This window comes from Pholcus phalangioides, unplaced genomic scaffold, assembly GCF_987345545.1.
Source record: "Pholcus phalangioides strain wild (caught in Gottingen) unplaced genomic scaffold, Ppha-v1.0 ptg000009l_1, whole genome shotgun sequence".
Classification (NCBI taxonomy): Eukaryota; Metazoa; Arthropoda; class Arachnida; order Araneae; family Pholcidae; genus Pholcus; species Pholcus phalangioides.
Genome location: NW_028301602.1, coordinates 58,983,519 through 59,127,697, shown reverse-complemented (window position 1 = coordinate 59,127,697; position 144,179 = coordinate 58,983,519). Strand labels below are relative to the sequence as shown.

Genomic DNA, 144,179 nt, shown 5'->3' with positions numbered 1-144,179 from the left:
ATATGGAAAAAACCTGAAAAGATGATTTAGGGCAACAATTTGGTTACATGTAAACGATAAAAAAAAGTACTGTTTAGACATGATGCATGAGTTTTAATACGCCGTGTGGTCTCCTCGAACAGCTAAGACTGCTGCACACCTGTTTGCCATGGATGCGATGAGGTTATCGATCAGACTTTGGGGAATGCTGTTCCACTCCTCAAGAAGTGCAATCTGCAAGTCTCGGACAGTAACAGGCGGCCTTGGTCGCGCAGCAATGCGTCGGATTCAGATCAGGAGAGCACGCTGGCCATTCCATACGCTGTATTATTACAGCTTCAAGCATGTTCTCCACCAGACGAGCTCTATGCGGTCGGGCATTATCATCCTGGAAAACAAAGGAATCTCCAATGGCTCCAGCGTAAGGGATAACATGAGATCGTAGTATCTCGTCTGCATACCTTCGGGCCGTCAAAGTGTCATTCCAAATGATATGCAGGTCCGTACGTCCGCCTATGCTGATTCCACCCCATACCATCCAACCAGTTCGTCAGTATTTTGACCTTTCACGAACGAATGCGGGGTTATTTCGAGTGCCCCTGTCCCTCCATACCAGAACACGTCGGGTGTCACACTCCAGACTGAATCGGGACTCGTCTGTAAACAGCACTTGGCTCCAATCATGTTGCTCCCAATCTCGATGTTCAGCAGCCCATCTTCTTCGGGCCGCACGGTGGCGTGGGGTCAACGGAATGCAGACCATTGGCCTACGTGCCTCCCTCATGAAGCCGATTACGTACTAGTTATTATATATAGTACTATTGTTATGAATGTATAAACATGCTTGATCGATTCATGATGAAAAGCATCAATATGCTTTACGGAGTAGCTGTAAAATCAACAATCTAATCTGAATATTTTAAATGCAGACATTTTATATCAAACAACGTCGTCGTTCTTGAAGTCATAAAATTTCGGGAAAAGTCTTCAGCAAATGAGCTTATAAAAGACTGAAAGAAATATAAAAGGAAAAAAAATGTGCCCGTAAACGCTTTAAGCCTTTCTCGCCATACACGATAAACATAAAAGGAGGTAAAAGATGTCGATCGGTAATAAATATTCAAGAGGGTTTTACTTTATCTTACATGTATTTTTACGAGCTTACGCGTATTAAAAAATGTTCGATGTTTTGTATCAAATTATTGCTTTTAATTATCCAGTGACAGGCAACTTCCCTTTGTAAAACTTTGTGCTTAAGCTTTTCTTTAAAATAATGATAATAATAATTAAAAGCATTCTTTTTCGAAAGAAAACCTTGCGAATATCTTCAGTTTATTACAACTTTCGAGAAAATAGTTTCCAACATTCATTTTTTTCCTCTGCCACATTTCATGATTTCGTGTTATTTTACTCCCCGATTTGTTTTAATCTCAGAGGAAATATATTTTGTTATTATTTTCTTTTGATAATTTTTGATACTGGTTGTTGACCGATGGATTCTTTAATCTTTCTCTCAAACCGAGCACAATTCGGTCCTATCATCATGTAAAATGTACTACCGAGAGAGTTGTACTGGAAGTGTGATTGTGTACCTAACAGTCTGAGTGCATGTCTAGTGTTGTGCCTGATTTATCAGTGCTGCCATCTACATTTCAAATTGTGAGTAAATTGTAATGCTTAAGCATGTGTATTGTTGTAGGTCTGTGGATTCTTTGATGTCATGAATTTAACAGTCTTTTTTATGCGATCAATTTCTGCCACTTGGAGTTTAGTATATGCATTCATGCAATATGCAATATGTAGTTCATGTTATTTGGATACCTTTTATAATTCAAAGTATGCCTCTAGCACCAACGATTCGCCAATAAAATGTCATACGCCCTGTAACCTATGCATTTACATGCAACACTTTTTTTTATTCCCTTCCTCATGTTAATGTTATTTGAAGGGGGGAATTGCGAATATACGATATTCAATGCATTTTATTTGAAATTAAATTTTTTTGGTCACTTTTCACAAATTTCTCAGTGGCCCCCCTTATCAGCAGCCGTAGCTCCCTTTTTGCAAGATTTTCATCCGCGGCCCCCCCTAGAATATCCTAGGGCCTCCCTCCCGGAGCCATATGCCCCCGTTTGAGCAAAAAAAAATTAATTTGGTTTAACTGTAGCTTCAAAAACTTTCGACGTAAAAAACACCGGCAACATAAACCGGTCTTGATAAGTGCAACGCCTTTTTTTTCGACGTTATAATATCTTGGCAAAAGTAATAAAAATACTCGAATAATAACATTAGTGATTCTAATAAGTGGCGTCTACTGTATATTTATTATCACACGTATACGAAAACCGTACATGGGTAAATATCTCGTATATCTGAGAGCCTGTGTTTGAATTTTGTGAGTAGGTTGATATGCAATAAACGCCGATTATTAGAATTAGGACATTGTTACTATTCGTTGTTATCACTTTCGCTAAGTACGGATCGGCCCAATGTCATAACATGGGAAAGAGTTTGTTTAGAGTTTTATCAGGACTTCGGTTTTACGTTATCTTTTTTTCCGTTTGAAGTTTCTTCTTTTTGTAAATTTTGAAGATAAGGTTTAACCAGACTCATTTCTTCCCTTGTGTCATCGTTTTTAATACATTCTTAAACGATATTCAAGACTCGATAGAATGCTAATAAATCTTTTGAACATATAAGTACGTGTTCTTAAACGAAAATTTCCGGTGAACTTGCAGATGAATTATTATAAACGGTATAAAGCTTTTCAAAAATTTATTTTCTCCACCTTGAACTGTCTCACTAAACCAGTTGTGAAGAAACTCCGGGGAATTCATTCGCAAAAGAAAAGACAATGTTGACTTTGCAGTGAGAGAGAGAGAGAGCTTTAACCACTCGGTCTTCTATAAGCCGCTTCCAGTTCTAGCGAAAATCCCTCCTTTCACATTTTTGCGCATCTGGTATATAGTAGGTTTTGTGTTTTCTCTTGGTTGGAAGTTGAAAGCTCTTCTCCTTTTATATATCCTCTTCTCGAATGTATCATTCCAAAATATACACGGAATACAATGCTTTCTTTTCCTCTCTCTCTCCTACTATCCTTAGATCCTGAAACATGAATTTCTAACGTCTCTGACGAACGGAAAAACAATCACTACTTCCAAAACAGAAGGTAAGACTGAAGAGAAATATAAAAATGTTTTTTCTCCTTTCTTTCCTGTAGCTTCTTCTTTTTTTTTTGTATTTCAAGTAAGAAAGAAAAGTCTGTGATTCAGAGACTTTTTCCTCAGAAAAGGGGGAAAAAAAATCCCCACGCCTCGGATACATCAGCAACAAACGCTCTAGCACACAACTCAACGCTTCAGTATCTTTTCTTTTTCAATTGCTTCAATTTGCATTTCAATGTCCAGAGAGCATTCCAAGAAGCTATTTCCAACTATTCCTTCTCTTTCCTATTTTTTTTCTTGCCTCCATCCATTTTCTATAGGAGGAGATAAAAGTAAAAAAAAAAAAACAGATATTTTCCAGGACACTTCTCTAGGGTATTTTTTACCGTTTTTTTTTTTCCTTGCACCTTGTTTTCTCATGTTCTTTGCTTTTCTTTATTTTTTTTAACGTTCTCTCATCCTTATCTTCAATCTGAATCACAGCATCGACTTTTAAATTAGGAGCATACACAGGCAAGTTGTTATATGTATAGTCGCCTTCAGAAGTTTCCCACTCAGCACACTACGGTTTTTTCCGAACGAAATCGCGCGCACTTAGTGCAAAGTGCTTTAATTTTTAAGATATATTCCTCCCGTAAATAAACTTTACATGCAGACATACGAAAATTTGAATTTCAACTTTTTCTTGTTTGAAGTAATACACATTCCATCAAGAAATTTAACGTTTTGGAACAGAAAATATTTTTTTTTTTCATTTTAGTCACCGACAGTTGAATTTGATTTTATGCCAAGTTTCCTGGAAATTCTGGTGACTTTTTATTATGTGGTTGCAAGTGTTATCAAGAATGGAAATATGAAATTACCAAGGGGGTTGGCTATGCAAAAAATGATGGCTAATTAATTAATTGGTGACTGATCTACGCAGGAATGATAACCTTTTAGTTAGTTTATTAGTCATGTTAAATGTGAAATATTTTAAGTGCACCGTAAACTGAGGTGACTTCGTAACTGAGAGAATGACTTGGGTACTTTAATTCAAGGGTGTTCAATTTCGGGCCTATCCATCGCGGGTCATTTAATTATCTAGAAGTTCTAGACCATAACTGTGGCACGGGGTCACTCAAGTGATCTTGGAGCTATGCCGCGGTTATCAGTGAATAAGCCGTGGGTCAGTAAGTGATCTGTAAATGTGTCACGCAGCATTTAAGCGATCTGGAAATGTGTCACGTATCACTTAAGCGATCTGGAAGTGTGCGTCTGTGATCTGTGAATAAGCCGCGGGTCACGAGTGATCTGGGAATGTGTTGTAGGTCAATTAAGTGATCCGTATATGTTCCATAGGCCATTTAAGTGATTTGTAAATGGGCTGCAGGCCCCTTAAATGATGTACATGTCATGGTACATGTCATGAGCCACTCAGGTCGCGTGGACCTCCACCACTGATCACTTTAGTAATATGGAAACTTGTCCATTAGTTCATTTTTACAAAATTATTTTTGAGGTCCTGGGCCATATTGGATGACTTTGAAGGCTACATTTGGTTCGTGACCCATGGGTTGATCGCGTATGATCTAATTTCCTTGTTTTAGATGACACCATAGCCACTGTAAATGAAATAGAGAGCCGTCAAAGTGAGCCTCTATGATTAAAAATGATGCTCAAATCTCTCATATTTATATCCAGCTTTTTTCTTCCCGCTTACTTTTATCATAACCTATGTTTTATGGTTTCAAAAAAAAATTGCAAAACTTTGTTTATATTGCTCAGAGGGTACATTTAACATATTGATAGAAATTTGCTTTGGTAAGTACACTTACTGTTTTAACTGAGGAGGATAATTGATCTAGTCAAGTCAGTTTGTTAAATACTGGTTTTTATAAGTGAAATGTTTAACATTTGCGGTATGACTTAAGGACAATGTTTTATATTCGTTACGACCACACACAATTATACAGATACCATGAACATGGAATAAAATGTCAGGCAACAGACTCTATAGAAATTACACAGAAGATCAGTTTAACTATCTAATTAATTGAAGAGATTAGCACCACATTTAACGGCTAACACCAAAAAAGGCATCTTCCACTAGTCCAATTTACATTGTAGACATAAAAGAATCATTCCCTGTAGTTTATATTTTGAATAAAAACAAATTTTATGTTTTATAGGGACATATAAAAATAACAGAAACAAAAAAATTATGCGGGGGGTGGTTACAATTAAACTGCCACTACTCAGATGAAAGTAGCGACCATTTTCATGGAGGTATTTTGGTGAATCTTGGTATGCAGGATATATGGACCATGGAGAAAATAAAGATTTAATAAATAAAAAAATTGTTCAATTTTTTGCCACCAGGTGAAAAAGTGGTGCATTTTATGGCAGTTATCTTTTTCCCTTGGTCCAAATAACGCATACAGCTAGTTTCAGTGAAATACGCCCACCACAACGGGCACTACATAAGTCGGAGCAGTGTCAGTACAATTAAGCTAAGTAGTGTCAATTTATTTATAACACCCTGTATTATGTCAGGGACGAATAAAAAAGTCCCTTATCATTTCCAGTGGGGGGAGATGGAAACATACGCTTCGGAAGGCAAAATATCAAGGTAACAGTGTAGTGTGCCCAAGTCACCGCTTCAGGTTGAGTGACTTGGGTACGACTTTTCATTCATTCTTCTCCATTATAATAAGTTACAAAACAATTATCCTTTTGCATAAACAAATAATAAAAAGTTTCTTCTTTCTAGTGGTGTGACTTTCAGTAAAAATGTTAATTTGCAAGGGAGATAGTACAAAATATGTGAAAATCTGTATTCAAGTCACCCCAATTTATGGTACTCTTAAGTGTATCACAATTTACTCCTACTGTACGCGTATATAGGAACGACGAGCATGAAATTATCATTCACGGGAATAATCGGTAATCAGATCTTTCAATATATAAACGGAAAAATTATAGAAATCAGTCCAATTTCGAACAATGATCGTTGAAACCATGTTTAGGGTCCAAAGTAAATGCGATTTTCGTTAACTTCGTCGAAAACAAAATTGCCTTCAAATCACAAGACCACTGCAAAACTTTTATAAAATTGGGGCGTGCTATTTATATACGCCGCTGAACTCGATAATATTTTATTCCAAGGCTGAGAAAGTTTGATAAAAGATTTTTTACTTATAGGTTATATATTTGCTCGAATGTAACCGATATGCTTATTGGTTGCATTTTTTCAAGTTTTATGAAAAACTGTTGCAAAACTTTTATAGTGTATTCCCTCCGGCGTAAGTATGCGATACAGGCCAAATAAATTTCCGAGTTTTTTTTCTTCCGAAGTCGGAAGTCAGATGGCAGCACCTCTTGAACACGTGAAAGGCATTTCTCAGAAATAAACTTGACGATAGTACACGACACATACACGGCGCATTCAGACATGCATCAATTCGTTAGAAGTTTATCAATTAGAACTGTTACGAGGTACATGTGCGGTTCACATGAGGAGACCACAACGTAGGGTTCAGTGTGTGTGTACTCAGGATAGATGGATTCAACTCAGTGACGCGTATCAAATTGAGTAAAATGTGAAGCCTTTCACATGATTTCAAACAGCGTCTGCAGCAACTGATTTAATAACATCTCAAAATGCTAATAAACAATTGGCAAGGGATTTAGTAATATTTAGACATCTGTGGAGTCATTAATGTTACATTTTAAACTTTGTTAACTTGCAAATAATGGTGAGGAGTTGCCCTCATCAGTGCAACTCCAACGTTTATAACAATTACACACACACGTGTGGTTCTATAACTATAAGGAGTTGCGGTTTTTTTATACTTTTAGTCCGAACACCCTGTACTTGAAATTGCGGAGGAGAAAAGTACCTACAATATTTGGATTAAAAAAGTTGCGTCCGCGGAATGACAAATTTTCCTTTTAGTCTGCATGAATAAAGAGATGTTACGATTAATGTAAAATATTTTATTACTAATGTGCAAGTCAATGAATGCTGAATGGAATCGAGTGAAATGAAACTTGAACTGAATTCAATTTTTCCCCATGATTCCATCTTCACCGTTGATTCGTCTCAGGTATCGTTTCAAATTATTTCTGGTGGTATGGGTTCAACGTCCTCCGAAACTGAAAAAAAAGTCATATAACACATCCACTCTGTATCAAAATACTCTCTGTACATGCATACTATAAGAACAATAGGAGGGAGACACGGATGATCTACGGTGCCTATTTTTCATGCTGAGAGACGTCAATTTTCTCACATTCTTCTCCTATAAATTCACAACCAAAATTTGTGGGGAAAACTCTGGAATTTTTTATTATGCTTTTTAGTGTCTTGAAGTCTTTTTATATGTCTAAAAAAAACTGGCTTTTGATGATAAAAGGAAATATATGTACGCGGATAGTGCTTTTTACGAGAAAGAGCTCAACGGAAGTGTGAGTTCAGCGGGATTTTTTTCTTCTTCTTCACATGGAATATATGTGTTACGTTAAATGTGATAAATTCAGTTATTATGAATAATAAAAGGTTATTGTAGATAATATCCGGTTATCATCCATAATCACCGACCATTTCAGTAAGTTAAATGGATTTCCTTAAATTTATCACTTTTACCGGTGATTATGCAAAATACCCTAGCGTCGTTGATAAACGTCATATATCGTACTAAATTTGTCATATCTGCCAATTATTATGCATAATCGCCTTTATTATTGGTAAATATGGTAAATCGGTCCCATTGCCATGTTAGATTCATTATTTAGATGACCGTGCTTGAGAATCGGATATAATGAACTCTGATTTAACGAATTTTTCCGAACATTTCCGAAATATTTATTGTACGACGAGTTTTGAAATCGGATCTGGATATAACGAACTCCTATTTAACAAAGTTTACGATTGTACTCCGATATAACGAACTCTAATTCAACACATTTTACTATCTCACCCCGATATAACGAAATATCATTTAAAAAATTCTTTAATTTAACGAACTTTTAAAAGTTATGTGTGTATACAATCACACCACACCCCCCCCCCCAATATAAGGAAAAAAACTCTTATTTAATGGATTATACAATCAGACCCTATGTAACTCACTCATATTTGACGAATTCTACAATTGGACCTCGATACAATGAATTTGTTTAAATTTTACGATTGTACCCCGATATGATGAACAGTATATTTTTCCATATTTATCGAATTCACCAATTACTCTAGGTTGTATGTTACACTAGGGTCTCTTTTAGAGACCATACGTACAGAGAGGGACATTTGAAGAGAGACTTGATTTCTTGAAAATGTTTGCATTGGAAGAGCACAGATGCCAGAGGGATAAGATTGAAATGCTTCAAATTTTCAACGGGAGGGATAAAATGAACCATGAGTTACTAATACATCATCACTCAACTGCTTCGACAAGGAGACACCAGAATCGATTGGTAAGAGACAATTCTCGGTTGTGGTGCCGCAGGGAGTTTTCTCTCATAGGGTTGTGAATAAATGGAATAGCTCATCTCCAGGAGTCGTGAATTCTAATACAATTGGAACGTTCGAAAAGAAATTCCAAATAAACACATTGGGATAAATCGAGAAGCTACCCATACTTAGAAGAGACAACCATAATTTTTTTATGGGCAGTATATGTTTTATATTTTATCATAATTATTAGTTTTTTTATTGCCTTGCCCATATTGGGCTGTATTTTTGATATAGTTTAACAGGGTGTTCTGTTAATGGACCGACAAACTCAGAGGCTTGTTAGTAGACATCAAGAGGAACAAAAATTGCAATGGAACATGGTGTCGCAAACCACGTTGAGAGGGGGAAAATCGCGAAAAATGCGTGCAGGCTTTGAGCCGAGAGGAGGTGGATTGGACGCGCGAGACGATTGGCGATTTATGAATAATAACCGATTTATCATATTTGCTGTAACGTATACAAAGAGTAAAATGGCATTGTATGTGATTCAGATAAAATAATTCGGAAAAATATATGCTCGATTAACCCCTTCACGTACAATTTTTTGCAACATATTTGGATGATCTCTATTTGACGAATCGGTAATAAATCCGGTAACCTTGTTCTAACTTAAATGAACGTTATAAAAAATTAAGAAGAAAGGGAAAAAAAAAATAGAAGAATTGGAAGAAAAAAAATGAATAGAAAAATGGAAAAAAAAAACCAGTATAATGGATGTAAGTAGATGAGTATACGCGGTAAATTTCTCTTTCCACTCTCACACTATACGAGTTCTCTTTCGCTCTTACGTGTAATACAAATACAAAGGCCTGAAAAAAAATTATGCTCATAAAAATAAGAATGTCAAATATAACCGAAAATGATAGATGTGTGCGCAACAGAAAGATACATTGTAAACGGGGGGAAACCACTAACAGAAGTATAAAAAAAACCGGGAGGAAGGAAACAACTCCGATTCATATGGTTACAATAAAGCTTCGCGATGGTGAGGAAAAAGGAAGGAAAATACACAGAGGAATGGATTGAACTTATTCCACTGGCGTTTCGACGAAATATTTAGTCCGTAATCGTTAAAGGGGTTAAAATCTCATCTAAAAAATTTTCATATCATTGGCAAAGTAAAATGATTACTTCTTAATAATCTAGTATAAATCCTAGTGAAGTATAGTTTCACAGCTGATGCGACTAAATTTACATAATGAATGAGAAATATGGAATCAATACTTACAACGATACCAGAATCCGTCTTTTTTACGACGCGCAAAATCAATGGATGAGCTCACGTTCTGGAAGTGCTTGCTGGAAATGTAAGGCTCCGCGATCTCTGGATAAAGGTAGGGCTCTTCCAACAAGCTCCGTCCTTCCAGAACCATCTTGCAACACGGGTTGATGGGCACCTTAATCTTTTTAGACGTCTTGGACACGTAACCTGTAACACGAACGATAATGTTGGATGGTTTATATTGGATATTAATACAGTAAAACGTCGTCTCTTTTATGGTCACCAAGGGGACAAAAAAATTCGATCGTAAAAGAGGAGTGACCGTTAATTTGGAGTTTGAAATGCATATTTTTAATATACAGGGGGAATGAATGACATATTATTTGATCGTAAAAGAGGGGTGACCACATCTGAGGGTATCCGTTAAGAGGGGTTTTACTGTAATTAATATCCAATGTAAACATTGGATAATAATTATTTAGCACTGGAAACATATGTGACTGAAATTATAAAATTGTTTGGCTTATTATGGGGAATGGTTTATACCAGGATGCACAACCTTCAACCCACGGCCTAGATGTGGCCCGCCAACGTGTTCCATCCGGCCCGCGAAATTTCTTCCGCAAGAAATTGTCAATATACGCAACACGATAAATACCTAGGCTGAACACCTTTCCTTCGTAAAAAAATAGGGGATATTGCCAAAAAAAATCCTCAAAGGCCATCCATTGAAGTTGCCAGTTACAAGGGAAAAACTACCAAAAGCAAGAAAATTTGTCATTTACATCCTAAAACTTTTCAAAGGCAATTAAATTTGATATTTACAGCCAAAGAAATTGCCAAACGCTAGTAAAGTTGCCGATTACAGCCAGTTCTGTTCCAGACTCTGCCACGAAGCTTAGCTGGAAGAGATCGACAACGGGATAAGTCCGGTGGCAGATTTGCGGCCATTCAGCCGGAAAAATTGCCAAAGGCAAGTAAAGTTTCCAGCTATCGCTAAAATTGTTAAAAAATCGTCAATCTTCGGAAAATGATGAGTACTGCAAGTCAAACTGTAAATTTATCAAGGAAAAACGTATATGTGGTCAAATATGTGAGACGTAGACATATTTATATGACTATAATTAATTATGATAACTAGGCACATAATTATCATTATATAGTTTATAAATCATTGAAATAATTTTAATTCTTGATTTTTAAAACTCGACTAAGCCTTGTTGAAAAAACAAGGGAAATGAAATATTCTATACAAAGAGTTGAGTCGACCAAACTTTCGGGAACATCCTGTAGAATACGGGTCATGTGGTCACATTCTATGTATAAGTTTCTGGCCCAAGAGTTGCAAAAATACTGCGGATTTGGCCATCACCACATAGAGATAGAAGGCCTTCACACTCTGCTTGTAACGTCGAATAAGTAGTCATTTTCCCTCAGAATATTCAGAAAAAAAAAAATTCCCTGCTCGTGCCAGTATCATCGTTGTGAGGAAAAGAAATGATCGGGCTCAGAATTGGCGATTTCTATGCCCCACATCCAATCATTATGCGGTATTTGTGAGTCAATCAGGTATATTCTACGCCAAAATAAGAAGAAACGAAATAGGATGCTGTGTTTCAAAATGTGGCAAACTTGCTAGATAGTCTGAATGACGTTTATGGCAAACACTGCAGAGGCCTTCTATCTCTAGATGGTGATGATTTGGCCCGCGGACTGAAAAGGTTGTGCACCCCTGGTCTACATATACACACACACGTTCCAAGTAATACACTGCAGTGCTAAAGTTTAGCAAAGCAATAAATTCTTTAATAAAATTTAAAAAGAAACCAATAGATTTCGTTATTCGACTTTTACTCGAGATGAATGAACCTGAATTTTAAGCATAAATGTGGTGAAGGCTGTATAAAAACTGAAAATCAATTCCTAAACATAAATTTTAAAAAAAAATCAGATTTTTTCGTGCCTCCAAAGGCACAAAATAAGGTTTATGTAAATTTCAATATGTGCTATGTAGATTTACGTAATAGCGGCGTGTTTTTCGTTGTTGCTATATGAATCGAGAATGTGTTCGTGACTCACAAACACACGTTTAAAATCCAAGCAGCTCTCGAATGAAGAAGCATTGATGATGTGAATGTTGAAATCGCGAGGTTGAGCATTCTGTATCCTCAAATTTCTCTGGAATTGAATCAAACTAAACGAGGAATGTATAGAACTCTAGCAGGTGATCAGCATCAAAAAACAAAATCAAGATCTGGAAGACCCCAACTAGCCTCGAGTAAGCTACTAGAATTATTTGCTTAATTTCTATGTAACACATTCATTTAATATTTTTATTTTTTCCACTATAATCTAGTAAACTTTTATATTTTTTGTACTAATTTTGTTACACAGGGTGCTTAGGAAGTTCCTTTACCCTGGGATGACTCGCGAACCGTTGATCTTAGAAGTATACATACTTCCACTGGAAAAAGTACCCAAATAACGTGTAGACCTCAGATACGTCATTTATATTGCAAGGGGTTGTGTATAGTTATTATAGTAAAAAATTCAACTTTTTATTTGATCCCTCTCCTTGTCCTAAAAAACCCAATCCTGTCTCTCCTGAGCCCAACACAAAAAATCATTTGTTTTCAAACATTCACCGAGATATTTGAATTTGAAAATCGCTGAAAATGAGGGTGGGGGAACAGCATATGAAAAGTGTGGAATGAGCTTTTTTGTTATTTAAAAAAAGTGGGGTTTTTTTTTCCTTCTTATTTTCAAAGATTTTCGAATTCAAATATCTCATTTTTGAAAATACAGTCAACCCCTTCGTCTTGTCGAAAACGGACGTTATATTGGGAGGTTCGTAACCGGAAATAAAGCTTATATATATATATATATATATTATATATATATATATATATATATATATATATATATATATATATGATAGTCGTTCTATGAAAACATTTTTGACTTATCATACCGGTCGTTGTAATTGAATGGTCGTTATAACGTGGGATCGTTATAACGAGCGTCAACTGTATATTGCACCTACAAACGTGGAATTTCTTTAGTTGGCTGAAGAAAGATAGGGCAACAACTTTCTGAAATTGGGGATTCTTTTAAGACGGGGTCCCAATATAAAAAGTTAATTTTTAACTATAACAACTATACAACTCCCTTGCAATATGAATAACGTATATGAGGTCTACACGTTATTCGGATACCTTTTTCCTATTGGGAGTATGTAAGCTTCTAAGATCAACGGTTAGCGAGTTATTCGAGGAGAAAGTTCCTATGCACCGAGTAGTTATTTTTGTCACGTGTGAGCGCATCTCACCCCCCCCCCCTTAAATTATTCATTCTAAAAATCCCACTATTATCAGAAGATGACACTTTCTTAGATTTTTTCCCACACATCAAAAGAATTGACGCCAATATATGAAAACATTCTCCCGACACATTTCGCTTTTTCCTTAACCCCCGGAACCCATCATGAAGCACGGCCCGGTCGCCAGGCGTTTCGTTCAACCAATCAAAGAGGTTTTCGCCTAAACAAAGGAACCCAAACCAAAAGTGAAGTCTCTCGTCCCTTTTGCGTGAGCGAGAACACGCACACTCGCTGGCATGGTGTGGCCCGCATCGGGTTTGAGTGCTACGGAACTTTTTAATTGTTTTTCTGCGTTCGGGATATAAATTCGAAATCTGCGTTGCACCCAAACATTTTTTGCTGCATAACAGATACAGTAAAACTCCTCTTAACAGTCACCCCTCTTTTACGGCCAAATAATAATTGCCCTTTTTTATATTGTTCAATAGCATCCCTCACTTTTAGTTCTTTGCTTTATACGGACGACATTTTTTTGTCCCACCAATGTCCGCAAAAGTACAGTTTTACTGCATTCATAAAATTCAAAAGTGTCTTGGAAGTACTAAAAATATAAGCTAAATATTTTGTTTTACAGAAGCTTCTTAAGAGGCATAACTAAACCAATGAAGATATAGAATTAATTGTCTATTACATTGATTTATACTCGTTATATCACGTATATGTTCTGTTAAAAGGCTGCTTGCATTATTTTCGAATGTTTCATTACCTTGATAACCCGGCACTATGTGTTCGGGAATAAACAGTCTTTCACCGTCCTTTGGTCGACCACAGCATATCTCCTTCCCAACTGCAACTGTGGGATAAGATAATTGGAATGTTTCATTAAGAATTGGGAGAACATCGACAGAGACTGGTGCTTGGAGAAATTATCGTTGCGTACACAAATGTCTAAACCCCCCCCCCCTCCCAATGTACCGAAATTTCTCTGTGTCTATAGTATCATAGATACCACCCTCGTATGGGGAATGTCTGAATAATTCAGATCCGATTTCAAGCATTTACAGGGTGGTGATAAATCAACTTTGCCGCTATACAATCCCCTAGCTGCCACAAAATCGACAAATGCGAATGAAATTCAAGATTTACCCAACCGAACGGTTAGCGCATCAAGCACTTGATAAGTTTTTTTTTGCGTTTTGCGCCAGCGTTTCTGGTGTTACATGATCGTTCCAACGTCATTCATGGTTTCTTTACTGCGTTAATCACTTAGCAATGCCTAAAATAGAGTGTTGCCATTTTAATTTTTCGAAATTGTTTTGGTGTGACCGTAACTGTGGGAGCAAGGGTCTTGTTTTCTTCTTCATTCTCGAGTGCATACTTTAAAACACCTATATGTCGAATTTCATACGCATTCGATTTTAGCGGCCGCTAGGGGCTCGTATATTGGCAAAGTCATTTTATGGCCACCCTCGTAAACATTCCTCTGGGAAATTTCAAACGAATCGGTTACATGCACGAACGTGTTTTGTGTATGTGTACGAATATACGTAGCCCTAAAGTATTTATGTTGACAGAATTATGCTTGTTCCGTATTATACCGATGCCGCCATCTAGTTTCCATATTTTGAAGTACTAGTGTCTGAATTTTCATGCTATGTAAGTATCTAAGCTGAAGGTGTGTTTGCTCTTGTGCGGAGAGACTTTTTCCAAATCACTCCCCACAACTACTACAACTAATACAGTAGTCATCTATGAACTGTGAGACCCAGTTAAGAAAAGTTCCTCTGGATGATTTAAATAACGACAACGATTGCACACAAAAAACGAACAAGTGAACAAATGCAGTCAAAGAAGTAAAAGAATTTCAAAATGAATTTACCGTTGGGATCCCATGCTTCAGGTACTTCCGATGTTTCGGGTGAACCGAGTGGTAGCAGTCTCTTGGCAACGATCGGCTCGTGTCGCATAAGATACCTCGTCGCTTGCCCATATGACTCGCCGCAGTTGTACATAAGATGAGGTACGTACCCTGTATATCTGTAATATTCAAATGCATCATGATGATTTCTTTAAATAAATTCGAATAAAAAATAATTCTGTCCAATATGGCACTGGTGAATCTTGATTTATCGCCACCTCTGGTTACAGTTGACACTCGTTTTTCCGACCATTCCATTATAACGACCGTTCTCAAAGACTTTTCTTATTTCTGCCATATTATTTTTCATGCAATATAATTCCGATAAATGTCATTCAACTAATTACAACGACCGCACTCTCAGCTTGATTTTCCGGGGTTTTTTTTCTTTTGCAGAGAAATAGACAAAATCCGTTGTAGATTGTGTTTCGCCTTGACCATCGATGCATTTCGAAAAAGAAAAATTATGAAACATAGATGGTTCAACGATAAAGCGTTGTCACATCTCCGGAAACTTCGGTGGTTAACTAGAGCTATCACTGGAAATAAGGCGCACAGTAACAAGGCACATTGCGCTCACGCAAGCCGACTTGGTGGTGTCTGTGCTGACCATTCTGGTTTACTTTCTCACATTGTGGCTCGCTCCCACTTCTCACGTGGTTGGTTTTTTTCATTGCGCAATTTTACCTAATTTCTCAATGGATGAATAAACAGGCAAGTGAACTTATTATTTTGCTGCATGTATCAAAAAGTAAATGCAGTTTTGACCATATATACTATGTTCGTAAGTACAATGTGCACACATATTGTATTATATATATAAATTTTTTGTTTTTTTCCAGCCAGACCCATTTTTATTACAACATTATAATAAAATGAAAGATTTTTTTTTATTTCATCAAATGCTATACGGAAAATTGTAGTCGACTCTTGTTATAACAACCGTTTCAATATAACGAACATCGACTGTGCAATTTTCGCGAGAAGCTAAACGTTTTGAAAACGTTCGATATAACGACTTCCCAATATGACGTACGTTTCCGTGGAACAAAGGGGGTTGTTATAATGTGAGCGTATACTGTATAATGTCAGGGTACCTATGTTCAGTATTTTGCATTGATTCTGTGTATCGATCCATATTTTTGAGCATTTGATTTTGTCACGTCAACCCTTAAAATTGTGGCAATCAATTTCATAGAAAAATATCAAAATCTTGAGAACGAATCGTGAAAAGGAAGTAATAAATTTATCTTCAGAGTATTTGTAATTCGATTCTTAAAAATAAAGTATTATAGATTGACTTCATTCAACATCGGAAATTAATAAATCAATAATTCTTGTGGGGGTAAACTTTTTAGGTCGTTTTAAGCTTCCACTTGAATACATTGGCATCTAGCAATTGGTAATTGGAAAAAAAATCGCAAACACTATTACAGAAATCCATTTGAATGATGTATTAGAACGTAAAAGCGATTTCAATTTCGCACTCACCCTGGCGGAAAATAAGGCCCTGGATTATAACTAGCGTTGTACCGGTATCCATATTCTTTCCTGTTCTTCCAGTTTTCCATGATATACGGTTCAGTGCACTTATTAAGACTATTTTTTCTCAAACGTATGTAGAAACAAGCTCTACAAAGACTTTTTTTGCATGAAACTTTCGATTAGAGATGTTCAGTATGGACCATAAAAAATAGCTCGTAATAAATTGCAACAATTGGTTTCAACAAATAGCTTTTAATAAGATCCATCTGAATGAAATGAATAGATTTACTGGTACATCGGTGTATGCGACAGTTTCACATACAGGGTGAATATAATTAAACTGAAACTATTCAAATCTTTGAAGCGCCTGTTCTGGTGGAAAACTTCGTATATGCGTTGTATAGACCTTGGTAAAAAGAAAGCTGCAATATCAAAAGTAGTTCAATTTTCGACCATCAAATACATCTATCTTCGTAATTGTAGTTTCTTTTTTCCCCCATGTTCCATATAACTTGTATATCAAGTTTCAACGAAATACGTCTGCCAGAACAGGCACTGCGTAGGTCTGAGTAGCGTCAGTTTAATTATAACCACCCTGTACAATTGGAAACTAAAACATGCGTAAAATTTCACTTTTTTTTTTTTTAAAAAACGTACTTTTTAGAAATTTTGTAGAACTGCAGCATATTTCATTCTATTCTTTTGTTTCAAAAAATCCAAATGTGACTTCCCTGACTCGCTTATAACGAACACCGGTATTACGAATTTTTGCATATAATGAAGTTTTTCCATGTCCCGTGAATTTCGTACTGCTTATCTTTGCTACAAACACCGATTCCTGCAAAGTACGCCTGTAACGAATTTCCGACTTATTTTCAAACATTGCATTGTCACGAACTTTGTAGCTGGATCTTCTCATCTGAAAATTTACCTTTTGTGCAACTGATAGTGTCTCCTTGAAATACATTCTAGTAGGACTGTTTTGGGTACTGTAAAATACTATTTCGCCTCTTTTTTTTTTTACTTTTCTCTGTTATAAATCTCTTTGTCTCTCTCTTTCTCTCTTTTTTTTTTTCTTTTTTTTTGCAGAAAACCTCATTAGGAAGAAAGGATTGAAGGTATTTATTTTCAAAAGTCTATCCTCTGAACCACCTTTAAGCCCCGTTCATCACATGTGCAAATATTGCGGTAGCATTGGGAGTGCACCCGCTTGACGATTTTTTTTCCATTTTTGAAGCGGGTTTAAAACCCGCTTTTTTATTTCCCATGTGAACGGGGCTTTAGCGAACATTTTCCATTCCCAAACTAAATTCGTTCGGACTTTGGTTGTGATGGTTTCATTCTGTAAAAATTAATTCTTAGAATGTCTAAGTGCAAAACACTACTCACACACACATTGCTTCAAAAATTCAGCTATACAGTTGATTGAAATACAAAAACGGAAAAATAGAGAGAGAGGTATCAAAAAAATATTTTGGGATTATTCAAAATTTTTGTTATTCTTTCTTCTAATGGTTCGAAAAAATGAAACGAAACTTTTTCTGATGTCCACGAACTTGCTAAAAAAAAGCATTACACATGTATTTTTGATGATGTACTTTTAATGATGATGATGATTTTTTACATAAAATATGTTATTTCAATCTGTTCATTTTAAGAGTGCTCAGATTACTGAAAAATGCGTATCATGCATGCAAAATATTTTATTTTGTTTAATTGCATCATTCTTCAAGCCGGTACTGATATAACGAATATTTTCGCTGTTTTTTCCAACTTCATCATCAGCGGATCCGATTATATATTCAATATCTTGAAATAACAATTGTACAAATTTTCTTTTCGAAGATCGAAGTCACAAACCAATGTTGAAATATGTCTTCAAAAGAATCTAATGCAGTAAAATTCCTCACTCATATGGAGGTACGCGATAATTGACTAATTAAATTTCTAATGTCAAACATAAAACAATAACGTAGATAATTAAATAATGAACGCAAAATATTGATGTAAATAATTAAATAGCAAACGTAAAATATTGATGTAAATAATTAAATAGCAAACGTAAAATAATAACGTAAATAATAATATATAAATAATAAGCATAGAGAATCGTAGAGAAGACATTTAAAAACCTTAAATGTACTCTTAATCTGCCCTTCTAAAATTTAAGTATTAGAATTGATTTTTTGGTTGTCAAGCGTCGGACACTTTAATTTTACGTCATTTTTTGAAAGATATTGATAAAAATTAATATGTTTTTCACACACGAGAAAAAATGATTGAATTTCACTTTGGCACTTTGAGAGTTTTAAGTAGACGTGAAGAATTGTTTTTATAATTTTCTAAAAAAAATTGCTAAAATTTTGACAACGGAATGGAGCGCGTGTATGACAGTTGAGAAATAACTCTTGAATATCTTGAGAATTTTGAAGGGAGGAAAAACATTCATCAAGGACATGAAACAGATACTCACAAAATATTATTTCCTTAAAAAAATTAAAATTTTCAAAAGTTTTGTTTTGAATTATTATTATTATTTTTTTTTTTTTGTGTACACAGTATTTCTAAAGACATATCATTACTTCTAATCAACGATTCGTAATGATTTCAAGAAAAATTTATATAATACGATAATGAACAAAAATCTTCTCTCAAGAACAAATTTATATACATTCATTCCACTCTCGAATAATTTTGGAAAATATGGATAGGAAAAGTATGAACTAATGTTACAATATAGAAATTGAGAGTTGTCGTATCAGTAACAGTAATTTTTTTATCAAGCTCTGAGAAGGTCCGTGACTGCATTCTATTTCTTTTTTTTCTTTTTTTTTTTTTTTTGATGTACAGGATATCCCATAAATTCGTAAATACACTGCTGGCCACCGTAAATGCAACACCCTGAAGGAAGCATCCAAATAATATGAAATTTACTACATGCATTAGCGGAGGTGAGATACGCAAATGATTAGAATTTCAGCGCAGACGCACATCACGCGCGCCTGTGGTGCCACTTCAAAGCGCTATTTAAGGCTTGGAGATTTCGACGATTTGAAGTACGGCAATTGAGTTTTTCTTGTGGTTTTTTCAAAAAAACGATCAATTATGCCTCTTAGAAAACAGCGATCATCTTTTGATCAAGTGTCCGAGTTCGACAGAGGAAGGATAGTGGCCTACCGAGATTGTGGATTACCTTTCAGGGAAATCGGTAGTCGTGTTGGACGAAACCAAACAACTGTAATGCGGATATGTGATCGTTGGATGCAGGAGGGTACGACGGACCGACGTGTTCCATCGCATCCACCTCAGTGCACCACTTCACGTGATGACAGGCGTATTGTGCGTATGGCAGTGACGGATCGCTCAGCCACATCACGAACCATAGCACAGCACATTCAATCTGTACCGCATCATCCAGTGTCTGCGCGTACCATTCGACGCCGTTTACAGCAGAGTGGTCTGTCCGCAAGACGTCCATTGCTTCGTCTACCCTTGACGCAGAACCACAGACGTCTCCGCCGCCAATGGTGCGATGAAAGAAGGATGTGGACGGCACAATGGAATGAAATTATCTTTACTGACGAGTCACGCTTCTGTCTGCAACACCACGATGGTCGGATTCGAGTCTGGAGACACCGTGGAGAGAGGATGCTGAACAGCTGCGTTATGCACCGCCACACTGGTCCTGCACCGGGTATTATGGTATGGGGCGGTATTGGATATCACTCTCGCACTCCTCTAGTACGCATTGCCGGTACTTTAAAAAGCCAGCGCTACATCTCCGAGGTGTTGGAGCCAGTTGTCCTTCCTTACCTTCAGGGCTTGCCCACAGCCATATTTCAACAGGATAATGCGCGACCACACGTGGCACGCATTGTCCAAAGGTTCTTCGTCAATCGCCAGATTGAATTGCTTCCCTGGCCAGCTCGCTCTCCGGATCTTTCGCCGATAGAAAACATGTGGTCCATGGTTGCTCAACGATTGACCCAGATTACATCCCCAGCTGCCACACCAGATCAACTTTGGCAACGCGTGGAAGCTGCTTGGTCTGCTGTACCCCAAGAACACATCCAAAGTCTCTTTGAATCAATGCCGAGGCGTGTGGCAGCGGTGATCTCCAACAATGGCGGCTACTCTGGCTACTGATTTTGGCAGGAACCACACTTCACAGAAGTCTATAAGTTTAATCATTTGATGCTTGGTCAACATGTTATCTACAAAATAAATATTGTTGCGATATCTCTTGTCTTTCTTGGTGTTGCAATTTGGGTGGCCAGCAGTGTAGTTAAAATTAATTAAAATTAAAAAAATAAAATTTAAATTAAAAAAATAAAATTTAAATTAAAAAAATAAAATTTAAATTAAAAAAATAAAATTTAAATTTAAAAAAAATTAAAAAAATTCATATAAATTCAAGGAATTTGAATGCCGTTTGCGACAAAAAAAATTCCTCAGATTTTCGTCGATAGAGAGCTCTGCACGAAAGCTAATCACTGGAAATAAGCAAATCAGAGTTATATAAACTGCAGGGTGTACAACTAACGGATCTGGGTCATAATTCCGACAGATTGACAGACAGAAAGACATGACCGCCCAAAGAGACCATCTTGGGATGGTTTGCTCTCTTTCCCAAAGTGATGGACGGTCTCGGAGAGCCTTATATCAGACTCGATTATGGAGGGGGAAAAAATAAACCACTTACTTTTTACCCCAGGAAGCACAATTAACATTTCGCGAGCAGACATTTAGTGCCCCTGAGGTTTACATTCTTGCATCAAAAATAATAATAATACAGTATTTTACAGCTTTTCAATATTACATTCACACTGGCTGAAAAATACTGGCGCAAATCAGTCCAGCCCGTCATACCTCAACACAAACTCTCAAATATTGACAAGTGGATATTATGCATTCTACAAATCTTATAATAATCCCGACAGACGAAATACCGACAGGTCTAAACCCCGACAAGGTCGAATTTAAAAATTTAGTTTCACCGTATAAGCCGTGCTTCGCGCTTTCTATCGGTGTTTATGGAGGCCCCTCGAGCGCTGATGAGAGTAATAAATTGCGATCAAATAAATTTTTTGAAATTTTAATTTTTTGACACGATTGACAGCTCATTTTTAAATTTTTTTGCTACAGGCGCTTATATATATATATATATATATATATATATATGGTTTTCATTGTGATGTTGAGATTGGCGGATAAAGCACTATTGGTGAAGTTGTGTTATCTCAGCTATGAATCGCCGGTTGAACTTTAATGGACGTTTCGGACACCGAATAGATTGAACAAATTTTCATATCGTCACTGCTGTCAGACTTTTGTGTAGCATCCTCTATCGACAGAAATCTGAACCAATTTTTTGCATCAAAAAAATCCCTTCGTTTGGATAACTTTTTCGCAAACCGCATTCAAATGTGCCAATTCCTTCAATTTTTAAAGTATTTACGAATTTATGGGACACCCTGTATATATAAATATATTGTATCATGCACAAGATCATATTGTTTACAGTAAACATCTAGCTAAAATTACCAGCCCTGTTTGAATCAAAATTCGTATTTGCCCTATCCTAAAAGAATTTATATAATTTCGTCGAAATCTCATAAATGATTCCATTCTCCATGATGTTTCTGGAATGATCGGGGGGAGGGAGGGAGAGAGAGAAACGGGATTCATAAAATGAAAATCCTGCTAGGAAGCACGCAAAATTACCGATACATATCAGGGTAGCGTTTTTCGATGCTTGCTTGTGCTTCACTCGATTCTAATGAAAGATCCATTTCGTAACTAATGTGGAAAATGGAAATCATTATTCCAATTTCCAAAATTTGAAAGAATATGGTGACGTTGATACATGATGTCTATATCCCCCCCCCCCCGTTACTAACGGAACGCATCTTATTCAAGTGTCGCCATCAATTTTATATGTGTATATCAGCCACCTACGAAGTGTTTCTCGAACATTATCGACGTTACTTGAAGAACTTTGAACTTCCCTTAACAATTTGAGCCGAATACACTTACCATACACAATAGCAATAAAATATTTACGTACTAAACGTATTTTTAAAAGTAACTTTTTAAAATATGCATGTTTCCCCCCCCCCCTTTCTTTTAGGTTGTTGTTCTGCGAGAACTGTTTGGATGCGGACGCGTGATGCATCAGGGACGCGTGCGTCAGTCCATTTCAAATTCAACATTGCTTTGACAGTTTCCAAAAGAGTAGGAGCAGTAACATCTCATGGAAAAGCGTCTCTTGTTTTTCTCATCAATAATGTGCACTACAATCTTGGTGATTCGAGAAAAAATACTTTTAATTCATTTCATTGGTTATCCTGTACAACAATGATATTGCGTCCGACATGAAAATATACAATTCCGAATGGTTTTGACCTGCTGAACACGAATATTACCATGAAAAATAAAAATTTTTGTTGTGTTTCTATGCATTTGTATTGTTTTTCTGTATATCAATGTTGTGCTTTTATACAGGGTGATGGGTGATTTTAAATTCATTAGGAAAACTATAAATGGTGGTATAAGACTCTTAAACAAGCATTTTTGGTCATAGAATGTGTAGTCGAATCGCAATAGCAAAGGCGGTAGAGAGTAGTTTTTAGAGAGTTCACAACAGCATTTCACCAAAAGCAAATATCACGTTTTTCTGACGGTATCCAATAATTGGCTCCAATAAGTGCAATCAACCGTTCTAGGATGCAGGATATTGTAATGTGGTAGACCTTTTCATGGTGCAACTTGGGTAACGCAAATTCTACCACAATTTATTGTGCTGATTGATCATTGTTTGGCACAGCATAACCTTGATGGTACTTTCCCCAATGGAAAACAAACTACAATGCAATCCGAAGGTACGTATGCAGCCTCGAATGGCTGATAGCACACATCGCAGCAAATCCGTCAGAAAAATATGATATTTTGTGAGTGCTCAACAGCACTTCACCAAAAACATCCCACGCACATTGTATGATCACAAATGCTTGTTTAGGTGTCTTTTATCACCTCTTAAAGTTTTTCCTATGAATTTAGAATCATATTGGTGTTTTTAGTGTATTGGTGAAGTTTCCATATATTTGTGTTGGCTTTTCTATATATTAATTTTGTTTTCTATGTACTTATATTGTGTTACAATACATTGAAACACAACATATCACGTTATTATAAGTATATTAAAGGTGTGATTTCACAGAAAATTGTAGCCAACCCACCTTGTTTATCGTTTAAATTCATTTTCAGCCACCGAATCACATAAGAAATGGCTATTTTTGTTTTGGACGCGGAAAAGTTTTCCCAATTTGTTTTCCAGTATTTTTGCATAAATTTCAATCTACACAATGACCTTTTGATCTATAAAGCAGTTCAACTAATCAAATTTGATTCACACAACGGTCACTCTCCCTCGTGGCATAAATAACTCCATAAAGTAATGAGTTTACCCGAATCCAGTTGATTATTTAGGCATGGAATGAATGCGTGAAAAAGTTTTAATATCCCAATGCATTTTATCCAGAGGGAGAAGATCATGAAAGTTATCTACAAACATATATTGAACAACATGTCGTACAACATAGGTATATAGGAGAGATAACAATACAACATATATACGTAATGCAGAGAGGCATAGAGATACAGTCCCTTGACATAGCTTAACATAATCACGGATAATGTGATCATTCGGGTATTTTTATGGCTTTCGTTATCAATCGAAACCGACCAATATCATGACATAGGAAAAAATTCGCTAATAATTATTAGAGCTTCGGTTTATGTTACCAATTTTTTTTTTTGCATCGAAAGTTTTTTCTTTTTTCATATTTTGAACCTAAGGTTGAACCAGACTCATTTTTTATTCGTAAGTTTATCGTTATCAAACTCCATGACTATGTAGGAGGTCAGAAGGCTCCCTTGTTGACAAAAAGTTCCGCACTTAATTCATAAAGTTGCAATCGAGCCTTAATAGCCCCTGTAATCCTTGTAGATGTAGCGCTTTTCTCCCAATAGGCTTCCCATAGTGAAAGCATGTGTAAGAAATAAAAAAAAAGTTCCTTTCTTCGGTTTTTAGCAGTTTCTTTCAACTGACCACACTCACACTTCCTCGGCTAGGAGACTTTCACAAAGGATCTATGGAACATACCGTACATTATGAAAGGTATGGTAATTCGTGTGATATATATAGACATATTAAACTCCATTTCTGAATTTAAAAAAAAAAAAAGACGCATTTCAGCTTGAAGGGAGGGAGGAAAAAATCCCACTTTAGAATAATATGGAGAAAGAAAACAAAAAAAATGGCACGATTGAACATTCTGCCACCAGTTGTGGGAAAAAGGAAAATGGAGTTGTCCCTTTTTCATACGTCCTGTTAGACCGAACAGGGTGTATGGTCATCTTATTTTAAACCATGACTTTTTTTGGATATAGTTATCGATTGGTTATTGTTTTCAGAAACCCCAAGTCCCGATGTGATCACATTAAACAGCGTGCACTAAAATAACACAGTCATACCCAGTAATAGATTGCCTGATTAAGATCAACAGAAATTTAAGATTGGATTTGAGTGAGTAGATTATTTTGCGATCAGCATCGACATGGACCTCGGGCAAAAAATCTTGTCTTAAAACCACTAATTTGATTAAAGCAGAATTTGTACAGAACCATACACATACATTCATTAACAAAGAGAAAAAATTTACTTCAAAGATGTATTCGAGAAATGCAAGTAAAACTGCACCGCATGAGCAAAAAAAAAGAATAACCTTAACAATTTAATCAATATTCTTGTCAATTGCATTGGACACTGAAAAAAAGTGAAGCATCACTACGTGAATTGGTACAATAAACTCGTGGAATGAAGATTATTTTGAAAATTTCCGTTTTGTCTTGAAGGTTGGGATTTCATTTAAATTAATTCAGTTTAATTCTCGAAATGCCGTACATTTCTCGTTATGCGTTATTTTTCTTCTCTTGTTTTCTGAAACTTCCTAGTTAATGTAATTTCTCAGCACTCAATTCACTCGGTTTCTTATTATTCATTAAATAAAACGTCATTATTATTTGTTGTATTGAAACTTTAATCATACCGAATGCAGGTAAATTTTATGTAAAAATATACGAAATCAATCTGCTTTTGATTAAATAAAGGAAGTGAAATTTTTTAGCACATGTGAAGGAATGTATGCGCCTCGAAGTAATTCAGCTGATTGCCTCTCCACTTTATGAAATTCTATTCATGAGACAGAAAACATTATTTCTATCGATTATTTTTTATCCTGAATTTACTGACGATCCGCCATTATGCCAAGTTATACATAAATTAAGTGAATTGCAGAATCGACTCGATGTAGTACCAATACGATACAAGATTAGACTGTCAACAACACGAAAGGCACGGCAAAGTGGCCGCTACGATACTTAACTCTTAAATGCATAGCTTTGCGTATGTACAAAGCGTCTTTTAAGCGTTCATTACTGCAGCCAGTTTGAAGATAAAAATTCAGAATCGCGTTTGCACATGGGGTGAGGTCATATTCTTTATATTTTGAATCTGCTGGTAGATGTTATAATTAACGACAGCAACTCTTTGTTTGTCACACAGCATGTGTGGTTATGATTTTTCACTAATTTGTTAAAATGTTTGTTTGTATTTCTTTTTATTCGTCTTGAAGTTAGCAACCCGAATTTTGTTTTCTTACTACAGTTTGAATCCTCAGAAAAATTCACCAATGAAAAAGTTGAACCAACAAACAGTTTGAATCACAAAAAAGGTAGTTATATGTTTGGAAAGTAGTGTTGCTTCAATACATTTTAGTTTATGCGTGATTTTTTGACAATTTGCACATCTTCAATAAGGCTCTGTATAAGCAGTACTATTCGAAGTACATTTTTTTCCCCAATTATTTTTTAGACTTTCAATACGTGTCATTGCCTATGGGATAAAAATGAGCATATTTAAGGGTGAAAAACTCAATTGTGACTGTAGACTTCGATTTAAAAAATCAATTTTCAATATGAAATTTTCCATTTGAAAGATTGATTGTAACTATTGTAACACACAGTAATTTTCAGTACAATGCCTAAAATGCATCGCTACTACACAGTATTTGCTTTTTAAAATATCGTTACATATTTTTTTTTTACAAACATTACATATTATTCTTATACGTATACCTACATATATATTTAGACATTTTACTTATGCATTTTTTTGCTTTTAAAATTTTCATTACTGCTGTACAATTTTTTATTTCATGAATCCCAGTTTCCAGTTTCAAAAATCCACTGCTATTATGCAATTTTTTATTTCAAAAATTCCTTATGATATTAAATTTGGCAGTTTGAAGACATAAATTCGGGTTTGTATTTGCGCACATAAGGTGTTTTTATATTTTGTATTTGCGCACATAAGGTGTTTTTATATTTTGTATTTGCGCACATAAGGTGTTTTTATATTTTGTATTTGGGCACATAAGGTGTTTTTATATTTTGTATTTGCTGGTAGATGTGTCAATTAACGATAACTCCTTGCTGCAAAGCATATATGGCTGTGATTTCGTTAATTTGTCAAAATGCTTGTTTTATTTCTCTTTTTTTTTTTGTCGTCTTGAAGTTCACAACCCGAATTTTTTTTCCTTCTATAAGTTTGAGTAACAAAAAAGGTAGTGTTATATATATTTGGAAAATAATATTACTTCAATACATTTATTTTATATGCGATCGATCTTTGAGGCTCTGTTCGTCCTCTTTAAGGTCTTGTATAAGCAGTACAATCCGAAATAGATCATTTTAAACGATTTTTCCGGCTTTCTCTACGTATCAGCAACTGTGAAAAAGTTATCAACTGGAAAAAAAATCATGCATTTAAGGGTAAATGTTCAAATTCTATATTTAATGTAATTTTTAAACCTTGCTATTTCACCGATTTAACTACAACCTTCCATAATTCAAAGACACATATATATAGTTGAGGGGGAAAAAACTAAACTCAAATCGTAATTTTGAATTCGTCGCAGGTGAAAAATAATAATTCTTTTCCCGCGAAGAACTTCTTAATGAAATTCCCAAAAAAAAAAGAAAGAAACCTTAACGAAAAGGGAGGAGAAAGGAAATGCGGCCTGCAACATATCTAATATTTCTCCCGTTCGCTTTTGTGTTGTCAATAAGTTGCGTGATAAGGCTTTGTGGAAGCAAAGGAGAAATTCTTTTTAAACACACAAAGATTTCACGGGAAATTGGGACATACCTTTTTTTTTTTAGTTTTGCAGGCGTTAGTAGCCCTTACTGCTGCCTCGATTGCCTACCCATCACCCAAAAGACATAAATTTCACTTGGCCTCGTAATTCCCTTTGAAGGGAATAGCGAAGTAACATAAAAGCTGTGAAATAAATCGACACGGTAAAGCTCCTGCTTTCTAAATTAGTGCAGCAATATATGTATGTATGTATGTGCCTATTGGGTTATATCCCAGAAGAAAATTCCATTTGCTTTTTTTTTCCTTATTGTCTTTCTTTTCTTTCTTCGTATTCCCTCAACTATTTCGAGGCGTATAAATCTTTTATCCAGTTTTCTTCTTTCTCTGAGACCGTTCTGTGAACATCGCTGTCGTTAACAAGTACTTCTGTTCGTCAATATCGTTATTCTAGTGTTTTTATTTTCATTATACTTCTTTTCGTCTAAATCACGTTGAATTTTCTCACCGAATATTTTTCTTATTTGTTGCTAAAGTATTTTGAACTTTTCAATGATTAGTAGAAATTCGGATATTTACTATGATTGTTTTTTTTAATTTTAGTTGTATTTTTACACGTTGCATGGTCGCAAATTTTCTCATGATTTTCCCCAAAAGTTTGGTGTTCTTACAAATATTTCAAATAAAGAAAATATGTTTTTACAGGCATGTATATATGTATACATATACAGTCAAGTGACCATAATTAGGACAATTTTTAACTTTGCATCGAAAAATCAGCTCCTCGATGAAACGTCAAAATTGAAAAAACATACCCATATTCTGAAGTTAATTTGAAAACTTTAGGTGTACATTTAGTACCTAAAAAAACAAAATTGCGTTTGCCTCAAGTTAAGAAGCGATACTCTATTCTGGGTCAGTGTAATTTATTTTCGTGGATTTTTCACGTTTAAGTGCTTTAGTTTTAACTTGGGACCGGTGAAATCTTTCTAGAAAGAATTTTTAAGACAATGCCAGACCTGAAACAGTTCAGAAATCATTTTATTTATTAAAAATAACGTCGCAACCTTTATGAGAAAATCACAGAGTAAGTTGCCTATTACGAAAATATCACACATTACAGCACACATTTAAAAAAAAATAAATGAGCACAGGAAGTAGAAAAATTTAAAATACTAGAAAAACTTGAAGTACAGAAACTCGAACAAAGTTTGAAAGCGTTAATATGTGCAGCGAGTTTGGCTGACACAAACGAACAAAATATTGAAATGTTTAAAAAGCTAGAGGTAATTGTTACAATCCTCAGTGGACGCTGAAAGGTTTCACAATTCCCTTTGTTGAAACTTCATCAATATAATCAACATAAGGAAATGAGAACACATCTGTTTTACACATGTAAGTTCTGACAACCTTCTATCGTTGGCTTTTCTTCACAATGCATGTTTGTGCAGTGAAAAATGTTTTACAGGCGCGCGTATCACTTTACAAACAAATCAATCGTTATTTTTAGCACTATGTATGAATATTTAATTTGATTCAAAGAAATTACAATAACGGTGAATATCATATCACTCATTTCAGACACGTGTACAAAAAGAATATTTCCTTTTCTTTTTGAAAAAAAAAAGATGATTTTAAAATCTAAGGTTTTGTGTTTTGTTTGGTAGCAAATGTTAGTAGTAGTGCCTCTGTGCGGTCGTGTCAGGTGTCAGTATAGCGCTAACTCTCATCGTCAGGATCCAGGTTCGAACTCCGTTGGCAGCACAGTGGTGGTCAGTTGAAGCTGGTTTTCCTGTGGTTTTCCATCTTAGAGGCGTGAATATGAGTCGTCCTCCTACTTGAAAAGTTTCTCGGCAGAGAGCAATCAGACCTTCAACACGATATTTACACAATTTGAATATTCAAGCATTTACAATCTTCACTTCGAAACATGGAAGACCATGGCACCACCAGCAGAACACGAAATAAGAACAACTGTGACAACATAAAAACACGACGTCAAGGTCATGCATGTATATTCACCCACAACACGTTCCGGCATGTAACCAAATCGTTAGAATTTCCGCAGAGGAATGCGTGCACAGTGAATTAGTGTTAGCAGTAGCATGTGTGGCAATTATCAAAGGCATTGGACGTTCAAATGAAATCTCTAGTTCTTGAAGAGAACTCACTTTATTTTATTTTTCTAATTTGAATATATGGTATTTGTTGAAGTATTTCTCTTTCTTCTTTTCTTTTCACATCATTGTATAAAACTAGTAGTGTATTAATCAAAATAAAAATGTGTGTAAACATTCCTTATCGTTAAGATTGAGCCCATGCTTGAATATAGATATCGCTGTATTTCAGTATTTTAGATAATGTGATATACACGGGTTTTTTTCTTTCCACAGTTTGGAATAGGGGAAGGGGGTTATACGTTTATTAATAAGAACATAGAGATTTAACATGAAAATGATACATTTTATTGTTTTGCGTATTAAAAAGGACATGTTTGTTTCTAGATAGAAATAAGTAATATTGGTACATTTTAAAATTACATTTTTCTCGTTTTGTGAATATATATTTCTTAAAATATTAGCATTGCTGATGCTTGAGTTAAGATCAAAAGAAAGGAAATTATTATAAAATTATTCTTAACAGAAGCTCGTGAAATTATTCATGTACAATTTTGCATCCATTAGAAATAGGTAATTTGAACGCTAAAGTGAATTTGCGGCTTGGATTATTGATACACAGTATGAATTTTATCTTTTGCGTCAGAAGTATTTCAGGAGCCTTTTCTCTTCAAATTTCATGGGCGAGTCAGGAGTAATAATTACTTTCGTAGTAAGAAGGAAGACACAAAGTCAGTACATCATTCACCCGATAAAAGGATTCTGATCAAAGTGAAGAGAACCAGAAAGAGACTTTGTATCTATTCTGAGCTCAAAGCTAAACCCTATAATCACGGCAGACTCCAAAAGCTTAAGTAAAGGGAAAGGACGGCCAAGGGCGGGAATACCGGCCCATAGTTCGATACGAGCAAACGCTCGTTAAAGGCAGATAATGAGCTGTGTAGTCGATCTCGCACACAACACTCCGTTCACCTCCTCTTCCAGCAAGGCCAAGGGTAAAGGTAAGCAATCCTCCAAACCAAGAACAAGGGACGACGTCCGTGGAATTCGTATGAAAATCCGCTGATGATCTGCGGCCACGAACACTGCACTTTGAACGTGTATATATACGAGTATATAAATAGCCTCTGCCCGAAAATTTCGACTGATGTCCACCCTCTTCGGACACGTCGATTAATGCGAGATGCCAGCTAATTGGACGCAAGATTATTCTCTCTCGTTCTCTCCTATGGCCCATTCTCATGTACCGACCGCCGTTCCCTTCCCAACTGTCGATTACATGCAATTATTTTCCCAACCCACCCACCCCCCCCCCCTACTTCACCCCCATTTTCACTTTGTTCCATTTAAACCACGGCCGGTTGAACTCTAAAACTAATGAACTAAGATATTTCAATGCCATGTCTCGGGTTGGAAACCTATTAGGAAAATCACTGCGTTTCGAGTCGATGTAAGGTTTAACACTGCCTAAATAAGACAGCGTACAAGGCCCACCATTCTTTATTCCCCACCATTCCGAGTACACGGGCTGTTATGCAATTGGCTTTAAACTGGGATGGAAATTTATTAGCACAAGAAGCCAGTAAGCAATTGACTTTAAAGCCTTCCATCGAACCTTGATTAAGTAATCTCAGTCATCGATATATATAAGTGTTAAATGAAAACTTTTATCTAGTGCTTTGATGAATGGATATTAATAATCGTTCATAATTTAATCCACTTAATACGTTCGTAATCCCCGTCAGACTCCCATTCTGACACCTGTAAACTAGAATGTCGAAAAAATTAGAAATTCCTTTTTTTTGTAACATAAGGGTGCCCAATCTTTACGAGAGTGCGGGCCACTTCGTTGTTTTGAGAACGTTTCGCGGGCCACATAAGTTACCCTCAGTGCTGATCCAGATCACTTAAGTGATGTGGAACTGCACTACAAGCCACTTGAGTGCTCTGTAAATATGACGCCTATAATTTAAATCATTGGAAGCCTGCGGCTCGGTTTCATTCATTTTTGTTCGTGGAAGACTCGGTCATACACATGGTTGACGGGAAACACATGACGAAAAAAAGACGACAACTATGAACTATTCGCGGCCCGGTATGAATGATGCCAGGGCCCGGCGGTTGAAAAACACTGATTTAAGTGATCTGTAAATGTTCCTTTAGTTCGTGTTTACAAAAATTCGGTTTGAGGTAGTGGGCCACATCAGAGGTAGCCGCTGTGCGGTCGTCATAATGAAGGACTCGCACTGCTAGGATCCGGGTTCAAACCCCGCGAGTGACACAGTGGTGGTCTACTGAAGTTTTTAGTGGTTCTTAACTGTAAACTGTGAATGCGAGCCGATCTTCCTGTCAAAAAGTTAAAGGATAAATCAGAATAAATTTCAGAGAAATTCCTCACTAATTTGGGGACTGTTTGCCACCGTTTACGCCATTACATTAAATTCATATGAATCTGTATACCAACTTACAATTAAATAACACAGTTTGGCATAATGGTCCGCGGGCTTCATGGAAGTTTGCGATTGGACCCTCAATGTGACTGAAAAATTGAAGACCCTTGCTCTATGGGAATCAGCTGATACCGTGAGTTATTGACGTTATAGCTGAGGTGTCGTTACAGCTGAGTTTGACTGTAAATCGTACGACAGTCAAGGTTTCATCAACACGTGAATTCCAACAGAACACCCTCGATACTACAGCGAAGTCCCCTCACCCAGCTAATAGCACAGATCCATTGATCCAGTGATCAACTCAACTCGACAATCACCCCCTCGAAACAGCTGGAAAGTTGATTCGCCCAATTAGACAACACGGAACCAATTATCAGCAGTTGGATTCCGGCCTTTTTACTTGAAGGAGTGCGTTACCCGGGGCTTCGATATTTACAATTGACGATGGCTCCCAAATCCTATTGAATGAAACGCAGTTTTCGTTAAACAATATGTTGGGTGGAGAATGAATAACATGTTTGTGTGCTCGATTCGCCTCAAAGTTTCTCTTCAATAAGTGAATCCGATGAAATCCTGTGGTCTTGTTCTTTCATCGGATTCAAACGTCCACACTCTGCACTTCACTTTGGATATCGATTAGGAATTGAAATATTCTCAATGAACTCTTCTAACTGTTGCTTCGTAAAATCCACTTTCATTTTAGAATAACATTCAGAGGTTATCTGCGTTTCTATTTTAAACAATTGATCTATCCGTTATGCAAATCTCTTTATTTACGAAAGCATAATTTTGATGCATACATTCACCGAGTGAGGGAATAAAAGCGGATAAACACTGAATTCCAATTCAAATTAAGTTGAAATTATTCAGATGATTAACCTTAGTGATATTCGCATAAGTTTAAAAAAAGATCAGACTACTGCTACTTAGCCGAACATGCACGCCTTAAACATTCCTCTAAGGGATTTCTAACGAATTGGTGCATGCGAAACGAGTTGTGTTTTTACATGAGTAGCCCTAATGTATATCTAGTTTGTCAGAGTTACGCTTTTTTTTGTGTATACTAGTTATACTTTTTCTGTTTTGCATATTCTAAAGTGAAAATTGCAAATGCCTAAATTTTTATGTTTTGTAAGTATTGAAGATCGATACCTGTTTTCTGAATAGAGGCTTTTTTAAATGGGGAACCGGCTCGCACTCGCGCTTCGAAATTGAAAAACTATAGAAAACCAACCTCAGCCAATCACCACTGTGCCACCAATACAGGCATTGGTCCAGGACGATGTGACAACAAGTTCGTTTGTCGTCCCATATTTTACGGGACAGTCAAATTTTCCCATATTATTCGGTTCTTGGGAGAACGGTCATTCCCATCGTCGTCGTCGTCCCCGCTGGATCCGTGCCTGAGCGAAGTCATACATCTACAGCTATGAATGAAACCGTGGCAGATATCTTCAGCAGCAAATAGAGCAGAGCCAGACAACTTAGCCAGATTAGAATGGAGCGAAGGCAGGCATCTTCAGCTGCGAATGGAGCCTATGGTGGACATATTCAGCTGCGAATGGAGCCTAGGTGGACATTTTCAGCTGCGAATGGAGCCTAGGTGGACATTTTCAGCTGCGAATGAAACCGGCAAATATCTTTAGCTGTGAATGGAGACATGCTGATCCAGGGCGATGTGTCGGAGAAGCGACTTATTGTGTAGGTGCATCGGATCATCCCGTATTCTACGAAACAGACATATTTTACCAAAGTTATTAGGCTCTTGGGAGGGGCAATCACACCCATCGAACCCCCCCCCCCTCTCCGGATCCACACGTACGCCAATGAGGTTCGAACCAGGATCCTCACGATGCTAATCCAGCACGATGCTCACACGACCGCACAGTGACAAAAGACCAGACTGTGAGTTAGTGATCCGTCGAACTGTTTCAATATATTTTATTCATCCTTTGGTTCGCAAAAGTTGATATATACTGCTCTATCATAATTTTAAGCGTCGAAGGGCATTTGCTGCCAAACATGGAAAGCAGCACCAGCAAGGAAACGAAACAACCACTCCGACAACATAAATGCATTAGGGGATCACGCATTTACAAAACTCGTTCCGGCCCATGTATGCTTTTATTAGTTGTTTTTTTCGTGATATATGCTTTTATATTGGGTTGTTGTATATTTGACATCAATATTTTTTATAGACATCTTTTTTTTTAGCCACCTCGTTGGGCAATTTACCTGTTGGGGCCTTTGTGTTTGTATTTACCGATTCGTTAGAAAATTCCGCAGAGGAATGCGTACGAGGTGCATGTACGTTTACAAAGTGGTAGTGAAAAAGTGCAAAAAAAAAAGAAGAAAATACAACACAAAGCTTCCTTCGAAGGACGTGCGAGTCTCGTACGCTCACGTCTAGTGGGTCAACGAGACCCACTACGCGTTTCTACCAGCGTTACACATATTTCTAGTTGTACGCAAGCCTCTTGTGCATTTCTAGGGATATATAAGGTATATGTGTGTGTGTGAATACTAAATAACAAGACTTTTTTTGATATGTATATAAATTTATACAACAGAATAGCAAGTCCGACTCGCGATCTAAGAATCGAAGTCTAAATTGATATTGTAGCGTCTTTAGCACACGTCTGGACTCGATAATCCAAGTTCCATTGGTGGCGGTCCGTCCGCGTGCGTTGGATGTCACAAGTTGTAGTTTTGTAGGTCATACAAAAGCGAATTTACGTCACGTCAGTGTCACATAGAGTCCTGGTCCAAGTCAGTCAATGTTCGGACATCCAAGTGTTTTAGCTCGTTCTAGGCGCACATTGCTGTTTCCTAAGTACCCTACATCTTAATTCTCCAGGGCAAATAAGAGAATTTCATCATTCCCGAAGCTACACCGGTTGGCTATTTTGATTATGGGTGACATTGATTCACCATGTTCACATGTTAAGTGTTTATTGTTTCGCCCTTAGCTGTTCGTCATTTAACGCCATGTCATTTTCTTGAATTTCCAGTACCCCTACGTGGCTGCAAGTTGTAGACTCTCCTGCTTTCCTGGAGAAATTCATCCTGCTTCTTCCGTAGTTCACCCTTCTTGTCGTGCAGCAAATACAGGTCACGGTCTAAAAATTGAATCAAGTTTTAAATGCGCGAGAAGTTCATCGGACTTTTTAGTACTCTTTTCTTCCATGCCGTCATCTAGCTTTCCGACATCTAACCAAAATGTAACGCTGAGATGTGTGGGAATTGGCAGACGTAGCACCACACTTACAAGCAAAGTCGAACATTCAAACAATTACTGGTGGTTTTTTTTTTTCTATATTTTACATTCTTTCTCATTCAAAACACTTCTATATGTATCGATTCCTTAACGTCGTAAATTGATTTGAAAAGTTTTCTGTATGATGAAAGAGAAGAGGACCGTTCACTGCAAAACTGATTTCTCACGTCCAATTTCACGCTACGCCAGTGTGTGTATAATATCACTGATAAGATATATTTTAAGAGGATAGGAAAGAGTTTGAACGTATATATTTTACAGGTATTTTCCCATTGAGATTCCCAATTCCGGAAAAAACGACTGTGATTCAAAATTCCGTGTGTGTGTAACTGATTTCTTTTCTTTCTTTTTTTTCCTACTATTTTATTAACATGACCGAACATATACGTATGTTCCAATTCCATTTAGATGGCAAGGTTTGATAACTTATCAGGTCCGTGCAATCTTTCCGATTCCGTGATTCCACGATACAGAATATGTGTGTATGTGCGTGAGTATGAATGAATATTTGCTATGTGTGTGTGTGTATATGTGCCGTTCGGCTGCCGTTTTCTTACAAGGAGCAGTTTCCTGGAAATTCTTTGTTACTACACTTATTGCTGGGAACTAAGAGAATTGCGTATCGATTTCCGATGTCCACATTATACGGGAAACGAGAGAGACGACAGTTTCTCAGCAGGACTCTTTTATATCGACTTCTTCGTGTAATTCCGTATCCCGCTTCCTGCCTACTTTCCAGTCGTATACTGATAGCGTATGCTAAGTTCATAATTGCGAGACTGAAATAATAGGAGCGAATCAAATGATCTGATAGAGGAAAGAAGAGCACCAAAAACCCGATAGTGTTTCATTTCCTTTGGGTTTATTCCCGAGTTCGTGTAGCTCTTTAGCTTTATTGCTTTGTGTATATATCGCACTAAATATTTTATTTACTCTAAGTTAAACTTTTTCCTCCTTCTTCAAGAATTTCTAAGAAGAAACGCCGGAAAATGTAAATTGCGATAACGAATTGCTTAGATTTATAAACTATATATTTACATTTACTGTTAGTATAAAATGCAAAATGTCTAATTTACGAAATAATTCCAATCGAATTCCAATAAATCGAATTCCTGCGTAACTGCTTTGTTAAACGAATTGTCGATGACTAACCCTTAAATATTGAATTTTTTTTAACCTGATAATTTTTTTTCATAGTGAATGTCAGATATTGAAACCTGGAAAAATCATTTTAAAAAAATCTATTTTGAATTATACTGCTTATACAGGGCCTCGAAGAGGAGTCTCAAAAATCACAGATAGAATAAATGCATTGAAGTAACATTACTTTCCAAATATATAACTACCTTCTTTGTGTGATTCAAATTATAGTAAGAAATAAATTTGGATAAACTTTAAGATGAAAGGAAAAGAAATACAAACAAAACATTTCATCAAATTAGTAAAATCCCAGCCAGACGTGCTCTGCAACAAACAAAGATGTTTTGAGACAAAATTAGGACAACTACCAGCAAATTCAAAATATAAAATGGAAAGAGTATGACCTCACTTCATGTGCAAAAGTGATACTAAATTTTTATCTTCAAACTGACTGCAGTGTGATGAACGTTTAAAGTACCCTTTGCACGCATATGCAAAGCTACGCTTTTAAGAGTTAAAACCAAGATGTTCATGTTACAGATGAATACAACAAAACTATAAAGAAAATTGATAATTTCGATCATTATAATAAATTCAGTTTATAAACAAAAACAACGAATGTTCAAAAAGGTCATTTTTGTCGTGTTTTGAAAAAAGCATCTTGTTAGTTTTGTTCGTATCGATTCACTGATGTGTAACATAGGATTCTCTTGGATCTCAACATGGTTCAAAACCAACACGTTCCGTTCCTAATAATCGTACATAAGTCTGTATGTAACTGTGATCATATGTTAACTGTGATGCGAAATATAGAAAAACTCCACCAAAGGGTCACTTAGGGGATTTCACATGCTGGAGGATTCACATTCACTGAGGAAAGCCTCACTTGATTTAAAGTAGTCTTTCAAATTCAATGGTCTCATCAACTCCCTCCCCCCTCTCAAAATGCCTCCCTCATCGCTCCCTTTGCTAAGCCAACCCATAGGATCCCGTGCACCAGCAATAACACGAACAAGAACAACTCTGACAACATAAATACGTTAAGGCAACTCATATTTACTCATATACACATTTATACACACACGCGCGCCCAACACGTTCATTAGAAATTTCGCAGAGAATTATGCACGAGATGCATGTGCAGTTAAGTAGTAGTCTGGATAGAAATTCACTCTTTGATAAGTATACTTATTGTTAAAACTGTGGATGATAATCAATCTAATTGAATCAGTTGGTTAAATGCTGGTTGTCTTATTGGTGAAATTTTTAATATTTGCAGGGTGACTTGTATGAAATGACAATATTTTATATTCATTACAGGCACACACACATTCATATAGATACCACAAACATATGAGAAAATGTTCAGCTCTAGGCCTAAGAAATTACACAGAAAATCAAATTACGGTTTTAATTAATTTCAGAGATGAATACCACACTAAAGATTAATACGAAATTTAAAGATTACTACCAAAACAGTCATCTTCGTCTAGGTCGACTTACAGGGTAGACATAAAAGAATAATTCCCTGCACTGTATTTGACCAGCTTATTTTCAAAAGGGGGGGGGGCAACATTTCCGAAATGCACTTTTTAACGGTTTATGAATCTTTGGGATAGGCTCTGTGAGATTATACAACCGAAGTTATTCAATTAGGAATATTTTTGGTATAAATTACAATGACAACATGTCACCTTTTTCATACACTTCGATATTTTTCACCTCTCGATAATGGAGGACACCCATGGAGATTTTGTCCGATAACGAGGAATGTCTATTATTGGACAGTAAGATGCACTAAGTTCCTGTGATATAATTCAGAATTGTGTTCGTTAGTGGAAATATCCGCTAAAACTAGAATGTCAGTTTTAAGAAGTTTCACTGAAGAATGATCGTGTTTCTTATGTTATTCACGAGAGAGTAGTAAAGGTACCTCTCTTTGCTAGATGAAACCTTCTGCAATCACAGGTGGCGTAAAAATTTCCTATTTTTCAGACTTAATCAGCTCCAATTTTAATAATAAAAAAAAAGGGTAACATTTCCTCTAATTTTCTTTCAAATGGAACATCTCCAAAATTTGAATGTAGATAACTCCCTTGAACGTTTATCAAAAAACATAATATTGTTTATGTCCTATACATCCCCCTATGCTACCTGTTGGGGTATTTTCCCACTTTTGTAAAGCAGTCCATTACAGAGAAGAGAGGTTTTTATACCTCTACTGTAAATTTAGTAAAAGTGCAAATGTTCCCTTTTGAAAATGAGCACCTCATTTATATTTGTAATAAAAACAAAATTTATATATTTATACTTTTTTCCTTATTTGTCCCTAGTTATCTCCAATTGGGTGTGATGGAAACATACGCTTCTGAAAGCGAAGTATCAAAGCAATAGAGTAGTCACCTCCTTCAGGTGGGGTGATGGTTAAAAATTGTTTAAAAAAAGCAATTGTCCTTGCACATTAAAAACAAATTACTAAAAACTTTTTTCTCTCTTTCTGTCTCTAGTGGTGCAACTTTTAGTGAAAAATGTAAATTCATAAGGAAGATAATACAGATAAATCTGTACCCAAGAAACCCAAGTTTACGGTTTATTTTTGTTTTATAATTCTGATTTACACGAATCGATAAGCGAACAAAATGATAATTAATAAGATTGTTGTCAAAAGAGTATGCTTATTGAAGCACATTCATAAAATTTTAATATTCGTTCTATAAATATTTCTTTTTGTCTAATTTTATCCCCACCATTGTATCGTTAATAATATATTCTATAAACAAGTTTGAATTTATAATTATCACAAACTAAAACATATTTTGAAATTTACATCGCTTATACAAAAACCTACCTCTTATAAAACAGAAACGTCTATGGTAAACATAAAGCATTCTATGCGTTACAAAAACTGAGGACTTGAAAGAATTTCTCAAAAGAAAGTGTTTCCCCCATATAAGAAATCCTATAATATACAAAAAAATAAATAAAAAGAAGAATTTCAAAAACATAAAAATGAAAATTTATACGCAGTATATTTTTTTTAAATCGTGAAACTATTTTCTCTTCATTTCGACCGTAAAATCACAAAATTTGTTTCTTTTGAAAACTGCACCGTTTCGTAAAATATTTCGAGGATGGAATTTCAAGGATGGTTTTATTCTGGATAATTCATTTTTTGGTCGAATGAAACACATCTGAAATAACCGATAGACCTCGTGATAATGATTGTCATTATTATACTGTATCTCTATTTTTTTACATATTTTCTATTTTGTACCAAGTTTTCTATCAAGAATAATATTCTTTTCAGCCTTTTCAAAAAGAAAGACATTTTTTTTTTCTCCACCGTGGTTTTCTTTAATGTGATGTATTTGACATTCTCTTGAACGAAATTCATTCCTACTGTGTTTTATATCTGAAAATCAAGAAACTTCTTGTTTCGTGAAAAGAAAAATATTTCTCATTTTTTAAAAAAATCCAGATATGTTCAAAATTTGTCCGATATGATTTGAGTGCTGTCTGTAGGCAGACGCGCCGATTGAATCAATAGCAGGTAAAAGAGCTGAAAGTTTCAGAATTTTTTTAAACTTGGTTGTTACAGCACGAACAGATAAATAGTCTCTGTTAACTTTTATTAAGGGATGAACGTTTTCGGAAAAATAAAGACTCAAATTTTACTAATAGACATTCGTTTTGATTGGGTGAATGCATAAAAATTTTATAATTCTATGTTCCCCTTATTATTTTATGCAAGTGTCATTATTGGAGGTGAATGTCCAGATTTTTTGTTTTTTTTTTGTTTATTTTGGGCTGGTATATTCAACTGTTGACTCACACGAGCCACATTTGACATTTTTACTGAGGAGGTCACTTTCAGCTATACTTTCTTTCTTTCATACCGAACATATTTCCGATCTATCGCCATGGCTGATACTCAGCATTTACTCAGCCATATTACACATCTCTAGTATACATACACATCTCTAAAGAACTCTGTGGGTCATGTGTTCAAAACCTCCTGTTGAATAACAGCTTATCTCTTGCTATGTAGTGGGGACGGTTTGATTATGAAGTTTCCATCAACTCGGATATCACTGCAAAATCCACTTGAAAAACCTTATAAGCCAGTAATGATTAGAATGAACTATATTCAATGAAATAATGAATACAGTTCCTTATAATCATTACTTCTCATAAGGTTTTTCAAGTGCTTTTTGTAGTGATAGTTTTGCTAAAATTTTCATGGAAAAAACAGTCAAATATCACGCAATTACATACATCACAATTACATCAGCAGTTATGTAAAAAAACGAATTGATGCATTTTTAACCCTTAAATGCTCAATTTTTTCAGACCTTATTTTTTTTCATAGTAAATGACACGTATTAAAACCCGGAAAAATCATTTTAAAAAATTCATTTAAAATCCATTATACAGGGCCTTATTGAAGACGTGCAAAGCATCAAAAATCACAAATAAAGTAAATGTATTAAAATATAATATTACTTTCCAAACATGTAACTGCCTTCTTTGTGTGATTGAAACTACAGTAAAAAAAAATTCGGGATTGCAAACTCCAAAGGAAAAAAAACAGGAATGCGAAGAAAGTATTTTATCAAATTAGCGGAATCACCGCCACCACACATGCTTTTCAATAAAGAGTTGTTGTCGTCAAGCGGGACATCTAACAGCAAATTCAAAATATAAAATGGAAAGTATATGACCTTCCCTTATATGCAAAGACAATTCTGAATTTTTATATTCATAACTGGCTGCTGTAATGAACGTTTATAGAAACCTTTGCACAATATGCAAAGCTATGCCTATCTAACGTATTTTTGATCGCTTCTTAATTCATGACCAAATTGCACAATTTTTTTTGTATGTGATGATACCTTACTATCATATTTGAGAAGTTTAAAAAAATTAGATATTAATTTAGTACGTTTTTCTTTGTAATTAATGTAAATCTCCAATTAATTAACTTTTTAATTATTCAATTAATTATTTCAATTCATGGCCATGGAAAAAAAAATTTCCAGATCGAAAATCATGATAAAATTTCCAAAAATTTCATTTAAAAAAAAATTCATAAAAAATTAAATTTCTTTGCAAACAAATTTTAAAAACTACAATGATATTACTCTTCCTCTGCCTCTCTCTAGATATTTTAATTCCCAAAAATGTTAATTTCATACAAAAATTTGTAAAAAAAATTTCATTGAAAAAAAATTTTAAACAAAGCTTAATTTCAGCTAAAACAACATCTCACTATATCTTTCCATTGACATTTTTCGAGATCAATTAAAATAGTCAACAAATTCTTTTCCAGTATGAAAAGTTATTTTTAACCTGCTTTAAGCATAAAACCTCATTTGTTTTTTTTTGTTTTTTTTTGAATACTCGAAACCTATACAAGATCTTGTTTGTACATATCTCGTTAGAGAAAGTGGGAGAAGTTGTATTTGTGGATAATTGCTTGAAGACATTATCTGATCTTTTGACGTGTCTAGAAACCATCCAAATAATCCAAGTTGGCCGCGGGGCTCGGCCATCGATGGAGGAATCCAGTCCAGGGTCTGGGAAGAGAAAAGGGCAAAATGAGACAGTGGGTGAGTACGTATGTGTGCGCTAGTGTCTCTCCGAATAGAAAGCTTCGGAAGTTAATTACAAGGACACGAGTGCCAGCGGTATTAATTAGACACGCTTCTCTAAACCTTATCGAAATTCTCACAAACATACGGCAAAGCTCTGCATATAACCTCATTCATTCATCCGTTTACACCACACAAACACACACGCGCGGGCGGGCGCGCCAGCCCGTCTTTTAACAGCGGCGGCGGCCATGAAGATCTAGTGCAGTTGTTACCCCGGCCTTTGACCAAAACTAATTTAAATGGAGATTTTAATGGAAATCGAATGGGACGAGTCACAGTCAAAGTAAATTCTAGATGACGTTATTAGTCGCTGCGCGCGTGTGTGTGTGTGTGTGTTTGTACGGTTGACTTAAACTGCTTTTCGGAAGAGTTTTACAAATTATCGCTTGGACAAGGAGGAAAGAGTAGGGGGTCTGTGATAAGCAAATATGTGAAGTAAATATTTCGTGAGAGGGAAATTTGCTCTCTTTCCTCTCACTATCCATTTCATTCTGGGGCGGAGGGGGGGAGGGGGAGCAGAATGCTTAAATCTATTGAAATTCCAAAGTAAAGGATTGACAAACAACCGGTTATGATTAAACATGCGCCTAATCTCTGTCATCTGATCCCGAAAATCGAAGGTCATCCATTCAAAATCTACTTATGAAAACCCGATATGATTTATTTAGAACAGATTACCGATGATTTCGCATCGATAACACAGTATATCAACGTTAGTTTTATCCTCTCTAGGGCTACGTTTCAAAACGGGTTGAGTTAAGCTCTGTTATGTGTGTGTGTATAGAGATTTCCCCTTTAATAATCTTTAAACATAGACTGTCCGATAGTACTCTATATCATTATCCGAAAGAATACGTTAGCGACTTATAGGCCTACTGCCGTAACCAACGAAGGGCAATGGTCACAATCATATTAACAGCCCAAATTATAAGATTCGTTAGCTTCCGAAACTTCACCTGCACTCAAATTATCGACTAAGAGTGATATTTCACCGAGTATTTGACACCGTAAACTATACTTACAATTTTTGGATAGGAATCGACAAGGATTGGCTAAGAACCTGAATTTAACCGATCCTTGTCCATCTCCTATAAAAAAATTGTGACTATAGCTTAAACCCTAACAGTGAATACCACCTTAATACGAGTTCTTGACATGCTGTAATTGATAATGAATTTAAGCTATCAGAAGTCCCTTCTCCCTTTGAAACTTTGTCTTCACTTTTTTTTACCACGTGCTCACACACACATATTCACATAACATTAAAATTCAGGAATCTGATATTTTCACTTCAAAGTATAGGAGACAGATGGCAGCCTCACTAGAATGCGGAACACGCGGCACAACATAAAAATGTTAGGATCACACACCTTCCGGTATGAACCAATTTTTTAGAAATTTCCCCAGAGGAATATTTACGAGGTGCATGCATGGTTAAATAAAGGTGGGTATACAACAACTCAAGACCTTAACGCACTTCCAATGGTGAACAGGAGTTCTTGCCTCGGATAGATGAGATTTGGAACTTGCGTAGACACACGGCTGAAAGCCGATGAACTAACAAAAGACTACTAAGCGACATCGTATATGAAGTTCAAGCAAACGTGCTAAGTAATTTTTAATAGTATTTTACACACCTAATAACCAATGAAGAGATAAGAAACTGATATGTTTTCATTATATTGATACCCCTATAATATTTCGAAACACACTAGACTTTTACTTCACCTGATATTGGTTTGCTATTGAAGCTATGTTGAGTCCCGATATTTAACCCATTTACTCTGTACAATTTTTTTTTCCTGTATCTCATTTACTATTCGAATTACATTATTGGACTCAGACACGCCAAATTTATTATTGGATATTTATACACACTTGAAAGAAAATTAGAGTGCTTCGGATCTTTCTTAGGTTCGATTAAGTTGGTAGTTTCTCTTGTTTCCCTAAATTATGAAATACAGGAGAAGCAAACGTCCTAAAAATTATTACCCACACACTGGTGACATTTCTTTAAATTACAGGACGTCTGGCAATACTACATGTGGATGCTGCTCTTCACAAGATTTTTTTTTCTTTAAACTTTACTGTGACGCAAGAAATAAATTTGAAGTGTTTTCTTCGTTTTGACGCACTGTATTTCATGAATCTGTTTGATGCCAAAAATTTGAGATCAAGTCCATTAATATAATTCAAAATCAGAATCTCAAAATGCTAGAAGTCCCACATCCATAAAATAATGCACAAATACTTCACGGTTTCGTGATGCTTCTCTATGAGTTATTTGGAAAAATTCTGAATTCAACGAATGAGAAGAAAAGTGTCTTCATTTCGATTTCTTTCCGATGAGTACGTAAATTGCACCTTTCAGATCACTTTATACAGGGTGAGGGAGAAGTCCTGTAAACACATTTTAAAAAATTAACAAAAAAATCAACCAATTGCCATAAAAGAGTGCGGTTTGCACTAAAATATTTATCATACGGCCTGAGTTGGTTTGTTTTTTTTTGATAATTTTAAAAAAGAAGTTTAAAATCTCGCTCATAGATTGCGCTGTATCACAAAAAACTGGACATGATTTTCTGCGTCTATTTGTGTGGGTGTATGTTATATTGGTTTATTTGGATTTACATTAAATTACACTATCAATTAAATTTATCAGTTTATTTTTACTATGAACGAGGGAATATACGGTTTCATGAATTATATTTTGGTTCATGTTATCGGTAGTTGAAATGAATTGTGATGAACCATTCAAATTTATTATCCCTCTCGGAAAACGAAACACTCACTAATTATAACAATATTAAATGAATCGAAAATCATTTCACAATTTCCCATATTTATGTTGGTATAGCTTTTGGAGAAAATTTAGTAATACTTTCAACATGGAACAGCCTGTAAAACGAGAACAAAATTTAAGGTTAGTAATGGACTATAAATATCAGGAGCTTTGAACTTTTTGGCTATTTTCTTCGATCTATTTTTTCTCCCTTCTTGTTTCTCCGTAGATTTGTCACAGGAAGGGAATGAAAGCTTTAAGCTATAGGCTGTTGAAAACGCCAGCAAAACGCCATCTGTCGCTTCTCGGAACCCATTCACGTCGGGCATCAATCACACACACGCTTTCAGTTAACGACCCGTGAAATACTAATCTTCTCTGGAGCACAACACACACACATACAGCAAGGCTTTATAAGCTCGACCATACTGTGAGCAAAAATTCCAGCTTCTTTTATATGATGTGAGATTTAAGGGAAGTCAGTATATATGCGAGGAGAGGTCAATCGAATTCACGAATGGGATATTCTGGCAAAAATTTGCTACCAGTACTGACCAAAAAAAAAAAAATGGGAGAAATATTTTCCAATTTCGTAGACATAAATGTATTTTCTCTCTCGCTCGTATTAGAGGTTGCGAAATTCATCTATTTCGAGGTTATGTTCATCGAGATAAAATTTAGACAACAGACTAGTTTCGCGATTGCCATACTCACATTGCCTAAGTAGGAAAGATCGTGACAAAAGACCCGCTGAACTCTGCAGCCAAAGAAGTTAATGAAGTAGAATCACGCAAAAAACAATGTTACAAATACATTAAGAGGGCTCCACGTTGGTCTTAAAAAAATCCGAGGGTTAATGATACGAGCTCTATATTACAGTAATAGTCTGTTTCCATTTTATGACGTAGGAATCACGGAACCAGACTCAAGTAACAACAAGGTGTATTTTAAGAGGAACATTGGGGATCGGGAGATACAAAGTTTATCAGCGAAACGGTTAAGATGAGGATGAAATATTTTATTTCGCTGTGTGGTACCGAATTGGGGATCGAATCACTGAGCGCACACAAGATGTGATATTGGATCACTTCATTTCATTTTTTATTTCTTTACTGCTGTAGTTTGTATACCACGAACCACACATGCACCTCACAAACATTCCTCTGAGGAATTTTAACGAATTGGTTCACATCGAGATGTGTCATGTGTGTACCTAATGTGAAGTTTGTTTCCAAGGACTGCGTAGCATGTGTTCAATAAGTGGCGGCAGTCTATTGGATTGTTTTTCAACATGATATATTTTTAATGTGTTAGGCCTGATTTCTTTCTGTTGTTGACAGACTTTTTCAAAATCGGAAATCGGCTCGCATTCACGTCATGATGACGTGTGACCACAGAAAACACACTTCAGCTGAATATGTCGTCTCCTATGCCATCAGCGGGAATCGAACCTCGATCGTGAGAATGCGAGTTCATCGAAATACTTGCACAACTTCATAGCAGCTGCACTTTGCATCCTATATCATAAGAAGTTAGGTCGCATTATAGTCCCTTGAAATATTAGGCTGACTCATCTGCCATCTTTGAACAAAAGTGTGACGTCAGTCAGTATTATCGCTACAGCCAATCGCTGCTACATATCCTGTTTTTTTTTCGTTTTTTTTTAACGATGTTTGAGACATGACTTCAAGCAGTAACCTGTTTTTTAGAAGCACCACTAAAAACTCGCATACAACACTATATACGCAAAGATGGACGATGAGTCCGCTCACCTTATAGGCGGCTTATTAATCCAAAAATCATACGAGAAATTTGAGGATAAAAACGATCAGTCTCAGTGGAGAATTAGTGAAAGCCTTTTGTTTTCGAAAAATCTACGGTCATTGTGCGTGTGCAAGAAGGTTGCGAAGACAGGTTTTCGAACGCTTTTCTTTTCGTTAATTCCTCAGCTTGACATCATTTTTGGTGCAATCTAACAATTCCTATTTGAGTCAAACTAATTCGAATAATGTTGAAAATGAATATTGATTAGATGTTTCGGAATCAGATTTTTGCAATTTTTTTAAAAATCGCAAAGTTTTTTGCTAAAACAGATATTTTCTTCAGTTGTCAAAGTTTGAGTGTCGTGAAGCACTTTCAACAGACAGAAATTGCATGCATATGTAAGATAAAAATGAAACATGTTGCATAAGGTAAAACCTGTAAAAATTGTACGTTCCGTAATTTTTCATTAGAAGCTCGTATTGTGAGGACTCGGGTTCAAACCCCACCGTCGCCCGAATGGTGGTTAGCTGAAGATGTTTTTATGCGGTTCCCAACTCTAAGGCGCGAATGTGATTCGATCTCCCCGTTAAAAAGTCTCGTCACAGAGAGCAACAGGCCTATAACAGTACAAATATTCAAACTTACGCACTCAGACTGTTAGGTGCACATACTCACACTTCTGGCGCAACTACTCAATCGGTAGTAAATTGTCCATGGCGAGATAGACCGGAGTTGTGCTCGGTTTGAAAGAGAGAAAGAAAGTAGAAACTCAAAAACTGAATTGTTCATTTTAGACTGCTTATGTTAAAAAAATATATCTGATCAGATATTATTGGTGACAACTTAAACATTGACTTTTTTTTTTACTCTCTAACCCGGAATATGTTGAACCCAGAAGGAGTTAAACTGCTATTCCGGCATAACAGAGTAAAGGACACGACAAAAAGCTCAATTCGATTTTTCAAGTTAATTAATGTCATTAGTTAATGTCTTATCTAGACATGTGAGATGAGAATATTCTGTATAGATGTAAAAACTTTGGATTAATCGAGAATATTCTTTAAATAATGGAAAAAATGTACTTATTTTGCTTATATTATGAAATATAATTCTAAAGATACAGGACTGTAATTTTTTTCAATGAATATACATTCAAATTTTTTATCACTCGTATTTCTTAGCAAGTTGTTCAATTCAGCCATGTTGGTTTCATTTTTTTGCTTTAGAAGTTTAATATTGCTGGCTGCAAACTTTAATTTTCCCCTTCTCTTCTTTCAATTGACAATCCATACCTGCTGTGTATATGTATGAGGTTTTGAAAGCTCTTGAAGCAATTTCGCAATGCGACTTCTGTCCAACTCATTCCAATGCACGTGCCTTTCCACCACATAACAGCACCAATGTTTTCTACAGAATTCCTATAACATACGTTTTTCCACAAAAGTCCCATTTTTCTGGATACATTTGGGTAGTTCTTAAAAAATTCCCTCTAATGCAGTGGCTCCCTTGCGGAGGATAGTCTCGAGTATTCTCGTCGATGAGAATGTTCTCAAGTTATTTATAGAGAATATTTATTCTCTCTCAAGAATATTTATAATAATAATATATCATAATGTTCTCTAAAAGGACTACTTATTATAAATAATTGAAGAATATATTCTCGTTTAGAATATATACATGATACATAGTAAACGGGGGGGAATGGCATTTTACTGGTGAACCGTTGATCCTAGAGGTATACTTCCAATTAGAAAAAGTTTTCAAATAACGTGCAGTATTCAGATATGTCATTCATTTATCAAGGAGTTGTATAGTTATTAAAATAAAAATATTAACTTTTTATACAGTCCCGGTGTGCCCCAAAACCTAGTTAGAAAGTTGTTGCCTTGTCTCTCCTAATGCCAAAAAAAATCCACGTTTCTAAGTGCAATATTCACTGAGATATTCGAATTCGAAAAACGGAGATAATTTGGGAGAAAAAACAGCTAAATGAGGGAAAAAACGTTTTACCCACATTTAACGCAGTTTTTTTCCCCCAAATTTACTGTTTCTCGAATTTGAATATCTCAGTGAATACTAAGAGTAATTGCACTTAGAAACATGGAACTTTTTATCATCAGGAGAGACAGGGCAACAACTTTCTAATTGGGTTTTGCAGGCACACGAGAACTGTACAAAAGGTTATTTCTTTATTTTAATTACTACAAAACCCCCTTGCAACATGGATGCCATATCTGAGTACTACACGTTATTTTGAAACTTTTTGTAACTGGAGGTATGCCTGTAAGATCAATAGTTCATCAGTAAAATGTCATGCCCTCCGTTTGCTATGCACCCTGTATAATAAGAATGTTCTCAAAAGTTATTTACAATAGTAGTCCTTCTAGAGAATATTCTCGAATATTCTCCTCGATGAGAATTTTACATGTAATTTTATCCAATCAATACTGTTTCATCATTATTTTTACTTCAGAATGCCTTATAAATTATTGAATGCGAGTTCATTTCTTTCGAAATTTCATGGTGCCCCCAACGTGTTTTCGGAATGTTTTTCTTCAGAGAATGCGAGTTCATTTCTTTCGAAATTTCATGGTGCCCCCAACGTGTTTTCGGAATGTTTTTCTTCAGAGAATGCACCCTAAATACTGAAACTGACCGATGATTCTTCTGGCGAAGAGAAAACAGAGCAGTATATAATCATCGGAAGTAGAAAAAAAAGTATTTCTGGATTAATTTTCACGGAGGACGTTTCACATTAAATTAGAATTAACAGATTCGAAAACTGACAAAGCAGGACGCCTACGCGCATCCTTCGCAACGTCAATTTTCCCAATTTTCACAATAGATGGCGTCACTATTGTGACCAGTAAAACAATTATTTTTCTCAACTAAAACAGAACCACTAAAAAAGTAAAAACAGAAAAAAATTGTGGGTATTTCGACGACTATTGGTCAATGCGTGTGGGGGGAAAACACTCATACTAATGAAGAGACATATGTTTCAAAGTGGAAAAAAAAAAATTCCAGAAAAAAAAATAAAGAATACATAATTCCGGAAATCTGAAAAGAGGGAAGACAAAAGTGAGAACTTCCCGAAACGTACGAGGAAGCTTGAAATGAAATCAGGAAGGAGGGTGTTTGGGGTTCTCTCGACTTCCTTGGCCTTGTCATCATTTATTACGTGGCTTCCCAGAATTAGAACCCCTTTATACATACGAAGGTGTCTTACCCAGAATAGCCTAGAAAATAATAATTTCAAAGCACTGAACAGACACGCCAATATACCAACTGATCGCGACGCGCACTTTGAGGAAAAATTGCATCAACCTATTCTGAAATTGTTCGCGGTAGCCCTGATAGATAAAATACTCGCCTAAAGTATTAAAGGACATTTAAAGGTGTCGCGAGTTCGATACCAGATTCGTCCATGTAAGAAACTTTCCTGACGCAGAAGTACAACAGATACGGTGACAACATGGCCACAAAAAAAAGGATTGCTACCGAGGGGTTAGTGCACCAGCGGCGAGTTTAAAATTGCAAAATGTCGTAAAATGCTGCCGTTCAGAATCGGAAATAAATTGTTGGTCCCGGTGTAATCAGCTTTCGTGTGCAGAAAATAACCGTGGTGCGCAGTGGCGGCTCGTGGTCGGATATTTTAGGAGGGGCGCAGATTTCCAAAAACATATCGCCATCTATCGTTGATGATATGTAGTCAAGTACATGCAGGACGGTAACTAGGATTTTGCTGCCCCCGCCAATTTAAAATTCGATAATTTTATATAATGGTGTCTTTGTTTACCCCTAAAAAACTTGCCGCCCGGTCAATCACCCTCTCTGCCTCCCTCTAGTTCCGGCACTAAGTACATGTACTACAGTATTTACAGTTAATAAAGTATTGCACCTGTATTGAGAACGTTTATTTTTGTTTATCAAATATTTTTCACATTATCTGTATACCTATGCAGTACAAAAATAATAATGCTCTATCAACACAACATTTACGTAAATAGTTTGCGCAATGAGCTTAAGCGATCTCTTAACACGAGGTGTTTATACCGACATTTCTTACATACCTATCTATTATCATATTGAAATGGGTCAAAATGAACCACCCGGTAAACCTAGTGTTAACAACGGTGAAATCATCAGTTGCCATCAGCAATTGTTTTTGCAAATTCATATTCTTCTTCAAATATTGGGCACAGCCAAAATTTGGATTGAGCACACAAAGGGGTTGACCATCAAGGTCCATGGGTTCGAAGCGGACATAGAACGTTAGAAGCAAATTCTTTACCTACAGAGCCTGTGGTGACCACAGATGGATGTGGGGCCTTCATTTCCCACCCAAATTCCTCTGGTTGGAAATTGCCGTATGGCAATTGCCGATATATGATCGGAAGTGTGCGGTAAAGTAGCCAAAATTTGGGTGTGTTTTCAGGGCCCTTCGCCAAATTCTGTATCTAAAAATTCTCTCTTTACACAATGAAAACTAATGAAACTTAATGATTTTTTATTCAAATATACTCTAACTTAGAAGATACAACAGATTTAAAATGTAGTCGATTTAAAAGAAAGTAGATGGCAGCATGCAGTAGATTATCGGAAAGCGACCAAAGAGAAAATACAGAGCACCCTTTACGGAAAGCGCTGCCGAACATTGACCATATGTAATAACCTGTATTTTGGGAGACTTTAATCAATGCTACCGAAAAATTATTTAAATTCATTTTAAAAGTAAAAAGAAAATTTAATGGTATTAAGTTGGTATCAAATCCATTTAAAGAATTAAAATGATGACGTAATTTCAGGGGGGGCGCCTACTCGCCTCTTTCACGAGCGGCCCCTGGTCATAGGCGGAGATAGATCTGGAAGTCTGGGAGGCACGATGATGTCAATTCATATATACATTAGATCAGTCGACTCCACCTTAGACTCTGGGGGGGAGGGGCCGTATCTCCACCCCAAGTAAACTTTACTTATAGCTGCTCAGTGGACAAAAATGATCGAATTTTAAAATTGTCATCAGAGAAAGTGCGACATCTATTTGCACAATCAACAAACAAAAACTTTTGTATTTTCCGTGTCACAATCTTGATGGCAGCACTATCAGCTGTAAATCAGGATAGGGCATCAGAAAATAGAAAAAAAAATCACTCACCTTAATTTGTAGAACTTTTTTTCTCTGAGAATTAAAAAAAACGTGCATATTATCCCGAAAATCTTTGGTTTCCAATCTTTTCAAACTGTGATTATCGATTCTCAGAATTCCTTCTCTAAAAAATTAAAATTCAGCAGAACACCTTTAATACGGACACCAAGTGTCCGCATTTCGCGGCAATCGCGCTGACTGCCAGCATGGGGACGCCGTAGTTGGCTTTCTGTATTTTACCAGCTTCAAGGTGCAAATGCAAACCCATTTCAAAAAAAGTCTTTCCACAGAAATCACGGGTGTACAATCAAGAATTTAATATTCACTCATATTAACTTATACGTTATGTGAAGATATTTATTATTTGAGGGTTTTTTCTACCGGGAGTCGAACCCGGGTCCCTCGATTGCCGGACGAGTGCTCTGACCACTAAGCGACAGAGAAGATAGAGATTGTTCTTTCGCTAGAGCATATATATGTGCCGAACGAAACCGTGCGATGGACGGTGAACCGATTAGCCAATAGCTCATGGACGACGAGCCACCAGATGGCTATATATATGACATGAATGTCGCTCTCCACTTGTTTAATAAAGTCTTATACGTTATTACCTCACGGAATAACAACTAAACTGCAGGTTGTTCGCTTCTGAATTTTGGTGCCTAATGGCAGCATTTCTTTGGAACACACAACAGGCATTCCAAGGAAACAAACTTCAGAATGCCCCCCCCCCCCTCCCCTAATTTATTAGTACCACCTCAGAGGCAGAGGAATATTTAAGAGGTTCATGTGCTGATTAGTAGTAAATGGCAATGGGAGTTTTATCATTCAAACTCATGTAAAAGGGGGGGGGGGTCCTTTTTTTTTAGCTCTAGTCCTTCCCACACACACGCAAGAAATCAATCATTCTGCATTCTTCCAAAGGTTGAGAATCACAGCCCTATACACCGTTTGAAGAGCAAAAATATTACCATGAAGATACCAGATGTTTGATTAAAGATAAGGTGTATCTTAACAAGTACGATTTGCAGGTATACAGCATGACTGCTTCATGATTATGATAATCATTGGATCTTTCAAACCCATGCATATGCAGAGATACCAGCCTCATGGCTATCAAAATTTAAAAAAATTTTTATACTGTATCAATCAATTTCTTTCAATGTATAAAATGTCTTTTTTTTTTGCCAGGTAACCATACAGTTCAATGAGAAAAAAAAAATTTCTGAAGTGGGTGATGAAACAAAAAGTTTGGAAAAAAACTATGCTTTGTCATATGAAATAGTTATATAAAGCAGGGGATTTTTCAAACTGTAAGGCACAGGAGCGAAATATATTTTCTGCATCTTTACTACTTGTACACATTTCTCTATGGAATTTCTAACGAAATATGGTACATGCTGGAATGTGTTCCTAACAGTGAAATCTCGATAAAACGGTACTCTGCAGGCCAAGAAAAATTATTGTTGAAGGGGAATAATTGTTATATTGAGTGACAACAGTTTATCATTTGTGTGTAGACATTTTCAAAAAAGACTTGAAAAAATATCAGTGTAGAGGGATTTATCATCATATCGAGTATTGTTGTAGCGAGGTTTCACTGTATTTGTGTTGTCAGAATTGTGCTTAGTTTTGCTGGTGCTGCCATGTGTCCTCCATATTTCAAAGTAAAGGTGATAAATGTTTGAATTCTTTTCTTTTTTTTCTTTTGTGAGTCGGTATCGTGGTGCAGGTCTGCCTGCTCTCTGCAGAGAGACTTTCTTTAAATGGGAGCCCAGCTTGCATTCACACCTCAAAATCAAGAAATCGCAGAAAACCAACTTCAGCCCAACACCATTGTGTGCCAAGATTGGAAACTCACAATGAGAGTACAACATGATGCCCACACAACCACACAGCTGCCTTCGAGACAAGTGTGTGATGAGATTTTAATTTTTTTTTTTATCAAAGACAACCTCATTAGGTAGGCAGAGGTAAATTGCAGAAGCTGTGGGGGAGAAAATTTTGAAAACGTCTGAATAGCAAGCAACTGAAGTGAAACAGTAGAAAATTAAAAGTAATAAATACTTCAAATATTGATCTATTTTTAATAGAGAAAAAGAAAAAAAATTGATAAAATATTTACAAAATGACAGTGTCCACGACAGAAAAGATAAATTCAGAAGTACACAGAATATATTGGCTTCTATTCAGAGAAGTGTAGAAACACAATAAAAAAAATTAATGGAAATCTACACACGTTCATAGAGGCATGTCTGTTCCACCAATGAAGACACATCTGCAACAAGGAAAAGCAAAAACCAGCGTTAATTTAATTAATATAAATCAGTATTACTCACAGCATATTTAAAAGAGCATGCAATAATTTTCACCTAATTCAAAGGTTTTATAAAACCCCAGATCGAGAAACATTCAACTTAATTAAGCATCATGTAAATAAAATCTTGTATATTGAAATTTTGATCAACCATCTGAATTATCACACCGACAAATATCAAACAGAAATTCGGTCAGCCATTTAATAGACTGAATCAGACCATCATTTTCCAGCGTGGAGATTTTTGCTCTCTGGGGAACACTGGAACAGACCAGGAAGTCAGTAAAAAGCTGCACATACAACATAGGATCCTTTAGTTTGGCTTTATCAGAGTGTGAGAGACCTATGCTGGCATCCGGGACAATATTTGAGTTGTCCTGTGAAATCACAATGTAATTTGACCACACTGGTGTTCGTAAAAAGTTAATAAAGTCACACCCCGACTTTGAGTACCCAGATTTACTTGATTTCCTGTGAAAAATACTTGGTTCTTGAATTCAGCGAAATTCATGTGTTATGGGATCACAGCAGAGATGGAAACAATATTTTAATTATGATGTTATAATCAGGTGAGAATATATTTTCATTCAATCAGGTCACCACATGTTGTCTGCGCTATCTTTTAAGGGAATTAAAAGTAGAAACTGAAAAAAAAGCTGGAGCGGTAGACTTTGCCAGATATTTTGGAAAAATCAACCATTCGGAAATACTATTTTTGAAAAATGGTTTCATCACCAATACAAACTTTAAGTTCATTTGCCACGAATCAATTTTGATACTCTTGAAAGTCTTTTGTTTATTTAACTCCATGCAAAGAAATAAAAACTAGAAACAAAAGCAAAAAAACCTAGGCACAAGAAAACATTTTCACCCAATGTAAAAGGTCCAAAATAATGCCTTGTTTGACTTTTTCAGAACATAAAGACCCCCTTCCATGTTGGCAGATATGCTGCTGTAAATCTCAAACATTTTGTGCTGTTCTCAGCCTGCAATTTGTTAATTACATAACAATTATTTATATCTTTTTTTAGTCACCTGAAAACCTGACGCTTGGGATTTGCCCAGCTCTGGTCTGTTATATATTGGATCTCAATTCCTTATTTAGTCTGAGAATGATGTGTTGTTTTTTTTTGTCACCATTTTTTCAATACAACAGCCATAGTGGTATCCCTTTTTGTGATTTTTTTCTTTGGCAAGAAAGGCATCCAAAAGCATAACTGTTTCAATCATGGCAACTTATCCAGCTTTCTGATGTCTTTCTTAACAAAGAAAAAAATCACCAACACATCACCATAATAGATTAACAAGGTGCAGCAGAAAGGTTGCCCTGATTACGCGGAAGGAGGATTGCTCAGCCTGTAGGGGGATAAGGCAGTGGGCATAGTAACTTTAGATGCAAAAGATCATGCCATTTCCTAACATCGCTATTTTTATCACATTCACAAATGTCCAATTGGAGTGTCCGCAGAAGTTCAAATATGTGTCACTTAACATGCATCCCTATAAGAATATCTATCTTATAGACATGCATGTTAAGTGACTTGTGTAAAATTATGTGCACCCTTCAATCGGACATTTGTAAATGAGATACAAATAGCAATGCTTGAAAATGGCACGTTCTCACGCATCTAAAGTGACCACGTCCACCGCCCTATTCTAACTACAGGCAGAGCAACCCCCTGCACCGAAAATCAGGGCAACCTTTCTGCCGTACCCTGTACTATAGCTGTCCCTAAAATTCGGGCATTTCAATATATAAAGTGTTCAGTATAAAAACTAAGAATTCTAGGATGATAATGCATCACTTCATTACATGAGTAAAAACTTGAAAACTTGGCAATTATCATTTCGAGTTTGATTAATGGAAAAAAAAGTTAATACATACCTAAAACATCCGAATCAATACTGGAAGCTTCTCTGAGTGAGTATGTCCTCGAGAATCTGACGCAGCTCTTCATCTTCGAACCTTCCTTCCAAGCTAGGGATCAAGGCTTTCGCTTCTTCGGGTGTCTCCGGGCAAAGGTTCGCGAGCTGAACCATCTCGAACTTGTGTATCTTCTTCTTCTCGAGTAAGCCTCGCACGGCTGTTATGGTCTCCCTGTTCTTGAAACGACTGAAACGCTGGCAGTAGTTCAGGGTCTTCATGAATATGTCGGACAGTTCTTGCTCCTCCTCCGAGTTCTCGTTCTGTTGCTTCCGATGGTCCAGCAGCATGTGAACTTCGGCTACCAGCAACGCCTCCGCATTTTCGAACTCCTTGGGAAATTGCAACTCCGCCGCATCCTCTTCCACTTGGTCCAACACTACACTAGAAGCAGCGGTAGCCATTTTTCACTCTGTGACGGACGGCTTTGACCAAAGCTGCATTAAGAGCGGCTTTGACTGAGAAGAAAATCTGTTTGAAAATAAACAATTTTTTTTTTACATTTAATTTTTTGCAACCTTTTTTTTTGCATTCAAAAAATCCTTCCATTTGCAATTAATTAATTTTCAAGTATTTAGAAGTTATATGGTCAAAATAAAGAGTTTTAAGTCTCAAATTGGCCATTGTATATGTCAGAAATTAACGGAATAAACAAAACCTTTTATAGTTAAGGCCGTCCATTTTGTTACGGTCGATGATATACAAATCTTGCGTTTTACCTTTGTTAAGCTTTTCTTCATTTGAAATTTGACGTTGATTGCGAAGGTGAAATGAAATTTTATTCATTTTTTGATTTAATTTTTTTCATTTTAAAAAGCTCCACTGAAACTAACGCTTGAATTTTGACATTTGTTGAAACCTTTTCCCGCAATATTATGCATTCCTTTGCGAATTGAGATAGTGTATAATGTACTAAATTCTTGAGAATTCGCATTTATTTTCGTATTTCAATAACTTTCGAAGATTATTGAACAGTTTTTTTTCAGCCGTATATGGTTAATTCATTATTCATATGTAGAATAAGTATGATGATAACTTGTGCGTTGCTTGTGGTTAAATGTGCCGCCGGTAGTGACCATTTACATCATACATGCTCAACCCGTATCCTACGAAGTCATGTGATGCGACCCAAATTAGGTTTGAGGTAAACCTAATTTTGTAAAAAAAAGGAATGAGGTGGCACATTTGTAGATCACTTGAGTGAACTGTAGCAGTTTCAGACCACGCACATCTCCAGCTCACCTAAATGATCCACTGCACATTTACAGATCAATTAAGTGACCCGCAGCACATTTATAGTTCATTTAAGTGACCCCTGTGGTGCTGTTCCAAATCACTCAAGTGACCCTTCTACTGCTACTTTACCACACACACCAACTCCGGCCATATCGCCATACAGCAATTTATTACTGATAGATTTGGGTCAGAAATGAAACCGTCATCTATCTGTGGTCATCTCAAGTTCATCAAGATAAGAACTTGTCATCTATGTTCTTTCCGTCCAAATTCGTTGACCTGACAGAAATTGTTATGGTGGTAAACAAATATCTTACCATGATGCCACTTGAGCGCACTCAAGTGACCTGTGACACATTTATGGATCACTTCAGTGTAGTTCCACATCACATAAGTTACTCATGACACAGTGTTAGGTCACTCAAGCTTCCCACGGCAGATTTCTAGATCACTTGAATTACCTGCAGTTTACTTATGTTCCAGATTACTTATGTGGCCAGAGAAACATTTTCAAATGAATGAAGTGACACTCTTCTAAATATTGAGCATGCTTGATATAAATGTTATTAGAGCATTTGTTACTCTTTTACATTCAGAAAACAAAGGCCCTTCATAGAGAGCACTGATGATAAAAATTATTTGTCATATTATGGAATTAAGCCCTTGCATCCAACTATGCCTTTAACTTGGAAATTTATTATTTTCCAAACAAATTGGCCTACATTATTTAACATTATGTATTATCTCTAGAAATAAGCCCAGCCCACGTGTCCTTTTTTTCTTTTACAGTTACTAACATACGCCAAGGATGAAATTTATATAAGGGGGAGAATAATAGAAATGTTTTCAAAAAAACTTTAAAAAATTTGTTTATTGTGCAAAAAAAAAAGTTGTCAAGTGACATGCTTTGTATATTTATCTAACGAGTGTTATTACTGTCGTTTCCAGGTGTTTGAAGATATATCTTGATCCATCTTATAATTTTTCCGCCAAAGAAAATGGAATCTGAAGGAAGGTAATTATCTTTTATTGCATTGTTATTTAGTGATATACTACATGCTCTACGTTTATATAGTGGAATCTCTCGATAACACACCCATGAGGGGGGGAACAGATATTCTTGTCCTGTAACAAGGAGTGTCCCTAAACCATATAGCAAAATATATTGAGGCCGCCATGTTTCACATGCTTTGGAAGTATCCGTTATTGGAAAAATGGCCGTTTTATTTCTGAAAAAATAAAATTTATGATCTATATAATATATAAAATGGTAATATCCATTCTGTAATTGATTTTGATAACTATATATTATTATAATGTATCATTATATATATTAATAATATAATTTAATCAATCTACTGTGCTATTTTGGCATCCTAAAATTTAGGCATAAAGTGCTGAGGTAGAACACAACTCAAACGACAATGAGAAAAGCTGATATGAACCAAGATAGTGTACCAGCAACCCCAAATAGTTATTTGTTGCCACCCCATAAGCAACTAGATTATTCCACCATACATGCTTAACTCATGATGTTTGGGCCAAATGTGGCCCGCAAACTCAAACCTAGTTTTATGAGTTAACTAAGCCAGGGCTAGACAAATCTCAAAAAATCTAGGCGCGAAAAAAGTTTTTACTCAAAGAAAAAAGGTCCAAAATAATGCTTCTTTTGACTTTTTCAGAGCATAATCCTCTTTTATTTTAGCAGATATGCTGCTATAAATATCAACCATTTTGTGCTGTGCTCAGTCTGCCATTTAGTAACTGCAGAAAGAAAATTTTAGGCTCTGATACCAATTTTTTTGTTGCCACTGTGACCTGGCGCCTGGGATTTGTCCAACCCTGAGCTAAGCGACACATTCTTAAATCATTTCAATGACCCGCAGTACATTTAAGTGACCTGGAGCATTTTTCTGTATCACTTGAATAACCCGCGGCACATTTCCACTTTGATTAAGTGGTCTGCAACACATTTTCAGATCATTTAGATCAGTGTTTCCCCAAGGCAATATCGACTTCTAGTGGGGGGCGATGGAATTGTCCAGAAGTGCGGTAGAAGCTTAGGGTCTTGTATAGCATCCTATGGGCTGGCTGGAGTTGGGAGCAATGACAATTTTTTTTCCTTGGGGGGAGGGGCAAGGGATTATGTGACCTGAGCTCCTAGGTTCCAGTTCGTATGAGGGGTTGTATTTAAAAGAACTCTAAACTTTCTTTGTGCTATATGGTGGGGGTGGGGGCTGAAATTTTTGCTTTTAGCATGCATGTGTATGTTTTGAAAAAAGTCTAATAATTGGTTTTGTCATTTCAGTATTGCTTGCTTTAGCAGTGACAGATACTTTAGAAAAATTTTAAATGAACTTTTGTGAAGGAAATTTACTTAGAACTAGCTGATATCCCCGGTGACATTGCTTGCCCCATGAAAAACTTGTATATGTCTAGCCCAATTAGCTGATATTTTTGCTCCCAACACAGCAGATAATACAATGATCAATGCATCTTGTTTTTTAAAAAAAATACACTGATCGCAGCATCACTTGTACACACATTGAAAAAATCTACATTAATCGAAACAAAATTTGTATTCATAAATTTTGATGTGGAACAAAAACCTATTTGACTGTTATTTGTTAACTGATTTTTTAAATTCAAATTACAATGTAAAACACATTAAAATGTGCATCTTTTGTTTATCATTTTCAATACTGAAAAAATTTGGGAAAAAATTTGCATCCGATTGGAAAAATGGTGAAAAAAACGGGGGGTGTTCTCTTGAAAAATTTCTGCAATAAAAGAATTTGATACAAATATGTTTTGGCAGGAATATGCTTATGACTCCTTCCACACATTAGTGAAAAGTCCTAAAACAATTTGAAGTGATACGATCAACAGTGTGGATTTGTATGAAGAACATACATACTTTCACATTTATATAAGATTATCTGTTCTAACCATTTTTGTTGAAACTTTCAGCATTTTAGAGAAAAATTACCCCTTATATTGCAGACATAGTTTGTTTTCACTCCTGTTCCATTTTTGAAATTTCTGCTCCAAAAATGAAAGTTTGTTGCTCCAAAATGGATCAATGGCACTTGCATCTACAATAAATGAAAATTGTCACTATATTGGTTTTCCTTTGCTTTAGTTGTCAGCAGGTCTGCAAATTATTCATCCAGTTTTGACCTAGCTATGAAACCAGTATAAATATTTTTATTGGTTCAGCCAATTGAAGAATACTGGGTCTGGGAAACACTGAAGAGTTCATTTCTTGAAAAATTTGTCTAGAGAAATTAGTCTATGGCAGCCCCAATGCAGTGCCAGAATAGTGCAGTGGTAGGATGTAACACAAAACAAGCAACTCTGATAATGTGAATACATTAGGACCTACATATACACTCTCAAAACACACATTCTAGCATGTACCAATTCATTAGAAATTCTGTAGAGGAATGTGTGCGGTTACATAGAAGTAGTAGTGGTAAGATTCTTGTATTTACCACCATGAATGCTACCGTAAGGTCTACAGGTTCGATCCCAGGGAAGAACATAGATATCAAGCAGGGTACGTCAATTTTAATTTAAAAACTTTTTTAACTCACAAAATTTCAATTGTTTTTTCTTTAAATAACTCCAATGATATTCAAGTAAAATTAACCTCGTATGGTGTGCGTGTTACTGAAATATGGTAAAGTTTGTGATTAAAAGAAGTATAGAAGGTCTTTGAGGTAAATATAGACTTAATCCCTAGATACAGTACAGAAAGGAAGGTGCTCTATCTCTAGATTTTGTACATGGAAAAAATTGCAGAAAAATATAGGGAGTTGAACATAGCCCCTAGCTAAACTGCACCAAGTATTTTCAATGCATTACAGTGTGGAGCACTAGGGTTCCCCAGATTAAGCAATTGAGGAATTATTTTTTCTATAAAGCTTTGAATTCTATGTCCTAATTGCTGATTCAAGATGATAATAGATGTACCAAAATATATTGTTGGGCTTTCAACTTTACTTTCCGTACTAAAATTTTGAGTTTGCTCTTTTTTTTATCAAAACTCATTGAATCTTTGGAAAAATAAAAATGTATAAACAATTAAGCATCATCATGCAGGTCGGAAATACATCCACCAATTGTGCAAGAAACAATCTTGTCAATAAAATTTGTTTTTTATTTAGTTGATGCTGAATGGCCCTTTGGTTGTGCATTGAGTTAATTGAGATACTTGCACCATATGTGTGATACTGAGCTGCCACCACACATTCACTTTAATAGGGAGGGGTGCCCTCATGAATAAAAGCACTTTTCTCTACAAGAAAAATGTTAATCCATGAAGTTAATTTGGGCTCAACTACCTTTCATGTTACATAAACAAATTTTTGGTGTTCATATTTTTTGCTTGTAGTTTATTCATTAATGCTGAATTAAATTTGAGATATTAAAAGAAAAAAACAGGTGACTTGAAAATGTGCATTCTTAATGATTAAGATTTGTTTAAATTAAAAAACAGCCAAATCAAAATCTTTTTTTTTTTAATCCTGATTTTTTTCATACCCCGATAAGTTCTTTTCCTACCAAACCTGAGACGACCACTTATATATAGCACCATCATTTCCAACCAAACTAGATCAGTAGTAAATTTCTGTATGGCAATATGATTGGAGTTAGTGTGCAATAAAGTAGTACTTATAAATTGAAAATTATATCAAAATACACAAATTAGTCTATTTTTCTAGATGTATTTAGGCTCATGATCACTCTGGTTCATTAGGGGGGGGGGGAGGAAATAAATAAATGCTGCTGAGACTTTTGGTTTTACTTCTCTGCTCAAGCAGAATCGTAACTGGGATTTTTTTCGGGGAAGGCAAACATAATTTTGCAACTCCTATATTGTGAGAATCAAATTATAATTGATTTTAGTCCCTCCCTCGTTTGCTGTTTGGGGCAATGGCCTTTTTGGTCCTCTTCTAGTTCTAGCCTTGCATCTATGCAGCTTCCACCATACAAAATCCTGGAGGTGTGCCAGTGAGAGTCTGTTTGATATGCTATACAGTATTTGGATCCTTATAATTGCTTGTGTGTCTCATCCCCCGGTATACTCACTTGAGCTCAGCAAAGAGCTCAAGAGCAACCCATTACGCATGCAGTGTAGATTCATCTTTAGAACTCAAATCCTCATTTCACATTGATTAATCTATTAAAATTCCAAAATAATGAGTTAAGATTTATGCATCTGAATAGTTAGTAAAAATATGCAGATCCAGGAGTAAAAATGTCTCTAAACTTATCTCTTCATCTTAATCTTTGCAAAGATTTATTTATTTATTGATAAAAATTTTATTTACTTTACTCTTCTTTTTTAATTTCAGTTTAGATAGAGTCAAAGAAAGGGATATCAAGCGTGATGTTACGAGGAAACTTCTTGAAACTGGAGAGCTAGAAAAGTAATTCACATTTATTTCCATCAAATAATTTTTTTTAATAGAATGTCACATCGATTCCTGTTTTAACGGAAACTTTCCTAGCCCCCCCCCCCCCCAGGTAAATTTACATAGGAACAATGTAAAAATCTGGAATTCATAACAAAATTTCGTTACAATGAAGTGGTTTCTCTGGCCTCTTGGAGTTCGTTATAATGGGATTTGACTGTATATGGATAATGTGACATAGCTGCTAAGTCTCCCGAATTTTTCGGGAATTTCCCGAATTTTAGCTTCATCGCTTGACCTCCCGAAAAGTTCTTAAATCTCCCGAATTTTTACGAAAATCACAAAAATCCCTAATTGTCCCTAAAAATTCCCTATTTCGTTAAAAAAAATCCCCGCTCATGAAAACAATCCCTAAGGAATTTCTTGTGGGGCATAAAGCCTCTTTTTTCCCCCTTTCGAAATGACGTCACACGTCGTAAATGGGGAAATTCCCTTTTTAAGGAAGTTTTACAAACCCTCTGATGGTAACAAGAAAGTTGTTTGTCTTATCGTGCAGGGAAATGGCTTAGCAGCCAATAGTCCTGGATAATAATTGAAGATTATAGTGACGCGCATATGGTCAAAATTTCTTTTGTTGAAGTTACGTACGTGCGATATAACAAAACATGAATACTGATGAATATATTTAATCAATTTTAAAGATACTTATTCCGATGAATTTCCTTTCATCAAACGTTCCAGAAGAGGGCCGACTTTTCCTTTTTGTACAAGTTGTGTTACGGACATAAACATCGGTCATGGAAAGACTGCCATCATCACTCGTGAAATGGAAAAAAAAAATCAAGCAAGTGTCTTAGTCAGTGTGCTTCAAAAATTGACGGTGGTTTCCTTCATCTTCCGATGATTTTGGGGTCATTCACGCAGAATGTTTGTTCGCAGCGTTTCTGATTGAACACAATATTTATTTTTACATCATTGAAGTTTTGGCCTCCAATTTCACTTGTTTTTTGCGTAGGAATTTCACATTCCCAAGGGTTTTACTTCCATGTGTGTAAAATCCCTATTTTAATTTGACTTCAGTTTTTGAGTAGGGATTTTATTCCCTACGCTTTAGCTTTTATGTTTGGAAAATCCCTATTTTATTTGGAAAAATCCCTATTGTATTTATTAGGGAGTGGTTTTAGCATAAAATACGGGTTTGCGCGAAAATCTCCCGAATTTTCATTTTCAAAAGTTGGCAGCTATGATGTGAAATTTTAATCTTGAACCAAATGTTACATAGCTGTCTCTAAGGTTGAAACTTTTAAATGAATGATTTTTTTTTAGAAAATTTAATTTCAATAACTTTTCCATAAGCAGTTCAATTCTTATTATCATGTCAACATAAAAATCCACTTATATTTTATATAGATTGAAAGACTTGCTGAGAAGTAGATTAGTTGAATGTGGATGGAGAGATCAGATGAAAGCTCATTGTAAAGGTAATTCTAAAATTTACCGTAATTTTATCATCTTAATCTTAGGAAATTTGATGTCATTGCATCAACTTGAAGGTTCAATTTTTTTCTTTCCAGATGTAATTCGAGAAAAGGGTGTAGAAAATGTTAAAATTGATGATCTTGTGAAAGAAATTACACCAAAAGGAAGGGGTAAGTTTGTTTTGTATACCTGTACAAGCCTTGAAATTTTTCTTAATATTGAAGTCTGTTTGAAAAGTCCTAGAAATACTGTACTAAAACATGTTATTTCTTGGATTGTATGCTAAGTGTTTCCAAAAGAGTGTGCGAAAGTAATAAAAATTTTACCTGATCCTAAAATTTAAGTAAAATATGAAAAATGAGCAAGAAAAATGTAATTCAGCTGCCATAAAATCAAAATTAGGGAAAATATACACATTTAGATTTTTACTGTCAAAATATCACCCAAAAAATTTTTATTCTTTAAGGACATTGGATGAAAAACCCTGTATATTAATTATGTTACATGAGTTGTCTAATTTATTTTTGGGAGGAAAAAGTAAAATACATAAAAAATATACACAGTATTAATAATTTTTGTTTTAGAATTGGTGCCAGACTCAGTGAAGAAAGACCTCCTTGAGAAGATTCGGGGCATCATCAAATGAACAAAAAAAATTTATGCATTCTAACTGTTGCCATTAATGTCACATTTTTTACTATTTGTAAATTTGGTCGTATAATAAAAGGTTAAAAAAACATGAACTGGTACACAAACTTTTTCAATGACACTTTTGAAGACTGATTTTAATGTACAGACTTTTATGAAATGAATGAGAAAAATGAAAATACTTCAAAAAACATTTTGTGCAATAAAAGTGCATATGAAAATTGTATTGAAATCAATAACTGATCATATTTCACTATTCTAAAAAGGATGTTCTTTAGTAATTCAACACATCCAAGATGAATGATGATGCTATAAACAAATTTGAGACACCAATCTAAGGTTATTTCCTGAAATCATAGAAAAAAATACCTTTATATTTAAATATATAAAATTACGCAATAGTTACAATGTAAAAATTTGTCAGCATATTTTAATGGTACTTGATTCTCATGAATTAATTTCTGGTTTTTTATTATGCAGCTTTTTTCAAGAAGTTATTACTGTAAAAATTAACTATCAATCCTGGAAGAGTAAATGATTCTCTGCCAGATATAATCACAAATGCAGACCAACGATAAAGTCAAATACACTAAAAAATATGAATTCCTCTTACATTCCACGTAGTGATTGCCTACATAAAACAGATGAGAACTAGATTAAATGAACACACTTATTGCGTCATCAAGAATGCAAGAAATCAACCATCATTTCTCACTGTTGGCAAGAGAACCACAAATACAAATTTCATGAAGCAAGAGTTTTTACAAAGTGAAGTCCAGAGCTAATTTAGACTTCTATGCAGGCACATGTATCCATACCTTCAAAATTACATTAGTAAACAATAAATCAGCAGCACCATGGTTTAGGTTCATTAGAAGCAGATCAAATAGGCCAATGAAATAGCTTCATTTTACAAGCAACCCATCGGAATGTTGTATTTGACTAGAGCAAACATATATTTTTTCTGCTGAGCAATCAGGCATTAAGATTTGGTTAGGGTAATAGTGGTTATATTTATCCTCAGAAGACCACCCATAGTGTTACAAAATGCATTGAAAAAAAAATGAATTTTGTAATTTTTCCATGTATTTGCCTTTATTGTTCTGCATTTGTGATAATATCAATCACACCAATGTTCATGATTTTACGTGTATACAGTTGTCATATATACAGGGTGCATAGGTGACAGATGGTATTTTACTGGCGAACCATTGATCCTACAGGCATACTTTTAATTAGAAAATGTATCCAAATAACAATGTGTAGTACTCCGATATGTCGTTCATGTTGCAAGGGGTTGTGCAGTAATTAAAATTTAAAAAAACCCAATTATTGCCCTGTCTCTCCTGATGTCAACAAAAAAATTCCACGTTTCTAAGTGCCATATTTGAATATCTCAGTGAATATTTTGTTGTCATCAGGAGAGATAGGACAACAACATTCTCATTGGGTTTTTGGGCACACAGGGACTGTATAAATAGGTTTTTTTATAAGTACCGTATATACTCGTATATAAGCCGACCCCCCCCCCCCACTTCAGGACCACCAAAACCGCAATAAATTGAAAACCCGTGTATAAGCCGACCCCAAAAAAATCTGTGTATTTTAGGGAAAAAAATTCTTATATTTTTATGCAAAATGAATAGCTTCCGGAAATTTACAATAGAAAATGATTCAAACTTTTTAATCCATTTCTTCTGAGTCTCCAAGCTCATCATAATCGATCATATCATCATAGGGGGTGCGGCATCTGGGTTGGCATCGCCATTGTCACTTTCAGAGGATATCTCATTCGGATTTCAGTTCCGTCCATTGCATTGCTGATGCAACACTTTTTGTAGGATCGGATGATAATTTCGGTGGAAACAGAATTCCACGCCTCGTGTACCCATTGGCACACTAGGCCAATGTCAAGTTTCTTCCAGGCACCACCTTTTTGTAGTTGCTTTATCATCGGGACTCATCCATTCGATCCAGAAATTTCTCAGTCTTTGAGAGGCTTGTTGATGCTCACATCTAAAGTCTTCACAATCGACGTTAGCCCACCTGGTATAAAAGCCAATGATATTTTTGATTTCTTTGCCTCGGCTTTGACATTATCGGTTCTGTGGGGTTTGAACATATCCCATACCAATAATGCCGGTTTCTCGAACACTGCTCCGGACCTTTTGTTCCATATTTCCTGGATCCATTGTAGAATGCCCTTTTCATCCATCCAGCCCTTTTCCTGGGCTTTCACGATCTTTCTTGGTGGGAACTTCATGTTCGAAGGAATTTTCTTCCTTTCCTATTACCGATTTGTGACAGTTCAAATCCATGTCTTTTTCGCAGTTCAATTATGAACCTCTGGAAAGATTCAATTCTGCTTTCCAATTCTTCTGGGAGTTTTTGTGCGATCTTTGTTCGCTGGCGTAAGCACAGGTCGAAACGGTTCATGAAACGAGTGCACCAACCTGGGGATGCATAGAACTTTTCTGGATTTGTGTCTTTGAATTTAACACTCTCGGCTAGTTTCGATGCTTTCGGACGAATGACTGTCCTTGCCACGATTGTACCTTTCAGTCTGAGGTGTAGCACCCATTCATTCAATTCTTTCTCGAGTTCAGGGAACACCGATACTTTTCCTCGAAGAGTCTTTTTTGTCTTTCGCATGGCTGAAACTTTCTCTTTCATTTTTCGCCATTCTCTCACTTGTTTCTCATTGACGTTATATGTCCGAGCTGCAGCACAGTTATTGTTTTCTTCCGCGAATTTGATAACTTTCAGTTTGAAAGACGCATGACACGGAAATATTTTTGCTTTCTCCATTTTTGATCGTTGATACTTACTGATACAACACTAGATCAATGATTTTTCTGTGGGTGATCACGACTTGTACTACCCGGGAAAAAAATTACCACGTGGATTTAACCTGGAAAGTACTGACACAACCGCCATGTATAGCTACAAAAGTGACTACTGATTTCGGGGGTCGATATTTTCTCGTCAAAAACTGACCCGTTTATAAGCCGACCCCCCCACTTGAGGAACGAATTTTTCCTAAAAAAAACTCGGCTTATACACGAGTATATACAGTAACTATACACCTTGAAACATAAACGACATATCTGAGTACTAATGATATTTAGATACGTTCTCCAATTGGAAATATGCCTCTAGGATTAACAGTTCACTAATAAAATACCATACGCCCTGTTACATATGCACCCTGTATGTATATATATATATATATATATATATAATAATCACACACACACACATCAATGTTCACGATTTTAAGTGTATACAGCAGTCATATATAAATACTCATATGTTTGATAAGAAATTGTCTAGTTTAGGGCCCACTCCTTACTAGCAATATCTCATTGTAACCGACTCATGCCAGCTGTATGTGTAGTTTAATAAATTAGTTTGTTTGGTACAAAGCACAAATTCATCAGTTTAATAATTTTCACTCATCTGTATAGCTTTTTTTAAACATGCCAGATGTTAGCATTAGTTTTACTTTAAGAGCAAACTAAACCATGTTCCTCACCTCAGTCTTTACCACTTCGTGTGCCAGACAAAATTGACTTTTTCAGCTGTCCTCCAACCTTTTTTTCTTCAATGATACAACACATTCAACAGTATTCAGGCAAAAATACAAAGACACAGTGAATGACAAAATGCAAAACACTACAAGTAAGAACACAACAATAAAAATATAATAAAGGAAAATAAACAGACACTGTAGCCTGTAGGGATTATTACAATATACATGAGATACATAATTTGGAGTTGTTACTACAATGCAACAACGTACAACATTTATAGTTATTATGCTATTGCTTCCTTAATCATAAGTAAAAATATTAAGGCAGAGTAGTGAGAGATCCAAGAATAAGTTTCTGTTTCATGATGTAAATTTTCTTTCTTTTAATGGTGAATTTGAATCATCACTTATGATAGTTACATCATTTATCTCTTCAAATGTATTAGAGAAGATAAACAACCACTTGCAAAATGAAGTGCAATTTCTTTTTTTCAAGAATTTTTTATAAAACTAGAACTCTGGGTTGGTTTTTTTTCTCACTTTACCTGTACAAGATTTTATCAAAAAATCATAAAAAAGAATTTTTAACAAAGAGAAAAATGGCTAATAAAACCTTGCTCGATGTGAAAAAAGAGGTGGAAAATTGTTTTTAGAGAATTATTATTGACATCACATTAAATAATTGTCTGGATTTTGGACTTTTCTGAAGAATCTGTTTTTCCACATTATCAACATCCTTGCTTGCTATCAAAGCTCTAAAAATAAATGATGGATCCTTCCTTTTTCCTCTATCGGAAAAAAAATCATATTGCAAATTTATTACACGAAACTTATTCCCCATGCTGAAATTAATTCGGCAGCACATGTGTGGTCTTATTATATATAGCCCTATTCTTTACAAAATGAACTCATTCTTTCAATCCATGCACGTTAACCTCATTCTTTCAGAGAGTTCAAATTAGGGTCCAGTGCCGCCGCCCCCCCCCCCCCCCCCCCGTTGTTCCTGTGCAAAAGTTTGCCTCAGAACCAATTGCTGGTACTCATGGAGAGTCAAATATGATGGATTAGAGAGACTGTTTTGGTCAAAATAAATTATCCAAAAGTGATTTTCAGTGGCCAAGAACGGCGAGATGGAATAGTGAGGTAACAGTATAATTTCAAAAAATCTTTCAATAGTGTCACTTAAATTAATGTTGGTGCCTTATATATCCAGGAGGGAGGCTCCAAGTCTTAATTTTAGTGTCTGCTTCCAGGCTGAAGCAATTTCAATTTGAGTCAGTCATGTTAATAACATTTTTAAAAATTCAAAACAATAAATGTAGGTTAATGCGGAAGCTTACTTCTACGTTGTCCTCCTTTCCACAATTTCTTTTTCTTTTTTATGTCATCAACTGCTGAAAAATTAAATTTTGCATATGTTGTAATGAAATGAGGAATGGATAGTCAAAACTATGAAAATGTATATATTATATGCATATATTATAGAATAATGTATGCAATAAAAACATAGATAAATACTGAGTGCATGTAGCTATTCTAGTACAATAAACTGAATTAACATTAAGGGTGGAAATTAAAATTTTCAAATATAACATCTTCCTGTTGACGTTTTTACAACAGATGCCTAGATAAGAACATCTTAATTCATTTATTTTACTAATAAAATCAAAATATAGATGCTTTCAACATTATTATTCAAATACAAAGGTCATAACAGACAAAATGCCCAATGAGGTGGCTGTAAAACATGCCCATAAAAAATATGGATGTCGAGCATATATCTAAACTATATCAAAAATACAGCAACCCAATAAGAGCAATAAAAAATTAGTAATTATGATAAAACATACAATACTATCCCCTAAAAAATTATGGTTGTCTCATCCAAGTATGGATGGCTTCTCAATTTATCCCAATATGTTAATCATATTTCTTTTCAAACGTGTCAATTGTGTTAGAATTCATGACCTCCAGAGGTAAGCTATTTCATTTATTCAGAACCCTATTAGAGAAAAACCCTGCAACACAACCACCTTGAATTGTCCCTTACCAATCGATACTGGTGTCCTCTTGTTGAAGCAGTTGATTGACGATGTATTAATAATTCATGGTTCATTTTATAAATCCGATTAAAAATGTTCAATTCAACAGTTCAATCATATCCCTCTTGACACCTGTGCTGTGCAAACATTTTCAAGAAATCAAGTCGTTCTTCATAGCTTAAGCCCTGTGTACCATCAAGAGCATGTGTGGCTCTTCTCTGCACCCCCCTCGGCCAAGTCTATGTCCCTCTGTAAGTATGGTCCCCAAAACCTGATGGCATACTCCAATCCAGGGCAAACTAAGCCCCGCAAAAATGGAAGGATCACTTTAAGAGAATGCAAAAAGACCTTTCTCAGAATGAAACCAAGCATTCTATTCGGTTTTTTGACCACTACCGAACAGTGTTCAAAAAACTGGAGCCGTTCATCAATAAGAAAAATTATGATTCCAAATGGATTTATATAATTCCAAAAGCACACTCATTCATCTCATTACCCTATCCACAGATCTAGTATTCATAAAGGTGAATTTTTTTTTTCTCTCAGTGTAGGTATTCTTTTTTTAATCTCAGGGTTCAGCTCTGACTTCAACAATAAAACACCCATAATCCTTGAAGCCAGGGCTAAACTCCCTGAGGTTAAAAAAGATTATCTACACAAGAACGTGCTCGTAAAAAAAGACTATATCAATCTACAAAACACTATTAAGTTAGTAGCTCATGATAAGCATAAGCCAGGGTTCCCACTCAAAAAATTGGAAAAAGTTGGACTAAAAGTAGGATGGGGGATGGTACTCCCTTTGACACCATAATCATAGCATAAAAAAAATCTCTTAAAAAAATTGTTTTTATTAAAAAAAAAAATTCCCATAGCATTATTTCAGTATCCTATAAGATTGACTCAAGCCAAAGCAACATGACTTAGTTATAAAAACAATATTTGGTCAAAACATATATAATTCTTTTCTGTCTCATAACATTCATTACATTCTTTTTTTGGAATCTTTCACCATCGTCTTTCAACTCTCTTCAACAGTGCACAGCAAATTATGAAGGCATGTAATTTTTTTAAGAATGATGCTTTTTCAGGATCATTTCAAAAGCACAGTGAAAAATTTTTTAATTACAAAGTCTGGTGTAAATAAGTAAAGGTGAACTGGATGGTTTTACTGCATCACCCATATTTTTTTAAAAGGATTTTTTTTTTTAATTTTTACATTTTACTGTTCAATGCCAGTGTAATCGTTTTTGACAAATATGGAGCCCTTTCATTTCTAGTTCTTTACTCAGCCTTGTAAATATTGTTTATGCCTCTCCTTCATGCCTTAAAAATATACAAGACAATTGAATGCTATTGGGTAGCATCAGAATCACCAAAGGGCCTATGTATCAATCTGTTTTGTAATGTAAAGTATTGTTTCACCTATACGCAAAATGTGCACCACAATTTTGATGATGAATGTTAGTTACTATCCAAGACCATAAAGTAGTGGATACAAAATTATTTTTCCTTTTTTTTTAAATAGGATAATTTTTTTTTTTAATTATTACAGGAAGATTTGGAAGTCTTCTCTTCTTTGTGTGTGTATATATATATAATTTTTTTTTTTTTTTTTTGTATAAAATAGCTGACTATATATAACAGCTCACATAGCTAAATCAAATAGATGAATACAAGTTTATACTACCGTCAGTTCGAGGAGGTTCTAACCGATAACCAACAACCTGACACCATCCAACGGGAAACAAATCTGGACTCTCACAATCACACCACTGATCATACGCTTCCTCCCAACCATCAAAGTGGATGCAAAGAAGACGACCAACTACTTTTTTTACAGATCCTACACAAATCAGACGAGGTTCCATGAGGTCCACGGCTTCTAAGTGCATGCCTTCCTTGAAACCATGGTCAGGGATAACCTGGAATGTATAGTTTGAAAAAAAAAATCAGCCTGAAAATATTAAAATATTTCCAGTACACTTTTTTTTAACCAATTATATCAATGTGGTACTTCTGGCCAATTAATTTTGAGAATTGATTAAACATATATATTTAATATACAGTCGAATACCGTTATAGCGAAAGTCTCTTTTTAACAAACACTTTTCTAATCCCCCAAATAAGTTTACATAGGAACAATGTTAGGTCACTTGGAATTCCTTTATAACAAAATTTCGTTTTAACGAAGTGATTCCTCCTGTCTTTTGGCGTTCGTTATAACAGGATTCGACTGTATATATGTCACTGTGAATGTGATAAATCCAATTATTTTACGTCAGCATGGCCCAACTCTTCAGGGTATTGTGCTTATAACCGGGACAGAGCCTGGGCCATGTCTGGTTTTACAGCTATTGTACGTAATAACCAGTTATTATGCATAATTGCTGATCATTTAGATAAGTTTGATAAATTTCCCTAAATTTATCACTTTTAGCAGTGATCATGCATGATACCCAAGCATCAAATTGTTAGTAAGCATGATAAATCATATTATATGATAAACATGGTAATTCATACATATATTTTACCATTATAAATCTGGGTATGATCATAAAATTTGTTATCTTTATATTAGGGGGTCGTACTATATATTCATCATACATACTAGACTATTTGGAATTTTTCTCATATTTATCAAATTCACTAATTACACTAGGGTATTATGTATAATCACTGACAATGGCAATAAATTTCAAGTATTTATCAAATTTACTAACAACGATTGGTAAGTATGCATAATAACCAGTTACCATTAATAACCAATTTATCACATTTACCATGGCATATATATTCAACAGTTGAACCCGTTAATAACATTCCAGCTTATAACGGTTTTTTTTTTTGCTTAGTATGACTTTTTGTCTCAACTACAATGAGTATTTCTCATTAAGATTTCTAGTTCAAAGTGTTTATTCACTTATCTTTTTCATGACAGTTTTTGAAAAATATTATAAACACAGGGCTCCCACTCAAGAAATGAGAAAAAGTAGGAAAACGCAGGACTAAAAAGTAGGATGGGGGAGGGTAACCCCTTTAGACAACATAATCATAGCATAATGAAAAAAATACCCTAAAATAAAATTATTTTTTTTGAAAAAATTAAAATTAAAAAAAAATTTAATTTTCAATTAACTTTTTTTTTCATAGCACTATTTCAGTTTCCTATAAGATTGACTCAAGCCAAAGCAAAATGATAAATGACTTGGTTACAAAACCAATTTTTGGCCAAAACAGTGCACTAGCAACCACATATAATTATATTACATTCTTTTTTGGAGTCTTCCAAAGTGCAGAGCTTGCAGACTCTCTTCGACAATGCACAGCAAATTTTGAAGACATACATTTTTTAAGAATGACGCTCCTTCGAGACCACTTTCAAAAGCACAGTGTGCAAAATGTGTAGATTACAAGATCCGATATAAATAAGGCAAGGTGAACCAGATAGTTTTACAGCATTGTCCATAATTTTTTAAAGGGATTTGTTCACGTTTTACTGTTCAATGCCAGTGTAATCATTGTTGACAAATGAAGCACTTCTATTTCTAGCTCTTTGTTGAGCATTGTAAATATTGTTTATGCCTCTTCATGCCTTAAAAATACAGAAGACAACTGAATGCTATTGGGTAGCATCAGAATCACCAAACCTTTTCTACTTTATCAGAATCATTAATTGCATTCTCCAACATTTGTAATATTTGGCAATATATCAATGATTTCCTGCTGAATTAAAATCAACTACACAAATTTTGTCGATAGGATTTGGTAAAAAAGTAGGACAAAAACTAGAAAGTAGGACATTTTACCAAAAAGTAGGACGAGTGGGAGCCCTGTAAACAGGATCTGATGTATATATACAGGGTGCATAGGTCACAGGGCATATGGTATTTTACTGGCAAACCATTGATCCTAGAGACATACTTCCTATTAGAAAAAATATCCAAATAACATGTAGTAGGAATGTCATTTATGTTGCTAGGGGTTGTGTAGTCATTAAAATAAGAATTTTAGCTTTTTATATGGGCACCCTAACCTAATTACAAAGTTGTTTTCATATCTCTTGTGATGCCAACAAAAAGAATTCCATGTTCCTAAGTGCAATATTCACTGAGATGTTTGGATTTTAAAAACAGGAAAGTTGGGGAAAAAAGATGTTAAATGTCGGTACAACAGTTTATCAGCATTCTGCTGACCTTCAGTAACAATGGTTAACCACAACTTCATTAATAAAAGAGTACCCATTTCACTGCAATTTTAATCAATAATGGGTAAGAATCAATTTTTCATCTTTACTTTTTTAAATAGTCCAACCGGTGCAGCAGATGATTTTGTTTGTCTTAAGTAATCTTCCCACTTGAAGTCACCTTTATGTCCTAGAGGAAAAAAAAACAAACATAAACTATAATTACCATTATTAAAGTGTGTTTACTGGAATCAGTTATTGAAAAAAGAATTAAGGACTTATCCAACTTTAACCACCTTAATTTAGCCTTAAATTCTAATTTTTTTATGAATTTTTCATAAATTTCTAATACACCCCAGACAAATAAAATCAGTATGATTGAACTTTCTCACACTCCATAACATCATGATAAGATTTAGAGATAGTTAATTCTGTTACAAACACACTAGAACTGTGCTAATCTGAACAGCTCAAAAAAGAATGAAAAGAATCAAAATAAATACCTACCCTCCCATGCTCCATCTTAGACATCCTGAGCTCCAGTGGCCCATGATGGATAAGCTTGTAGCAATTGTTGTTAATCAAAATTAAATGTTATCATCGGGTCTCTCGTGAACAAAGAGACCCGAGTTGTGTCCTTGAGTTCGATGATCCAGCTTATGCAGGTTTTCATTAGCCCGATTCAGTACAGGTAACATATTTATGAAGAAGAAAGACTGGCACTTAATCATTGTCAAATGCATTAGAGTCTTAATGGGTGGGTCAACCTGCTCCAGGTGTTGGGTACCCAAATCACTGAATATTTTTATTAAAGCCAAATATTTCATCCTCTTATTAGTAATTTGATTTAGCATACTTTAATTGCAGAAAGGCACTTTTCACTGAAATTCAATAGTAATGCCTAAGTGTTTAAACCTGATTAATCTGTGATAGGTAACTCAAAAAACGCACAGTCCAGGTTGGATTCCAATTGCTTTTAAAATATACCTCCATCTTAATATATCATATATATATATCATCATATTCATCCATCTAACAAAACCCTGGAACTTTTCTCCTAGTCCCAACCCCCATCTCGTCTGTAATCACCACAAAATTGTTAATCGGAACAGTACCCAATTGTCTGGGGAAAATATGTTGGAAAAATTTTGTGCATTTTTTTTTTTTTTTTTTTTTTGACACAAAATAAAGTGTTCCAGACTGCCACAAAGATGGACTGGAAGAGATCTCGACAACGGGATAAGTCCAGGGGCACAGTTCTGGTGTTCATTCATTCAGTCCAGGTTGGGAGGTCAGTAATGACTTTGATTCTACCACACCTGCGAAAAAAAGCCTGGGAGCCAAGGGATTAAAAACGGCTTTCTGTGGTTTTCCAACTTTGAGATGCAAATGCACAAGCCAGTCTCCCATTTGAAAAAGTCTCTCTGCCAGACGTTCAATACAGTACTTACATGACATCAAAATTCTGGAATTTACCATTTCCACTTCAAAATATGAAAAACAAATGGCAGCACCAGTATAACAGAAAACAAACATAAACGCATTAGGGTTGGGCATACACACACAACACGTTCTTGTATGTACCAATTTGTTAGAAATTCTACAGAGGAATGTTTATGAGGTGCATGTATGGTTAAGTGGTAGTGGTAGTACTGTATTATATATAAACCTTAAAAATACAGAACATGATTTAAAATTTACATCAGTATTTCATAAACCATGCAATGTGTATATGCCTGGTCATAAAAAAAGATTTTCAAAATGTATGCCATCCATAAACAAATCATCTCATGATAAACATGAGTCATGTACCTCTTGGTGGTGTCAGTTGCATGCCATTTGACTCACAAAATCCTACTGGAAATATGCATGGTGAAGAGGCATGATAGCAGAAGCAGTCAGCACCGTTTGGTGCCATCATTCCATCTATGCCAATCATCAAGTAGTTATTTCTTAATACTCGGGTAACAGTTGCAACACAAACTGTAGAAAGATTTAAAGGATCAATTGCTTCAAGCTTCATTCCGACTTCAAACTTCAAATCAGTGACAGGATTGAGTACCTTCAAAAAACAAACAATTTTCATAAATCATTAAGAACAGCTTCTGCCATGATGAGTCACTAGAATGAAACATAGAAAGAGGATTTGGAATATCATTTTTGTTTTCAGTTTTCTTTAAAAAACAATTTATCGCATACAAAATATTATTCTGAGTTTTTAATTTTTATTAGGAATAAAAAGCATTTTTATTTGCATACTTATCTATCATCGCAAACCTATGCTTTGATTTATTACTATTTTATAAGATGAACTAATGAATTATATTTCTTATTATGGATAGCTGAAAATATCTTCATATAAAAAAATCAAAGATTGCATCATGCAAATTATAAATATGGTCAATATATTTTTACTGACTGGAAGGAACATGTCCCAGGTGGCATCATTCGGTTCGAATTCTCGAAACAAGGTCTTCTGTAATGACTGTCTAGCATATTCTATGAAGAAATAGAAATAATGTAAAATAATAAAATAAAATAATAAAATAAAATAATAAAAATAATAAAATAAAATAATAAAAATAATAAAATAAAATAATAAAAATAATAAAATAAAATAATAAAATAAAATAATAAAAATAATAAAATAAAATAATAAAATAAAATAATAAAAATAATAAAATAAAATAATAAAAATAATAAAATAAAATAATAAAAATAATAAAATAAAATAATAAAAATAATAAAATAAAATATTTGTAATAAAAATAATAAAATAATAAAAACCAAATGTGTTAAAACGTCAAACAATTTATTATAGCAAGAACCAAAAGACAATGGTACAATACAAAACAATACATCTCAATGAACACTCCTCTTAACAGACAACTCCCATTAATTACACTTTTTGAAATCTGGTGAAATGGAGATAGAATTAATTTCACAACTTATTAATGGACAATCCTCTCATTAGGAACAAAATTTGGCACTACAACAAACTATTTCAGAGTCTAGTAGAAAAAAGAGCAAGTAGAAAAAATATGCTAAACAGCTTCTATTTCATTGATCTAATCTGTTTCATTGATTTCATTAATAAGATTCTCTCTTGCATGCTTCTCTGATAATACAACAGAATTAGAAAAAAGGAAAAAAAGCAAAGAGGATTTTACAAGCACTGCTTATTCTGTTTTGTACAACAACTCAAAATTACCCCAAGAGACTTACAGCCAGTGAAGCAAAGCTGAAGAAAAAAATGTAATAGAACATATTGCAGTAATGTAAAAGTATCAGTGGGGGGTCTGTATACAAATTTTTATACCAAACTACTGAGGAAAAATGTTTTGAAAAAATTAAAAATAAATCTTAAAATATTTGGTCGAAGATATCTGCAAAGTTCATTACATATAATTTTTCTCTTTTTTGAGGTTTGCTTAGCCTCACTGCATAGGAAATCTAAAGAGGTCCAAAAACTTTGTTCGTTATATTCGAGGGTTCACTATAGCAGGGTTTGGCTATGGTCCAACTTGTACATGCATTTTCTCATATTTTTTTCCAATAACTTTATAATATTATCAAAGCATTTATTCTCACTAAAAATTTGTGTAAGAAGAAAATTATAAATTCACCTGGTGTTGCTCTCAAATCATGGCCAATAACTTGAGCCCAGCCTATTGGATGAATGAGTGGAGACCGTTCATGACACCAGAAACCTTCATCTTCTTCTTCACATCCTTCATAAATCACATGCAGGCGGCCTCCAATTATCTCATTAACCCTTGCCACTCTAACACATGATAATCTGTTCTTGTCCACAACTTCCAGTCTCATTCCAATCTGAATATTGTTATTCATACACTCTGCAGCCTGAGGTAAAATATAATTTAATTGCCTTTATAATATTGGTATTGTATACCAGCAGTTCTCACCCGTGCCCACCAGGGGCTATGCGGCAGCTCAAGGAAAATTTAAAAACAGTAAATTTCAAGAAAAAAAATAACAAATATTTTTTAATGAGAAAAATAAATCAGTAACTGATGAATAAATTAAAAATAAAACTATGGGGCTCCACCACAGAAATTATAGTCCAGAAAAGGCTCTGCGAGTCAAAAAGGGTTGAGAACTGCTGCTGTATATCAAGCAAAAGAGGCAGACAGGGGTTAAAAAAACAATAAATAAATAAAACAACTTTTAATTTAAAAGGGTGAAAAAATTAAAAGAGATCATAAATTGAATTTATACAACACTTTCTGAATCTTTATTATACCATGGCAATTTTTAAAAATATGATTAGTTCAATCAAACAAAAGAAAATGATTCAACATTCTCTCATTACACAGATTTTTTTTTTTCCAGAAAGACACAAGATGAAATAACTAACTTAAATTATGCTTATAAAAGCGACAAAGTGGCATTTGATTTTTAGTGATAAAAATCAAGTGACAAGAATATTGCAGTAAGCCCATAAATAATTTTTTTTAGTTACATTTATACTCATAGTCATGCTGTCAATGGATAAAGGAAATTATATATCTTCGTGTATTTATTTCATTATGATGATGCATGCAGTGAAATAAAGTAAAAGATTTTATTTATTTATTTATTTTTGACAACACACAATGTTTATTTTATATATGATATTTAGCATTATCAATCATTATTATAAGCAGTCATTTAGACTTTGAAATTATGATTTTCAGACCTTGAATGAAAAATCTTGAGGAATAGTGTGTGATCCAATCAGTCTTTCTGCGAGAAGCTGCTTACAGTCACCATATTTTTCCTCCACATCTAATTTCAAAGAAAACCAATTTCTCATACATTTTTGTGGCTAGAATGAATTTCTTTTAAGCATAATAATTTAACAAAAAAACTTTTTGTTTAGTCGATTTCAAAATAATTCAACATTAAATGCACACAAGAGAAAGAAATTAAACATTCACAATTAGGATATAACTTCACTTCAAAAGAAAAAAACTCAAAACCCAACAAACTGGAGTAATTTTCTTTTTACAATTATGAAGCCAAAAAACTGTTATTTGATATCACTTGAATTTCTTCTACAAACCTTTTTTTAATAGCGGCTTTATTTTACCATATTTTAAACTTTTTTTTTTTTTTTTTGAATACTTGAAAAATTGCAGAATGCTGCCACCAACACATCTCAAGAAAATAAAATATCAACTAACGTTTTGGATGCACAAGAGGTATACCCTTTGATGAACACCAGCCAACTGGATGAATTTCATCGGTACACATATTTGTCCATTTGTCTTGGCTGTCATCATCGTCATAGCCAATATAACGAAGAAGCACCATATAGCCTGTGGGTTACCAAAATAATAAAAATCACCATTAGTATATCCATAAAAATTAATAAGTTGCAAATTTGAATTGAATTTGAATTAGTTGCAAGTTGAATAATCTAATGCAGTGCAAAAAATGAAATTGTCAGTAAAAATTATTTTACAATAGCCAGAATAAGTTTTACAGTTTCAGACCGTGCTATTACCATTTGTAATTCATAATTTCCCCCATCTCCATTTGTAAAATGGGCAGGGCTTAGGAGTTATTTGTCAGTGAAGCTACTTGTTTGCATGTGTTCTTGATCGCAGCCTCCTGCAATTATTAGGAAGTGTGACCACACAATTCGCAAAAGTTGGAAGGAATAAAATATGTTTCATTATAGAAATTGGTTTGACTTTTAAAAAATAATTCTGATTATTTTGAGTCATTCCCCCCATATGCAGTGAAACCTCGATAAAGTGATACTCTGTGGACTAATAGAAAATATTGTTTTAGAATGATTACCGTTATATCAAGAGGCAGAAGTTTAATATTAGGACGTTTCCAAACAAAACTTGAAAAAGAAACATCATTCATTGTAGAGGGATTTATCATTGCATCAAGTATCATTATAGTAAAGTTTCACTGTATAACACAGAATATATCATCTCTGTATTCAATTTATAAAACAAGTGGAACTGCAAATGACAGTCAACAAACTTAATTGATTTTGGATTTCATTTTTAAAACCCAATATTTAAAAAAAAAACATTAAAAAAATCAGTTTACTTACCAGCCACTTTAATCACAGACGCCACCCAGTAGAATGCTGGAAGTACACCAGCATAATTTTCACATTCAGTATTAATAACCTCAACTTTCAATCCAACATGTATGTTACTCCATGAGTCAGCTAAAGCTACCTTTGATGAAAAACACAAAATAACATTGCTAAGCATGTGCAAGTTTAAAAAAGAATACAAGAATAATAATATGTCAGTCTTCATATTATAATGAAAAGTACTATGCAAAGTGCATTGGTCCCAGAGAGTTATATTGTTATATAGTCGATTATCTTAAAAGAAGGTATCGTTATGTATTTTTACTTATGAATTTTACACTATGATAGATTTTTATATACAGTCTGACCCAATATAACGAACTCTGATTCAACAAATTTTTTCTTCTGAAAAAAATTATGGTGAAACTATGAATACAAAATCTATTTAATGAATAAAAACCCTCGATATAACAAATTATTTTCAAACTATAATTAATTTTTTTTTCTTCTTTCTTGTCGCTCAAAACCACAATCTGAAGAAATGACCCAGGATTTGACCTCCAGGTCTTCTTAAGAGACAAGCAAAAAAATTGGGGGAATAGGAATCTATTCCTTTTCGAGTAAATGAAGCCATTTAGAGTGTACATGAAGCAAAGACTGGCAAATCATCTGTGCCCGAGTGGCATGTAGGTAAGATGCTCGTCTACCACCGTGAAGGTTGCTGTTGAAATTTGCTGTTGGAGGTTGCTGTTGCTGCACTTGAAATTTGCCATTTCAAGTGTTTATTTATGCTCCTAATCAATTTGAAACAAATTTAATGATGTCCTTGATTCAACAAATAAAATTGTTGGCTTCAGATTTGTTAAATCAGGGTTTGACTATATATAATTATAATATAAATCAGTATATCTATGTTTCAGTCAGGTTGATTTTCGTTTATTGCAGAGCTTAATTGGAAAAAAAAGAAAAAGGTTCTGCGGAATTCTAATTACTGAAAAACTAAAACTTAGAATATCAGCTACTAATTCAACATACAATCAAATATTTATTATTATACAGTTATCTTATTTGCTTGAAAAAAATCAGTTCCCTTTAATATTGAATCCATAAATACAAATATTTTTTTAAAAATTAATCTCACCTTCTGCTAAAAGACAAAATTACAATTCTTCCAGAATGATCTTTTTTTCTTATTTTGAAAATCGAAATAACTATATTTTTATAGACAGCTTGTTTGAGTTTTGAAAATAAAATGAATCATGATTTTACTTTTAAAAAAATTTGTTTCGTTTCAGTAAGAAAGTTCAAACATTTATAAAAAGATCTGGCTTTGAAAAAGGCTTGTTTGGTTAGATTCCTTAAAATCTCAACCACTTTATTTGTTTGCAAAGTATGGCCGATATTGAACAATCATTAGTCATGAGACAGTGATTTACTTGCAGATGTTTTGTAAAAAATTTAAAAGAAATCTGGAAGCATAGATTGTGGCAGGTTTTGTGTTTCTTTGTTTCTGAATTCACTAATGCTTATCAGAATGTAGAGAAAGCTGTCCTCTCCACTTGTTAATACAAGATATACAGAAAACTTGTTATATGTATGCAGAGATGCAGATTTTTTAGAAAGAAAAATTTATCTGTGCCTGCCAGAGCACTCCTCCGGCATATGAGAGACTGGAGTTTGAGTCCCCCCATAGAGACAGATGAATTTTTTTTCCAAAGGAGAAATCATCATCTCTAAGTATAACCAGTTTTCCATATTCTTGCATATTAGAATGATTTAAAAAAACTCCAGTATAGAAAAATGCATTTGTAAAAAAATAAACTTCCACGATATTTGCATGATATGGCATAATAAATATCTTGGAAAAAAATTTTGTCTACCTATATAATGTAACAGTCATTTCTAAGACAGGATCTGACTCATGATGTGCAAGAATATCATTGACAGGGCCGTACTTAGCCATCCCAGTGCAAGAATTTGAATTTAGGCCTATTTTTGCCCTTCCCCTTCCAAGTGGGCTCTGTGCGGGTGCACCTGTTGCACCTGCCTAGTTACAGCCCTGATCACTGCGATGGAGAATCCACCCGTGCAACTGTATTCTCAATCTTTCAAAATCGTGCGCGAGCGTGTGTGAGTAGATTATTTCCCCAAGACGCTGGATGATTTAGTGAGCTGATTCACAAGACACTTTGTGACAACAGCTCATTAATGTATAAGCAAACAAATGTTTTCACACAATATATTTGGGGGTATCAATTGTCATATCTTGTATAATAATAAGCCAAAACTTACATGTTTGAAACACGAAACAGGAGCAGCAATGAAATCCGACTTTTTCAAATATGGTGCCCAATTAAATGATCCACTGATATCTTGACAGATTCGAATGAAAGGAAAACAAAATTGATATTAAAGAATTTTTAGGCAGCATATATTCCAAAAATAACTAGTAAAAAATACATTTATATTCACTTAAAAAATAAAGGCTTGAAATTGTAATTTACAGAATAAGTCACTTCAATAAAGCAAAGTATGCCTGTGTTGTTTAAAACTGTGGGGTTCACCACCAAAAATTTCAAAATAATTTCTGAAATTGCACAACCCCATTTTATTAACATTTGTTATGAAACTATTCTTTAAAAATCACATAAGTATTGTTATAATTTATTATTCAAATAAATTAAAATAATAATTTTGTGAAACAAATAATATTCACAGAAATCAAAAAAAACCAGAAACATCCGACACATTCTGACACTCTGAAGGCTTCTTTACTAAAAGTAAAAACAGGAATAATGTGTTTATTGATCACATAATTTTACATTAAAAATTCTAATGAAATCCCTATATTACATCATATTTAGCTGTTATTTTGATCTTCTGGATCCAACCACAAAAGTGTTCTGTTCGTACTTGGTCCACATCACTGACAAAATTTTTCTATCTTTCTATTATTATTAATTGTTTTTATTAGTATTCATTACAGTCGCTGTGATGGTCGAGTGGTCATTGTGCAGTCACTTGCATCGGCAGGGACCCGGATTCGAGCCCCACTGTCGCCACAGTGGTGGTCGGCTGAAGTTGGTTTTCTGTGGTTTCCAACTTCTAGACACAAATGCAAGCTTATCTCCCTGTTAAAAAGTCTCGCCACAGAGAGCAACAGCCTACAAACAGTACAAATATTCAGTCGTTACACTTCATTTCTGAAATACAGATGGCAGCACTGAAAAATCATACACAACACTAGATATGCACTCATACTGTTAGATATACACACTTACACTTCTGTCACAACTCACAAAGTAGTAAATTGCCCATGGCGATAGCTTGAGTTGTGTTCGGTTTGAAAGAAAAGTGTTCATTATTATTTCTATTCTTTTAATCTTTGGTAATGACACCCAAGAGTGCTTCAATGTATCAGGTTTCTAGTTTTCTTTCCTTTTTTTCTGTAAATATTTATCTGAAAACATTGTTTTTAACTACACAGTCCATGTTTTTTATAATGACCTTCCTCGTTCTGTAGAATTATATTACGAAGTCGTTATATCGAACGTTAAAAAAAATTTTGCTTTTCAATAGAATTCACATTTAGACGGAATAGAATTTTTGATATAATGTAGGCAATTGCAGGGAAAATGCATCAGATTATAAAACAATAATAAAATTCTAATAATTAATTGTACACATCCACCTATGTACTGAATTCTCAAATATCAAGGGTCAAGAGTTGAATTCAGATGTTGTATGGGACTGAATAGTCTTTGTAGGTTGTTATATTAGACAAAAAATAACATATGGGATAATATTTTCATACAAGTAATACAGTAGCAGCTCACAAGCATCCAAAATAATCTTCTTTTATTTCCTTTTCAGAAAAAATATGTATACAGTGAAATCTGTCTATAACGATACTGTAAGGACCTAGAAAAATATTGTTATAGACAGGTTGTTGTAGACAGTTTGAGCATTTTTGCTATTTCCTACTGAATAGAAATTTTGCCAGGATCAAAGAAAATATCATTATAGACAGGTTTATAGTCATAGGTATATAAATATATTCAAACAAATAACACAATAACAATTAACCTGTCTTCTTCATAACAGGAACATCTGGACTAGAAGTTAGGGAAGTAGTTCCCGTTGATATAGTAGAAGGTGGTGATACAGTTGTACTATTCAGTTGTGCAGATTTTTTGTTGGGCTTTGAAGGAGGAGACAAAACCTAGATTGTGTATACAAAAGTTTTCAGAGAAACAATTTTTGTTACAATTGCTTTTTTTTGCTTAAATATTGCAATTTAGATTTAACTTTATCTTAATGCAAAAAAAAATGATTTTTCTGGATATTTCTAATGTGGGTCATTGAAACAATAAAAAATTGAAATTGCTCAATACTTACTTCTTTCACATATATGTTGTAACATTTATGACTACAAAACCTTTTGTTTTTGTACCTGATAGTGTTGGGCTTCACTTTTTTGCAAAAGTCACACTGCCCTGAAAAATGTATATAAATATAAATATTCATATACGCTCTCTACACAGTATAGTACATATTGCATCTACAAGCGTCAATTGAAAATGGAAAGGTGATAGCGGTTATAGTAACTTCACATGGCTATAAAATAAAAAATAAATAAAAAAACAATTAATAAGGACAATAAACGAATCGGTGCACTTTGAAAACAATGTTCTCCTGCTCGCACACATCAATATTATATGGGAAAAGACCTGAGTCTATATTTCACAGCTTATGACAAGCTCTTCTCATTTAGTTTGTAAATTGTCTGCACACATGTGCAAAGCCTATCTGTTTGGTGATACCATAATCTAGAGCTAATAAATTTGAGAAAAGTAATGACTTTATCAAATTGTCAAAGTGAATATTCAGACAATTTTGAAAATCTATTTTGTAAAAGTTGAAATTTTTCAAGAAACCTAAGTCGGCACGCACATTCGAACAGGATCGTCAATTCTAATTGGTAAATACAATAGGCCTAAATGCTACCTTTTACATGGGTCAGTCTCATGAAATTAGACAAAAAAATGGAAAATAAATATCAACCAAAAAATTCAACATAATTCTTAGGATCACTTCTTTCCCTGCTGATAAATGAAAATATAGTCAGCAGCAAAAGTTGCTTGAAATTCATGGTGAAAAAAATTTAATGAAAAATTTAATTTTAAGTTTAACAATGTTAAGAGATAGGCAATCTGACGAGGCATTTCAGTACTAATTTTATATTTATGTTCGCCAAGAACAACATGTTCTAACTGTTTTGATTGATCATCTTCATTTTGAACAAGAATATACTGAAAAGCTTTTTTTTCCAAAATTTTATTATTATTTATTTTTTTTAATTGTGTTTCTCGCTCTTTTGTTTATCAATTTCATGGGGACAACAGATTTCTAATTTGTCCTTGTTTTGCTAGAACATGAGAGGCACTCTCAAAGAGCAAGTCTTCAGATGAAACATTACCGTAGCTTGATGTTGTAACCAAGAAATCTAGATTCCTCTCCCCTCTCTTAATTTTCATACAGGTCCTATTTCTCACAAAAAAAGTAGCCAGGAGAAGAGTATTTAATAAAATATACACTCTACTCTTTTTTCCTAAATAAATCTAATTTTTCAAGCAATTTACAATTCTACTTGATTTTAAAAAACTTCAAGCGATGGATAGATTCTTTTTAACCTTTTCATCACAAAATTTATAGGTGGCAACTGATGCTTCTTTTTTGATGTCTTTCAGGCATCTGCCTACGTTTTATAAAATACATTCTTTTGTCCTTCTTTTCAGGTTTCCAGAATTTATTTTTCCCTGGGGAAATTTTTTTTTTCACTTTGTAATAATACATAGCGGGTTTTTCTTTCACACATTTTTACACGCTTTGACCAATCACCATTGACATGACCCACACAAGGAGGAGAGCTGACAGAGCTCTAGCCCTTGGGTCCCCAGTACAATTCTAATCTTTTTCTTTTTTTTTGTGTGTGTGATAAATATAAATTATAAATTATATTTATCACACATATTTATCACTATAAATTAACTTTAAATATAAATTGAAAGTGATGAAAAAATAATAATTCTGTGTCAAATGTATCTAATGTAAATTGCTGGGGACACAATTTAAGCTAATTTCGTGAGAATAGCCCATATAAAAAGGTCTCCTTTAATGTGTTAAATTTTATTCAATGATTTCATGCAATGTTAAAATATGTTGATTTATGAATCCATAGCACAGCTCGAATATCCTGTGAACTTTTTGGCCAATTAGAACTAAATTTTGCATACCAAACAGAATCCAACTTAAATGGTAGGGTACTTTAAAGCTTTATCACAATTAAAATAATGCATCCTTTTTTTCTTTTTTTTAATTTGTACATGATCAATGATCATTGCAGACTGCCTCATTCTCTTGTAAAATTAAGTGCATCCATTTGACTGTATATTCAAAACAAAATATATAGGTCTATTATATGCTTACTAATAACAACATTTGCAGCATTGATGACCTTTCCCCCATCAGGTAATTCAGCAGTACCTTCTTCACCATTAGAATCACTTTCGCTGTCTGATGGATCACTAGAAGAGCTGATGCTGGATGAACCATTTGCATTAAACTTTCTACTTTGTTCTTTGGCGGCTCTTGTTTTGGATAGAGTATTCATAACTCTAACATAAAACTAAGAAAATTAACAAAAAGAAAAGAATAATAATGTGCAGTAATCTATTTCATATAATAAATTGTTGACACTAAATCACCGGGCAAATTAAAATGTGTCCTAATTAATTCCAGGAGCTTGGGTAATAAGAAAGATTTTTTATGAACTATGATGGTTGTGGATGGCCTGGATCTTATAGCCATTACAGAACCTTGGGCAAATGATGGGGATGAATCTTTCTTACACGTCTCAGGATACATTACTTTTATGAGAAATAGGCCCAGATCTGATAGGAAAGGGGGTGGAGTGTTGATATACGTGAAATCATGTTTTGAAGGCCAGAAAGTGTAACGTGAAGAGAAGTGATATTGAAACTATATGGGTTGAGCTTGAAAACAAAAGACATCATAAACTTATTGTTGGGGTTTGTTACAATCCACCGAATAGGGATCCAAACTACATCGCCAAATTTCATGATGAAATTTCCTACATGTGTAAGCGTAAGTGGGTTATCATATTAGGGGATTTCAATTACCCAGGTATTGATCGGGAGAACCTTTCATCTAGAGTTCAGTATGAAAAAGACTTTAAGTTGGTGCTCTAAAATGTTTTGTATCAGCATGTATCAGAAGCCACTAGGGGTACTGCTATTTTGGATTTATTTCTTACTAGTTTTGAGGATCTTGTTGAACATGTTTCGGTAGGTGAAGAGTTTTCTTCCAGTGATGATCGTATCATCAGATTTCACTGTAACTTTTCCTCGGATAAGGTAGATAACAAAAGACTGGTTCCTTGTTTTCGGAGAACAAACTTTGATGTTTTGAGAGGAAGGCTAGCAGAAGTTTTCAATGACCGGTTGGAATTAGTACGGGTGGTAAGTCAATAGGAAAAATTTAGTACGAAGCTGTCCTCTGTTTTGCACAACGTCATACCCTTTGTTTCAAAAAGTGTGTATGTACATTGCACCCTCTATGGTTCACAGATAGCGTGGGAAACCTTTATCTTGAAAAGAAAGGAGCATTCAGAGAGTGTAAAAGTGATAGAGGTGACCTATCATTGTTTACTAATAAAAGAAGAGCGTTGAAGAAAGCGATAAGGGATAGTAAAAAGGAAGTTGAATCTAGGTTGGCAGATAACATTGGCTCTGACCCAAAATCATTTTTTCGATACATCAATAATGGATGTAAGGGGACAGTTGGCTCCCTCTCGATAGGAGGGGTCTAGGTTAGAGAGCAATGTAGACATGTGTAGTGCTTTCAATGACTTTTTCGCGTTGGTTTTTAATGGAGATAATGATATTCAATATACGGGTGTTGCATGGGGTAATAAAATCCTCAACGATATTCAAAATGAAAGATGTGGGGGGTCCTAAATCTTTTAAAAAATGTATGTGCAAGAAAGCATCAGGGCCAGATGATATCTATCCCAGGGTCCTCAGGGAATGTGGTAATGAATTGTTGGGGCCAGTTGCATATATATACAGGAAAGTAGTGTTGCTGAGGGTATCGTCCCAAGGGATTGAAAACTTGCTAATGTTGTTCCAATATTTAAGAAGGGTAGTGGAGAAGCTGTATCCAATTATCATCCAGTGAGTTTGACGAGCTCCCTCTCAAAAGTTTTCGAAATTATCATCAAAAGGCCGCTTGTGAAGTGGATACGCGAAAATAATATATTGTCCAATAATCAGCATGGGTTCAGGAAGAGGAAGTCATGTGTAACTACCCTCCTTTGCTTCTATGATCACGTGACTAAGGCTTTGGGTAAGAGCAAAAATGTAGATGTTGTTTACTTTGATTTCCAGAAGGCATTCGATCAGGTCCAACATGGTAAGCTCTTGAAGCATTTACATGAGATTGGGAGGGGGGGGCAACTTGCTGAATTGGATAGAATCATGGTTAAGAGATAGGTTACAACGAGTTATGGTGAACGGGGAATTCTCTGGTTGGACAGGCATGACAAGTGGGCTTCCTCAAGGAAGTGTCATTGGCCCCATACTTTTTTCACTTTTTGTCGATAAACTCGATGGGATTGCTAGCAAATTCGCAGATTGCGTGAAGCTAATCGGGGTAATTGGGAATCAAAGTGAAAGGAAGTTACTGCAGACCAATTTAAACAGGATTACAGCATGGACAAATGAATGGAGCATGAGGTTTAGCATTGACAAGTGCATGGTCGCTCATTTTGGTTCGAACAACCCACGGTTCTCTTACGAGTTGAATGCCGTCACTATCCTGGATGCAACTAGGGTCACCGATTTGGGAATTCTCATTGACGAACAGCTTAGGTTTTCTGAACATTGTTTAGCAGTGGTCAAAAAGTTGAATAGAATGCTTGGTTTGATTTCCAAAAAAGTCTCTTCGCGTTCTCCTAAAGTCATTCTTCCGCTTTTTTGAGGATTAGTTTGTCCTGGACTGGAGTATGCTGTAAGATTTTGGAGACCATACCTACAGAGGGACATAGACTTGGTTGAAGGGGTGCAGAGAACAGCTACGCGTGTCCTTATTGGTACACAGGGCTTGAGTTATGAAGAGAGGCTTCATTTTTTAAATATGCTTACACTAGATGAATGCAGGTGTCTGGGAGATATGATTGACGTGTTCAAAATTTTCAACAGGATGGATAGGATGGACCATGAACTTTTAGTACACCGCCAATCTACTGTTTTTACAAGGGGACACCCGTATCGATTGGTAAGGGACTATGCAAGGTTATGGTGTCACGGGGGGGGGGGGGAATTTTTCTCTAATAGGGTTGTTAATAAATGGAATAGCTTACCCCCGGAGGTAGTAAACTGTAACACAATTGACACGTTTAAAAAGAAATACGATAAACATGTTGGGGTAAATCGAGAAGCTATTCATACTTAGAATAAGACAACAATAATATTCTTTAATGGGCATTGTATCATATGTACATATTATTTATAATTTTTGTGATTGTGTTTTTAATTGGGTTGCTGTATTTTTTAAATATATGACATCCATATTATGGGCATCTTTTTCTCAGCCACCTCGTTGGGCATTTTGCCCGTTGTTGCGTTGTATTTGTTATTAATAGTTCTTGTCAGAAACCATTTGGTGGAAAGAATCACAATCATTTTTAAGAATTAACGGAGATTATCAAGCATGAATACTATCCGAATAATTATTAATACATAATTATCATTAATAGAATAATAAACTTGAAAGAGAAGTTTCATCAATATGTTCAATGACACTCGTACAGTCATGGGTAGTGTGAGCATATGATCAATAATTTTACTGTACTTTTTTCCATATCCTTAAAAGACGACCATTCTTTTCTTACAAAAACATCTAATTTTTTCAGCAAAGATTACTCAAACTTTGTTATCTTCTCTGAAATTCTGGATGTAGAATGATTTGCATAAATATATTTATAACTTCAAATATAGTAAAAGTATGATATAACACGTACAGCTTACAACAAGAATCTCGCTATTACTAGTGATTTACAAGTAATTGCCTAACAGCTAATGTTGTGTGAAGATACAAATTAAATATTCATAAAAGTACAGCAAAGTTAAGAAGCTTTCACTATGAGAAATTCTCAAAAAACCGGCAGTTGTTTTTTCTCTCTAATGACTTCATAAAAACATGGAATTGAATACACAGGTTATAATTGAGAATTGAAACTGTTTTGTCATATGGTCAAATAATTTTGAGAACATGAAATACTTCGAAAAAAACTTTCAAAGATCCAAATGCAGCAAGCCAAAAAAATCATAACCATTGCCAATGCCTCATATTTTCCTATATTTATCATATCCCTTCATAAGTATTTTTCTAAAATAAAGTCACCTTATATTAATAATTATCGTTCAATACTAATTATAAGAAGGACTTCTCGTTATATGCAATAAGTAGCAACGCTTAACTCATAGTTGGTGCAAATCACCTATTATAGTAAGATTCTCATGATAAGCTACACTTGTTACAGATTTCTTTTTTGAAAATTATAAATCTAAAATCTTCAAAATATCGTCATTATAAAGATTATGTTCTCAACTATTATATATATAATTCTCCACATAGTAGGAAGACTTTACATATGTTATAGCAAGTGGTGCGAGTTAAATGATTCAACAACTGGTTCGCATTGCAAACAAGTTGTTGGCAGCAACAACAAGCAATGCAAACCTGCTCCTTCTATGTACGACGTGAATCGCCCAAAGTGACATGCCATCCACTCACCAATAGGAAAAGTGGTATGGCTGTTTTCCTACAGTGTTTTCCTACAACATGCTTCAAGTGAGGCATGATTGGCCGACTGCTTTTGGAGGAATCAAGTGCCGCACACTTCACTTTTATTGTTTTTTCCCCCTTTTTTCATTGGGCAAAATGCCAAAAATACGTGGATATACAGATGACAGAACAGATGATGAATCATGCTAGGAAAACACAAACTTGTAGCGCAAAATAGTCCTATTCGGTTCACAGTGTAGAAAAAACTGATCCTAGGAAAGCCCGGCTTTATCCCCCAGGTGTCATTACAAAGAAATACAATATTTATAATGGGATGAATCAATAAACTATCCCTACTTTGATAGGACAACCATATTTTTTTATGGGCAGTGTGTTTTATCTTATTATAATCATTAGTCTTTATTAGTTTTATTTTAGTGTGTATTAGTTTTTCCGTAGCTCTTATTTTGGGTTGCTGTACTTTAGTTATACTTGGCATCTATATTTTTCACGGACACTTTTCGTCATCCACCTCGTCGGCCATTTCGCCGGTTGTGGTATGTACAATATACCCACCCCCCAAAAAAAAATGCATATTTTTTAATTTCTTTCTCATTTTCATCACGCCATGACTGTAAGCGTCAGAAATTTAAAAAGTACATCGACTTGATTCGGAACAGAGCAAATAGAACTAAATGCTAATTGAAACACATTATATTGGTGAATTTCAGATGAGCAGGCTTCGGCGCCAACTCCCACGCTTGGCATCCTCTGTGAAAAATATGAGTAGCACCGTCTTTCATATAAGCGGAGCAGCGGGCAAAAAATTGACGTGACCCGACATTATGAACAAATGCAAAAGCAACCCATGCACACACATTTTGCGTGGCTAAATTGGATTTTATACACTGCAGATCGTGCAGGACACTAAAATTTAACTCACTTTAAGTTTTTGTTTACTTTGCCCATGTATATACACACATGAATGATGGAGTTTCTCGGAACAGTTCGATTAGCTCTGGTCTATCAGCCGTGAAGTGGATTAGAAAAATTATCCTTTTAAATTTATGAATTCGAGTATTTTTACATATTCAACATCCTAAAGAAACCATAAGAATCCATCGCGAATAAATCAAATAGTTTTGTCAAGTTTAACAATCATGGACACACTGATATTCATCCTCTGACCATATTGCATTTTGATAAAAATGGTTCAATGTATTGAGAAGAGAAATAAAGAAGATATCCTCTTTATTTCTCCTCTAATGGTTTAATAAAATCAAGACATTAGTGAAATCAGTTTCTTTTAACATTTTTTTCCCCATTCTCCTTCCCCCGTCTTGTTCAAGGCCTCTACCCCCCTCTAGGATCTCAGGACCCTTTCCCCTCACAGAATTGATTTTTTTTTTGAGAAAATTCGTATTGAACAAACAAGGTCGGTCTCTGGACGAGCTGAAAAGTGTTTATTGCCCCCCCCCCCCTCTTATCCTAGCTCTATGCGGAACTGTCTCGAAATCATAGGGTCCCAAGGCAAAGTAACGTTCTGGTGGCCCAAGAGCCGTAGTGTACCTTCCCTGGGTCCTGAGGCTAACATTTTTTTTTTGGGGGGGGGGGGGGGGGCCTGTTAAAAAGGAAAAAATTATGCAAAATAAGTGTACATTTTTTTGTGAGGCCCCATTCGGCTCGGGGCCCCGAGTCAGTGCCACCCTAGTTACGGCCCTGAGTGACCCCGTACTTCAAATTACAGCCTACATATTTTTCATACTTTAGAAAATCGTATTATCAGATACCTTCATGTATGCCCTCTAGTGAGGTCCCTACCGGATCATGTTCGGATGAACCCGTGCATTATGATTAAAAGGAACCATAGGCGTACGCAAAATTTTCTCAAGGGGGGTTTCAATTTTTTTCCTTCTCTGGGGGGGGGGGGTAAATGTTTTTTCCTGCAAACTAACACTATAATCTCGGCTTGAGAAGGGGTTAGAACTTCTCTTCCCCCCTTTGCGTACGCCAATGAGAGGGACCCTTTGGTTCTACGAGCAGTCCTGCTGAATTCTGAAAGAACGGGGCCGTAACGAACCAAATGGGGAGCCTCCCAATAAATGTATACTTATTTCGCATCGTTTTATTCTCAAAAGCCCCCCACCCAAGAAAATATCTTTCCCGGGAAAGTACGCTACGTGTGGCCCTGAAGAAGAAATAGTCTTTCGCACCACATTGCACTTAAAAGCTTGTGGTAAAGCTCTCTTAACCACTGTCATGGCTCACTTTCACTTGATTTTCAGTGCTCATTTAAAATACCCCATTTCCACAAGGAGCTTCATATATGGCTACCCAGTTTGGGAAATACTGTCTTAGACATGGCCCCACATCCTGTAGCGGGCCACTCGGTTAGACTTTTAACGGGCCCCCTTCTGTAATTTATAGCGTGAAAAAGCAAAAAAAAATTATAACCATCCCAGGCCCTCCCTCCCCTATGTGGGGGGCCATGGTCTTAGACAAGCAATGGGTAGCCCATGAGAATACGGTTCAACAAGTCACCTAAGTTCGAATTAATGTCTTTTTCTTATCATTTGGAACCAATATTCTAAATTTTAAATACCTATACCTATACCTAGGGGATGGCCACTTTATGTGATTTTTTAAGAAATATGGCAGCATATATTAATAATCCAAAGCTTCTGTTTATGAGAAAAATTTGCTCTTTCTTCCCTCTCTACTCACTAAATTTTACTGAAATAAAAATTACGTTTGTCAATCTTTACACACTCTCAACGAGAACATCATATTAAGAGAAATGACAAATATTGCTCCTAACTTTATTGGCATTGTAATGATATAAGACGTTCCAATCAATTGTTGTGCTGTCACAAGAGAAAATAATATTTTCCCTTCGGAACATATATTCTTCTCTGAAATTTTTTTTTTTTGCTAAGAGGAATTCAATGAAATTCAGCAAATCATTGCTATATACATGTATGTAATAATTTCATTTCAAATAATATATCATCAAAAACAATATTTTTTTCACACTTTATTGACCAAAAAAACCAAAAAAAAAAAAAATATCACAGCAGAGACAAATTCAAATATTTGTTAGAAAAATCTGTATATAAACATAAAAAAAACTACACTACAAATATTACATTTGATCATAATAGTCAACTGAAATGAAAGTGTGTGAAGAACTTTTCAAACCAGCTGAACTGAATACATGAAAAAAAAATGAGAAACAATATTCATCCAAAAACATTGGAGTTGCAAACTTTAACTTTGAAAGCAACGTAATATATCTAAGTAGTAGTAATAGAAGTCGTGTAACCAAATATGGAAATGGTAAAATTTAGAAGCCTTACACAAAGCATGTAAAATATAATTATGATAAATAGAAAAACGAAAATTTCATCTATCCCAAGTTTTTAATTTTAATCATTATTTGTGTTGAGCTTTGAGTGTCGATAAATGTGTGTGCATCACATTGTAGTACATATTGGTGATGAAACTAAAGTTAATACTTTTATAATTAATCTCATGTCATCAAATATTGTTCAAAACAAATTTAAATAACTAGGAAGAGGCATTATTTTGAAACGTGTATTAAAAAAAGAAAAAAAATGACTAGGAAGCTTCAATTTAGCGCCATCTTGGTGTCTGTTTTTCTTTAGCTCTGGCTCCAAGGCGAGCAGAATCGCTTTTACCTTTACCACCATCTTTGTCTGCATTGGTTTCAGTCGCTGATTCTTCATCACATCTAAGATAATTTTGTATAAAATATAGAGGCCATCATTATACATGAAAAGGTAAAGATTTCACAAAACACTAATTGAAAGGTGTATTATCATTATCATCATTACCATGGAAAACTTTGCATTCTACGTAGCTAGGCGGAAAGTAAGAGTTAAATTTTATATATGGGCAATTGTAAGTGAACCAAATTGTCTTGCTTCATAAACATGTTAAGTCTGCACTTTATCCATCTTTTAAAATTCCTAGTGTGTACTTTATGTCTACTAAAATTACTACCTCTTGGAAATTGTAGAAAAAAAGTTTAAATGCTTATACAGTGGAATCTTTGTAAGATTGAAACAAATAAATTGCTGCTTCGTGAATATATGGACATCTAAAGAGATGACTGCCCAAATGTAGGTAGCTCGATTGTTTTCAATTATGCCTATGGGTACTCTCTAGACCAGCGTTTCCCAACCTTTTGAAGTTCGCGGCACCCTTGGGAATAATATTAAAAACTTAATAATCACAGTACATCAATAGAGTTTTGTTCGATAAATCACAGTAAAAATATGTCAATAGAGTTTTGTTTGATTAATCATTAATGTGAAACTTGTGATTTATGCTTAGAGCACAGATATCAGACCTTACAGTAGGCAACGAAACACGTAAATTGTCCTCAAGGTCTTGCAGTCTATTTTTTGCTTTGCATTTTATTGCCGCCATAGCAGAGAAGGTTTGCTTGTATAGATATCAGTTGAAAAGGGTAAAAATGTGTTAATTGCTTTCTTTGTTAGATTAGGATACTCCTCTCACAGTCCAAGCCAAAAACAGCCATAGACACTTCAGTCTTGGTGAACTTACATTTGAATGTGGAATTGGCGCAAAGATAAATAAATTCATCTCATTCGCAAGCAGACAAATCTATTTCCTCTGCATTGTTTGCGAAATCAAACGGTGAGACAACCCAGTCGAGATTCTCAGTGGAAAAGATGGAAAGTACATATCTATTGCATTTGACAATGTTTGTTTGCACGTGTTGACAAATGAGGTCTTTCAGCTTATCCAAAGGCGATGTCACTATCTGCTATTACTACGTAAATTTCAACAGCTGGCTGATGCAAAGATAAATCAAAGAAAAAAACTCAACTGGCCTTGCAGGAAATCGAACCCACGTCCTCTCATATGCTGGGTGAGCGCCCTAGACCACTAAACTACAAAGAAAACGAATCCTCTTTCCTTAGAGCTTGTGGCCACTGAGTGGGGCCGTACATGGACAGCCAGACCTAACTCAGGCCAAAGTTCACATTGCTGACACTGCCATCATATGGCGACTTATACGATAAGTCTATCATGCATGAGAGTGATTAATTCGACTTAATTTATTTTAAGACCTTAAGTGGATGTAATATTTTTTATTTATCTCCATAATATCTCACGGCATCCCTTAGCAGATATTGCGGCACCCTATGGTTGCGGGGCACACCGGTTGGGAATCACTGCCCTAGACCAATCTGAAAACAGATCACACTTTAAACTCTAATATTTTAGAAAAGATACAGGTAAAAAGTCAGTGGCATCTACAGATACATCTTGAGAAAAATTCAACAATACCCAACTGCAATGAATAAACCTTCAACTAGGTTTAGAAAGCATGCTCACGTCTAAACTTAAGGCTGTGTCCAGAATAAAAGAAAGCGCCAAAACCATAAACCTCAAAAATATTTTTTTCGGGATATAAGATGTTTCAATTTATTTCACAGGAAATTGTATGAAGTCCAAGAAGGGGATCTCCCCATCCAGAAATGTGAAAAATACCTAATATGACACAATGAAGTTTACTATACTATTTGTCTGGTTATCGTCACCCACTTTCGCCTGAGAAATTTCTGGCTAGGGTCCTAATGAAACCTATTGTTAGTTCCAAAAAATTTGTTATGAAGGGAGGTTGGCAACTGAATACGGATTATCACTTATGAAGGGTTCACTGTATGCTGTTTTTTTTTGCTTTTTTTGTAAACACAATCAAATATCAAGTATTTGGTATTGGCTTGTTAGATGTTTTCAGACACATTCATTACACTTCACGCACTATGAGTTGAGAAAAAACTCAGTTTAAAAAATTGGTTGCAGATGGCAGCACTACACATAACAAGCATTGCACAGAAACAAACTTCACAGAAGGTTCACTATACATACACACACACATTCCAACATGCACCAATTCGTTAGAAGTTCCACAGAGGAATATGGACAAGGTGCATGTCTGGTTTAGTAGTAGTAGTAGACACATTCCCAAAAAAAGTGTGCCATGCAACATATCACACATCAGTATATCCTGATGTGTGATCACATATCCCTTTCATACCCATTACTAACAAAAGTAGAGGTTTTTCCTCACTGTAGATATTCTTTTTTAACTGTAGGGAGTTCAGCCTTCACTTCAATGATAACACACACATAATCCTTGAAGTCAGGGCTAAACTTCCAAAAAGGTTAAAAAAAAAAGCTATTTAGAGTGAGAAAAATCAACTCGAACGTTTGTGTGTACAGGGGCTGAAAAGGTTATTGAAATGAAGAGGGAATAAAAACATATTTACAATAGCTGAAAATTTCCGAGATTTGCTGCATCAGGTGTCTTATTCCATTTGACACTAAAGGGGAAAAAAAAGATACGAATCATTCTGTGACTAAGTTACCAAAATTTCCTATACAGTAGACTCCCAACAATCCAGCCTAGTGTCATGGAATGGCAAGCCAGATAATAAAAAAGCTGGATAGGCCAGAGATCTATGAATGCTTATTTCTACTCTAATCATACTATTAGAAACACCTTTTTCATACAAAAACTTGCTTTTAGTATACTTTTTAGTATAGGCTGTGGTACTTGATGAATGTTTATTACATGCTGTACTGTGTGTGTACATTTTAAACATTTATTACAGAAAAAAGAGGTCCAAGAATAAAAACTTCAAGATAAATTTTATGTCTAACTTAATAGCAGGAAGCATAGAATCATATTACTGTACAGTACGGATACATACACTTTTAAAATGAACAAAACATTAACATAAAATGTAGGCTTAATACATACAAAATTATTTAATCTTGAATCCTATTGTACTGTTAATTGATGAATGATTACACGAATGTGAAAAAAAGTAATATTGTAATTCATTAATATATTATTATGTTTTAACTAGACTTGATAGTCATGAGCTGAATGGTCAGAGTCTATTGTGCTTAGATATGATAGCAATTTGAAAACAAGATCAAGGGATAAAAAACAAAATTTTTCCATAAATACAAAAAAATGCCTATAATATTTAATTTTTCTTAACTAATAAGAAACAAATTTAATAATCTCATTATTTCATAATCTTATTTACAAACTCTGTGAAACTGAAAGATTTGAAAATTTATAAATGCCAATTATAATGAGAAATTAGAAAAAAAAACAACCTATGCTTGGCTGATTTGAAAAAATTTGAACACAACAACAAGGATTGTCCATAATTATATTTTTTTTACCAGTGCTGATCATCAAACTGAATGCTTAAGAATTATTTTCAAGTGATGAAATAGAATGCACCTGAAATACCACTCACTCTGGATATTCGCCATTAACTAAACAGATATTCAGTATATCATCAACAAGCTTCTGCTTCATAATCCTATCATTGGCAGTAGTAGCCGTCAGAGAAGGAGAAGCGTTCACTTCTATCAGCCAGGGTTTCAGATCATCTCCTATTATGATATCATACCTAAAAACATAAGAATTTCACTGAATGAGTGAAATGTTACTACTTTCAAACTACAGATGTTCAAAATGTTTCAACTTAATGAACAAAACATTTTCTATTCATAGCAATATCATAGGGAGACTTACCCATAGCATTCAAAACAATGCCTATCACTCACCATTACACCCTATAAATGGAAACAATGTTGATAAAAATGATGCTCACACAATAAAATTCCCATTAAAAAAATTGACCATCAATTTCCGATACAGAACAAAATCTATAAGTATAAGCAACTCATTTTTTTCTCACATTGTCTTACCATGAATGTTGCACTTGAATGTGAAATAATATGAAAAATATTAATAGTCATTATTTTATACTGACTTGTATCTGAAAAAATACAATATCAGCTGGGATTAAAAAAAAATTGCACCAAATACACACTATAAAAACCTACTTGAAAGAAAATTACTTACAGCTACTGCTTTGAGAGAGTGGCGTATGAGCTGCTTGATACTTTCAAACAGTCTGTCTGTCACCTACAAAAAAATTAAAATAAAAATTTGACATATCCTGAAAACTACATTTTTATCAGATATGACTGCAACTTTGCATAGGTAAAATATTCACCTCTTTCCCTCTGGTCCCTTCTACGTACAACTGAAGATTTTGAATGGTCCATTTACCCCCATGTACACTGTTGTACTCATCCTGCGAACAATAACAATGAAAGTTTTTAAAAAAATTGAATTTTTTTTTTTTTGGTAATTGAACCTTATTTATGATTTTACATTTTCTCTACTTACCGCTTGCTTCTGTACTGAAACATTTGTCAGGTGAACAAACATATTATCTAGCTCACTGACACTACCTGAATATTTGACATGGCAAAATCGACAGAACCCAAGGCGATATCTGAAAAAAAAAAGTAAAACAATTAAATAAAATTATCACTGACTTGTCTCATAAATATTTGTTATATGTGCATATTGAATATTTGCCTTATAAATATGTGCACTAATATAAACCAATAAATGGTTATTTGTATTAACGTTGTTTCCCCAAAGGTTTTAAATTTTTAAAAACACAAAATATGATTTTAAGCAAACAACATTGGTGCTATTTTACTACACCTGATATTTCTGTACTTTGCTATTATGACCTTCTAATATGTAACCTTTAAATGATTCAAAAAGAAATATAGAAATTATAATAACTAGAAGATTAAAAATCTCACATGTAAGCTTTAAGAGGCCTAAAAGAAGTCACCAAAACATAGATGCGTAAATCAAATTTCTTTCCACCAATCAAGAGTGGTTTGTCAATGTACCTTGATATTACATAGGATTCTTTAACAACGGCTGGATTGAAACTGCAAATATATACATATATATATATATTTGTTAGCGCATATAACATTGAAACTGCAACTTATAGACCATACAATTGTGCATAAGTACTCTGAAATAGATTCGGATGATTTTACACGAGATTCAAAACAGGGCTTGAGAGATCTGAAAAAGTTAAGTGAATTTCTTAGGAGATCCAGTTTTTCCTTTTTCAAGAAAAACTGCTCAAAACATTTTTTTTTTCTCCAAGACTTTCTGACCCCCCTAAATGTTGGGAGATATGCTGATATAAATAAAAAAAAAATTTCATTGTTCTCGGAATCTGATTCAGTAATCACACATACAAGCTTATGTGCCAATAACAATTTTTTAGTCACTATGGCAACCAAGGGTGCCAATAACAATTTTTTAGTCATCAAGTCAAGCCTTGATTTAAGAAATTTAAAATTTCACTTATTAGTGATTAGACGTTAGATTCAATGCTTTGACTGAAACAAAAAGAAGACAAAACAAACATCGGTTTGAAAACCCTGGTAAATGGTAAGAAAGTACAATAGTTTTACAGAACTGAGAAGATTTACACAGATTAAAACTACTTCCATTTTGGAAATTACATTGCATAAAGAAAACATCATATTGAATTGTACTTACCTTGAACTATCTCTAGACCATTTCTTTAGCTGTGACAATTTATTGATCAAAAATATCCCAACACCTTGTGCTGAAAAGACAGTAAAAAAAATTTAATAATTAAAAACTTTCTCCTACACTTGCTAATCAAACAAAATTAACTCGCCTTCCTGGGAAGCCATTGAGAATCTTTACAGCTGAACATTTTGTTCCTGGATGTATTATTTTAAAATTAAAAGAAAACAATCAATTATCTGTGGATAAAAATGTTTAATTTCAGTCTTATACAAATACAATGCTACAACAATGCTTGTCATCCAATGCAAACATATTCAAAAAATGAAGCGTCTCTTCATAACTCAAACCCCATGTGCAAATAAGGACACGTGTAGCTCTTCTCTGTGCCCCTTCAACCAAGTCTATGTCCCTCTGAAGTTATGGTCTCCAAAATCTTACAGCATACTCGTCCAGGACGAACTAAGCCACTCGTCAATGGGAATTCCCCAAATCGGTGACCCTAGTTGCATCTGGGATAGTGACACCATTCAACTCGTAAGAGAACCGTGGGTTGTTCGAACCAAAATGAGCCACCATGCACTTGTCAATGCTAAACGTCATGCTCCATTCATTTTTCCATGCTGCAATTCTATTTAAGTTGGTCTGGAGCAACTTAAACAGGCTTTGATTCCCGATCGTCCTAACGCTTTGATTCCCGATTACTTCCATTAGCTTCACGTCATCTGTGAATTTGCTAGCAATCCCATTGATACCCTGATCGAGTTTACCGATAGAAAGTGTAAAAAGTATGGGGCCAAGGACAGTTCCTCGAGGAACTCCACTTGTGACGCCTGTCCAACCAGAGAATTTCCCATTCATGATAACTCGTTGTGACCTATCTCTTAACCACAATTCTATCCAATTCAGCAAGTTATCCCCAATACCAATCTCGTGTAAATGCTTCAAGAGTTTACCATGTTGGACCCGATCGAATGCCTTCTGGAAATCAAGGTAAACAACATCTACATTTTTACCTTTACCCAAAGTCTTCATCACGTGATCATAGAAGCAAAGGATTGATTGATTGATGACTGCTCACGCCCAGAGCTGTTGTGCAAGACATCTTCCTCTCTTCACCTCCTACAAGGCTGAGTCGTGTCTAGAAGCAAAGGAGGTTAGTCACACATGACTTCCCCTTCCTGAACCCATGCTGATTCTCCGACAATACATTATTCTTATCTATCCACTTCACAAAATGCATTTTGATAATAATTTCCAAAATTTTCGGGAGGGAGCTCGTCAAACTCACTGGATGATAATTGGATACAGCTTCTCCACTACCCTTCTTAAATATTGGAACAACATTAGCAAGTTTCCAATTCCTTGGGACGATACCCTCAGCAACACTACTTTCCTGTATATATGTGCAACTGGCCCCAACAATTCATTACCACATTCCCTGAGGACCCTGGGATAGATATCATCTGGCCCTGGTGCTTTCTTGCACATACATTTTTTAAAAGATTTAGGACCCCCACGCCTTTCATTTTGAATATAGTTGAGGATTTTATTACCCCCCATGCAACATCTGTATATTGAATATTATTATCTCCATTAAAAACTTGAAAGCACTACACATGCCTACATTGCATGTTGGCATAATCTCTACTGTCTTATAAAAATTTAATTGCTTCTAAAAATCCACATTCTTGATAACTTATGATTTCATTGATTTCCCTCATTTTAATGATAACCCAAATTTAACAATAAGTTTTGCTCCACTCAGAAAAACTTCAAACAACATGATATTTAAAGGGGGCAAAAAATAATGAATGAAAACAAATAAACCTTACATTTTCCACATGGTTTCATGATCCAAGTGCTGGATGGATTTTTTCTGAATTCTTCAACAAACATGTTGTAATCGGCAGGAAGTATGAAAGTACATGGGATGAAATCTTATGGAAAGATAAATGATAACTAAATTAAAGCCTATCTTATGTTGACATATTTTAACCGCTATCAGTGCATAAGTTATAACTTCACTTTAGCAATGATTAAAGAACACAAGAGGGTTAAAGTTCCAGTACCTAAGTGAACATATTTCCCATTTTCATCTTTCTCTGCTAGAGGACTGTTTTCTCGTTCCAGTTCTCTCCTGTACCGTTTTATGTTACGAACCATCAAATCTTTTCTTGTCAACTCATAGTGGTTAGGGTAATGGTTTATGATTCTATGTGAAAAAAAAAATAAGGCGTAAAATAATTTTCAGAAACATAATCCTTTATTCCAGCATTTCTCAACAGACTAGAGGTGGCCCACAGGCAGACTGAATTATTTTAATTCTAACTATATATATATAAATGAAAATTTTTTTATCGATACTAGTAATATTCTAATGGATTCAAATTTAAAAAAATTAGACCTTCATACTTAGGGTAACCATATCTAATCAAAGGAAACACTTGAAATTGCACTATTAAATATGAAGTAAATTATAACCAAAAAATTCAATTTATGACAATTTATTTGCTAAAATTGCTGAAAAGGCAAAAAATAAAGGATTGCTGAAAATTGCAGGAAGCTAAAACGTATTTCGTGAAAAAGAAACATTCATTACTGCGGACCACTTTCATTATGGGAAATTATGATCTGAAATACGGCAAAATATGGGAAAAAAGTGCCAATTATTATCACCAAAAACATTGCCATAAATTGGCGAAATCCACCAACTGTTGCTGAAAATTGCAGAAAATTATGAATCAGCAGAAAAGTGGACTACTAGGACTCATAGTGAATTGAAATGTAGTTCACAACAGAAATGTTGAACATGACAAAATATGTAAAATATAAGATGAGTATTTATATTCGTAGTCGTAATTATAATACTATAATTTATATGTTATGAAAGTTATCTTCATTCACCATTTTAAGTAAAGAGTGAAAATTCAAATAAGCTTTGTTAAAAAAAAGACAATTGTATGAAATCTAAACGAACAGAAGCACAGGAATATTCTGCAAAATACGTAATGGATGGGCACGCTACCCATGCTGTAAGTTAGAGGTCTATTGAATTTTCTAAGATATTTTAATAATCCTTCGATTCAGAAAGGTTGAGAAACGCTGCTCTATTCTATTGCGCTAAGATGAAAAGTTGACTGACTTCACACATTCACTGCTACTATATAAATTGAACAAACATGATCTTTGATAAAGTAGAAATTATATCACTCGCAGCACATTATATTTTTGATTTTACACAGATTTCGGTTATTGAAAAATTATACGTGCAGTAGAACCTAGGAACAAACCCACACTGAAAAATCTAAATTTCTGGATAATCAAATATACATCAATTTGGAAGTCCAGTGTTATCTATAAATTGATTGTGATTGAATACTTGCAAAAACATGAAATATTTGTATTGCAAAGTTGATAGTTATAGCAAAAACCTTCATTTAACAAAAAATTTTCTAATCCCCCAGATAAATTTGAATAAGAACAATATAAAAATCTACAATGCTTTTGTAACAAAATTTCGAAGTAATTTCTCAAACATTGCGTGTAAGCTCAAAAGCATTGTTGTTGGTTATTTGCAATTGTGAAGTCTTCATTAACATCGTCATTTTTTCCTATGGGAGAATTTTAAACTTCAGTGATGACTTCCTTGTCAGTAAAGGAAAAATTCTCACTGATGAAAGTGACATTGATTAACTGGGAGTTTCCAACACATGAGGATTGGATAGAGGGTATATTTTATACATATATTTGAAAGACATTTCTCATATAAATCTCAATATACTTTAGGAATGAAAATATTTCAATACCAAAAGCAAAAAGAATTGATATTCTTTACATTTCTGCATGATTTCAAATGCCACAAATGGTTCAGGAAGAAAAAAATCATTACCCAAAGCAATGAAAAAGAAATAAAATAAACCTACAAGAAAAAAAATTTACATTATATTACAAATATTTAAAGTTTATATGGTATAGGCCTACAGCTGATCTTCATATAGTGGAAGTCCATCATTTTCATTCATATTCACAAATGTTTCTTCTTCTACAAGCTTGTCACACCTCTGCATATAAAACTAAAATTTTGCTTCATGATTGTAAGAACTTCATTTTCAAGTACATTTGACAAGTGATTTCGACATGCAAGAAAATGTGATAACGAATTTATTTAATTTTATACTCTCTCATTGAGAAAGGGAAAAAAATGTATTTTCTTGTTAGTAAGTAAAGAACTTACTGGTTATCAGCCAGTCTGTACCCGGTTTCAACACTAAAAATATTTCTCACAGTGATAACAGATGACCTATAATTATAATTAAATTATTTCAATTTGAAACATAAGTATACATGTAAGTAACATATGTAGTACACATATGAACAGTGGCATATTTACATGGGGAGCTTAGCGAGCTATAGCCCAGGGCAGCAAATATGAGGAATGATTGGCAAAGAAAATCAGTAGGATGGGAGAAGGACGGCGAAATTTATATAACCCTCTGCCGAGACAGTAAGGGCTAGATCAGTTAATGACCAACACCATGACCAAGAGAGTTTGACAAGGCACATGAGTAAACAAAAGAGTGACCTAGGGTGGGTGTGCAAGCTTGTGAATGACAAAAAGAGTAACCAAGAGAGTGTAAAAGCATGTCAATGGCCAAAAGAGTGATCTAGAGCATGTTTGTGCAAGCTTGTGAATGACCAAAACAGTGATCTAAGTGCGTGCAAGCATGTGAATTGCCAAGAGAGTGTGAAAGCATGTCAGCTACCAAAAGAGTGACCCAGTAAAAACTGTCAGTGAGCAATCAAAAAAGTGAGCTAGAGCATATTCAAGCATGTGAATGACTAAAAAAGCAACCGGAAGAGTGTGTGAGCATGGTAGTGACCAAAAGCGTGACTTAAAAACATGGGTATATTTGCTGGAGTGGAGAAAGCCAAGTGGGTTATAGCAAAGGGTGGCAAATTTGAGGAAAAGGTAGTCAAGAAATTTAGACTAGAATGGGAGAAAGGCAGCGAAGTTCATAGATCCCGCAGGTAGCAAAACCATAAATGTGCCTCTGCATGTAAAAAGTATACATGTAGGTGGTGGTGATACAGGAACAAGACAAAACGGGAGCATACATCCAAATCTTTTTTATCCTGGAATGGCCTTAAAAACCCTGTTGTCAATTCACAATATAGGCTTACAGTTTACCTTTTCATAACCAAATTTTCGACTATGCCAAAACAGCAATATGTCGCCAACCCTCTCTGGAGTGATTTTCCTATCGCCAGTAACTCTACAAAATAGCACCAAATCGAGCTGTAAAAAAAATCGCCACCAAACAGTGGTATACTATATATTGGGGGATTTACCAAACCCTGCATTTTACTTGTGAAAAAATGGGTTGAATGAGCGAATGCTCCTTTTACGTCAGGCATCTTCAACCCGTTCCTCGCGAGCACCACGGTACTCCCTGAAGTACCCAGTGCTTGATGCTCGTGTCTGATTTTGTGCCCATGAGCACTTGATTAATGTTCCAATTAAACAACTTGAAGGAATTGTATTCAAGGATTGAAATCATCACCATTTCCTACATCTGCATGTTAAACTTGCTGTAAGAGTGCTCTTCTTTTGATGGTGGGTACAGGCAGTGCTCGCGACTGGAAAATGGTTGAAGACCTCTGCTTTACGTAAATATAGTATGCAAGGTCATATTTTCTTTAAAAAAACATAATCTCTGTAATTTTAATTGTGATTCATTTTTATCCTCATTTTTCAATGGTACTTTTGCGATGCAGTATTTTTCCACCATGAAGTATCTAACCAAACCAATGCATTAATGTGATTAATTTTGCACTTGTTTCACTCTCCCTGGATAAAAAAAAAACCTCCTTCAAAGTGATTGACCTTTGCTGCAGTAAGGCTGAATAAGAGAGGTTCTACTGTACAGGAAAATGAACAGAATAAATAAACAAAATATATAGTTTTTTTGTTTCATTGTATATTTAGATTTCAGTGTTACATGATTCTCAGAAGTATGATACAACCAACAACTCTATCTAGGTTATAGTAGTAGAGAAAACTATTAATAGGCATAGTATTTCTGATAAAAAGCATGTGAAATAGCCAAATACATGTTTTAATTAGATGTTGGTGTCACGAGAAGCTACTGGAATATTATTTGCAATTTCAGCATTAGAAAGTGCAAGATTGTGCATATGTTTGTATCCTGTATTTGTCAAAATAGTTACCATGTTAAGCATGATGACTAAACAAATCTTAATAGAATGCCGTCATATTACAGTAAAAAAAAGCAGTAGGATATTAAATTAGTAAACAAGCATGGGACATGAAATTATTGGAAATATTGAAGGTGGGGATCTCGAATCCAAAATTCTATAGGTATTATGGAGATGATGCCAAATATATATGTGTGAAGGTTTGGTTCATGGTCCAATACAAGCTTATGGCTATGTTAACAGATCAACTTCTAATATCACGTGAGTGTTTGAGAAATAGGCCCCCCATTTCAGTGTCTCTTAATGTGTGTGTTGTGGCTCCTAGGGGCATTAAGGGTGATCTGTCAGTATTGATCAGCTTGGATTTTGGTTTTTGACACAAGGACCTATACAGATCATGCTGCGCCAAACATGCTCTTAAATACAAATGTTATAGGACTAAAATGGCACTAGGTACATTATAAATTAAAAGAGTGTACATCATAAAAGAAATTATGTAAAATGTAAAATAAAAATGTAAAAACTACAATTTGTTTCATAAACCAATAGCTTTAATGAATTTAACCCTAGAATACTGACTAAAATAGGAACTGCATGTTACATATATTACTATGTTTCTGAGACTTAGAGTTAGTATTCTGGAATTAAAAATGTCAGATGCATCAAAGTGATAATTTAAAACTGTCTATATTAATATGTACTGATTCAATGTCATGAAGTGTTTTTTTTAGACAATTCTGGGTAACCACAGATAAATAATGATTAAAAGCCCTTTTACACATGTCAAGTAATCTAAAGTTGATGAGTTGTCAAGTACTAAAATCTGTTCTAACATAAGTAATCAAGTGGTAAATGCTTATTGGATAATGCAAGGCCACACCCATAGGGCCAACTTTACTAAAAAAATAAACCAGATTCTATCTACTTATTTAAATAATACCTCGACAACTGAGAACCCATATAAATAGTTCTTAACATCTTCCAAACATTTTAAAGTGTACTTGGCAACTTATAATTCAGTTAATATTTGACATGTGTAAATGGGCTTTAGGCAAGGAAGTGCAGGTGATACAAGTTTGAGAACTACTGGTGTATGTGTTGTGTATCAAATCTATATAAAATATATTAACTCACAAAGATTTCTAGAAAGAAAAACATTTCCTTTCTCTACAACACTTACCAATAAACATTCCAGTCTTCTTCTGGTCCAACTGGAAGCCATCCTCTTTTTTCGAAATTGGAAATAAGCACTGACTTGTCAAGATCACAACAATATGTTATCTGTTGCGGTGGATTACTCATATCTGATTAAAACTGTGAAAAATAAAAATAAAAGGATTAACATAAATATTTTAAATTCATCTTTATAACCATGCTTTGAACCACTATTAACTCACTCACTTATGTATATGTTATTGCCAAAGCCCAAAATCAGCCGGTTTGCGAATTGGCCAATTTCATTGTAAATTGATTGGGCTCATGTATGAATTTCAGGATTTAGCCAGCCAGTTTGTGAAGTAGCTGCAGATCCCTGGCCTTCTAACCAAATCATAGCCCACCGCTCTGTTTCAATAAATAGATATAAGCAAATGGTGGAAAAAGACTGGCCATGCTGGAAAATGTGCATGTATGGGTTGTGAATCTAATGTGAAGCTTGTTTCTGTGTAATGCTTATCATGGTGCTGCCATCTGCTATCAAATTTTTTAACTATGAGTGAAGTGTATTGCATTGAAGTGAAGGTTGTATAATTGTACCATTGTAGACCTGTTGCTCTGTGATGAGACTTTTTAATGGGGAGATTGGCACACATTCACGCCTTGAAGTTGGGAACCAGAAAACCAACTTTCGCCGACCACCACTGTGGTGTCAGTGGGTTTAAAATCCGGGTCCTCGGGATGGAAGATCCTGGGCTAAAGTCTGGCAAGAAGCAGCATGATCCAAGATCATCCAATTTTTAATTCTTTTTTCGTGATAATTATGTCCATGTTAGTTATAACAAGCTATCACAGTCACAATACGGTAATATACAAGGGCGTACCCAGGATCTGAACTAGAGGGGACAACTCACTGGTACTACATTGATACGTCTATGGTGGGTGTGAATTACTACACTTCAATTTCTCTTCTAGTGGGGAGCAGCTGCTTCCTCCCTGGGTATACCCATGGTTCTTATATATTTAAAAAAAAAAAAAATCTATATATATTTATATTATCTATATATATTTATATATTATCTATATATATATTTTAAAAAAAAACTTATAATATGAACAGTTTTTCCTCTGAATTTGTTTTTGCCTTCACTCATCACACGAAGCTCATTCAATACAGTTAACTATATAGGCCTATAGCCATGTATCACACATTGGCGACGAGAAAATGTAGAGCCCTCTCACATCAGCGCATTAAACATCGGCCAGGGATCTGCAGCCACTTCGCGAATTGGTCGGCCAAAGCCCGAATCATTTCTGAAAATCGGACTCTGACCAATTCGCGAATTAGCCGTACTTGGGGGGGTTCGGCAGTTTAACTATTACTGTATGTAAGATTCAAGTGTTTCATTTTAAAAAATCGAATCTTCTCTGAGATATAAGGGCTCTTCAAGAATTACCCTTTCTTTTCCATTCATCTTGCAAAAAAGAACTTTTTTTTCGCCAGTGTTATTAGCAACATTATGATTATCAATTATTTAAGTTCAATTAATCAATTTATTAAACATTTATTGACAAGTGGATACAGCTCAATATGTTTTCAATACCCAATTTTTTATCAGTGAAAATAACAGAATCAATCAATTGCTGAAGAAATACAAGATTTGATGGGTCACAAACACGTGGGAAAATCAAATATAAAATCTCAATCATTTCACAGTTTCAGTTCCAGGAAGCGGTAAAAATTATACACAGCTTGTTGTTTATGAAGTTGCACAGTAAACACGTTGCTGCATATATCGTTTGAACACATTTTGTCGTAATTAATTGTGAGGGAAGTATTAGTTGACTATATTTTATCAAGAAAAATAAGGAATTGTGATCCATCCTATATTGGACATTTTCAATCCCCGCACAAAAATTGTAACATATTGCCAGTTGTTAGATGAATTATATTGAAAATGATTTATTTCATATTACTAAAATATTCCATAGTTTGAAAATAAGGGCTACTACAAATCATAATGAATTAAAATGTGCTCAATTAATGATGTGACCATACGTTCCCTATTTTCTGGAAGGACTTTCAGTTTTGGATTTCACAATTTTCACGTAATTTTGACACTGAGTGTTAAAGAAAGATCTATACTATAGCACAGTGAATTTTGACCATTCCGACTTCTTTATTAAAATTTTCCGTTTTTCTCAAGTACAGTGGAATTTCGGTTAACGAGCGGTTTGGTTTACAAGCATTTGCATAACGAGCAAACGTTTTGAACAAATTTTGACTCGACTCGGTTAATGAGCGATGATTCGCATTACGAACAAAAATGCGCTTTGTTCATTTATTTTCACGTCATCACAACCCAGTTGATAGTTTTTAGCTTTCGCCCACACACGTGTTATGGAATTTCGGATAATATTCTCCCCGAAGTTGCCGATAAGCGTGCCTCACTCGAAAAATTAACACACGCGCGAGTATGAATACTTACGATGCGAAACTAGATGTAGCATTATAACCATGCGTACGTGCGCTTGGAGAAAACTGCGGGCTGATTTGCATTATTGAACGTGACTTTGAAAGGCTAGCTCATGAGCAGGAACCACTACTTGTCCAAGAGATTGTGTGATTGGGGGGAAGACCATGGGGGTGCATGAGGATGTCATTCAAGAACCAGTGGTGGAAATGTCTAGGAGTTGACGGTAGATGAATGGATTTCTTTTGCACGCACCACCAAGAGTTTATGGACGGTATCTCATCTGAGGAAGAGAGAAGTAAGAAGATGTCCCCCACATAAAATAAGATTATAGAAATGTGGGGAATCTGTGCAAAACTTTGTAGAAAAGAACCACCCCAACAAAGTTGTAGCAGTGTGCGAGCAATGAATCTGTCCAACGAACACTGCAATTTCTCATTTCCTAGAAATCCTTAAAAGAAGGCAAAAGCAAGTGTCATTGGATAAGGCTCTTTTTCAAAGTCATGCAAAAAAAAAATAAGTTTGCAAAAACAAGGAATCTGTAAATTGTCCTAAACGACAGTCCTCTTCTCTCTCGTCGTTTAGAGTAAGTTAATATTCAAAAATGTTTGTAAACATTATCGTATTGTATGTTTATTTATGGAGTTATATTATTGTGTCTAATTATTGATTGAATGCCGTTTTTATTAGTCATTTTTATGTGAATGACTAATTGTGGAACGAGTTAGTCGCGTTTCCATTATTTCCTATGGGGAAGTTTGATACAAATAATGAGCTATTCGGATAACGAGCACGTTGACAGAACGAATTAAGCTCGTTAACCGAAGTTCCACTGCATTTCCAACGAAGCCTGCTTCAATTTTTATTCTTTTGAAAAAAGAATATTATTCATAAGAATATTGTTATTATTCATAATATTATTCAAAGAAATCAAAGATTAAAATCATTTTTCAACTCTCGAATTATATTATGATAATTGTCAACTGTGAATAAAAATATTCACATATCCCATATATTTGCCAAGTTAAATGTTTTCATTTAGGAATTTTATTTTAATCACTGCAATTTGCTGTAATGCTTCATTTTCCGCCATTGGCGAATTTTCAGTAGTTTCGGAAAGACAAATGGTTATTTATGGAGATGAAAATATTACAAGGAAAGTTCAACTCTGTCCCATGGGGGGACTCGAACCCCGATCTCTCGCTCGCCGGACGAGTGCTCTAGCATGTAAGCTCTGGAAACAGGTAGGTCATTTCAACCTTGGAGCGTATAAATATGTTGAAAGGTTCCATACGGGATCCTTTCAACATATTTATACGCTCCAAGGTTGAACTATTCTGTTTCCATAGCTTAGATGATAGCGCACTCGTCCGGCAACCGAAAGACAGAGATTCGAGTTCTCCTGTCGGGGCAGAGATGAATTTTCTTCCTTTTAATATTCATCTCCACAAATAACCAGTCTCTATGAATCTTGTATTAACAAGTGGAGAGGACATTTTTCTATATATGTTTCAGCAATACAGCTGACAACTTTTCTTACCTTTGGCATCATTTTTGGCAAGTTCCAGTATTTTAAATCCCAATTTCCCCAGCATTTTTGTTGCAAGTAGTAAAAATTATTTTCATTCGCAATGTCAGTTGAAATCACAATTGAAGTGTCTTCCTTGAAGATACGGTATAAAAAAAATTCATTCCAATTCAATATAATTTCTGGGAATTATACTGAGGTGAACTTCGGAAAAAAGTTTCATTGCCTTATCGGGAATTGAACCCAAAGCCTTTTGCAAGCCGAGCTCGCGCACTGATCATTACACCGCAGATGCGTGGTCTCCTCTCGTTTAAAATACGCATCATAACGTGACTTGATGAATTTCTTGGTTAACGAATGGCTTCCAAGTGATGGCAGTAGAGATATGGTTTTTTTTTCTCGTCACACCTGTTTTTCAGCATGGCTCAGGTGTTCTTCAACTGCTGAAATCTCTTCATTGAGACAGCAGCGGACCATGATCTGGATAGGAGGAGATGAAGGTCCACTCTGTAGAATGATAGTCAGTACACTTTCCCACTCGCGATGCGAGGATCCGGGTTCGAACCCCACAGTGGTGGTCGGCTGAAGTTGGTTTTCTGTGGTTCCTAACTTCAAGGCACGAATGCGAGCCGATCTCCCCGATAAAAAGTCTCGCCACAGAGAGCAACAGACCTACAATGTTACAAATATTCAATCATTACACTTCACTCACAATTTGAAGTATAGATGGCAGCACTGAAATATCATACACAACACTAGCTACACACTCAGACTGTTAGGTGTACACACTCACTTTGTTCCAGACTCTGCCACGAAACTGGGCTGGAAGAGATCTCGGCAACGGGATAAGTCCGGTGGCAGAGAGACCCTGGCGTTCATTCAGTACACTTTCCCTATTTGCTAGCTGTCCTGTGTATCTTATACAAGATCCTTTTGCAGTTTCTTTCCTCCAAGCTCACCTTCACATAATATCTACAAATTTTATTTATTTGATGTATCGTGGGAAAAGAAAAAATGATTATCCATCTCTATTTTCATACAGTCAGGATGACAATTTTTGTTGCGAATGGTTTGTACCCCACCGTCTCCGCAGTAGTGATTGGTCGAAGTTCGTTTTCTTTGGTTCCCAACTTCAAGGCGTGAATCGTGGACGAAGATATGGGGGGGGGCCTCCCCCCCCCAGCATCAAAGTGGAGTCGACTGATCAAATGTATATATGAAATGACATCATCGTGCCCCCCCCCCCCCAGACTTCCAAGTCTATCTCCTCCTATGGCGTGAATGCGAGCCGATCTCCCTCAGGCAAAAGGCTCGCCACAGAGAGCAACAGGCAAAACTGTATGTATAAAGATCTCGATCCGCTTTGCAACAGGCCTATATACATTACAAACGGTAAAAATACTCAATCACACTTGACTCACTTCACTTCTGAAATATAGATGACAGCACTAAGAAATCAGACAAAACACTAAATATGCACTCAGACTGTTAGGTACACACACTTCCGGCACAACTCACCAAGTAGTAAATTGCCCATGGCGATAGACCTGAGTTGCTCTCGGTTTGAAAGAAGCAAAGGATGACAAAATTACATTCGCGTAAATATTGGTCATATGGTCACCTAGAAGTATCAAAAGAGAGTTGTTTGTAGTCTCTAGTGTTTTTTTGGTGGAAGAGTGAGTGGCATCACCTTGGAAATCGACATATTTGTTTTGATTCGTAACATGGCGGATAATCTGTTTATTAAATGTCCAGCGGAATCGTACCTTTTAGCTCCTTGTGTTGGATGTCCGGAGCGTATTTCTGTGAACAATGAACACGATGCATTCTTTGTAAACATTAGTGGGGAGGGTATTCATGATTAATATCATCGGACGTTGGTTGAGATTTCGAATCAATATGTAAACAGTAAGTTGTCACTAACATGAATATCATGTTCATGTTGAACATTTATGCTCCTCCCAACTGTGCTATTGAACCTCTTTCTTTCTAAAAAATCAATTTCTATCCAATCATTGATCAAATGTCTCTTATTCTGAAACATTTCGATTCGAAGTATGGCATGTGGAAGTTCCACTGGTCCAATTACTGTTTATGAACCTTACTACATGAAATTCACAGTGAGATTAGATATTCATACACAGTATTTAGCACAGTAAAAATGCTTATTGTTCTAGAAAAATAAGTGCTTGACAGTGTAAAATATATTGTCCTGGAAGAGTTTTGTTGTTTCCACTTGGTGTCAATTTTCACAACATAACAAACATTGATGTTAATATGTTCGATTTCCATATAACCTTTTGTAAAGGGGTAGTATTTTTGAAAATCTTAGAAAAACTGAAGCATGCTGTGTTATGTTGTCATGTGTAGTTTCATTCTCCAAGCATGTCGAGAAGAAAACAGCTGTTAGCAGGCTTAAGGCGCTTCTATAAAAGGGTATTGCAGATGTGGTCCCGTGATTTCAATGGGAATAGACACATTGAAAAACCTGGATTAAACAGAACCTGTCTAATGCTGAAACAGACCTTTAACGGAAAATTTCACGCAAACAGTGTGTGTTTAGCAACCAATAGACCAAAGAATCATACAAAATGTTAAAGTGCTCCACCAAATTTTTTACTCAATCTATGCTTGCGAATGTGAGTTCTACATCATCCACCCTTAGGTTAGCAAAAAACCTTTCTGTACTTGATGCTGTGGTTTAGATAAGTCTTATGTAGTAAAGAAATTTCTTTCTTCAATTGTAACTAAATTTTTCAGAAAAGCAGGCTTTCCCACGGGAGAAATTGATGTAAAGGTTGAATTTCCAAATGATATGCAAGACTTCCAAAATTGTATGCAAGCTGTGTGCATTCCATGATCGCAATCCTGAGCAGGGCTGGAATTAGTGAGAGGCGGAGGGCAATTGCCCTGGCTGCAAACACTGTAATACTGTAATAAAATCATTGAATTTTACAGTGGTATGGGCAGCAAAATCGTGTTGCTCTTACCCTCACAAAATTCTTACTTACTGCCCTGATGCTGAGGACATAACATAGACGATAATGTACAAACTGAACCTGACGTGACAGATATTGACACTCCTAATTGAAAATGTTTGAGGAAGTTAAAAAGAACATAAATTTTGTTATTCCAGATGAAAAACACTGTAGGTCAGAATTTTATACAGATGTCAAAACCTCAATACAGTATTTAGTAGTTATAGACTAATTATTTATTTTATCTATTTTTAAATTATTTACTTTATCTTCAATTAATTTATTTTTATTTTATTTCAATCCCACACGAGATAGTTACATAATTATACCCATTATACCAATTGAACCTTTATTAAGCAGAAACCCGTGCTCAACGGAAAAAAAATCTTGATCCCTTGCGATTCCATTGAAGACAGGTTTTACTGTATATGGCCGATATAATTTGCAGGTATCTTTTAATGCCCCACTTACAGGTCCCAGTATTTAACAGAATTGTAACGTGTTGGCATAGGCTTTTATGGCTGGCGTCTGATTGCAAATGAGAACTTGCCAGGCTGTTAGGCTATGGGCTGCTGTTTCTTTCAGATGTTTCACATGCAGCTGTGTGGCAAGCATCCTCAGAAATGAGTCTGGCACCGAGTGCCAAGGAGGTGCAAGAGAAGCCAGAAAAGTTGAAAAGAAGGTCACTAGTTGTCACTCAGACAGCTCTAACGATTGCCACCACAGCTACAGGCAAAACTTCAAAGAAATAGTGCTACTGCCTAACAGTCTTGTAAGTTCTTACTTATAATAAAAATGTTAACAGTTACTGTGCCTTTCTTTCTCAATACGGTTCCAAAAATGATGGAAACATATGATCCATAACTCGTGTTATGCTACATAGTATCAGAGTAATAGGCAAAATTGCCTAAGCAAAAATTTCTCTCTGGAACACTAACGATTGATGATGATAAGACACACCTACATGCACATACTATGTATTGTTCTTGAGTGGTTTGCTGGGATTTCCTATCCATGTGTATGGCGGTCACAAAGTATTTCATCGTAGGCGAACCAATGCACATTACACGAACGGCAAATTTAAGAGCAAAGCTTGTATTGCATCTCAGTAGCCCCATTACATGTGCAATAGCACATGTAAATGGGGCTACTCCTATTGCTACTGCAGTATTGCGGTACCATTAGGAGTTCTAGCACCAGCTTGACGACTTCTTTCCCTCGGGAGAAAAGAAATAGGGAGCAGACATTGGTAAAAATTCTTGAAGCAGGTTTTAAACTCACTTTTTTCATTTCTCATATCAATGGGGCTTTACTTTATTACTTAAGATAAAGTATTTTACATAGCCAATGCTATGGTTGGAACTATGTTGTGGGTGGGGTGGGGGAGAGAAAAAATAGAGTTAGGCAAATTTGCAAAGCTAAACCAAGGCAAACAGAGGTCAAGCAAATGAGAGTATATAGATACGCCTTTATATATTTCACTTTAATTTGTATTGCTGACACTGACCTTCATGTTACTTGCCTTTCTGGTCACATGCTACGATTATTGTATGACCATAAGAATATCCAAAGGCAGCAAGCTAGATAAAAAATTTCTTCAGAAAAAAGCTTTAGCAAAGTGCTACAATGCTAATGATTGATGGTTGGATGTCTACTCGTTTCGTAGCTACCTCCTGTATACATGTTTGTGAAAAAGACTACTACTTTCGTATTCTAAGATTTTCCTTCGCATTTTGCGAAAAATACGACCGCACCTTAAATCGTGAAAGTCAGCCTTTATATATTGAGCCAACATCAGGTAAAACATTCGGCAACATTAGGCCAAAATTAGCATGAAAATTTGGGAATTGGTGATTTTCAGATTTTGTGTGTAACCTATCTCATTTATAAAGAGTGTATAAAGAGTGTATAAAGTTTTATGAAGGTTTTTTTTATAAAACTTGACAAGTGCAACAAATAAGCTTATTGCTACATTCAAGCAAATGCAACATAACTTATTGGTTGCATTTATCAAGTTTTATAAAAGAACTTTAAAAAAAAGTATAGTCTGATACAGTCCTAAGACATTTTTCCATACACATTTGTTTTCACATGTGTTTCAATGGGTTTTTATTCATCGATGCTGCAGTTTTGTTTGCAAATTATTTTCTGACTTAGTTTGCTTGATTTTTTTTATTTTTGTTATTTTAGAATATTTTGTAAGATTTTTTTTTACATGTTGAAAAATTGATGATGCATCATCATTCTTGTATTTCAACATTGTGTTCTGTCTGCAATAGCTTATTTCAAACTTGTGCAAATGACTGAAGAATTTAAAAATATGTCCCACTTCCTCATAGACTTCCATTTAATTGAACCTGGTTAGATTTTTCTAGTACTTCTAATTTAAAATCTACAGCACTATGAGAATTAATATGCTTACATATCATGCCCCCCCCCCCCATATGCCAGAAACATGAATATGCAATGTCCTTGAAAGAATTAGAATATGGGAAATGATGTTTGAATGTTTATTTTCTCTACCTGTGTTACTCTGTGGAAGTTGGTTTCCTAAAATGTTTTGTAACGTGTTTTAATAAGGATACACCTTTCACAGGCAAAACAGCAAAAATAAGGTATCCAGCCAGTGATTAAAAAAAGGAAAAAAGTGAAAATTTACACATCTGTGCTCCTGGCACGAGAGACAATATGACATTTTCAATCTTCTCAGTAATGAGGCTTTTTGAATAGGTGTCATAATCATCATCAGCATCGCTTTGAGGGTCAGGCAAAAGATGATCCTCATAGAAATCAGTATTAAAATTGCCAATTTTACTGTAGAAATGTGGAAATTTAGTGGAGTTTTCTGTCACATCAATAATTTTGAAAATTGACTGAATTCTCGATTTTTGAAATATTGAGTTTGCTTAGAGATACAAAGCCCAGAAAATTAAATATAAATTAATTAGCCGACCTACTTTTGAGTTGGATATCCATGCAATAACATTTATTTCAACTTTTTATTTATTTATGTGTTCTCAAGCATGAAAATTAATGTCTCTGTATTATCTTTTAATATTCAACTGCATAAATTCATGTAGTTTAGGATGTTTTAATATTAATCATGGCCCTGTGTAAAGTACATCGAAGAAATTCCACAGATTTAATTAAGCATTTTTCAAAGCAGAAACAGGCAGATAGATAACTGAAGTTCAAGGGAAAAAAATCGAAATACTTAGCACCTATCAAAATGGCGGGAAAACTATTTATTTCTACGTTTCTTTAAATCTAGATTTATTTCTTTCACACATGAGTCACGCAGAAAGTCACCATAATTGTTCACTTGGGCACGGTTTGTATGTCTCTCAAAGAAAGAGGCTGATATCACATAATCCAAAAAGTCTCATTGAAGAAAACACGGGCAGTGCCGGGTTTTTCAAAGTGATATAGGCTCACACAGTTTTGAGAAAAATTTCTTGACTATTTCACATTTAAAATTCATTGTGATCAAATAAATTTCTGGTTGCTGTCGTACCTTCCAACTGTAATATTCAATAATCATGGCTCCCTTTTAAGGGAGGGGGGGGGGTATGAGGGCTGACAAGGCTCTCCAGCCTACGGCTGTGGGCTAATTCCTACAAATTTTCTTTTTTTTTGCACTATTAAGTTTCTGTACAGGGTTCTTGAAAAATCTTGCCGCGGAAGAACAGCTCCATTGCGTAAGTCGCAGGTATTATAGCTAGTAAATAAAATAAAGATTATAAGATAGTTTGAGCTTTTTGTTATCTTTTGCTATCTGAATGCAGTTATTAACTAGTCATCTGGCTTCGACAGTATATGCTGTCACTGCCATATGTACCAGTGGTGCATATGATGTCATGCAGATTTTCTGTCTATATCACATGGATATGACGGAATAATTTGTCATACAGCTGCTGCCACCTTCTAAGGCATCTTTCTACATTATTTGCTTGCCAGTAAATAGAATAGAACAATCATATTTCAAGAAATATATTTCCTTCATTCATTTTGAACCCATTTTATGCAATTAAGAATTGATAAAAAAATTCAATCAAAAAATATACTTTATTAGCTACAAATTGCCAAAAAAAAGGAAAAATATGCACGCATCTAGCACACCAAGAAATTAACTGGCCAGATGACTAGTAAAACAGAAAGGTTTTGAGATTCAGGGAACAAACTAGATTCACACAAGCCTATCCAATCCATTTATAGATATTTTAGAATTCTCCTTAATCTATAACTCATATACATCGTGTTCCATGGATTGATATTTTTTACTTTCTTTTTTTTTTTATGAATTTGTGATGTTATGATTCAAGGACCTAAATCAGTCTGATATTGATAAAACTTTCTGTGTCTGTTGCAGGACTTAGTCAAACTTTGTTCTCTTTGTTTGTGCCATGGATCCAGCTTCATGGACTGCTTATAGTCAACATCTGTCACGTTTGGGGGCATCTATGAATGCTTCTTCAGGCTCATTACCCCAAGCAGCTCAGCTCAACGAGCTTGGACTGTCCTCGCCATTGCCACGTCAAGATCATCTGGGTAGCTATGGCAATACTGGCGGGCCTCATCCTTTCCTTCTTGCTACTTCACACGGTTTGAATCCATCACAGGCAGCGAGTCGGGGAGACCATTCCTTCAATGCGTCTAGTTTATTCGTTGCAAATTATGATGCTAGTCTTCTATCTGCTTCATTCCAGTCTTCAAACAAAGGGCATCTGCCAACTTTCCCACAAGGTGCTGGCTTTTTTAAGACTGTCGCCCGGGAAAATGACTTTGCAGATTTGCGAACAGGCTTTGCTCATTGTGGTATGGCACCATATGCTAGGAATCCAGATGGTAACAGTGCTCTTTCTGGGACACCTGGTCTTGGGTCCAATGCGCTTTTTCCAAATTCCATGGCTTCTGGGTCATGGCGACCACCTGGCATTATGCCTTCTTCTTGTGGTCCATTTGGGGTATTACCTCATGAAACTGTGTTGCAGCGGCCACACTTAGTTCGTCGAGGTGAAAAACAGCAGTCATCCAAAAGTTCTCGTTCATCTCATTCAGCTGCATCATTCATGGAACAAGATCTGAGTCGCAGCTATCGTGGTATTTTATCATCACCAGCACGACCACCTTCATCGTTTATGGATCATAACAGTGTAAATCATCCCTCCTTATTATCATCTCAAAATGATCCTTATTTTTCTTCAGTGACTGACAGTTATTATTCTTCTTGCTCTAAAAGTGATTTTGGAGCTTACAATTCATACTGTTCAAACATGCAGGCAGCTGTCCAAAGAAATGCTCTTTCTCCTTATTGCTATCCACAGTCTTTTGGACCCGTGGAAACAACAGGGACCGAAAAGCAGCAAGAACATTCCTCTGTGCCGAGTACAAATTCTGGTACCAGTGCCAATCCAAATTTTTCCAATGTGCCAAATAGTAACTTCAGTCGTAGTCATCATCATCAGCAGAATGGTCTAGTCTCCCGGCAAACTGTCATCACTAGTAACACTAACCAGCAACCATCAAGTGCATACAACTCACAACATCATGAAAGTCATAATAGGCATTCCTACAGCCAGAGGGATGTTTATAACTATCCCCCTGGTTCCTTGCATCCTGGATCTTCACATCCGGCTCCAACAACCAATATTGGACCTAGTAACACTAGCAGTACTCGACCTAGTACTGCTCATTCTAATTCTGGTCACTACTCTTCACTAAGTCAGACACATTATCCACCTATGAGTACACCAATTCCTGCTGCAACACCAGCTCACCCAACACCACCCTCTAGCATGGGACAGGCTCATGTTCCATCACTTTTGGCTATGAATCATGATAGCGGTTGCTCGTCTGGGGTTTATAATTCTCCATCGAATGATGGATGTTACTCTACCCCAGGAACTTGCCATTCAAGTTCTACTGCTGGTTCCCCAGAAAAGCAGGATGTATCTCAACACTCATCTCCATCTATGTATTCAGTGGAAAGCGGTAATGTCAGTGTCAATAATAGCCCGTTTGTTGACCCAAACCGGCTTCTTTCAAGAAATTGCCAGGATGCAAGTCATGGTGCACTTCTAGGCAATGTAGTTGGATCAGATGATGCAAATGAGAGTTTAACTAAGTCAAACAGCAAAATACTTGATGGCAATATTCCAACGAGTAATCAGAATATCATCTCATCGGAAAGCAGTCAAAGACAAGCAAGCATTGATACATCATCAGGTGTACCATTGGATGCTAGTAGAATAAGCAAGGTTGACTCTTTTGGAAATGTTCAGAGACAGGCATCAATTTACGAGAATCATTCATCCGGTATCAGTGCACCTGATGTGCACATGGATCAATATAGTCCCTGTGAGAACATTTTGCCATCAAGAACTGCAGATAAGAAAGGTGATGTGTTTCCTTTTCCTTCAGCATCACCTCCTGCTCTAGATTACACTCAACCAAAGAGCAAACATAAGAGCAAGCGGTTGAAAAAGAAAAAGCCAGATTGTTTCCAAGACAACAACTGTTACTCCCCGAGCTTCAACTACCCTCCACCCTCTCGGATTCACGATTTACCGCCTTCATTGCCTCCACAGTCTCATATTCCAGTGAGCTCAGTGAAGGAAGAAGGTCCAGGAAATGATATTTCTTCATTGCCTGTCGATTTGTCTCATGTTTCATTGAATTTGACAACAAAAAAAGATAAAAGTCCCACTAATGATTCAGGAATATCAGAGAAGTGTCACGAAGTACCTGATTTGAATTACGAAAACTCCATTCTGTCTTCCAATTGGCCAGTCAGTAACTGCGATGCTAGTGTTCCCATACAGATATCATCAAGTCCACGGGACAGATTGCTACCTGAAGATGGTGAGACAAGTAAGGGTGGTGATCAGCAATTGTCTTCAGGTCAGTCCATTGATGACCTATCTAATGAGTCAAAGAACAAACTAGTCAATAACCTGGATGATGATCTGGGCTTTTTAGCAGAACTGTCTGCAACATCTGATGTTGATGATGGGAATTCAAAAGAAAGTTTTTCAGAAAAGAAAGAAAAGAAGCAGCATGGCTTTTTGCAGTCTTTCCTTACGTTTCTGGAAAGTAGCAATGAACCTACTGCTGCATCAGAAACTGAAAGCAAACAAACTGAAAAACATTCTGACCATGGCAAATGTGAGAGTCCCGATTTATCTGCTTTGGCCAACAAAGACAGTGAGTCTGAAAGTCGCTGGCTTCTAGATAAAACAACAAAAAAAGAATCTGAGGCAAACTGCGACAAAAGTGAAAGTGAGAAACCACCTAGCATTACTATGTCTGATGACAAAGATAATTTTGAAGAAGCTCCTTCACTTGATTCGGGTCTGTTCGGGTGCAGTACTTTACAGAAGGAGATGGTGGTTCCCAATCCCGAAGCTCCATCATTCTCTTCAGATGAAGATGAGAACTCTACTCAAGGGATATTTGATTCTGTCGCTATGGCCATTCAGAGACTTTGTGATGATAATGAAGATGACAACAGAGAAAAGAAGACTGATGAGGATCGACATCAAAATAAGAGTAAGATACAACAGGAAAAAAGCATTGATGATGGAACTGCTGTTGATACAACTTCAGTAACTGAAGACAAGGTGGAAAAAGCCTCGGAAAGTGGTGCAGAGGACAAACTTCCAACTTTAGTTGTTAGGCAGAAAAGGAGTAAGCGGAAGAGAGGAAGACGTCTCTTTGTAATCAAAGTCAATCGTGTTAAAAAACACGCTGCAGATGGTCCTTCACAAAATTTAAAAATTGTCAATAAACCTCGCAAGAAATCGGGTCGTGGCAATTCAAAAGCCAAAGTGACTGAAGCACGTGCTGGTAATTCAGCAAGGCAGTCATTGATGAGGAAATGCAAGCAGAAGCGTTTTCAGAGAAACTGTGAAAGCAAACAGAAAAGTATGTACCTCTTATTTTTTTAAATCTTACACTTGATAGTTTTTTTAGACATCTTAAAAGCAGTTAAAAAATGATTTTCTTTAAATTTTCAATTAATGGAGAACAATGATGTTCTCTCTGGATACTGGAGACTCTGTGGATATTTTTATGCTTAGACATTCTCAGCATAAAGAAAAGTTAGCTAATGTCTGCTGGTAATCAACCGTGGTTTGATTCGTGGTGAAGATTAGCAAACTTTTTGTTCCGAGAATTTGTCTCTGCATTAATATCCTTGAAAGTCTTTTTCTTGATGTGTTATGGACTGAGAAAGATCATCTCTCTATATTGTATTAGGTTGTTACACACAAAGTGTCTGATTTGGTAGATTTTTTTCAATGTATCTTCATAACTTCCAACAATAGTGACTGTGGAAACTGACCTTGATGCTATCAAAATGGGTACTGTTAGATGCAGTCTCTTCCATCGAAATGCATTACATCTAATTTACCAATGCATTTGTGGGTAATTTTCCTAGATCTCTGGGTTTCTCTACTGAAGAAATCGTAGGCATCTAGGCAGGCGCCATATTTCTCTATATAAATGATTTCATCTCAGTCCAAGAACAAATACTGAATAAATACAATAAGAAATGAATGAGTGTTGATACATATTCATGTATTCCACTTACTCTTGTGTGATTTTCATTCATTGTTATTAGAATTTTTATTTTTCTCCTAATTCTGTGGGTAATGGCTAATTATTAAGCAAATGCTTGATTTTTTTGCTTCTCATATTAACAAAATTTGATTGCGGATTTTACATTTTTCATTGAAAACACCAATGCCATTTGGTGTTACTTATTAATATGCAAATCACTCTATCCCTCATATACAACAACTTTGTAGCATGCATGCATGTCTTTACAGATTGCAGAAATAATAAAGTTAAAAATGAAATTTGTTTTTATATATTTTTATTGTTAAATAATGAGTTACTCCATGTTTCAGAACTGTGTCCTGCAAGGCCTATAGTTGTATTATCTGATGTTCAGACCCAATTGGAGGAATTGCAAAAGAAGGGCGAAATATCAACAGTTTTGGGTATTGATTTTATTCTAATGCAATTGTGTCTTAAAGCACTTTTGAATTGAACAATATTTTGCTCTTTTTTAAATTGATGACTCATCATGATGTAAAAATAATATAACTTATACGGTTATGTGTATATCATTCATATAATGTGCATTCGATTCACCAATCATCTTGTTGATCTACAGAGGCTCACTTTACGTCCCTTTAATTACACGGAAAAATGATTCAACATAAGAAAAAAATAAAATATCGAGAGTTCTACTCCTTGACACCAGAACATGATATCTCATGTCACTTGAGTCCCCACCCCCCACTCAAATAAAATTTTTGAGGGTGTTGACAGTCACATTAATTCATGAATATAAAACCCACACTTTCAATCCTGCATTCCTTTGTATATATGGAATGTTTGACAACACTCCTCCCCTCTAATGCTTTCTTTGCATGGGAGCCTTTTACAGATACAAACCTATAAGTACATCAGTAAATAAAGCATTGAAGAAATTTCTTCCCCCTCCCCCCCCCCCCCAATAAAAAAAAACCACTAAAGTAGGTTCATAAACGTCATGGAATGCAAATAGTTTTAGTAAATTTATTTTCAAATTTGTAATCATTATCACATATTTGTTATATGTGCACAAATTTTTTAGAGAAATTGCTTTTCAATAAATTTCCTTAGGGAAATCTCGCTTGTACAAAAGAAAGCATTCCGAAAATGATGAAACTATGGAAAAAGAGGTTGTTGTTGTGGATGATGACGATGATGATGGGAAGAATGTAGAAAACAAGGCTAAAGAGAAAAAAGTTGATTGTTCTAAGGTATGTGACAGAATCTGTACACTACTATATGTTGCAGTGGTAGTGATTCTTTCATAAATAAATTAAAATATTCTAGTATAACTATGTGTATAGTGGTTATTTTTCACATAAAAGAGATACATCTGAGATTAATTTATATTTGAAGAACCCACCTTTTGTTTAAAAATTAAGTTATTCTTTTATGGTGACAAAATATATTACAAAACATTTTTATATTTCTACTAGGTTCAAACTGTGAAAGTGTCCTTTGTAACATCTGACTTGAAGCCTGAAGCTTGTCCAAAGAAAGTTAGGAAAACATCAAAGCGGAAACATAAGAAGAAGAAACGGTGGAATCGTCAAAAATCTGATAAAACCATAGAAGTTGATGTTGCAGAAGAAAAAGAACTGTTACCAAAAACAGAGAAAGAAGCAGAAATTAGTCTGATAACCAGTGAAAAAGTAGATACCGCAAAAAACTTTGATAGTACAAATAGTGAAGAAACAAATAGGTCAACTGAAATACGTTTTAAGGTTTGTGTAATTTGATCTATTTTGACTTTTATTTAGCCAATATGCATGATTAATTACGCAAATTCAGTTTTAAATACAGTAACTCCTTTTGATTGAATTAAATATCAATTGATAATACTGCAGATTATCTATCACAAACACATGATAACACTGTGTGGAAAAATTCATTAAAACTATATTTTCTGCCTATATTTATATCAATAAAGTAGACTCTTAATTATGTTACATGCCTTCTACTACACTGGTGTACAAAGTTAAATGAAATCATCGTTTTGGTTTAAAATCCAGTATATCTTGAAAGTACTCAACAGAAAATTAAATTTTTTGTTGCAAATTTTGCTTTAAATTTGTGTTATTTTTATTTTATAGTTATTTGCAGTTGAACCCTGTTATAATGAACTTCCAGGAGCCATGATTTGCTGTATCCAATTTGATAAGAGAATACTTGAGGGGGGGGCAAAAATTTTTTTTCGTTATATTCAGAGGTTTGTTAAAGGCCTAGTCCATTAAATGATTGTTTGACTATTTAAAGTAATGATACTATAGTTTAATGCTTCTGCTTTTCAAAACTTATGTGATGATATGCTTTATTAGTTATCTGTTGATTTCAATTATATGGCATACTCCTGGTTTCCCCTGTGAGTGTCAAATGATTAACAATTCTTAATTATACAAGGTGCATTCCATAAAAACTTTTCACAAAAATGGGGCCCAATAAAAAATGTCAAGACAGACCCCTGAGAGGCCTTTATTGTATTTTACAAGTTTCAACTTATGTCCAAATATTTATAGATGGATGAAATTGGTATTAGTCCATCTTGTTTTAGCCTTTTAAGCAAATCAAAACATATTTAAATATAGATCTTTTCGTATCTCTCTATTTCTTTATGCAGACTGGTGATTATGTTACGTCCGCTGAATGTAGTGATGCAGATTCACCTCCTATCTGGAGGATAGAAGGCAAGAATGTTTTGCAGCTATTTGAGATGTTTGAAGTTCAAGATACTTGTGTCCTATACAGAAATACAACCTCTGTAGGTATTTTAGTATTTGGTAAATTAGTATTTACTTTGTTTTAATATTTTTGTCTGTAAAATTAGTAGTAAATATTACTTAAAGTTTTCAAAAGTTATCCAATTTACTTCTAGTAATAAGTGATTGAAGAAATTCTTTGAAATTTCTTTTAATCAAAAGCAATCATCAATTTATATTGTATTATTATATTACTTTAATTAATATTACTGATTTCATGATTTTTTTTCCCTTATCTACAGTATTCTCGTTGGAGTCCTTCCTCAAAGTACAAGTATTCTAAGTTAAATGTTAATGTTATTAAGTGTGATGATGATTCTGTGATAATTGAAATGCCCAAAAAATTGAAAACCTCAGATAGTGAAACAAATATTGGGTAAGTATTTTTAGCATGCATTTTAAAATTATTTTCCCTCGCTTGATATGGCTAATTTTATTGGTTCTTCAAAATAATTTTGGAAAGTGAATAAGTTAATTTTTCTGAAAGAGAGGCATAAAGAAGTTTCTTCCAGTGGATTAAAAAAGAAATATAACTTTACATCCAGAACCAAAAAAAAAAAAAAAATCGTAAAATAGTAAATGAAATAAGTAAATACAATTTATATAAAGATGCAAAACACCATATACAGGGTGCCCCATGAATTTTTGTAAGCATAAAAATTGAAGGAATATTTGAATGTGGTTTTCGAAAAAGTTATTCTCATGAAAATGGATTTTTGAAAAAACATTTTGGTACAGAAAAAAAAAGTTCAAATTTTTGTTTGTAAAGGTTGGTGCATGAAATCAGATCACCGGATGTATGCATATTAAAGTCCTATAAAATGTAATGTGTATGATTGATGGCTCATTTCTAAATTTCCCTATTAACCGTTTGAAGGCCAAACTATGAACAAAATCAATCATTGTTTTGAAATTTGGAATTTGAAGTCTTTTTGCATGCCTATCCATAAATCAACTTTGAAATTTGAAGAAAAAATTTTTTTTCTTTGTTTTTCATGATGTTCCATTTATGGAACATTGGCACTTGGGGAGAGGTGAAAGTGGAAACTGGTATCGCCTATATTCTCATGATTATTTATTTCTGGAGTACAGTTATCTCACAGAGTTTTCTATTTTGGGCTACAATTTCAAATTCGCAACACATACCGATTTTTTTAGCATAAAAATGAGTGAAGAAAATTCAAATTTTTCTATAATGTCCGTGATAAAAGATGGACCCGTTTGTCACATTGGTAGCATTTATAGGTAGTGTTTTTTGGCAAACTGCACACCGTCCTTATGTCGCAGACACAATATAATGGCCATCAGATGACCTGACATGTTTTTTCAGTTGACAATGTGGACCTGGATGAATAATTAACCCCTCCTTCTTTCGTAGAAGGTTCATTATCACTCCTCTTCTGAATTCCAATTTCAAAATAAAATCTGCTTCAAAACAACTCTGAATGAATTATCCCAACGGTGCTATAATGGTTATATGGCAAATCTTTTCAAATGAAATCCAGAGCTGAGGTTTTTGATTGGATTCTAGAAAGAATTTTTTTATCCCATGCATTGTTTTTTTTTTTTCGGATTGCTTAAAACTGCCTTTTCTTGAAACCTTCACATGAGTGTTGCACTTTTTTCTGCCCTACATTTTTTTGAAAACGTGTTACGGAAATTTCTAATACCTCATCCTCGATGTTGCAAAATATATATCTAGCATTTCACATACATCAGTTGGAACTGTTGTCACTAGATCATTTTCAACAATAACATCATCCGTGATGTTCCCATTTTCATTAGCAAGTAATTGGCATTTATATGCGAGTTATAAATATCCTACTAATTATGTATATATATATCTAAATGTTTCTAAATATTCTACAGCTTCTTCTAATGTGAGATATCTTCCGGACATGGTTACGTACAGCTGAACATAAAAAGATTATAATTACCGATCATGGTTTGATTAGTCTACGGTTCACAATAACATGTATTTCCAAGAATGCAAGAATAAAAAGTTACTCAACCAATATAAATAAAACAATTCACCCCCAAGAAAGCACATTCCTCTGCTTCATATTACCCAGAATTCGCCCCATACACATGTTGAATAATGACACCACCCTGGGGTTCGAACGGCGAAATCGAAGCAGCGCACTGCACATTAGATATCCCTAGAATCCAGCTCTCTTGAAAGGCCAATGTTCCTTAAATGGAATATGCATATTTGAATGCGCGTAGCTCTTCAATGTTTAACAGTACAAAGAAACTAATTGATTTACTTTGATTGATGTATTAAGTGGTAGAAATTTTCAACAAAATAATTTTCAATTTACTTCAAAATTGGAATTTTGGTGAATTTTAATCGAAATGGGGAAAAAATGCCCCAAAAATGTCAAATTTCAAAATTCTGTTGAAAAAGATGAAATTAACATGAAGTTCCCAAATTTATTTCAAAAAATACTTTGAACTTTTCTCTATATATGATAAAAAACCGGAAATATTTGAATCAATTTTTGCAAATAAAAACTATGGCCTTTAAACGGGTAATCGTGCTCGCACACGGTTTTTATTGCGATGTTGACTTTGGTGGATAAAGTACTATTGGTGAAAAGTTGTTGTACCTCAGCCATGAATCACCAGCTGAAGCTTTATGAATGTTTTGGACACAGAAGAAATTGAAGAGAGGTTTAGATCCAATCACGCCTGGTTTGCTTTGTGCAGCACCCTCGATAGACAAAATTTAAAATATTTTTTTATGTACCAAAAACCTCCCTTCGTGAGAATAACTTTTTCATAAACCACATTATAAACCTAACAGAAGATAATACTTCTATGAGAAGAGTAATGGATTGATTGGTTTTGGTATAATAATAAATTCCTACACATTGAATAAGTGCTTGGATGTTTTTTAAATAATCATGAAAAACACACACACACAATTTCTTCCTGCTGTCTCAAGGCGTCAGGTGAACCTAAGGTGTCACCAACCCAATGAACTTATTTAGCCATGGCATCTTGAACTACTGCTTGTAGAATCAGCAGGGTAATGATAGAGAGGGTTTGACGAGTTATAACCACTTGTTAGAACCTCAGTATCATTAGTCAAGGTTTTTGGGTTTCGGTGAGTGGATTATATACCCTTGACACTTTCACCCTCTGGTTCTCCCAATGTTCCTGAGATAATGATCAACTTTTTCTAAGGATAGCACCTCTGAAAAAATGAATTTTTTCTTATTGCTTATTATTATTATATACTCATTGCTGCATAAAACATTGTAAACTGCATATTTTTGCGATAAGTAGAAATAATTTAAAATTGTTGTTAGAAGTAGGGAGGTCAACATGCTCTACAAAGTTACATTTTAGTTTTTTGGCACTCCTGAAAAATTTAGCTTTTTAAAACAAATGTTCCTTTTTTTTTCAAAACCACAAAAGATATCAAGATGATTTTTTTCCACTGTTATGTTGGTAACAGACAGAAATAAGGGAATCTTAAAAATCAAAATGCCAAAAATTGTACTATCAAATCAAATCTCTTTTTTGTTAAAAAATGTGTAGTAAAAAAGTACTACTTTTTTGTTTATGAAAATTATGTATATATGTTACTGCCAAATCCCGAAGTTGTTGCCTGAAATTCTGAATTGCTCTTACAAATTTGGCATTTCTAGTTTCATTTTTGGTAATTATTTGAATGACATCCTCAGTTTGTTTGAAAAATTAAATTCACTTATTTGTTCTGTGTGAACTTTTTTTAATGGGCTGATTAACAAAAGACTCTTTCATCATCCATATTGTTTTTCTAAAGATATTCATGAGTGAGCTTTGATATCTAGGACTCGGACAGGTCATTTACATTTGTCTCATCTTGTTGCATCAAATCAAACAGATTTTATCTTTTCAGATGTGTTGTAGTGTAAATTTGCAAAATTGCTTCCATCATTATGATCAGAAGCTCCCCAGACCAAATTTTCACCAGTTGTGCTTTTTTAAATTAATTTTTAAATTTTATGATAGCAAAAATATGTGGAGAACATGATTAAATTACGAGGTATATCTGTAGAAATATCCTTTTTGTAAAATAATGTATCAACTTATAATGAATAAAGCAATGTAATTGACATTTAATATATTTCCTTGATTATCTGTCATAAATTTTATATATCAGCATTAAGGTGGCTTTTTTAGTCCAGCTTTATAATCTATTATAATGCTAAATATATTCCTGAGTTTGCTATATTAATATTTGTGAAATTCTTTATGCATTGCATCTCAAACACCTTATTTCACATGCTTAAATAACGTGTATGAAATCACAAATACTGACGTTCTTTTTAAGCTTTAACATTCTGTTATTGATGTTCTTCATGAACACTTTCTTATATTTCATTCCCAATATCAGATAAACTTGATAAATAGTTTGCATCTTTAACTCTTTCATACCCAGAACCAGGAGCGGATCTAGAGCTCGCTGTTGGGAGGGGTGATTTCACAAATTGCTAAAAATTAATCTCAGCACGGGTTAACCCTATGCCCCTCATTTTCTGTGACAGTCCCGTTTTTTTTGGTTTTTTTTCCTCTATCCCGACTTTTTTGAAAAACGTTCTGGTTTTACCTGTTTGTAGTCAAAGTTTTCTTGAATTTGTTTTTGCAATATTATCATATAGAAGTTCCAAAAATTTCATGAATTATCACATTTTGCTTGGGGGGTGATCACACCGATCACCCATCCGCCCTTGCCCAGAACTAATAAACATGGAAGTTGTTTTTTTCTTGTTATGGATATTCTTTTTTTAACTTGTGAGAGTTCAGTCTTGACTTCAATGATAACACACTCATAATCCTCGAAGTCATGGTTGAACTCCCATAGGTTAAAAAAAGAATATCTAACGCAAGGAAAAGCAACCCGCGCATTCGTGCTTGCAGGGTCTGAAAGAGTTGTGATGTGAAATCAATGTGCTTTATTTCACCAATTATTCTGGATTGGTAAATTATTTTTTTTAATGTTACTTCCCTCTTCAAATGATTTAGTGATCAAAGTTATCAAATTGCCAGTCAACGATTTAAACTTGAATAATTCAAGTTTTCAACAAATTTGGAAATGGAAAAATTTCAAAGCGGCCTATTTATTACCTGTTTATGTTATTATGTGATCTGATTGATTTTATACTTTGATGATCCACTACTTATAATTTTTTCTCTCTCTCTCTTAGGCTTTCAGAAAATACTGAGAGTTGTGTTGCTCATCCTCAAAGAGAAAATTTTGAAGTTTATCTCCAAACCTTAGTCAGTCATGCGTTAGATCCCCAATTCATTCCAGAAATAGTTAAAGAGAATGGTGAGAAACAGAATTTGTGTTAACTGCTTGTGTCATCATACATTATTTATCTGATTGGAATAAAAAGGATTAAATTCATTTGTAACCATTTCTCTTTTTTTATTCATTAAATTTTCTTAAAACTAGGTTACCCAAGGACAAAAACCTAAAACTTTCATGAATTTTGAACAAAAAATCTCGTTTTATGTAATCTTTAGAAAGTGGAACATTATAAAATGTTTACTCTCTGAAAGAAAAGCATTTATATAATTGTATATTATAGTATTTATATAATGGCAATTATATAATTGTCTAGTTGCAAGAAGTTACACCAAATTTCTTAATGCCAAATACATGCATTTAAATATGAATTTCTTAGTTATCATAAAATTATGTATTCTAAAATATACTTTTTGAAATGTTATGATACACTTTCTCTGCATCGAAACAATTTTGATTTAAATCCACAATAGTAATCACATTATTAATTAAAGACACCAATAGAAGATATCATGTTGTAAAATCATAGTTATTTTGAATAATGAAATAATGTGTATATATACCCTTCAACCAACTCCTGTTTTGATTTTTTTAGATTTAAGTGAAAACAAAAAAAAATTCAGATTCTGTAAATTAAAATAACATTCATTGATTCAAAAAGGCAGGAAAAATCTCTTCACAAGATAAACAAAAAAAATCTTTCAGAGCACTGGCATTGACCTTCAAAAAATGAACAGACCTGCCAACTTTCCGGACTTAGTCCAGCAATGCCAGATTTTGCAATGTGTGCAGCAGGGGGCTCTTAACTTTTTTCAGCCCACAAAATCACAAAACACAAAATCAGCGACAGGATCGGCTTCGTGACTGTTTGGTTTTTAAAAAACAAAGTGAAACCAGTGACACAATAAGTGCATTTATAACAGGTAAATGAATTTGTGCAACTCATCTAGGAAGCCACTGCAATGGTCACAACTCGCGCTCAAAATTCCTGGCTGTATAAGTGTATTTGTACGCCCTTTCTCGGAAGTCCCTATGAATCAAGTTTGGGTGGAGACCCATAGCTCAAATGCTCCCTGGCTGTTAAGTGATTTTGAACGGCCCATCTTGGAAGCCCCTGTGAATCTGGATCGCATGCCCCATTGCTCAAGGATCCCTTGCTGTAAGTGGATTTGTACGACTCATCTCGGAAGTCCCTGTAAATCAGGTTTGGGTCATGACAAACAGTTCAAGATTTCCCAGCTGTAATTAAATTTGTACGACCCATCTCTGAAGTCCTCTATCAATCAAGTTGGGTCATGACCCATGCCTCAAGAATCCTACTGAGTAAGTGGGTTTATATGGGCCTTCTCGGAAGTTCCTGTGGATCAAGTCGGGTTTGTTACCTATGTCTCAAGAATCCCTGACTAGTGGTGTTTCACAGGGAAAGGAGGAGGTAATCAGGGGTAATTACACCTCAGACAAAGGAAATCCCACACTGAAAGAAAAATTTGTAAAACATAGCTTCTCTTTCTTCCCCCCCCCCCCCCCCCCCCCCGGTGGTTACAAACTCCTATCTGAAAAAAAAAAAATTCCCCTTCGCCCAGACAGAGGCTCTGGAACCACTCCTGGGATGTAAATGGGTTTGAACAACGCATCTCCAGAGACCCTGCGACACAAACTTGGGTCATGACCCGTAGGTTAAGAACCCTTGGTGTACAGGATTTTTGGATTATGAATTCATATTGTCAGGTTTCAATTATTGAAATAAACATGAAAAGAATTTAAAAAAAAATGAAGAAAAGAAACCGCTGCCTGGCAGTCGAATGATTAGGGAGCTAGCCTCTTACTGTGCAGATCTGGGTTCTAATCCTGGTTCGGAAATGGATGCCTACTAACACTAACAAAATTACTGATTCTTTGGGAATACGTCTCTAATCTACTTAGCTCTTGTGGCATTGTATCACCTGAAAACTCTAGGTACGATACCCTATATGAACGATGGTCAAAGCCATCTCAATTTATGCACATAAACAAACATGGTGGTCCATTCACATTGAAGGTATTTTTTTATATGTGCTGGATCATAAGACAGCTGTTAAGTAATTTAATTTGCCAGCCATATTTCTTAGTGAAAACAGAGAAAATCAGAATATATCTGTTGGAAAATATGGACATACAAGTTGTGAATAAAATTCCCAAGTTATTGCTAAAAAAATTGCCAATGCGAAGGTAATTGGGCGCTTTTGTAAATCTCGGTTAATTAAAAAAAAAAGCTAACATATAATGAAAATCACCAGTAAATATCAAATTCAAAGATGCATTGTAGAAAAAATATGTATTCTTTTAGAATAGTCAGGCAGAAAATGGTAATGAAAAATATGGAAATGTCTCATAAAAAATGGGTAATAATGTCACCATATGTATCACTTATGTTTGGCTCTCATTATGGCCATAAAAAAGTAAATTTTCCAGATATTTAAGTAAATTGCAGAATTTTGGTGAGAAAGTTACAGGATTTTTACCTTCTGAAAATTGGCAGGTCTAGGTTCAAAATTATTGTAAAACAACTACTCATGATTCTGTAAATATTTGGTACTTTTCAATAGTTATGTGTGGTGAATATTAACATGACACGATCATTTATGATGGAAGGGGGCATTTTCAAAAGTTTCACCGTAAAATCCTTCTACCACTTTAAAGGTGAAAAATTCAGCTGTTTTAGGAACAGCTAAAAATTATGAATTATAGACCATAGAAAATTTACTAAAGTATTTGTTCAGACTTTAAAAATAAATTTTTATTTTGCCAAATTTCTTTAAAAAAAAGCAGACTTTCTATTGATTATATATATTTTTAATTTATTTAGATGAATACTTCTTATCTCATCTACAAGCGATAGAGAAAATCACTTACGAGAAAAAGGAATCCTTATTAGCAGGAAAAAGGTGGGATGGACAATTCCAGAGTTCAGCTGAAGCCTATCCATTAGTGAAAGTCAGCAAAAGAGAAGAGGAAAACTCTTCATGCCAGGTACTCGCAAAATATAGACACAACATTGAATATGCTCATTTGCTCTAGTTTTTTTTTTCTTTTCAAATCAGTCAAATAATATCAGATAGTCGTTCGAGTAACCTGACCATTCTAAAACCCCTCTCTGAAAACGCAATGGCCAGAAGTATCTGGAGTACATGGGTCATTCCCAAAAAAAAAAGTGTACAAATAATTTTCAAGACTTTGTAATTTTTTTTTAATTTCAGAGCACTCTGATAGTAATTTAAATTTTTTTTCCAGTATTTCATTTAATTCTCTGTCACATGGCATTTCTTAATTTGTTTCAGATGGTATCTAATTTTTTTTTTAACCATTGTTTGTAGCAAAACCTCAAAATCTGGCTGTCCCAGCTTCAAAAAGGTTAAACAAAGACTTGGTGCACACCTGGACTTTTGAATCACATTTTATATATGTGCCATAGACGAATAAAATTGGCAGTAAAATTTTGAAAAATTTTTTTTTTGTATAAAAACATTTTTTGTTCGTATCCCAAAATTTTTCCAATTTTAAAATGTCCACTCCCCACTCTGTTATGGTCATTTGGGAAATATATTTTTATTCCAGATTAAATCTGATAACACTTTTGAGCTCATTGAAAGGTTTACTTTTAATGCTTGATCAAAAATTTTGGATTTGACTTTTGCAAAACAACTTAATATTCACATTTTGTCTTTAGTACCAGATTTTTCTCTGTCAGATGTTCACGCTGTTACGTCATTATCATAAATAATTAAGATTTTTTTCATCTGTATCAACATCAAGTGATAGTACATGGAGATATGCTTCAAAATATAAATAGTTTTCATCAATTATTTAAATTTATAATGAAAAAATAATAATTTAGGCTAATTTGTCCACTCTGTTATGTCTTTCAAAAACTTACAGAATGGAAACTATGATTTAAAGTAAATTTTTCTTAGTTAAAAGGTTTTGAAGGTTTAAATTGAATTTAATAAATTATCTATTCAGTTTAAACCCTTTACCACATTCTCCATCATGTTATTTTTTTCAGTAAAACACAAAAGACAGTACAGATCGTTAAAATCACTGCCAGGCACAGACCCAGGGAGACTTGTTATAAGGGGCATTTTAGTATGAGTGAAGGTCATTATATGACCTTCTAAGATAATAAGTACTGTCTAACCTGACAATACATTCTGTATTTTATGGGACAGAACCATTATCTTTCTATATTTTTGTTTCCAGGCCCAATTCCCCCCCCCCCAAAGTCCACTCTATATCACTAATGTGAGAGGCATAAATATGTGATTTATACCAACATCAAATTACTATTCAATTTCAACAAAAACTTTGAAATAAAAGAAAAATCATCCTGGTGATATAATATACAAGTCCAGCGTCTACTACCAGATTTTAATAATTTTACCAGACCAAAATTCAAACTACAACGGATGGGGTGCGTGTTTTAGAATTTGGTCATGGGGGTGGAAGTTTTTCAAAGGTTATAAGAAGAGTTTCTGCATCACCTATCACATTTTGTAGATAATTTTTTGAGAAAATAAAAGTGTATTTGTATGGCCTATTTAGAATATTTGGTATCTTTCTCTCAGTTAAACATTTCTGTGCATTCTGTTACAGTGATATTTACTCTGTTACGAGAAGTATTTTTGCAGTTCACAGGCAGAAAAATTTAAGAATACTTCAAACTAAGATGTTAAATTATAAATTACCAATCCATTGTCTGTCAGAAATGAAAAGTTTTGATTTTAAGTACCTAAATATATGTAAAAAATAAACTTTTCCATGTGCTATTTCGAAAAAAAAATCATGAAAAACCATCAAAATGACAAAAAAAGTCAAAAAAATTTTAAACTGCTTTTTTTTAGCATATGTGTAAGAAATAAGCTGATTTCTCGTTATTTTAAGAAATAAAAAGGGCAGAAATAATAATTTTTTAGAGTATGTGATGAAATTGAATTGTATGTGCTTTTTTTTTCTTTAGCTCTGTAGTTCCACAACAGGACAATATCGTGTGAATTTCCATGGACAGTTGTATGACATGAATACCTTAAAAAGCAAAATAGAACCAAAAGGACATCCGGTGTGTGACTGGGAGTACATTTTGTGTGGAACATGTGTGCAAAAAGTAACTCTGTATAGTAGGTTGCATCACCATAAGTACCATTTTTATCAGCTTGGTTGTAAAAAGGTGAGTTTTACCAAGGCTCCCACATTTCATAGTTTTCTCTACATCTCTAAATTTTTCTCTGATCTCTCTAAATCTCCTCATTAAGTTATTTCTCAGTAAAAAATTTTTGAGGCACTAAAGTGACACATCATTGTATGAAAACTTGGCTATATCAAGTACAGTAGACACAAACTCCGCTTACTAGAATCATGGATAATGTTATGATTCAAGTATTGTTATCACTTTTGCAAAGTACGGAACAGACTAATATCATACCAGGAGAAAAAAAAATTTATAGTTGACAGAAGTTTGGTGCATACTATCAATTTTTTTTCATCAACAGTATTTTCCTTTTGCATATTTTGAAGCTAAGATTGAACCAGGCTCAATTTTTCCGTATAAGTTATCGCTACCAAGACTGCAGGAGATCAGAAAGCTCCCATATTGAACAAAATTTCTATACTCAGTTCACAATGTCCTTATCAGGCTATATTAGCTGCTTTGATTCATGTAGGTGTAGCGCTTCTTTTGGAATTTGTTTCCTATAGTGAAAACATGTGTAAAATAAAAAAGTCCTATTCTTCAGTTCCTTCCAATTGACCACGTTTGCAGTTTATCAGCAAATGTGGAAAAAAATTCATGATTTAACATTTTTATGTGTCAAACGGGACATGTCATCACACTTAGAGCAAAGATTTTTTTGGATATAGTTATCAATCAGTTATTGTTATTAGAAACCCAAAGTCTCAATGTGATCACATTAAGCTGCATACACTGTATTTTTGTACTGTTTTCTAAAGATTTTCAAATAAAAATAAATTGTTCATAATTTCAAAATGCTAATTTTGTGAAAGTAATTCATTTTTCTTCTTAGCTCCTGTTTATTTAAAGAATTGAAATGTACAGATTTGATTAACACTAAATTTTATTTTAATAAATATTTTTTAACCTCTTTCTTGCATGGAACTTGTCTTCAGCCACTTATGGTAAAAACATTTAATTTATTATTATTTTTTCAATAAAAGGTCAAAGATGTTAGAAAAGATGATGATAAAGATTCTCATGCGATATTAGAAGAATGCCTTCAAGATTCCAAGTGGATGACTCAGGTTTGGCATCTCATATAATTGAAATTAGAATGTAAAGGAAAAATTGATTAGTCTACAAGAATGTGAAGAACCAAATATTCCAGTCAGTTTGTATCATAGAAAAGAAGTGATGCATTATTTTAAAAAAAAAACCTAAATTTCTCAATAAATTCTATATTTTACATTGTGTAGGCCTATATAATTGAAATAATGAAAGTTATGTTTTTATTATTACAGGTATTCATATTTATGTACCTCTGTACTCATTGACAATTTCGCACCAGAACTCGTGACAAGTGATGAAACAAATGATTACCAAACTCATACATTAACCTCTTCACTCCAGAGTTACACATATGTGTACCTTTATTTTTAACAGTTTTAAATCGTTTCATTTTTTTTTCTTTCAAGACCTGGAGTACACATATGTGTACCTGAAATGTTCCTAGTAAAGATATTGACCCAAGTTAATTAATTAATCAATTAGTTAATTTTCTTTTTCTTTTTAAAGGCTGTTTTAACATACAATGAACACAAATCAATAAAGAAAAATGTTTTTAATATCCAGTTTTGGCTCAGATTTGAAAAGGCTGTCATCCTCCAGGTGTGCAATGTTAAATTTTTGCCCCCATGGCACTTCTATAGTCATAATTTATTTGCTGTTCTCTAGAAAGGTCTAGAAAAAAAAAACACTTCAAAATACTGAACAGGCATTAATATCACTCACCAGCAGCAATGCTCACTGTAGTAAGGGGGTCAGCAGAAGCATTGCTCAATTAACAAAGCTCTCAGAAGCAGGTTGTGTTCGTATAAATGAGATGACTTTTAAAAATTTTTATTGTCATGTCAAAATGCTATGAGTAATGAGGTTTGAGGGAGAGAAATGTATGTACAATTAATTTTTTTTTCTTTCAGATGTTTCAAGATATGATGGAACTGTGGAATGCTTGTGATAAGTTCAGGTGACATCATACAAGCCCATTTCGATTCCTAAAGCAGCCTCTGATATCATCCGCTCTGTTTACTACTTGAAAAAACTTGAAGGAGAAAAAATGTATATGTAGCTAATGCGGTTAGCTGTGAAAAAAAAACCTTTTTTTTCCTTGGCCAGTTTTCTGGCTAAAATGCACGAAAAAAAAAAATTTGTTACACAAGTGAGCGTAGCATGATCTGCTTTCTTTTGTACTTTTTGTGTGTGCATTGTTTTGGTTTTTTCCCCCCATTCATTAAGTCAATGATGTGTTCATCAGATGTAAGCATTTTGACGTACATGTTTTAAAAAGGATCTACACTTTTTTGTAAGCAGAGGAATACCTTTATATATATAATGTATAACAAATATGTCAGAAATGCAATATTTTTAACTTTAGTGATAAAAACCAGATTTTACTTTGTATTCAAATAGTGTGTGGCATATTAAAAGATGATACTGAGGAGTAAATTGCTTGAAGTGTGTGAAAATTATGTTTTATTAAATCAGACATATCAAAGTAGAACGTTACTTAACAACATCAATGGGGTTTGTCTTTTCAATATCTCATTTATGTGCTTCGAGTTTCTTCATGCCTATCTGCTGGCAATACATCATTGAAAAAGGTTTTGGAAGGTATTTCTGACGAACGTCATATAAATTAGTTGAAAATTAAAATTCAATTCCTTGGTTTTTTTTTTTAAATATTTTGACTGTTAAACTGATGTTGGTACTTTTGTGAATAATTGTTATTCTCATATAATTTGTGAGGAAAATATAAATGTGTTTGTTTTTCCTTTTCAATCATTCATGAAACAAAAACTTCATATTTATCTTTTGCGAATTTCTCTCGGAATTTTAGAAATATAGATTACTGTAGTATTCAAACTGTATACTCATTTTTCTCTAAAAAAAGTTTATTTTATTATTTTTTAATGTAAAATCTGTGGAGTGTATTGTGTGTAAACTGGAGATCTTAGCTTAATACGTAGAAAGATATGCCTCTTTTTTTTAGCATAGACATCAGAGTAATTTCGAATTCAGCTAGCTGCAAAGCAGTCAGCAAGAATAAATTTTTTGAATTAACAATTTTAATTTTTTTGCATGAGTAACCTTTATATTTATTCCTAAATCAACTTTTGTGACATTTGAATTTTTTACTAGTTTATACAGATTATTATTTAGATTCTTATTATTTATCAGAAGCTATGTTCAAAGTAATAACTTTTTTTGGCTCTAAGTCATTTATTGATTTAACACATTGAACAAAGTAATTTCTCAAGATCTTAGAATGCTATCTCATCAACCAAATTATTAATTCTCATTTTGCATATGATGTTTGTGATGGTTGGTGGGCTTATGGAATTATGCATTGATATACTTAATTACAGCTGTCCGTAAAGCACCAGCATTCATAAGGCTATTGCAGTATTTTTTATGGATCCTAATCATTAATTGGGATAGTAATTTAATCTTGATGATTTCAAACTTTATGGCAATATTGACAGGTATTCCTCTGCTTGTAATATCAAATGATTGCTGTGCAATTCATTAAGTGTTAACAGATATGAAAAAAGTTTTTCTTTTCATCAGTCGATGTTCATGTTGTCATGAACCAAAGAATATTTTGCAAGAAGTTTGTCTTTATTTGCATGATTTTATATTGTTTCTGAAAGGAAATAATGTAGACAGTCAGGCAGAAGAAAGCATCGGGGGGGGGGGGGGGTTTATCAGAAAGGGAAAAAAAATTATGTTGTCATGACCACATACCAAAGGGTAAAGTTGATGTGATGCTAAAAAAAATGTTAAATACACTTTGTTGTTACATGTTTCTTGTGTGGTGTCAAAAGAAAGAAAATATATTTGTGTGCTTTTGCTTTGTGTATTATTATAATTATTATTATACATATGAGTAGTGTTATTGGCGAACACTGCATTTTGTTTGATGTCTAGCATGAAGATTATGAAAGATAAAAGTGATAATACATGCATTATGGATTTTTGTGTGTAAGAAAATAAAAATGCTTTTTAGCATGAAACTTAATGTTGTGATATGTGTCATCAGATTTGTTCAGAGATTCGACCTGAACAACTACTTTTTTTAATTAAGCTTTTTTTCATGTTAATACTTTAAAATTTTTGTGTTTCACATTTTGGTCAATATTTTACATATATGTGTTATTTTCTTAACATTATTACAGACAAAAGCAAAAATTATGTTGTAAAAAAAAATTCTGAAAGTTAGCTCAAAGCATATTGTGAGCACATGGTATGCTGCACTCATTTTTTGCTAATTATCCTTTCAGAAATAGGATATTTTGCTATACTAATTGTAATGGATGATTCTTTATGTACTCCAAACAGAATCTGAATGGTGATATTGCGTACATGAATTCAAAGTTTATGTAATGAATATCATTATGTTTGCATGTTTTCTGTTACTGAGCCCATGATAAATTCTTTTCTGAAATGAGATCTCCTCCAAAATTTTCATAACAGTTAGAAGGGCTGTATGACAGCCAAGTGGTTAGCACACCTACCTCGGATTTCAAATCCCAGTCAGTTAAGTATGAAAGCATATCCATTGAAAGTATTTGAAAAATTTGAAGGCTTTGGTCTAATTTTTTTTGACAAAAATGATCAAAATTATAATTTAAAAGAAATAGAATCAAATTTCCCCTATATATCTTTGAAAGAAAATACTCCAAAAAATATGAAACCCAGAAATGTGAAATACTATGAAGTGCTATGAGACCTAGCACCTTTTACATTCTTGCACATTTAATGTGTTTTGTCATGAGTTCAGTCATAGGAAAAATTTATGGGAGGAGGAATACACACCAGAAAAAAAAGAATAATGAAAGAAATTAAGCTCAATAAAATTCATAGAACATTCAAAGTGTTCAGATTATAGGGTTACCCGAAATATATGTATACTCCAGTCGACTCCCAACTATTTGGTGTCTGTACTATCTGGCCTAGTTAAAAAATGACGATAGCTCTCTGTAATAAAATAAGGAATAATTTACTTTGCCTAGATGTTGCAAAAAAGTACCTGGTGCAATCCTCCTAGGTCCTGTGTGCAAGTTGAGACATGCAAAGCATGTGTCTCTGCTGCCCTTTTTACCTTGGGCCTACCTTTTTACATTTGTGAGACCATTTATCAGTGAACAGTAAAATAAGTTCAATAATTTTTGTAAGTATTAAGCCTACATTGATGTTTTTATTTTATAAGTATATGTATTCATACTGTATAGTATAGAATGATTTTATGTTTCATGCAGTTAAGTTAGACCACCGGATCTCCTTTGGTAGAGGAAAAATAAAAAACCAGTAAATTTGAAAAAAATAATTATTAATATTCTTGAACAATAAAAATATGTCAGTAACTTTTATGAATAAATAAAAAATAGGTCCCCAAGACCACATTTTAAAACTACTGGTGTTAGAAAGAATTTGTAGTTTTTTTTATGTTGAAAGGGCCCAAAGAAGGAAAAACTCCTTCAAAGTAAATCTTGAGGGCTATTTTTCTTTTTCCTATATAATAATGCATCATTTTTTTTTTCCTTTCATTTCAAATTCCAAAGATGGCTATTATTCAGAAAACCTTGATGTGGATCCAATGGGATATATTCTGTTCCTAGAAAATGTGGTGGTTGTTCAGAGGTTACCGTTATTTGGAGGTGATCGTTATGGGAGGTTTTAGTGTATTTGTTCAGCCTTTAAGATATAACTTTAAAATGTAAGACCAGATTTAGCTATCCCAATCGAAGAGCATAAAATAAACATGCACTTTAGTGCCACTTTAGAACTTGGGCTGACTTTCAGATTTTTCATTTTAAAGCAAAAAACTTCACTTTGTTTGCAAGTTATTTGTAGTCTGTTATTTAAATGTTGTTCGAGTAAAAAAGAAAGTGTTGTTGTGTATTGTTCAAAAAGAGATGTTTTAAATTAAAAATTGAACAGCATATCACAGTAAATATAAAAATTTGAGAAAAAAAAGACAAAAGATTTTGATCTCTTTATTTAAAATTTATGTTTCTAAAGATGCACGGGTCCATATCTATATATATAAGAAATGCATTCAAAAGATGTAGCAAATGAAAATTGAAATGTGTGATCTGAGCATCTCCCGGTGATGTGAAGATATTTTTGTGTGTCCGTGTAGGTTATCTTTTGTTGTAGTACTATTTAAATAATTTGCTCTTTTTTTCTGCCCATTTCATTGTAATTTGCATTTAATTATGTACTGTTATATCCAATATAATTAATACTATGTGCAATTTCTTTCTTAATATATTTGCAGCTATTCACATTGCATCAATCGTAATTTATATACAGTATTCAAGATTTCGTCATTTTGCTTTCATTATTGTTTTAATATATTTGTAGGGGGGGGGGGGGAATGGGTTGAAATTTTCCTCTCTCTAATATAAGGGTTTAATAATCAAAAATTACAAGCATGTCTGATTGGAATGATGAATTTTAACTCAAATATCAAACTGCATGATGAAAGCATTTATAGGTCCTGGAGACAAATTGGAAAAAGTACAAAAAAATATAATTTGTTATTTTTATTTAAAAAATTGGTTCATTAAATTTTTATTTTTTTGAGTT

At 34.6% G+C, this 144,179-nt stretch overlaps 5 protein-coding genes across 12 annotated transcripts; 2 read left to right on the top strand and 3 right to left on the bottom strand.

Moving 5' to 3' along the window:
- Positions 1-54,199: 54,199 nt before the first annotated feature.
- On the bottom strand, positions 54,200-56,808 carry Polr2D (RNA polymerase II subunit D). The gene is made up of 2 exons (XM_089236681.1): positions 56,335-56,808; positions 54,200-54,410 (listed from the first exon to the last, which is right to left on the bottom strand). Exon 1 carries the CDS (start codon positions 56,775-56,777, stop codon positions 56,349-56,351), a length of 429 nt encoding a protein of 142 aa, XP_089092807.1. The 5' UTR covers positions 56,778-56,808; the 3' UTR covers positions 54,200-54,410; positions 56,335-56,348.
- A 231-nt stretch (positions 56,809-57,039) lies between these two features.
- LOC149083398 (transcription and mRNA export factor ENY2-like) lies at positions 57,040-72,444 on the top strand. Of its 2 annotated transcripts, none has more exons than XM_089236680.1 (6): positions 57,040-57,138; positions 58,558-58,624; positions 62,970-63,044; positions 64,440-64,510; positions 64,604-64,678; positions 72,358-72,444. In XM_089236680.1, the coding sequence occupies exons 2-6, from the start codon at positions 58,608-58,610 to the stop codon at positions 72,369-72,371; spliced, it is 252 nt and encodes an 83-aa protein (XP_089092806.1). In that variant the 5' UTR covers positions 57,040-57,138; positions 58,558-58,607; the 3' UTR covers positions 72,372-72,444. The 2 variants fall into 2 exon arrangements, with proteins under 2 accessions (XP_089092806.1, XP_089092805.1); XM_089236679.1 differs by lacking the exon at positions 72,358-72,444 and adding an exon at positions 65,093-65,251.
- Positions 65,274-92,845, bottom strand: LOC149083397 (MBT domain-containing protein 1-like). Of its 5 annotated transcripts, none has more exons than XM_089236674.1 (16): positions 92,790-92,845; positions 87,467-87,665; positions 85,376-85,473; positions 85,064-85,199; positions 83,270-83,349; positions 80,990-81,119; positions 80,100-80,234; positions 79,613-79,701; positions 78,540-78,777; positions 77,333-77,412; positions 76,726-76,975; positions 75,024-75,103; positions 72,418-72,652; positions 70,029-70,082; positions 68,692-68,831; positions 65,274-65,503 (listed from the first exon to the last, which is right to left on the bottom strand). In XM_089236674.1, exons 2-15 carry the CDS (start codon positions 87,648-87,650, stop codon positions 68,734-68,736), a joined length of 1,887 nt encoding a protein of 628 aa, XP_089092800.1. In that variant the 5' UTR covers positions 87,651-87,665; positions 92,790-92,845; the 3' UTR covers positions 65,274-65,503; positions 68,692-68,733. The 5 variants fall into 5 exon arrangements, with proteins under 5 accessions (XP_089092800.1, XP_089092802.1, XP_089092801.1 ...); XM_089236676.1 differs by having other exon boundaries at positions 65,306-65,503; positions 68,692-68,757; XM_089236675.1 differs by having other exon boundaries at positions 65,365-65,503; positions 70,029-70,079.
- A 2,014-nt stretch (positions 92,846-94,859) lies between these two features.
- TTLL1B (Tubulin tyrosine ligase-like 1B) lies at positions 94,860-110,604 on the bottom strand. Of its 3 annotated transcripts, none has more exons than XM_089236670.1 (14): positions 110,291-110,604; positions 108,712-108,845; positions 105,550-105,615; positions 103,385-103,527; positions 103,148-103,252; positions 101,319-101,388; positions 100,556-100,690; positions 100,125-100,233; positions 99,949-100,029; positions 99,795-99,857; positions 99,462-99,502; positions 99,181-99,336; positions 98,173-98,226; positions 94,860-95,597 (listed from the first exon to the last, which is right to left on the bottom strand). In XM_089236670.1, exons 2-14 carry the CDS (start codon positions 108,831-108,833, stop codon positions 95,480-95,482), a joined length of 1,263 nt encoding a protein of 420 aa, XP_089092796.1. In that variant the 5' UTR covers positions 108,834-108,845; positions 110,291-110,604; the 3' UTR covers positions 94,860-95,479. The 3 variants fall into 3 exon arrangements, with proteins under 3 accessions (XP_089092796.1, XP_089092797.1, XP_089092798.1); XM_089236671.1 differs by having other exon boundaries at positions 110,144-110,469; XM_089236672.1 differs by lacking the exon at positions 98,173-98,226 and having other exon boundaries at positions 94,875-95,597; positions 110,291-110,468.
- A 3,784-nt stretch (positions 110,605-114,388) lies between these two features.
- Positions 114,389-141,271, top strand: LOC149083395 (uncharacterized). The gene is made up of 12 exons (XM_089236669.1): positions 114,389-114,596; positions 120,036-123,589; positions 124,576-124,668; positions 125,339-125,478; positions 125,704-125,991; positions 126,885-127,025; positions 127,266-127,399; positions 132,222-132,346; positions 135,171-135,334; positions 137,319-137,525; positions 138,530-138,613; positions 139,508-141,271. Exons 2-12 carry the CDS (start codon positions 120,070-120,072, stop codon positions 139,556-139,558), a joined length of 4,947 nt encoding a protein of 1,648 aa, XP_089092795.1. The 5' UTR covers positions 114,389-114,596; positions 120,036-120,069; the 3' UTR covers positions 139,559-141,271.
- Positions 141,272-144,179: the final 2,908 nt, after the last annotated feature.

Bases quoted from the DNA above. Each gene is read 5' to 3' on its own strand.
- TTLL1B (XM_089236670.1), bottom strand. From the start codon at position 108,833: ATGAGTAATCCACCGCAACAGATAACATATTGTTGTGATCTTGACAAG. The intron at 100,030-100,124 runs GTAAGTAGAGAA...TATTGTTCGCAG, and splicing joins TTTCAGTACAGAAGCAAGCG to GATGAGTACAACAGTGTACA. The intron at 99,503-99,794 runs GTAAGTAATTTT...TTCCATTTATAG, and splicing joins ACTCTCTCAAAGCAGTAGCT to GGTGTAATGGTGAGTGATAG.
- LOC149083398 (XM_089236679.1), top strand. The intron at 64,511-64,603 runs GTAATTCTAAAA...TTTTCTTTCCAG, and splicing joins GATGAAAGCTCATTGTAAAG to ATGTAATTCGAGAAAAGGGT. The intron at 64,679-65,092 runs GTAAGTTTGTTT...TTTTTGTTTTAG, and splicing joins AATTACACCAAAAGGAAGGG to AATTGGTGCCAGACTCAGTG.
- Polr2D (XM_089236681.1), bottom strand. From the start codon at position 56,777: ATGGCTACCGCTGCTTCTAGTGTAGTGTTGGACCAAGTGGAAGAGGAT.
- LOC149083397 (XM_089236674.1), bottom strand. From the start codon at position 87,650: ATGAATACTCTATCCAAAACAAGAGCCGCCAAAGAACAAAGTAGAAAG. The intron at 78,778-79,612 runs GTCTGAAAATCA...ATTTTACCTCAG, and splicing joins CTCAAGATTTTTCATTCAAG to GCTGCAGAGTGTATGAATAA. The intron at 70,083-72,417 runs GTAGTATAAACT...TTAATTTTTCAG, and splicing joins AGAACCTCCTCGAACTGACG to CAGTTGATGACATAAAAAAG.
- LOC149083395 (XM_089236669.1), top strand. From the start codon at position 120,070: ATGGATCCAGCTTCATGGACTGCTTATAGTCAACATCTGTCACGTTTG. The intron at 124,669-125,338 runs GTATTGATTTTA...AAATTTCCTTAG, and splicing joins CGAAATATCAACAGTTTTGG to GGAAATCTCGCTTGTACAAA. The intron at 127,400-132,221 runs GTAAGTATTTTT...TCTCTCTCTTAG, and splicing joins GATAGTGAAACAAATATTGG to GCTTTCAGAAAATACTGAGA.